The sequence below is a fragment of the Quercus robur genome, chromosome 7 (assembly GCF_932294415.1).
Source record: "Quercus robur chromosome 7, dhQueRobu3.1, whole genome shotgun sequence".
Taxonomy (NCBI): domain Eukaryota; kingdom Viridiplantae; phylum Streptophyta; class Magnoliopsida; order Fagales; family Fagaceae; genus Quercus; species Quercus robur.
Genome location: NC_065540.1, coordinates 48,815,318 through 48,959,496, shown reverse-complemented (window position 1 = coordinate 48,959,496; position 144,179 = coordinate 48,815,318). Strand labels below are relative to the sequence as shown.

At 34.6% G+C, this 144,179-nt stretch overlaps 7 protein-coding genes and 2 long non-coding RNA genes across 15 annotated transcripts in view; 6 read left to right on the top strand and 3 right to left on the bottom strand.

The window, feature by feature from the left end:
- The window catches only part of LOC126693751 (splicing factor-like protein 1), a 4,023-nt gene extending 3,791 nt beyond the window's left edge, over nucleotides 1-232 (top strand). The window contains exon 2 of the mRNA XM_050389873.1: nucleotides 1-232. This exon is cut by the window's left edge and continues 114 nt beyond it. The gene's annotated coding sequence lies outside the window, so the exon portion shown is untranslated.
- Nucleotides 233-9,181: 8,949 nt separating this feature from the next.
- Nucleotides 9,182-14,100, bottom strand: LOC126693750 (short integuments 2, mitochondrial). Its single transcript, XM_050389872.1, has 6 exons — nucleotides 13,548-14,100; nucleotides 12,826-12,967; nucleotides 12,639-12,709; nucleotides 11,427-11,523; nucleotides 10,829-11,046; nucleotides 9,182-9,635 (listed from the first exon to the last, which is right to left on the bottom strand). The coding sequence occupies exons 1-6, from the start codon at nucleotides 13,917-13,919 to the stop codon at nucleotides 9,384-9,386; spliced, it is 1,152 nt and encodes a 383-aa protein (XP_050245829.1). The 5' UTR covers nucleotides 13,920-14,100; the 3' UTR covers nucleotides 9,182-9,383.
- A 10,040-nt stretch (nucleotides 14,101-24,140) lies between these two features.
- Nucleotides 24,141-25,200, top strand: LOC126693748 (putative disease resistance protein RGA1). The gene is made up of 2 exons (XM_050389871.1): nucleotides 24,141-24,649; nucleotides 24,759-25,200. Exons 1-2 carry the CDS (start codon nucleotides 24,395-24,397, stop codon nucleotides 24,924-24,926), a joined length of 423 nt encoding a protein of 140 aa, XP_050245828.1. The 5' UTR covers nucleotides 24,141-24,394; the 3' UTR covers nucleotides 24,927-25,200.
- A 15,171-nt stretch (nucleotides 25,201-40,371) lies between these two features.
- LOC126693749 (uncharacterized) lies at nucleotides 40,372-43,451 on the top strand. Of its 2 annotated transcripts, none has more exons than XR_007645514.1 (3): nucleotides 40,372-40,514; nucleotides 41,876-41,937; nucleotides 43,198-43,451. It is a non-coding gene; the product is annotated as an uncharacterized LOC126693749 (long non-coding RNA). The 2 variants fall into 2 exon arrangements; XR_007645515.1 differs by having other exon boundaries at nucleotides 40,372-40,573.
- Nucleotides 43,452-61,160: 17,709 nt separating this feature from the next.
- LOC126693747 (putative disease resistance protein RGA3) lies at nucleotides 61,161-65,719 on the top strand. The gene is made up of 3 exons (XM_050389869.1): nucleotides 61,161-63,936; nucleotides 64,045-64,214; nucleotides 64,361-65,719. Exons 1-3 carry the CDS (start codon nucleotides 61,390-61,392, stop codon nucleotides 64,440-64,442), a joined length of 2,799 nt encoding a protein of 932 aa, XP_050245826.1. The 5' UTR covers nucleotides 61,161-61,389; the 3' UTR covers nucleotides 64,443-65,719.
- An 11,170-nt stretch (nucleotides 65,720-76,889) lies between these two features.
- Nucleotides 76,890-78,683, bottom strand: LOC126693746 (protein MIZU-KUSSEI 1). Its single transcript, XM_050389868.1, has one exon. The coding sequence runs from the start codon at nucleotides 77,864-77,866 to the stop codon at nucleotides 77,057-77,059; it is 810 nt and encodes a 269-aa protein (XP_050245825.1). The 5' UTR covers nucleotides 77,867-78,683; the 3' UTR covers nucleotides 76,890-77,056.
- A 4,050-nt stretch (nucleotides 78,684-82,733) lies between these two features.
- LOC126690940 (agamous-like MADS-box protein AGL18) lies at nucleotides 82,734-88,442 on the bottom strand. Of its 2 annotated transcripts, none has more exons than XM_050386041.1 (8): nucleotides 88,116-88,442; nucleotides 85,919-86,000; nucleotides 85,754-85,812; nucleotides 85,344-85,443; nucleotides 84,584-84,625; nucleotides 83,738-83,779; nucleotides 83,506-83,648; nucleotides 82,734-83,097 (listed from the first exon to the last, which is right to left on the bottom strand). In XM_050386041.1, exons 1-8 carry the CDS (start codon nucleotides 88,295-88,297, stop codon nucleotides 83,010-83,012), a joined length of 738 nt encoding a protein of 245 aa, XP_050241998.1. In that variant the 5' UTR covers nucleotides 88,298-88,442; the 3' UTR covers nucleotides 82,734-83,009. The 2 variants fall into 2 exon arrangements, with proteins under 2 accessions (XP_050241998.1, XP_050241997.1); XM_050386040.1 differs by having other exon boundaries at nucleotides 85,754-85,815; nucleotides 88,116-88,440.
- A 21,630-nt stretch (nucleotides 88,443-110,072) lies between these two features.
- Nucleotides 110,073-119,536, top strand: LOC126693744 (kinesin-like protein KIN-14L). 4 transcript variants are annotated; one of them, XM_050389865.1, is made up of 20 exons: nucleotides 110,073-110,198; nucleotides 110,389-110,497; nucleotides 110,823-110,980; nucleotides 111,250-111,396; nucleotides 111,490-111,754; nucleotides 112,289-112,389; nucleotides 112,506-112,577; nucleotides 113,802-113,903; nucleotides 114,298-114,372; nucleotides 114,806-114,887; nucleotides 115,336-115,431; nucleotides 115,558-115,731; nucleotides 115,813-115,919; nucleotides 116,142-116,322; nucleotides 116,450-116,612; nucleotides 116,765-117,015; nucleotides 117,214-117,377; nucleotides 118,034-118,722; nucleotides 118,827-119,008; nucleotides 119,139-119,536. In XM_050389865.1, exons 2-20 carry the CDS (start codon nucleotides 110,431-110,433, stop codon nucleotides 119,213-119,215), a joined length of 3,153 nt encoding a protein of 1,050 aa, XP_050245822.1. In that variant the 5' UTR covers nucleotides 110,073-110,198; nucleotides 110,389-110,430; the 3' UTR covers nucleotides 119,216-119,536. The 4 variants fall into 4 exon arrangements, with proteins under 4 accessions (XP_050245822.1, XP_050245823.1, XP_050245821.1 ...); XM_050389866.1 differs by having other exon boundaries at nucleotides 110,159-110,198; nucleotides 112,292-112,389; XM_050389864.1 differs by having other exon boundaries at nucleotides 110,190-110,293.
- Nucleotides 119,537-121,336: 1,800 nt separating this feature from the next.
- On the top strand, nucleotides 121,337-129,916 carry LOC126693743 (uncharacterized). 2 transcript variants are annotated; one of them, XR_007645513.1, is made up of 4 exons: nucleotides 121,337-121,573; nucleotides 126,570-126,724; nucleotides 126,851-126,925; nucleotides 129,603-129,916. It is a non-coding gene; the product is annotated as an uncharacterized LOC126693743 (long non-coding RNA). The 2 variants fall into 2 exon arrangements; XR_007645512.1 differs by lacking the exon at nucleotides 129,603-129,916 and having other exon boundaries at nucleotides 121,342-121,573; nucleotides 126,851-127,226.
- Nucleotides 129,917-144,179: the final 14,263 nt, after the last annotated feature.

Here is a 144,179-nt window from a genome sequence, read left to right as displayed (position 1 = left end):
TTGGAGTAGTTCAGCTTGTAGAGTCTTGTATTGGAGAAGCCACTTATATGATTATTATTATGAATCTCTGGGTGCTCTTGTAGGACTTAAAATTCTTTTGTTGCTTGCTTGTTACCTTTTACAGAGTGTCTGTCTCCTAATGTTTTCTTTCTATCAGTTATCTGAACTTTTTTCCAATATTATGTTACTGACGTTTTATGTTACATCTCATTCGACCTTTTTGGGTTGCTAACTTTTGTTGATTGCTTTTCCTAACTTGTTTTTAGTTTTGATCATAATGACCATTTTTATTTTGAGGATTTTTTGGCTATCCTAATGCCATGGTGCTGAAGCTGTCTCTTGCACGCCCTTTTCCATACTGGAAAGAAGGTAAATATGCCTTATTATTTAAGGTATTTTGGGGTAGGTGGAAGAAGTACCTTGCTTATGACTTTGTTCTTATATTCATTATGCTTCTAAGCGTACCCAATGTCTTTTGATGTCTTCTTTCAGTTCTTATGTGGCAGGTAAAAGAATTCAGAATTGTGTGGCTATTAAAGATATTAGATTTTGGCAGTCTGCATATTTCCTCCATTAACTGTTAAATTGACCAATTGTGCAGGGTTTGAAATTTTTGAGGGGTTTGACTTGATTTATTAAGTTACAAAATTATAAAATTAGTGGCATTTTTTGTTTTTAGTTGAAGTCATTATGATGGTATGGTCTATGGTATGGATGAAATGTCAGTCAAGCCTGTGAGTAGTTTGATTGAAGTATTGTTTTCTGGTGAGCAGAAATTAATAAACAATGTTAAGAAGAGCATTAGCAGAGGACAGAGTTTGGCTCCAACCACCAATAGGAAGATGCCATTTATACTTGTTGCACATGACTCACTTAACCGAACTAACCAAGTGAGTCATGTGCAATGCACATAACAAGCCACATGGCATCTTTCTATTGGTGGTTGGAGCCAAATCTTTTCCATTAGCAAAACAATTGGTTTGTACGATTTCCCCCCAGATATCAGCTCCTAAGTGTTCTAGAAGTAAGGTTTACTTTGATTAGGAAGAGGTGACATTTACCCACGTAAGTTAACAAGTTATGGAATATATTTTCAGAATGATAAAAAAAGAATATAAAAAGAATTTTATGGCATAAACTCTTTTAAATTCATCATGTGGTTACAAAAGGCAATACGGATAATTTTAAATGCACATCTCCTACTTTGGAATTAGGAATAGAGTCTTGCAAGTGATTGTGTGTGCATATTGCACTTAAACAGCTTTATTCCCATCCATGGATACCTAAAGGTGTTATACATGTTTATGGACTCGGTGTGGATTTAATATTTCTAAATAGTATCCAATAGCCCTATAGCTCAATTGGTTGGCACCTCTTAGTGTTTCCAAAGGAGGCAGGGTTATAAGGTAAGTACTTTGTAATTCAATATTTTGGCCATAATTTGATTATGTCCATCATTTGATTGGCACTGATTTCAGAAAGTGCTCAAAACGATGACTTCAATGAAGTTATTATTGCATATTTTAGTCATAAAACATTTGCAAGTTAGGCCCTAGAAGAGTATAAAGGTCCATCATACATTGGCAGGTTTTAAATTTTCATTTTGCATGTTATATATGTGTGTCTGGTAGTGCATACAATCTGTTCACTTCATAAGGGGCACTTGTGATCCCACTTGTTCTGATTCATGTGTAATAGTCTAGAATCCATTTGTGTTGATATTTTCCAGTTTTCATGCACACCTATTAAACAATAATTGTAGATGCCTTGGTTGCTTTTGCTATCACATACATGCTCTTTACTTGGCAATGCCTTGCATAATATGGGCTTCTTAAAAAATTTGTTGGTACTCAATATACATGTATATAGCAAACAAAGTTTGTAACACAACTCCTTAGATGGTCATGATTTTTAACAGATTATGCTTTATTTTTCTTAGAAATTGGTTATTTGGTTTACATGTTTAGATGATCCCCAAATCATTCTTCTAACTAAATAAATTGAAAATTCTGACAACAAATCTTAATGATAACGTCAGTTTACAACTATTCTCCTTGCAAGCTCTGAAATAAGAGTTTATGGTTTGTTATGGTAAATTGGTTACATATTGAATGGAACAGTAGTGTTCAAGCTACTTGTCTTTTGTTGATGTTAATAGTGTGAGATAATCTTTCTCTAGGGTTAGGCTGTGTATATTTGTGGCTGTAGACATGTAAGCTATTGAATAACTTTTGTGCCATGAGATTAAGAAAGGTGGAATATGTTGTGTGTCTTCTATAATACTCCACCTTCCATGTTCAATAAAGTAAAAATGATTTTTTGGAAAGTAGTTTGTTTTCTCATTTGTCTTTTTTAGGTTAACTGGCTTTTTTTTAATTGATAATTAACAAATTCACACAATGGATTCTGAAGTCTGAACACAAGCTGTCACCCTCTACCCCATTCTTAAGTCATTTGAGCTAGAACTAATTGGCAACTGAGAGTTCTTTTTCATACTTCTAAAGTTTGTGTTTTTGTGTGACAGAAACATCTCCCCCATCCCCCCCAAGGAAAAAAGAGGAAATTACTTTGATGTTCTTGGAAAATATTTTCTTTTGTATGTAAGAGAACTCCAAATTCTAATACTAATAATAATAATAACTAGAAGTAGAATGGACCTAAAGTTTTCTGTCTTGTCCTTAGTATTGGATGATGATAACAGCTACACTAATAGCTGGTACATAGATTCTTTTATGTATGTATCACTTGTTTTGTATGAGCTATAACTTATCTGTATATTTCTTGTTATCTGGACTGTGCTTTTCTTGACAACAAATTTCTAATTGAACAAATTACCAGGGACTGATGCTCTTGTCATTCTCTATGAGCATGATTTGTTATTAACTTTTGACTTATCCAGTTATTCCCTTTTGCTCTTTGCAATGTGTCTTGCATCTTCTGTACTGCTAAAGCAACAGTTAATACAATTGCAGTTTCTCCTTTTATAGGCTGATTAGCCTTTTTGACTTATTCACTTTAGATGAGACTGTTCCTCCAAGAACATAGCAAATGCCCTCACCCATGTGTCAGGTAATTCTAGAATTATCCTGTGGAGCTGGCCCTCATGTTGGGCTTGGAAAGGAACCTAACTTTTTTACACCATGAGGGTTGCTGTTTGTTAGCTATTGTGAGGCAAGAGAAATTTTAGTTCTATCCATGGCTGTGGAAGTCTAGAGAATGTTTTCTACCTTGAAATTGTTGTCTTGTTTGTAAGAGATGAGAAGGGGAAATTTTTGTCAAAAGAAAATTTCTATGTTGAGCTTATAATCATTTTGCTTGTTTAGGCAGGGGTGGGGTCCAGCATTTTCTGATTCCTATGTTAGAAATTGAAATAGGAAGTCTGTTCTATATATCTGTAGGTTTTGCATTGAATGAGGTTCTAGTTAGACATTTGGGGCTTTAAAAGTTTAGCTTAACATTGATTGTTGAAGAATTTCTTGGAGTACTGGAATAAAACATTAATTTCTTGATGTTTCCTGGCCATGTGTTGATGCATCCATTCATATCTGGTAATCTTTTAGCTTGTACTGCCTTTTGTTTTGGTCATGAAGTGGGATATGGAATGTGTGGGCATTTGTTGACTTCTTCACTGGCCTTGCAGCTTAAGCACAAACAAGGTCACAAGCATTTCCTTGCCACTTGGCAGTCTGTGATTTGCACATTTTTATTTTTTCATTGACAGTTGCTTGATCACATGACTGCATGCAAAGTACCCCCACCGTATAGATTTGTCTTTTGAGATTCTGCAAAACTCAAGCAGGTCCTGCAGGTTTTTGTGAAGTATTATCACTGTGCTAACATGATTGTGACTAAATTGGTCAGGATTTACATTTTTGAGATGATAGAATGTTCTGAAAGGTGTTTTCTGTTGTGAGCTCGGCAGATCCTCATCAATGAAGATATTGCTTCAGCTATTGAACAAGTGTTTAATTATCTCAATTATTCTAGGGTGGGTTGGCCATTTATTTTGCCCTTTTTACATTTGGCTGGAGGAAATAAAGGAAGAAAACAGGGAAAAGGAGAGGAAAAAAAATGTTTTTGGAAGTTGTTGGGGAGGGTTGGGGGGGTTCCTTTGGGGTTAAATGAGAATTCATGTTCCTTTAGTCTAGGCGTGCAAATGAGTAGGTCATCTTGTTACTTTGTTGTATGTAGCTATTGTACGATTCAATGATAAACAATATATTCCCCTTCATATATGGCACGATTGTTTTAGTTTTGGTCCTGGTAGTGGTGATGCCATTATAACCTGGTAAGAAAATTGAGCGACGGTGCTGGGCCATGATACACATTGTGTTCTTATCTCATATGCAGTTTTTTTATTGTGAACAATTCATAGCCTTAGTTTTATTTTTCAGATGAATAACATTTTGTGATTCAGTTTTGTTTGGTTCACGATTTATGTACATGGTAATGTATATCTGGACTGTGATTGGTTTTCTTTCATGATATTTCTTTTATTTTATTTGTAAATGGTTGTCTTTCGTGATTTGTTTGTTCATTTGTGTGGTTTGTTATTTTGGAATGACCCAGTTGTGGCATACATATATTTGGGTAACTGGTTATGAGATCTAGATTCTAAGGTTTATAAATTCACGATTTTACATGGATGTTTATGATGGTAGGATGCCTGGATATATAGTGGTGGGCTAAATGTGATGAAAGCATATGGCATTGTGGTTAAGGGTGTTTTTGTACTTTTTCCTACCCAACATATTTAGGGCATTCAACGACGCCGCATTGGTGGGTTTGCTGTCTGCAGTCATATTTGTTAGTGGGGGTAAAATTTAGGCAGAATAGTTTAGATGCGATATATTAGGTTTCTTAATTAAATGAAACATACATAAATAGCATTTAATTTTCCTAAGACAATTAAATTCAATACAATTGTGATTGAATTTAATTGGGAATTTTAATGAATACTTAAGTTTTATTATTTTTAGGGAAATACTTGTTTTATACAAGTATCTCTAAATAATTTTTTTTTTTTAATTACAATTTTGAGCTTGGAAATTGTGACTCAAATCACTATTTTTGTGCAACTTTCTCATCCGTAAAAGTGTATGCAACAAGTGTGTGTAATAAATACTACCTATAATAGTGTTGTTAAAAGCACACTTAAGTAGAATTAGTAAATGAACCAAGTTATTTATAAACAATTTGAGTTGGACTTGAGAAAAACTTGTTAATGTTCATTTGTTTAAGTTCAAGTCAACTTTAGGCTCAATTATAAAACGAGTTAAGCTCAAACATAATTATGAATTTGTGGACAAGCCAAGCCAGTGAAGATAAGGGCAAGGGCTTGAATTAACTATATATTTATATGTATACTTGTCTAAAAATATATTTATATAGACTTGAAATTGGATTGCATAACGTTCTAAATTGGTTCATATGATGTTAAATCATTATTTGTAGTTTATTTATAGCATAAACAATCTATTTGTAGAAAAAATTTATAGATTTGTGAAGGGGTAAAAGATTTTAGTTGGGATTTTACTTAATGTAGGAAATAAAATAATCAATTAATTTGTGAATAAGCTCGAACTTGCAAAATAAGTAAATGAACTAAACTTGAACTTATAATCTAATTTGGTGATGAGCGTGTTTGAAATAAAATTAAATTAACCAGTTTGAACTTTTAATACTTAAACCTACTTGTTTACAATCTCGTATTCAACTCCTTTGAAGCTCATAAGGTTAGGCTTAAAGTAAACCTTCATTTAATGAAGCATGGTTTATGATCTCTTTTCTAGTGTTTCTTTTTTGGTTTAGTTAATGGACGCTCTTAAAACATTTGTTAATAAATTATTTTAAGGAAGTTTTAATATCACTTTTATGAAGAAAAAAAAAAAAAACTATAAAAAAATTTAGTTGCTTTTCTCTTTTCTAATAAAAAAGTTTCAAAAATATTTCATTAACCATTACTTTTAGAGAATCCGTTAGCTTTTCCCCTTCTTTTTTAGTGTTTTTTTCAAAGAAGCACAACAAATGTTAAATTGCACAAAAAATAGTAAATTTTTGTTAGTGGAATGTAGTACTTTCCCCCCTATAACCTATTTCTATTTCAAGAGATTATTTGTAGCATAAAATTTTCCATACAACATATATGGTATTAATGGAATTTGAAAATGGCATGATTTAAATTGTTAGGAATTTTAGTCCTTCCAGTATAAATTTATATTTTTAATAATTAAGATATTAGATATTATAGAAGTAAAAGAACTATTGTATTATTGGGGTAATGATTTAGTGATGATGGTGGTGGTGGTGACGAAGGTGGACGGTAGTGGTGATGATAATGTATAACTGTAATGGTGATGGCAATGGGTGGCTATGAAAATTGTAGCAGTAGCATTGTTATGGTGTTGGTTGTGGCAATGATTAGCAACTATAGTAATGGTAGGTGGTATGAGAATAATAATGTTATAATGTTGAAGTGAACTTTTGTAGAGATACGTAAATATTTCATCAAGTTTATACCCTAATTTTCCCATCTCTTTTGGAACTTAAACTTTAATTTTATTCATTCTACTTAGGGGGATTACACTTTTCTACCATAAAATTATATCATATTTTACACTTCGTCTCTTAAATTATCGAAATAAACAATTGATTTCCTAAGTTATAATTTTGTAACACTACACCCCATGCTGTCTATTTTGGTGTAAGTCTAATGAAATTTAGTATTAAAAAACCAATTTACCTCTCACTCCAAAACAAATGATAGAGGGTAAATAGGTTATTTAATACTTCAATCCATTAGACTTAACACTAAAATAGACGGTAGAGAGTTAAGTGTTATAGAATTATAACTTTAGGAGGTCAATCGTGCATTTTAATAGTTCATGGGATAAAATGTAAAATGAGATATAGTTTAGAGTAAAAAAAAGTGTAATTTCTGCTCATGGATTCTTTACATGTCAAACATTTATCGAAAACATAGACTTATTGAATTTAAGATTTAAGCTTTATATTTCTCTTAATTTAAAATTTCATAGAAGACAGCTATTATTGGCACAACATATGAGATAATCCATTCTACATCAAACACAAAATTAGTTGAAAGCCAAAGACATAAGAATGGTAATTTGCTCTTAGAATCGGAGTTGACATTGAAAAGGGGTGGCGGTCGGAAGTACAAGTTTTGAATTAGCAACGAGTTAATCAAAATTAGCAAGTCTTGGGTCTTTGTCGCCCATTTTCTACTTTAGGATAAGCATAAGTCTTTTTTCCCTTGTCTTGCGAGTTAAAAGCCTTTTTTATGATAAGGTCCCAGTTCAATCATCAATGCTCTAAATGGGTTTTTGAGACCCATATTGTCCAACAGAGTGTCTTGTTGCTGCTTCTTTTTCTGCCTAGTCTATAGTATGTTTCTTTTTTGTTTGTTGAAGAACTTACATTGACACAAACTATATCTAGTTTTTTGAGATTAGAAAGTTTAGGAATTAGGAGTAAAACATTTTCACAACACTCTTATTTTGAGTTGTAATTTTTTATTATTATTTTATTTCTTTTTATTTTGACTTACGGTAATCTAACATCTTAGCTTGTTGTGGGATTTTATTGTGCATGTTAAAGAACAAATATGAGATAAATGTTTAAGATTTAATAACTTTACATTTTCAAATTATTTATTTATTTTAAGAGAAATTAAGAAATTTATCAAGCTTATTTATAGGCTTATAGCTTTAACCTGAGAAGTTTATCAGGTTTATTTACAGCTTTAATTTAAGAAGTTTATTTAGCTTATTTACAATATTTTGAAGTATACTTTTGCGGCTTTTGCCTAATGTATTTTATAAATACAATACAAACTTATGAAAATAAACTCTTCCAAACTACCATTGCTATTAACCAAACTATACTTTATGATGACATTTATACTAGGGCATTTGTATCATGAAGATGTATATAATAGAAAAATATGTTTAATTTACACATTTAAGCCCTAAAATTACTCATATCAGTCAAATTAAAGATGTGTAAATTTGAAAAGTTACTACAGTAAACTTGTAAATATACACACTGTAGATTTGTATATCATTATTTTTAATTTTTTTTCTCTCACCTTTTTTCTCATCAAATTCCTCTCTTTTTTTTTCTCCATTTCTTTGTGAAGATAATAATAAATAAAGAATGAATAGTGATTATTTAAATAAAATAAAATGTATAGTATAATAGATAATATGATGTAAGTGTTTTTGAAAAAGGAGTGTGAAATTAAAAAAAAAAAAGGTTCTTAAACTAAAATGAACATGAATTTTTGCACAAACTGATGAAAATGTTACACAATTTTTTTTTAATAAAAAATGTATTTAGTAGTAATAGAAATTATGCAATCAATCCAACTTTTTTCTAAGGCAAATGTTACGCAATTTTTTTTTTTTTGGGTAGAAATGTGTTACTCAATTTCGAACAATGCAAAGGTCCTTGGCCAAAAAAAAAAAAAACCACCTTGATGAGGTCCCTGTCATCTTGCCCAAAAATCGAAATCCTAGGGAAGCTAACTTCATCGTAATTCAAACCCAGAGCTCCACAAATCAAACACACCCAAAAACCCAAAAAAAATTCAATCCTCAAACGCAACAACCATTTCCAAACAGTCTTGTTGAGTAATGCCTTCAATTTTTAAAAAATAATATCTCATATTGATCAACTTTGCTCTACATCATACAAGCAAAGGACCAATGAACTTTGGTCTCCTCTCCTGAATTTTAATCATTTTCTAAATTAGATTCAGCTTTGAATTTTTTTTTGAATCAACTGCTTGCTACTCACTAGAATAATTAGTGACCATGTTGAAATAAAACCCTACTATTATACTCTTTTTACTCAAAAGATGAAAGAAAAGATTGTATTAAAAACAAAAAAGGGAAGTCTCTCATTTTCCATCCTCTCCCTTTTACACCCAACCAGACAGACCATGTAATGGAATTTTAAGAGCCAGCCATTTTGTTTTTGTTTTTTTTTTTTTTTTTTTTTTACCTGGAATAAAAAAAAACGCTTATCAATCTAAGCAGCAATTTGTAATTAGTTTTATTGAGTCCTAACTACTAATTTTGGACACAAAGATAGCTATAATCCCATAAAAAATAAAAATAAAAAGATTGCTATCATCTAGTGTGTCCAAAATGGAGCATCATTAGCATTTGGAATGCAGATTTTTCATTAAGAATGTGACAAGAACTCACCAACACATGCAAGCATCTGTTAGCTTTGTAATACAACTTGAGTAAATTTGAGACATTAACACAACAAAGTAGGAGGGAAAAGAGGAGGAAAAATAAAAGACCTGCATATACAATTGTAATGTTACACCAAAAAAAAAAAAAGTGACTAACAAGTCAAGACACAGTATTTGCATCAGGGACATCATCAAGGATGAATGGACCAAGTTTACCTGCCCTAAATAAAGTAAGAAGCTTTTTTGATACCATCAAACGAGCTTCTGAGGCCTTATGAGGTATCTTAAATGCCTTCTGCAGTGCTACAAACTGGTGCTCTATAAGACCCTCCAAGTCACTCTCATCTTCTACATTACCGGTGAATTCTAATAGAGTTAAATACAAAGCACATTGGACTTCTGTGACAAGATCCTGAAAGGGAAAACATAAAGAACAAGAAATTCAGAAATGACAAAATAAAACAAAATATTCACAGGTTATATGGAGAACCAATCTAAGCTACAACAATAAGAACTACACATGGCATAAAAAGTAACCTGAAAAAGAGCTAGAGTGTGTGTGTATATGTGTGTGTGTGTGTGTGTGTGTGTATATATATTTGGAAAAGCTTGGCAGCTTTTGATTCCATGTAGTGACAAATGTTTGTTCTCCTATCTCTTACCACTAATCTCATTTATTCTTTTTCAAATCTTCTCATTAAAATCAAAATATCGACCTTGAGCAACACAATCTTTCTCAATGATATTGCAAAACATGTGAATTTACTCTTCCTCAATTTATGTATTGTCTATAGGGTTCCTTGTAAGTTTTCTCTTATCTACTTCTAAATCAAATACCAATATACTACCTTTTGCTTACCTTGACATCATCTCAACCACCCCAGAACAAGCTTTTGTTGTTTGCTCATTTATCCCTACCATAAATTATTGTCATTCACTCTTTCAACAATTCTTCTTCTTTTTTTAAGTATTAACAAAAGAACATTACAGTCACCGAAAATAAAAAAAGCTTCTCATCCTTCTTAAAAAGCCATCAACTAAAACTAAATAAATAAATAAAGATAATTTTTCTCTGAATTGCTGATCATCTGTTTCAAATTAAGCATGCCATATTTAAAATGATAGTTCATTTACACTGTCTAGCATTTACCAACATTTCTAGATTTACATTATCTTGCCTGGTCATGAAAAACCCCTTCATACACTAAGCACATTAGAATAACTTCATGATGTTCTACACGAATGTCCATAACCAGCAAGTAAAACATTTTATCAAAACTAAAAGCTCTTTGTAAATCATTCATGACCAGAAAATATGTTATCAAAACTTAATTCATTCGTGACAAGAAAACTAACTGTCCCAAAACTAGTTTCTCATGCTGATCATTTGCCATCAATTCAGGAGAATGAAGATGATATCAATACCCATGTAATAATCCTACGACAAGACTTATCATGTAGTTCATTCGGATCTATGTTGTCCCAATGACAAAAAGTTACTTATCATGTAGTTCATTCGGATCTATGTTGTCCCAATGACAAAAAGTTTTAAAATACTTAGGCCATCCTACATAAATTGAGTAAATGAGAACCATCCTATATTACCTCAACATAAAACACATCAGAGTCATTTGGCGGCTTCCTCCTTTTTGGCCGAAGATCTTTAAGGTTATACTCATGTTTTTCCTTAGAATCATACCGAATCCCTTCCAGTCTCCTGTTGTTCAAGTGCTTCCAATGAAGGGGGGTCCCCCGAGTATTTAAAACCGCTAGCAAGTATTGTGCAATACGCTCCTCACCTACCACTGAATCTTTCACAGACCCTTCATGTGAATTTAAGAAATTGGTAAGCTTTATTTGATAGAACAAGCAATACAATGTGGCAATAGTAATTTTATGTTGACCTGAACCAATACCAGCCCCACACCCCCCTTCCTCCTTCCCCCACCCTCCCCCGCGCACACAAAACCCCCCCAAAAAAAAGAGCAATGGTAAAAGAAAAAATAAGGATAAAATTCAAGACACCAAGGTTGAAAATTTTACAAGCAGCAATTTGGGCAACCTGTGTTGGTTGGAGGTCAAAAGAAGGATTAAAGAAACACAACTTTCAGGCATAAAACTTTAGGCCTCACCCAAAATTACTTAAGCTGATCCAGAGATCTCATAAGAAACTTAAGAGAAATTATTTGCAAGAGGATGATACCTGTAAGAGCTAGCTTCAGTCCTGTCTCTATGTCGGGGATACTTGGAACCAATACACCTGGAGTGTCTAGGACATAAATGCTAGGCTGATGTGCAATCTGCAGTTAAAAAATTCAATGTCAACAACTAAACATACGAAAATGTTTAAACAAAAGTATTCAGCAAAAGATATACAATAGAAGGAGAAAGGTAGCAGTAGATAGAAGAAAACATTAAAATTTTAAGCCAAATGCTTGATGATTTGGCCTGATGTTCAAAACATTTCTTTAAAGAAGGCGTATGCAACTGATTTAGTTGTTACAAACTTTTGATAATTAAACCAAAGACCTAAGCCTAATAGTTTATTCCACTATAAATATTAACCTGTTGAAAGTCTGAAAGATACCAGCTTAAAAAGAAAATCAACAGTAAAACAATAAAACGAATAAAATAGTAAGCAAGCTAGCAAATCGAAGGATGGGGTTTTTGTGTCTTTGTGTGTGTGTTGGGTGGGGGTTTCAAAAATGTTCAAACAGAAATATTCAGCAAAAGATATAAATGGAAGGAGAATGGTAGCAGCATATAGAAGAAACAGTGAGATTTAAGCCAAATGCTTGATGATTTGACCCGATTTTCAAAACATGTCTTTAAGTAAGGCATATGCAACTGATTTAGTTATTACAAACTTTTGATAATTAAACCAGAGACCTAAGCCTAATAGTTTATTCCACTATACATATAAACCTACCAAAACTTACCAGCTTAAAAGAAAATCAGAAGTAAAACAATAAATGAATAAAATAGTAGAAAGCTAGCAAATCAGAGGATGGAATTTGTGTGTGTGTGTGTGTGTTTTGGGGGGGGGGGGGGGGGGGGGGGGACAACCAATCGAATGGGGCAAAAACATGATCCAAGTCATAGACTCATAGTATAACCCCCTGCACTTTACCTGTGGTCAAATAATATAACATGAGTCAGAAATAACTTCCTTGCAAACAGTCTAATGCTCATAAAAGCAAGAACATCATCTAAATATAAAGCGATAATGGTCAATCAAACAATTCACAACCAAACCTACATCTTCCTACCAACATTATCAATACCAGGGTCCAATCCCAAACATCTAGTCTTAATTATTGAATGTTTAACAAGTATGAAAAACACATGAAGCTAAAATTTCAGTCTCTTATTACTTTCAAAGGTATATAAACCATAAAACACAGAATCAGTTGACCTTGTATCCAGCAATATCTTGAGTAACTCCAGGCAATGGGCCGACTGTAGCTCGCTTCATCTTCTCCTGCACTATGAAAGAAAACCGAAGCTGTTATTGTTAAAACAATTTAATAACCTTCACCACAGTCCCATTTCAAGACAATGACATCCAACCATAATCTAGCAAAAACATAGTAACAACTTACCAGGAAATCGAGACGATGCAATTTGATGGATTGAATTAATTAAAGCCGACTTGCCAACATTAGGAACACCAACCACCAAAACAAGTAGTGTAGGTTCCCTTGAAATCACTTCCCTTAGCTTGAACTCCACAAGCTCAAGAAGCTTTCAGTACATGAACCATGATAAGACAAGAGAGAGGACAAGTTACTATCACTGACATTAACACACACAACACCATAATTCTTAAAAATTTAGGACACAATTGATACAACAAATAATTAATTAATTAATATAGATACATATCTAAAATCCAATTAATATTTTTACAAAAATTCAATTTAGTCTGTTGACATTTACTTCAATTGTCAAATTAGTCCTTAACATTTAAAAATTGTCAATTTAGTACCTCAATTTGTCAAAATGAGTCAATCCAGTCCTTCTTAAGCAGTTTAAACATTTTTTTTTTTAACTAATACTCATCAAACAATAAGATATATTAAATGACACAGAATATTTTGAATAAATTGCATCATTTGCTAACAGAGATATTGATAAAAATCATAAAATGACCATATTTTTACAAATTGAGGGAGACTATATTTGCCTATTGAATTTTAACCCAAAACACACAAAACGAAGAAGAGGACACGCATGCGGAGTATCCCGGCGTGTCGGACACGTTTGGAAGGTGTCCGTACTCGTTACCTAGTCAGTATTCAGCAATAAGTAACAGAGAACTAACCTTGTTAACAGAGGTCTTGCTATGGGCATTAATGGCGACGCAATCCTGGTTGGTGGAGCAGGAATCGAAGTAGCGAATCCATTTGGGGATGATGTTAGGGTTGGCCAAGTCTTTCTTGTTGAGAGCAACGACGCGTCGTTTAGAGGAGAGTTGGGGTTGGAGGTGGTGGCTGGCGGAGGAGAAAGGAATGCGAGCGTCGCGGACTTCGACGACGAGGTCGGCGAGTTTGAGGCGGTCTCTGATGGCGCGTGTGGCGGCGGCCATGTGGCCGGGGAACCAGTTGACGGGGCCACCGCCGACGGCGAAAGCCATCTCCCCCAATCCCTTCAATTTCTTGGTAGTTACAACTCTCTTTGCCTCTCCCAATCCCATCTTCTCTTCTATAACAGTTGAGTTGAGTTGAGTTGAGGGCTTATTGATCACAATTGCTCTCAGCTCTCACGATTACTGGAAATAACATGATGGTGGGAGACTGGGAGGTTTTAGCCGTATAGGGTTTAAGCCAGGTAACTTCTTGAATTGTTTTTGAACAATGTCTTTTTTTTTCTTTTTCCTTTTTAAAGTGAATTTATTGCTTGGTTGATAAAAGAGAGTAGGGAACAAGATGCTTATAGTTTTGAAAAAAAAAAAAAAAACAGAATAAAATATTTGAAAATGAGCTCTCTCCATCCAATCTAGTTGGAATTAAGAAAATAAAGAGTAATTACTTTTTTACTAAATTATGTTAAATATAAAATATATAAGGTAAAATATAATTTGAATATATATATTAAGCTCATCACTTGCAGTCAATGAGATTTTTTTTTTTTTAGTGTCATAATTTTTTTTTATTATAAAATTTGGATAAGTTTGTTTTGAAAACATAGATTAGTAAGAGAGTTTTTTATTTTATAGGTATTTTAAGTGAAGTTTGAAATATATTTTTATCGAATTGTTCTCAAATTTTTTTTTTTTTTTTTTTGGTTAAACGTAAGGTTTAGAGGGTATTTTTGAATCATATAAAAGTTCAGTAAAAAAAAAAAAAAAAAAAAAATCCTTTTATAAATAGTGTGTGTATATATATATTCAAATTATTAATAGCTTAAATATTTTAGGGGGTGTTTGGTAGAGTAATTTGAGAATTGTTGTTTAGAGTTTTTTGAAATTAGTGTAGGTGAAAATGTGAGTTTGAACTTACTCACCAAATAGACCCTAATTAGTAACTTACTCTTTAAAACATATACGTGAATACATTTATGAGGTAGGTAGTAAGGTAACAATTAAAAAAAAAAAATTACCTAAATATTTATAATAAAAAATACAAAGTTGTACGAAGGAATATAAAGATTGTTTCAAATTGTTACAATTTTAAAAATCTTCACATGTAATCTTAGCATTAACAATCCTTAGTAAAATATGAAGATTTTATATATTCACATAACTTGAAAGCATCTTTTTTTTTTCTTTTTAATTATTATCAGGAAATCATTCATATTTGTGCATGCCAAAAGTGAGGCTAATGGACCAACCCTCACTTAGACTCACAATCTATTTGTAACGTGGGCTTTGAATTTCCTATTTTGGATAGTTCTTTATACAGAGACCCAATGGAGCCGCCTTTCCCTCCTATTACTGCACAAGCTTAATTCTCACTTCTTCCATTCTTAATCTCTCTTATAACTTTTCCAACAACAACCCCCCTCTCTTTCTTAGCTTCTCATATTTATAGCAAAAAATTAGTGGGGAGTTATGATTACTTTCATGGTTAGTGGGAAAGAAGATCCAATGTCGTTAATATTAAGTGAGTGTTAGTTGGGAGTGAGGTGTGGTAAGAGTGGCATTGGAACTAGTTCCCATCTAAGTAGATCTGCTCAGCAAAGATATTCCCTAAGGCATTGCCGGGCAGCCGAGAAGCAGTAAACCCGAGCAGTTGCCTTAATGTTCGGTAAGTGGTTCATCGGGCATGGTCCGGGTGAGGAAGCATGGTGTGTAATAATTAAGACTATTCGCTCAATGGACTTTAAGGTGGCATAAGACCTGGACCTATGGTCCTTGTGGGCCTAGGGCTCAGGCCTCAAGCAAAAAAAGGTTGGCGTCATGGGCCATGTTGTTGGGCCTGGGGGTCTAGGTGCCGTACAATATTATTTGAATAGCTTTCTCAAATTTTAGACTATTTATAAATATTGGGACAGCGAAGATGGACTTTATCAAAATGGAAAAAGAATAACTCGTAAGTCATAGCATTTTTTTTGTTGGAAAAAAACATACAAACTAAATCTGTTGACTTAAAAATACAAGTATCCTAGTGTGTCCAACAAATAATTATGAAAAATGCTAGAGACACAAATTTTTTTATAAACTATTGATGTGGCGAGTGGTTATTAGTAAACAAAAAAAATGATATTAGTGGTAGGTCCAAATGAGAATCATTAAGAAGTTGACCACAATAACAGTTTGTAAAAATGAATTAAAATAGTTTATGTCTATAGTATTACTGAATAATTATAGTCAAGTTTCATTACATTCGGTATTTCTTAAGTCGGTCATAAGAAACTCTCAATTTAACACTGCACAAATTGAATTGGGTTGGGTTAACTCTGGTTTAGCTAATTTTAGACTTAATAAAAATAGTTTTTATTCAATTATTATTATTTTTAATAGATATAATAGGATTAAAATTTTGTATCCATTTCATGATGATTATTAAAAAATAAATAAAGGGTAATTATATAATTAATGGAGCTATAATAAAAATAATAATAGGTTTTTTGAGGTGGGTTGGGATACACACCTGCAACACCGCATTTACTTTTCTCCTTGAAATTAAATTAACAAAGAATAAGTAGTTCAAGAGGCCCAAACTTTGTCACGTTGAGGTCCATTTGAAACTACAGGCTAAACCCGTTGCAGTAGCCCGCATTTTCTTAATTGGGCGGATTTCAATTTTCTTTCACAGCCCCTGGGCCCCAATAAGACACCGCCTATGGTTTGATCTGCTCCTTTCTTTTTTCTTCTTCTTACTTAGGAATAAATCCCTGTACGGCCTTTTGATTTTCATAAGAGTGAAGAGTGAAAATAACCTAACCCCTTTAATCCATTAGGCTTAGATATGTAGCCTGCTAGGAAATGTGATGGGCCATTCTAATTATGGTTTTTGAGCAGGCATTGGAATCAACTTCAAGAGATAATTGTGGGGTTCCAGTTAGCTCAAATGATAAAATCTTTAATGGTTGAATAAAAGATCTGAGATTCAATATTTGCCTACACTAAAAATCGATTGGTATATTGATTTGATAATAAAGAGCACAATTATCAAAAATAGATACCGTAAGTTGAAACTCTATAATTAAAAAATTTAAAAAAAAAATTCAAGAGTTAACACAGAAGGAAGATAATAAAAAATATTGGAAGGGTTTGGTGTCAATATTTAGAGTGATCCATGTCCCAAAATGACCAATGACTTATTGACCCAGCTCACAGTCAGTGATTGATGCAAGTGCATTTAGCAAATGTTAGTGTTATGTTGCTAGCCTTGGCTTTTATTGTGCTGTAGCTTTATTGTTCCATCAACGTCAATGGTAACAATTGATTCATTAGATTGTGTCTAATAATATGGACCTATATTTTATAATATTAGCACAATTTTTTATATATACATAAAATTTTGAAACTTTACCAGTTAAGTTAACTGAAATTCATATTAACACAATATTGTATTAATTATTAGGCTTTTGAGCTGGGTATTTTATTATAACAAGTTATCTTTGGCAATTTGAAACTTATTTAAGCAGTATTTTCACAATTTTCCTAATTATCTAGACACTTTCACTATGCAATGTCATGTAGAGATGGACTTGATAAATTGGGTCATGACTCTTGAGGATTGGATTAGGAGATGATACCTATTTAGAATGTGTACGCCTAACCTAGGGCATAGATTGGAAGCATTCTCCATGCTCAAAGGGAAGCCAAATGATACACAGTATAAATTACCAATTATCATAAAAATGTACTATATTAATTTAATCATTTAACTATTATTACTCTAACAAGACATGCATGATCGCTATACAGATGATTGTATGAGATTCTAACACAAATTCTTAACACAAGTTCATTTTTTCGGAGGCCATTGACCAAGACAGGTGTATAAAGCTTTAAAAAATTATATGTTTATGCATTAGGTTAGCTGTATAGATTATAGAGATTGAAGAAATATCAATCAACTGTCTTTGGGCCGACAATGTATATTCTCTTCAAATATCTTATCGAACTCATTTTCTTTCTTTTCCTTGCAGTCTTGCACTTTTATTGGCATAGTTACATTCTCTGTGATTTTCTTTTAGTTCTTTTTTCTTTACAATCCACACAGCATTGCAGCGCATATCTTGCTTGGATTATTAATAATATATGCTACTCTAACCATGACCAAGATTTCCTTTCCCATGTGCTCTTATGCTTTCTTTGTCACTTGTTTAGTATTTTTTTTTTTTTTTGAACTTATATATATATATATATATATGCAACATATTATTGTCATTATTCTTGGTGAAAAAGAAGACCATGTTAGTTTTCATTTTCCATTTGTGCAGTGCTATTGCCAACGAGGATGCACTGTCTAGGCAGGCAAGTTACATGCATGCATCTTGATGGTTATTTTTTTATCAGAAAAATTATTCAACTATGGTTCAGTCCTTATGATTCTAATTGTCATGGAATTTAACCAGATCAATGAAATCATCAAATGAACGAGACTTGGTATATTACAGTACAAATTATTCCTTGTCTTTTTAAGTTATTCTTTCTAATAATTGGATGCTAAATATGTTTCTTAATTAGTACTAATTATTCAAACATATAATGTATTTTTACACTGTACAGTGTTCCATTAATTTACAATCACCCATTTTTTAAATAATTTAAACTATAGGATTTCATTTAACTCAATTAGTAAAGTTTATAGTACTAAGTAAAGAATTTGGGTTCGAATCTCACCTACACAAAAAAAAAAAAAAAAAACCAGTTTGTGTCTTAAATTAATGATTAATAATAATTATCATACAGAGTGAACACCATAAATTCAATCATATTGTATCTTAAAATAAAAGAAAGAGATAACTTGAAGAATTTTAGAATTTGTTTACTTAATTAATTGGTTCCCAACTATTTCAAAATCCCAAGTTTGTTAATATAGTCTTAAAAAAGTTAAGGAAGAAATATCATAACTTGATTGATATAATTTAGATTCATTGGAAACATGTACCGGACTTTGGTGAGTCATTCCCCCCCCCCCCCCCCCCTTCTTTTTTAATCTCTAAACATCACTCTTTACTTCTTTTTTAATCTTTTGGGTTAGATTTAGGTGCCAAATAAGTCCATTTTTCCCCTAAGAAACAGTTGTTCCAAACTTCTAATATTGATTTGTTTATAGAAGATAATTTGGGTTTGTCATAGAGACAAGATATATATTGTTCTTAATATTTTCCCTTTTATGGTAGAATTTGCTCTTAAGTTATGTATAATGAGTTTCATAATTAGGTATGTAAATTTTATCGGCTTAAATTTGCAATTGTTTGTTATTAGTTGAATAGGTGAAGTGAAAGCCATACCATAGAAGAATTATTAATTAAAGTTAAAATTTTAAGATTTTTTCAAAGTAATTGTTTAATCATTTTCTTAAAGATTAAGAGATGATAATGGATGAATTTTATTCCGTGAAAGATATCTTCAAGCATAACTTTGATAGAAGATACTAAATTCTTCATTTAATATATTTTGTTCATTTTTATAACAAATTAAATAATCTTTATGTGGGGGCCGGTTAATCAATAATTATTAAAACCGTGTTAACTGGGCCTGTGGCCCATTCGAGGACGTTAAACCATCTGAGGAGGCCCATATGAGGTTATAAGGGGAACCAAATGAAAAGAGGAGTAGATATCACATGAGATGGGTCCACTATTCGTCCGAGGACAAAATCCTTCTCGGCAATATGTGTCCGAAGACGACCTGAACGCCATATTGTTACAAACACACTTCAGAACTACATTACCACTAAAGGTGGGACATGGGACCAAGGGTAAGAAAGAAAAGATAAACAAATATATTTAACAACTGCTGCCTCCGCATTAATTGCCTCTCAACCAACTCTCTGGTCGCATTAATGTGGAGGTGATGCCTGAACAGTGATGAAGCAGCCTTACAGCTGCAGGTTGAAGGTTCCAGGAAGTGTTAGATGGGATAGGAAGGGATTCCCCGAATCCAACCTACATGTGTGTGGTGAAGATGACACCAAGATGACAGTATATAACATGGAAGAATGCATTGAGAGAAGGGATCAGAACTTCTGAACAATTGATGCCTAGAAGAATATCTCATGAAATAAAGAACTGAGCTTGCTTCAATGAGAAATTGATCGTGATATTTATGTTAATCCATCTAGAAACGTTAAGTTTAATAGTTTTTCTTTTGAAGTTAATCTAGTTCTTTGACATCCACCCTCTACAAATTTATTGTTTGGGCCTTTAACGTTCGAACCCAATATGAGTTTGGAATCGTTACAAATTGAGTCCTTACATTTTATATATTCATTTGAGTTTAGAAATATTATAATTTGTTAAATATGAAAATTTTATATGCAATAAATAAATAAGTATATCTACATATATATAATTATAACTAACAATACATAATTCAACCAAGTGCAAATTCTTAACTACACTGTAAAATATTTTGTATGTAATAAAAACTCTTCAAACTCCTAATATATCTTTTTATTTGAGGTGAATTTTGAAAATCTGATTGTTGAATTGCTTGAATTTTATGTTCCTAACATACATGTCAAATTTCATTCAAATTAAATATTATTTTTTATGCATAATTTTAGATCACAAAAATTTAAAATTTAAACATATGATTAATGATATAGTTATTTATTTTTAATATTCTTAAAATTTTACAAGAAAGATCTTTTTGAAATTTTGCCGACGTTGTAGTCTTTTCCTGAATCGTTGATGCACAACGATCAACAACGCTCACCCATAAAAATCATTAGTAATTATTTTTCATTATTAATAAATGTTGTAGTTGAAAAGTGGATATTAAGGCAAGCATTGCTATTTCAATTTCTATTTTTTACCGACAGCCAACATACATACAAGATACAACGTTCTTTTTCCAAGTCACCGGACTGCCCTGACTTGAGTCTTGAGAACACACACACACTCCCGTAACCATAAAAATCTCTCGTTTTTTTTTTTTTTTTTTTTTTTCATTTTAACGTTCTCCTCTCCTCTCAGCGCCACAACCACCACCGGTCAGCTTCCTTTCCATTCCAGATTCCACCACCTCGAGAAAATGGCTGAAATTGGCTACAGCATCGTTGGGAAGGTCTTGGAGCAGCTTGAATCCGGTGCTCTCCAAGAGATTAGCTCGGCATGGGGGTCCAAAGTGATCTGAAAAAGCTTAAGCTTACTCTGTCAGCCATTAAAGCCGTAATCAAAGATGCTCAGCAGAAGCAAGCAAGTGACGAGAGACTGAAGATTTGGCTAGGGGAGCTCAAAGATGTCCTTATTGATGCCGAGAATGTGGGAAAAATTTGCAGAAAAGCATCTTTTTGGAAAAATATTAGCAAAAAAGCATGTGGAGGAAACATTTTAATTAGTTAGACTGTTTTTAAGAAAAAATGGAACTCGAGTTTTTGAGACTCAATTTCTAAGTTTTTTCACACAGAACTCAAGTTTGAGAAATTCGAGTTCTGTACAAATGGAACTCGAGTTTCTTAGACTTGAGTTCCACCTCTTTTTTTTATTTTTTGGTCCATGTCAGACTTTATCTGAAAGGAAATGGGTTGAAAATCGAGTTTGTTAAACTCGATTTTCAAAAACAGTCTAATTAACTAAAATGTTTCATCCGCATGCTATGTAGCAAAAAAATTTCTAAAAATCTACCATTTGGCAAATTTTGCCCAAGAATGTGCTAGATGAATTTCAGTACCAAGTTCTGCAAAAGAAAGTGATGAAGACATAGGGAGCACTAGCGAAAAGGTGAGTCATTTCTTTTCAAGTTCTAATCCACTTGCATCCGTTTTGCTATGGCACATAAAATCAAGGGTATTAGGGAGAGTTTAGATGCTATTGATGCTGTTAAGAACACTTTCAATCTTGCTCAAGGACTTGAAGATAAGAAGATAAGTATGCACGAGAGGAGGGAGACCCACTCCTTTATTCCTCCTGAGAATATCTTCGGTAGAGATGATGACAAAGAAAAGATCATAGGTCTTTTGATGCAGCAAAATGCTGGCAGAAATGACGGTGTAATTCCTATAGTTGGGATGGGTGGTTTGGGGAAAACCACGCTTGCCAAGTTAGCATACAACGATGACCGGGTTGTTAGCTATTTTCAATTGAGGATGTGGGTATGTGTGTCTGAGAATTTTGATCTTAAAAGATTAATAACAGAAATTCTTAAATATGAAATTGGTACGATTGATGGGTGTTTGAGTCTTAATCAATGGCAAGAAAAATTAAGGGAATTTTTAAAAGATAAGAAATATCTTCTTCTTTTGGATGACATTTGGAATGAAGATCATAATAAATGGTCTGAATTGAAAAACTTGTTAACCGGTGGTTGCAGTGGCAGTAAAATCATAGTGATAACGCGAAATGGCAACACTGAATTGAAAAACTTGTTAACCGGTGGTTGCAGTGGCAGTCTAATCATAGTTACAACGGGAAATGGCTTGGTTGCCACTATTATGAGCACGGGTGGTATACACAATTTAAATGTTCTATCCACAAAGGATTGTTTGTCTTTGTTTGTGGAATTGGCATTCAAGGAACAAGAAGAAAAGAATAATCCAAACCTCTTAAAAATTGGAGAGGAAATTGTCAGAAAATGTAAAGGAGTTCCATTGGCTGTGAGTACTTTAGCCAACATGCTTTATTCAAAAGTTGATGGAGGCGAGTGGAATCGAGTGAAAAATAATGATATGTGGAGTTGAAAACAAGGGGTTGATGACATCTTACCTATGTTGCAACTCAGTTGTAATCAATTACCATTTCACTTGAAACAATGCTTTGTCTATTGCTCCCTTTTTCCAAAGGATTATGAATTCAAAAGTGTTGAATTGATTCAAATTTGGATGGCACATGGAATTCTTCAATCGCCAGCCGGTGAAAATCAATAGTTGGAAGATGTTGGTGACTCGTATATCAAGGAGTTGTTGTCAAGAACTTTCTTTCAAGATGCTCAAGAAGAAATCTTTTGTTATACCTTTAAAATGCATGATCTTTACCATGATCTTGCACTCTCAATTGCCAAAGGTGAGTGTTCAGTAGTGACCAAGGAGTCCACCTTTTTTTACAGAAGTTTCTTGTTTGTCTTTTTCAAACAATGCCAATGACCAAGAAGTTACAACATAATCAGAGAAGTTGAGCAAAGTTCAAACAATTTTTTTACGAACTGAACGACCTGTGCCCATGGTTGAAGCATGCATCTCGAGATTTAAGTACTTACGGGTGCTTAATTTAAAAGGTTCATCTTTTGAGGAGTTGTCAAGTTCTATCGATTCTTTGAAACATTTGAGATTTTTTGACCTATCAGGTAATTGCATAATCAAGCAACTTGCTAATTCCATTTGCAAGCTACACAATTTACAAACTTTAATACTTGATTGCAACAATCTGGAATGGTTGCCCAAAGGTATTAGGAACATGATTAGCCTTAGGTTTTTGGTGGTTACAAGTAATCAAGAATGCTTGTTGGAGAAGGCAATAGGTTGCTTGAATTTTCTAACACTATGTTTGGATGGGTGGATTTTAGGAAGGATGGAAAAAAAAGAGTGGAAAATAGGAGAGAAAATGGGTGGGAAGGGTGTTTGGATGAGAGGGGGAGGGGGGGAGAAAAGTGGTGGGGCCCAGTTATTTTCTCTCTAGGCCCACCACAATTCAGTCTCTCCAAAATGGAGAGAAAATGGGGGAGAAAAGGAGGAAGAGTGTGTTGGACAAAATTGCCTTTCTCCATCTAATGGCCAACTTTTTGTCTTTTTCTACTTTTGTCTTTCTGTTGGTTTTTTTTTTTTTTTTTTTTTTTTTTTTTTTTTTGCCTGGATAAAATCTCTTTAGGTTTGCATAGTACATTCACGTTGGTTTTGGTTATTTATTTATTTATTATTATTATTTTTTTTTTTTTGTGGATAAAATTTTGCACAGAAGACGTTGGTTCTTTTTATTTGTTTTTATCTTTTTTTTTTTTAATATCCTTTTAGTATTTGCTTATTTTATAAAAAAATATAAAAATTAAAGTGTCCATACAAATTTTTTTTTTAATAATAAATGTGTTACTTTTTGTTTATATATATTTAGTAAGGACATAATGGTAAATTTATATCAACTTTATTTTTCATCCTTTCATTTTTTATCTCAACCAAACAAAAAAGTTTTCCATCTCTCTACTTTTTCACCCATCCAACCAAACACAAATGAGGGAAAACTAAATATTTTCTATCCTCTCACAATTTTCTATCTTTCCATTTTTCCATCCTCTCAACCAAATGGACCCTAAGAGTTTTGCTTATTGCTAGATTTGAGAATCTCAAATATCTGTTTGAAGGGGACTGGCACCTCAATCTCATCAATCTTCAAACATTGACTATTGCAGACTCTCCAAATTTGACCTCTTTGTCCCTCAATATCAAAGACCTAACTGCCCTAGAGATCCTAATCGATGTGAATTGTAAAGAGCTTAATTTGATGGAGGGAGAAGGAAGTCAAGATCTCAAGTTGAGCCTTCGGAAATTAATGATTAGAGGCTTTCCTAAGTTGGAGGTTTTTCCCCAGTGGCTCAGACGATCTGCAAACACTTAACTGATGCTAGTGATTGGAGATTGTGAAAATTTCACCACTTCGCCGGAGTGGCTGCCATGTCTAAAATCACTTCAGCAACTTGGGATTGACAATTGCTGTAAGTTGTTATCTCTCCCAGAGGGGATGCAAGGTCTCACTGCACTAAGACAATTGAATATCACACTGTGTCCTGATTTGATTAGAAACTGCAAAGAAGATCGGTCAAAGATTGCTCATGTACCAGAGGTTTGTCTTGGTGGTGATCGTTTGGAAAACCAGGTACTGGCACGAAAACTAAAATAAACAAAATAAGGTTTTACATATTTAATTTTCTTTTGTGCGCACACATTTTTCGTAACTTTATTCTCAACTTATGTTTATCATACAGATTAAGATAAGATATTCCTATGATTCGCACAAGAAGTTTTGGAAGTATTGCTGGCGAGAAGAAGAACTACGACAACAAGAAGAAGAAAAACGCCGACGAATACAAGAAACAATAAGAGTAGCTTTATCTGTACAACGAAAAGCACTAGGTTTCATTGAACAAGAGTAGCAATAAGTTATATATATATATATATATATATATATCTAGACACACGTTAAGTTGTTATATTTTGTAATTTTTGTTAACTTTATGTCAAAATTTGATTGCAACTCATGTTCAATTATTTGTAATTGTGGGCTTTATGTGTAATCAGGCTGGGCTGTAGTGTTCAAGGCAATGCTACTGAAGAAGCAATTCACACAATAACAGTTGAGGGCTTAACACCACCAATGTAGCTCTGTTTTTGTGGTTTTGGTAGTCAAAAGTTCAACATAGCAATATGACAGTACCAATACGCTGATGCTCTTAATAGCTTGGGGAATATTTATCACGTTGTTCAACTTACTATAACTAGAAAATGATAGTGGAAGACTGGGAGGTTTAGGTTTTAAACCTTAAACTTTAATGCTACTGAAGAAGCAATTCACACAATAACAGTTGAGGGCTTAACACCACCAATGTAGCTCTGTTTTTGTGGTTTTGGTAGTTAAAAGTTCAACATAGCAATATGACAGTACCAATACGCTGATGCTCTTAATAGCTTGGGGAATATTTATCACGTTGTTCAACTTACTATAACTAGAAAATGATAGTGGAAGACTGGGAGGTTTAGGTTTTAAACCTTAAACTTTTTAGTGAGCTAACTATTGTATGGTTTTTGAAGAATGTCTTTTTTTTTTTTTTTTTTTTTTTTTTTTAAGTGAATTTATTGCTTGGTTGATAAAGGCCTAAACGAGTAGGGGAAATATATATATATATATATATATTTACACACACTTAAGTATTGTTTCTTAGGTTTTTCTTTTAAAATTTTGGTCTGTGGATTTTTTTTCATAGGATAGAAGTCCATTTTTTAATTAAGTAGCCATATGACTGAATCTTAAAAAGAGGAATTTAAAGAACAGCACGTAAGGTACTATACCTGAGTTTTGTCAAATATATATATATATATGCGTAAATGCACATTTAGTCCCTACATTTTGCATCTTTTCCATTTTAGTCTTTACATTTTTATTTCATTACTTTTAATCCCTAAATCAATTAATGCGTTCTATTTTGGTCCTTATTGTTACTCACTTAACAGAAATTGCTGATGTGGCAAACGGAGTCCATTGTTGGCACATTAAATGCTGACGTGGCCAATAAAATAATATTAAAAAATTATTTAGTATTTAAAATATGCCACTTAAGCATTTTAATTTAAAATTTTAAAAACAAATAAATTTTAATTTTGCAATTCTAATTTAATTTTTTTTTTTAAATGAAGAACCTTTTTTTCTTTTAAGTTTTAAAGATTAAGAAAAAAATCTTGTAGTAACTATCTCAATTTTTCTTAAATTTTCTTGTCAACCAAACACAACATCATCAATAAACACAAAACTCAAACTCATTTTCATTTTCCTATCTCTCTCTCTCGGGTCAAACACTCAAACTCCGCTCTTTCCCTCTTTGCTTTCTCTCATTTCTTTTTCTCTTTAAGTTCAGGTTGTAGTTTTTGGGATATGGCTTTGATATGGGTTTAGAGAAAGAGAGGCTAAGATGTGGTGGTTTGGATTTGGGTAGAGAGAGAGGGGGGCTGAGGTCGGCGATGGTTTGAATTTGGGTTTGAAGAGAGAGGGGCTAAGATCGGCGGTGATTTGAAGTAGATTGGCGGTGAACTCAACCCTTTCGCTCTTCCCAATGATGTCTTCGGACCTTGTGGTGGAAGATCGACCATGGCAAGCAACCCCTCATTCATTTAGGCTATGCTTGCTATTCTGTTGTTGTTGGATTTGTAGCGAAATTTTGGGAATATTTTGTTGAGGATTTGGGTTTTATTTTTCAGGTTATTTGATGAGTTTACAGAGATATTTTTGGAGATTCGTCTAGGATTTTTTTCTGGCTTTTTCAGTGGGTTTTTTTGTGGCATTTCTATAGATTTTTCATGAGTATTTTTGGTTGGAAATTTAAGTGTTTTTCTATGGAGAGGTAGAGACATGAGAGGGGAAATCTTAAGGACTGAGAATTTTTTTTTTTTTTCCTTTTTTCAGTGGGGTTATTGGGGATGTTTTTACAAGTAATTTGTGTTTGGTTCTAAGTATAAGAAAATGAAAGAAAATTTTATGTTAGTATCATGTTCTTGTCGGTAAATTTATTTTTTTCTAGGTTTGTGTTATTGTGATTGAATTTTCTGGGTTTGTGTTCTTTCTTGTTTATGTTTAAGATGAAACTAGATCTAAATTCATGTGTATTTTGGGTTCTAATTTTTTTTTTCATTTTTTATTTTTTTAAAATTGGTAAATTAATTTTTTAAAATCAAAGGTTGATGTGGATGGTAATGTGTCTTTTTTTTAAATTATTATTTTATGTTGACGTGACATTTTTTAATATTATTTTATTGGCCACGTAAGCATTTAATGTGCCAACAGTGGACTCCGTTTGCCACATCAGCAATTTCTGTTAAGTGAATAACGGTAAGAACCAAAATGAAACGCGTTAATTGATTTAGGGACTAAAAGTGGTGAAATTAAAATGTAGGGACTAAAAATGCATTTATGCCTATATAGGTATATATATACATTCCATGGATTAAGTTGAGTCTGGTTGGAATTTAAAAAATTAAGAGTAACGCTACAAACACAACCTTTTATTAGTTTTCATCTAGGCCTATCATTAATATCACTTTTTCATTTACCAATAATTACTCACCACACTAGTAATTTGTAAATTTTTTTGTAATATAGTTTGTATCTCTAGCATTATTTAAAAGTGAAATAAAATAAAATAAATAAGTAATTACTAATCACACTCCTCACTTAAGGTTTGGAAGAATGACACTTTATCCCAAACCTGAAAGGAAAAAACACTTCATTCCCTTAAGTTTTGTAAAAATAATAATAAGTTCTTTCAATATTATTATTTTTTCTAAGAAACTGTTGTTCCAATATTTTATTTATAGAAAATAATTTGGATTTGTCATAGAGACAAGATATATATTGTTTTTAAGATTTCTCTTTTTATAGTAGAATTTGCTCTCGAGTTATGTATAATAAGTTTAATAAATAGGTATTGTAGGGTCACGTTTTGCAGCCCAAGCCTAAGATGTATGGGATCTTGGACCTGTGAGCCCTATACAATAAATTTGTAGAGAGTGGGTTGAAGAGCTAGGCCTCAGTGCATGGATAACAGTCAACATGGTGTTCATGACAATCAGACAAAGATGAACTGAGTTTATCAAGGAAGGTTGGTCCTCGGCACAATCCGAGGAGCCTTTTTTAGCCTCCCCCTCCTTGTGGGGATTCCAGCGTCCCCTCTTTTATACTAGCTTTTCTTCCTTCCCTTTTAGATTCATAGTGCTGATACTTGTCCCATCAGCCCCTCCCCAAAGTTGTTGGGAGTGGTTGTAAAGGTAGAAGAGCATGGTCCTGTCAGATATAGAGCACTGAATGTAATAATGACAGCTTTCCCTTAGATATTTCCATTCTTTCCGTTGTCCTTTTCTGTCTTAGTACTTTTTCTATTCCAAGGATTGACCCGGAGTGCCACTCTTAGTGATAGGCCGTTCTCTTTGTCCTTGGCCATACCTGGTCGAGGAGGGGTTCTTCCTATGGCCAAGGAGGGGTTCCTCCTTGGACTGGGCCCTTGGCTCAACGTGTATATTGGTATGCGCTCCCCGGTCTGTTACCCCCACAGGTATATATATATATATATATATTGTGCATAAAGGAATAGCTGAACAAGGGAAGTGAAAGTTATACCATAGAGGAATTATTAATTTAAATCAAAATTTTATTCAATGATAGATCATCTCCAAGCATAACTATAAGTGCATAATCAAGCTATCTCAAATGAAAATTTCTAACTACACCTCTTGCATACGAGAAATTATTCGGTTCATCGGGAGAACCGCTGAAATGGTCCTCCCAATCAATAAAATAATGACATTTATGCAAATGTGTAAGTCGAATTCCTAATAAGTACAAGAATTGAAAATAAAAAACACTATGTGATGTTACATTTGTATAAATGACAGCGTTTTATTGGTTAGAAGGACCAAGAGGACCACTGAACCTAATAATTTCTCCTTGCACACCCCATAATAAATTAAAGGTGTGTATAATTGTATATAATAATTTGTGTATAATAAACTATACTCTAAATTTTATAAGGTTAGGAATTAAATTGTGGTGTATACAGTAGAGTAATTATGTAATAGTTAGTACAATAAAAAAAAAAAAAAATTATGTAGTAGCTAGCAGTCAATGGAGTCAACGCCCACCCACAACAATGACTGTTAGATTGCAGTGAATGATTGGTCTGCAACGATACTTTTCCATTACCTTTAATTATTTTCCGCGAAGGTTAGGTGTGCAGCAGCAGACAAACACCTTCCATCGTTGAATATTGTGGTTGAAAAGTGGAAAGAAGAATTGCAATTTCAAATTTCTATTTCTATTTCTATTTCACCAACTGGCAACATACAGCATTGTTTTACAAAGTCACGGCCCTGAATTCAGTCCTGTACATGAGTCTCGAGAACCTCCACTAACTCCCGTAACCATAAAAATCTCTCTTTTTCCACTTTAACGTTCTTCTCTCCTCTCAGCGCCACAACCACCACCAACATCCTTTCCAGTATGCATAGTTAGTTCCATCAAATAAAAGAGTTATAATAAGAAATTGCCCTTTAACCATGACAAATAGGGGTCAATGGATCACACAGTAAAAATTAAACCTAATCAGAGTGTGCCAACTTTGATACCACTTGATAGGCTAAAAATATATTGATCCCTTTGGCAAAACAATAAGCGTGGTAGTACAAACAAATCACCAAATAATTAAATGCAGCAGAAAATAAATTTGACATAGATGATTTGTTTACAAATGGGGAAAACCATCGAGGCAAAACCCCATCGAGTGAATTTATGGTCACCACTTCTGAGAATCCACTATTATCAAAACTAGCTTTTAACCTGCACTTTACATTTATTAGAAATATTTTTTTTAATAATATTTAAATACACTTCTACCACATACTAAAGGGACAAATGTTCTTTTAAGTGTCATGATTGGTTGATCTCTTCCTCAACATGGATTAAAAAGGTAAGTATAAGATACAAATTCATCTCGGATTTCAATTGTAACATAAAAGGCAATAAGATGGAACTAATATTCCTTCACATTTTGGGTTAGGCTTGAGATTAAGATCACGTCTTCCTATCTCTTCCTTCTATAATTGCATAATAATGATGATGATGATGCATCATCACACCGAGAAATTCAAACATGCAACACTGTTCGTGAGATTCGAGTGCTAAGGATCCAAACTTGCAAGATAAATCTGTTAGTTCTTTGGTTTCTTGAGTTCGAAATAGGAACATATGAATCACTGTTTCTTGTGAACACTAAACATTCCTCCAATATTTTCTAACCTGTGGTGGTATATATAGGTTTTTCTTGAGTGAGATTAAAGGTGCGTTTGCCTTGCGCATCCGCGTCCACGTTTTACGTGTCTGGCATTTTCAGGTTTTTTTTTTTTATCAGCGTCTATTGCACTGTTCATGGGACATGAACAGTGCAATCAGGCATATGAACAGTACTTTCAAGTATGAACAGTAATTTTTTATTATTTTTACATTGTTTTCAGTTTTCAGCAATAGAAGCGGTATCCAAACACACACTAACTGTTTCTCTAGTGCCTAATCAAGTTTTGAAGGAGTTTGGTTATCGAGCTATGAGAACTCTTCAACTTTTGATCACAACTACACTCTGTTAGTAGGGATGGCAATGGGGCGGGGCGGGGCTGAAGGATGGGGTCTTTGTCCCCGCCCCGCATGGTTTTGTCTTGCCCCATCCCCGCCCCGCCCCACATGACGGGGAAAACTTTCTCACCCCATCCTTGCCCCTTGGGGCCCCACGAAGCGCAGCCCCACCCTATAAAACTCTACTTTTTGTTAATTTGCCCTACAAATAAAACAATTTTTTTAATGAAACCTATTTCATTAATAAAAATATACTTGAAATTACAACTAAATTTATCTCATCAAATCAAATCAATTTTTAGAAAAAATTGAATAATATATCTAAGTGCTTAACAAGACAACCATAAAAAATAAAAATTAAAAATCTCATAGTATAACACATAACAAAATAAAGGTAGAGAACCATATCGGGTAAAATAAAATAAGCTAATATTGATATGTTTGTTTAAATAGTAGAGTATTAGATTATGAAAAATTTACAACTATAACCCTTATCAACACGAGGCGAGGCGGGGCGGGTCTAAAAAGTTTAAACCCATCCCCACCCCGCCCAGTGGTGTGGGGCTAAAATCTTGTCCCATCCTCGCCCCAATACCTTTGTGGGGCGGGGAAAACCCGTGTGGGGCGAAGCGGAAAAGGGCGGGTTAAGCGGGGTAGGGAAAAATTGCAATCCCTATCTGTTAGCATTCAGCCCAAAAAAGTAAAATAAAACACTCTGTTTGCACTCGTTTCATTTGTTCCTGCTACCTTCTAATCAGCCAAATTTTTTTCCCTACTTTTTTTTTGCCTGTCATGTCCCTTTCGTGAGGAATGAATATAGTCCTTTGTAGATTTCGTTCAACCCCAACATTTATATACTGCACAAAGTAAATGTATCTTAGAAGCTTTTATAAGAAACTAAAAAAAAAAAAAAAATCATCAATGCATGTAGACCACAAAGTTTGATAAGAAACTATGTTTTGTTTAAGCTACTTTAGGACACAAATTTTCTCAGCCTCATTAAGTTAAGACACATATTCTCCATACCCTATCCATTCAATAGATGGTTAATTCAATTTCACAACTCCTACTAAACCATACTAACTAAAAAAGAAAAAAAATCCCATTGAAGTCTAAACATATATGCATTTTTTTTACACATGACATACATACCAACCAAAAAACTACACACAACATATTGTTTATAAACCAAATTATTAGCTGTATGTTAGTGGACAAAGAGAATGCTAATTTTGAGATTTTGTTGAGAAATTATACATGAACACTTTTAGTTTCTATTCAAATGCATGTTCAGTTACAAAAATGATTTCTTAATTCTTTACTATAAGTGGCTAAAGTAAGATTCTACCAAAATTAAGCACATATATTGAAGAAAGACTCTTGTGCTCAATCTGAGCTCCAAATCACAGTGGTTTTCCCCTTTAAGCCGTAGTGGTTCATACTTCTCTTTACATAGTTCCCAGAGTTGCTTACCATGGGAGCAATCAACAACTTCATATGAAGTCCCCTACAAAAGGATATAAAAGAGTCAGACTACAAAAAAAAAAAATTTATACCAGCATGCGATAGCATTTTCACTTATTTTAGAAAACTCTCTTGGTGGGAAGCAAACAATCTACTTGTGATTATAAATGCTTACTTATAAATGAATGCCCTAAGAGAGGAAAGACCATGGCTCATTAACGTTTGAAGATTTACAGAAGAAAAAGCTATTAATATTGGATTAGGTATATGTTAAGGACATATTTTGTGTAATTGGCTAATCCTTTGACAAAACGCACTTTACTTGTAATTGGGTTGATCTAGGATGTGTTTAATACTTCAAGAAACATGTTGTTCAAGTCTAATATTAAAACCATGAAGATTGGACCAAGAAACAAGTGAAGAAAAGCTGTTCATTAAAATTGGACAGATAGCTCGACACCTCTCAATAGTTGGTGGATAGATCGAGAAAGCTTCTGTCTCCTCAACAGCTCCTCGATAGCTTCTCGATAGTTGTATCTGTTGAGGTTTAAAGCTCGACACCTACTATCTATCGAGGTTACGAAAATCAGAATTTTCAGATCTGATTTTTAGGCCAGGCTTTTGTATTTGTGTAGGGTTTCTTTTCTCACAACCCTAGACCTATATAAGGCTTATTTTAGAGGCTGTCACATAAGAGAATACAAGGAGAACATATGTAAAAGGTGACCGATGCCTTATTCTCTCTGAAAGAAGCTACTACGTCTTTACGTCTTAGGGTTTTGTAACCAAGTGCTTCTTGATCTTCATTGTTGATGAAGTGAAAAACTTTGCAGCCAACAATCTTCTTCAAGTTGGTGAGTTAGTCATGTACTGGGATTCGTGCATCAAAGGGTGGCGTTCATATATTGAAGAGTTCAGAGGCTCTAAAGGGTAGAAGGTTTTTGCTGTGAGTTCATCTACGAGAATTGTAGAGTCTAGGGACAAAAGTTTTGTACTAAATCTGAAACTTCTCTTTTCTATAGTGGATTGCTTTTTGGAAAGGTTTTTCCCCCAGGTTTTTTTACTATGAAACTGGTTGATTTCATTGGTTTTCCTAGGTTATCATATCTTGTCTTATTTATTTTTTTGCTGCATGATTTTGACATGATATTGATGTTTGTTTGTTTTAATAAGTTTTATTCATAATAAATCTAATTAACAACTTGGGTTTAAAACTTGTTAATTCTTTTAAATGTGGTCTAAATTTCCCAACAATATATATATTTTTTGATATGCTTGGTACCAGGCTGAGGGTGAAGGGAAGATTTGAACTAAAGAATGTGGGTTCACTTCTGCTACCCACTAATAATGTATCCCTTAGAGTGATCTTACAATTGTTGCAAATTTTATTATATAGACCTTACAAATTGATGTGCCAACTTTTAAACAAACAACTAAGCAATTTAGGAATTTATTATGTTATTAATGTAACGCCAAACATATTCATTGTCATGTCAATTGTAAGCTTTTGTGGAAAATTGGTAGTAGCTTTAGCATTTTTCTATCTTTGAATGTCTAAATACCTAATGTAGTGTCACTGAATTGAATGTGCAATTCCCAGAATTTCCTCACACTTTTTCCCCCAAGAAAGAGACATGAAAATAAATAGAAGAAAAGAAAACTGGAAGGGCACTCTCTTTCTATACTGTCTACACTCAATTCTTTTGCTTCTTTGACTAATTATTTTATGATCCCTCTAAAGGTCAAAATGGACACATCAATATAAAATCCTCTGAAATAATGGAACCTGGAAAATGTGCTAACCATCCAAACACTAATTTAGAAAATGTGTTAATCATCCCTAAGTTTACTCACTGAGCTGATGAAGGGTGCTACAAACACTAATCTAAATCCTTATCCATCATAATTTATCCTCAAAACTAACCACATACCACTTTGACTCCAAGAAAAATTATGAAAAGACCAGGGTAAAAGTTCTAAAATTTTAAACCTCCCACTCATATCAAACTTATAAATAACCTAAAATTTACACATGCAAAAATGTTGCTTTATTATTAGGGGGGAAAGATAAGAGTCAAGGAATATCTACATAGATCAGACTGTTTCAAACCCAAAATAAAACTTCCACCTTAATTATTTCAACAGTATACCAAGTATGTTTTAAATGAAAGTTTGCATTTGACAGAATTCAAGTAGCTAAAGACATTCATAAAACTAACATCTTGTTATATTATAAGTGTTTCTAGTCGTCTTATAAAAAAAAAAAAGTGTTTCCAGTCACATTTCTTTGATAATATGCAATCATAATTAAGTTTATGACAATTCCTTGTTGCGTTTGACTGTTAGGTCTAGCAAGATGAGTGGGATATTTTGGTCTAACAATTCATTATGAGACAAACTTCGTAGAATTGAAGCCAAAATTTTCATAAATAAAGTCATTCCAATTTCCCATAAACCTAAAGTAGAGAAAATGGATTTGAAATTCTAATATTGTTCTATTTGTAGAATCCTCACTCTACTTTAATGGTAATATGAAACTCACATATCTTCACCTAATACTGCAAACATTAAAAAAATAAAATAAAAAGCAAACATAAAAAAATAATGAATGAAGTTGCATAAATATAAAGAATAAAATGCATGGTTTATCATTGTCAACCAAGTTCTATGGGAAAGAGTATTGAGAAGGGGGCCAAAAAAGATTTTTTTTTCTAATTAATTTAAAATAACGTATGTGCGTAGGAAAATCAAGGAAGAGAGATTATCTTTTGCTCACTATAATAATTTCACACAGTAATAGAAGACAGATGGCAAAGTAAAACACATTGCATCAAACAACTAAACTTATAATTTTACTTTAAATGTCATCTAAATTTTTAAGCAAATTTAGTATCATTCACGTCAAGGGCCATTCATCTCTCAAAGAATACATGAAATTAAAACCATAAGAAGAATATAAAAGTATGAAACTTTATATCCAACTAAACTGAAAAATCCTCAAAGAATACAAAATTAAAACCCAGAAGAAAAATATCAAAATTCTAGGGAATACCTCTATAGATTTTTCTTTGCCTTTTGGTTTCTTAAACTACTTCAACATTAATGTTGGCAATGGAAAAGAATACTGAATACACCAGATTATGCAATTCCACAAAAACCAATTCTAAATAGAATAGAAGAAGAAGATTAAGAAATAAAATGTCAAGCACATAGGTAAAGAGAAACTGCCTAAACTTTAATAAATATTATATATATATATATATATATATGTATATAAAAGAAAGGAAAGAAACAATGGTAATTTATGAATAGCATACTTACTTGGTTATGAACTCTTATCACATAAAAGAATATTCCACTGTTTAACGGTGGCTATAGGCTGGTGGAGACAGCCCTCTGTTCTATCTCTCCACGCTTTACAATGCCCATACCCTAATAACAACTCAGGTGGTAGTATTTGAACTTCTAGGGTGCTTCCTTCACTTCAACCAAAAAATAGAATAGAGGAAAAAGGGTTAGGAATCAAAATTCCAAAATTGACAGCAAACATAATTATGGACAATAGGAAAAGAAATTAGTCATAGATTAATTAAAAATTTCCAATAGAGAATGGTCTGATACTGAGGTCGGGTCGGAGATGGTAGACATAGTCATACCCTTGCAAGGTATTACTATGTTAGGTCTGCATATGAGAGAGTGACAGTGGGAAGAAAGACGTATGAGAGAGGGGATAGGTTATGCATAGCGTATGAATAAATGCAAATCGTGAAAGGTTGGTTTTAAAATTAAAATGTAAAAAAACACTATATAATAAAAATGGAAAATACTATTGCAAGATTGTGTGTGAGAGATGAACTAATAACCATTGCTCTAATCAAAATATAACCAAAACTACAAATAAATAACTGAACTTTCACACTGGAGTTTTGAAAATATTTGGCTACATATTTGTTTGAATCTTTGAGAGAGATTAAAAACGTTATCTTTAAAGAAGTTTTTTATAAGCCAAACATTAAAAAGGATCAATAGAGCCACAAATATCAAATAAAAGGGAACATTAAGAGACATAGATATCAAAAATTCAATGAACAATAAATTGCGAATTTGTCAAAACTCTTCTCATAAAATAAAAAGGAAAAAGTTACTTTCCTACCAACAATGAAAACCCAACAGGAACTCAATATGCCACACACACACACACAATGATTTCAATCCTATACTTATTTAATCTCAATGAATTCGTAAAGATTAGAAATAGAAGCACCCAAATTGAAAATAATATTTTTAGTGATTTTTGTTTTCTAAAAAATAGAACAGCAGCAAGTATTTAAAATTGAGATAACAAACATTTTGATAGAGAACCCAAAAACCCGAAACAAAAACGAATAAAATGTAAACATATTAACAAAAAACACTCAATCAAAAGTAATGTTTCATACCCAAATGCCAAAATCTAAAAAATGAGGAAAAAATGTACTGGTTCCGATTCCGACAATCTAGGTGGCAGATATATGGCCTAACAGTGTTGGTGGTCCATAGTTTTTCCTTCATGTGTGCTTGCAGTTCCGGTGACCCAAGTCTGGCGAGGGAACGGACAATGGCCAGCCTTTGATATTTCTTCTCTCTTGGCGCCTACGAATTCTGCTTGGTTCCTCTATCTTCGTATCCCTTAATCAAAACCAAATTTGACCCAAAATACCAATCTAAATCATAATTAACTCCCAATTGATTCCCAACTAAAAACCAAAAACCCTAAATTTTTAAATTTAAAATAGAACTTTACCAGTAGCGATTCCGATAGTCAGGTAGTGAGTGGAGGCTTACGGTGATGGCAGAAGATCTGGGTGGATCTTTGTGTGCCTGTGGTTACGATAGTCTGATTGTATAGACAAAGGGTGGTTGGTCTTTTTTTCTATCCTTTTCATTTTCTCTTTATTGTTGATTGGACTCTCTATCCTTTGATAGAAAACCCAAAAACCCAAAACAAAAAATGAATCAAATCTAAACCCATTCAACCAAAAAAAAAAACTCAATTAAAGTAACATTTCATACCCAAATCTAAAAAATGGAAAGAAAAAATACTGGAGCTAGTTTCGACGATCTGGGTGGCGAATGTATGGCATAAAGGTTTCTTTCTGTGTGCTTGCAGTTCCGATGGTCTAAGTCTGGAGAGCGACCCAAATTGCGGTAAACATAAATCATAGTTATCGCTAGATTTAGGTTTTTACTTATAAAAATTTATTTTAAAAAAATCAAAAACCAAAGAAGGCAAAAAAAAAAAAAAAAAAAAAAAAAACTCACTCTATAACATTGCATCGCAGGTTTAGGGAAGCAAGAATTTTGGTGGTTAGAGCTCAACAACAATACTGGCCTGAGATGTCTCTAACTCCGCCTCTTTCTCTATTTCTTTCTCCAGGTCTCATCGCCTCTCTATTTCTGTCTCAGTATCCATCGTATTTTAACCGGTTAGTATTTTTTATATATATACCGAGTAACTATCAAATTTTAACTGGCTATTTTTTTGTTATTTATAATGAGATATTTTAAACGGTGTGTAGATTGCCAACCAATATAATTTATCTTTTTTTAACTTATACATGGTAGAATTTTAAGGGGTCATTTTTCCTAACATGGCAGCACCTCCTTAAAGGCTTCTGCTATTATATATAGTATTAGACAAGTGGTTACAAGTAAAAAGAATATCAGTACCTAATACCAACCTATAGTTGAATCCTTACCCCAATACCCAATTGGACTTGTATTGTAGCGGCAATCTCTCCGTTCAATGCATGAATCCCAGTACGTGACTAACCAATGATGTACGGATCCTAGTACGTGACTAACACACAATCTTAAGAAGGATTGTTGGCTGCAAAGTTCTTCAGTTCATCAACATGAAGATCAGGAAGTTCCCTGGTCACAAAACCCTTGGCGTAAAGATGCAGTAGCTTCTATAGAGGGAAAGATGAATTAGGGAAATTTCTATCTCTGGTCACACCATGCACGTAACAACAATTGCAACAACCTTATGACGACCTTTAAAATAATCCTTATATATGTCTAGAGTTGTGAGAAAACAAACCTTACACAAATACTCAAGGATATGCGTGTAATCAGATTTGGAATTTCTGATTTCGTAATTCTTAATAGATATAGCTTTTGTCGAGCTTCAATATTAATTCTCAATAGAAAGGATTTTGTCGATACTTCTGTCGAGTTTTATTGAACAATACTTCCTTCACTTGTTTCTTGGTCAGACTTGCATGACTTTAATACTAAATATAAACACTTGTTTCTTGAAGTGCTAAACCCATCCTAGATCTACCCAATTACAAGTAAAATGCATTTTGTCAAAGGATTGGCCAATTACATCACATATGTCCCTAACAATCTCCTCCTTTGTCAATCCATGACAAAACCACAACAAACAAATGAATCATGAAAGAAGTCTTAAATCACTAAACTCATAATCACTTGTTGAATTACAAAACAAATCTAACCCTAACATAAACTCTTAAAAAACTTTGCAAGAAGAAAGTTCATGGCATGGTAAACTTTCACAACCTATCTTACTAAAACACTTAAATAAAACTCATCAAGGCATCATGTGTGAAACATAAATAAAGATTGCATACATAAAGAAACATGTGTATAAAAAGAAAAAAAAAACAACACATGTAGAGATAGGTGAAGAAAAACATGCATCATCATATCTATGAAAAGTAAATTACAATGTATGTCAATAAATGGTCATAAGACCAGTATACATGAGGCTAATGTAAAAGAAAGAAAAGAAAAATACATGTAAACCTCACTACATCCCTCAAAAAGGATAAACACTCCTCCTAACAAAAATATCCTATGCTAACTCTCCCCCTAAATACAAGACCCTCATCCAAAACTACTCCCCCTTTTTGTCACGAATGACAAAGGGCAAGTTACCAAGAGGTCATCATCTCATCATCACTGGAAGAGCTAGCATCCTCATCATCAACATCTTCACCATCCTTATTAGTTGAAGCCTCTGGAAAAGGAGATGGAGAAGCGGCGAAACCACCTAGGCGAGCTTGTCGTCATGCTATTCGACCGACACAGGTGTCCACCTTACACATCTCATCAGTGTGAAAGTCAAGGTGAGCACCATGCTCTAAGGCTACGCTATGATGGCCTTGAGGGTTACACCACCAAGCGAAGAAGGAGCAGAGGTGGAAGGAAGAATAAAAGCTGCAGGATCAATCGTCTCCATCTGTGGCTGCTTCGGTCGAAGCTAGGCCTCGCTCCGCCAAACAGAACCGACATTGATGGCATCCATAGTGGTGTAGTAAGGAGAATCAAGAATGGAGATGGAGAAGTGGCAAAGGATCCGCATGATAGCCGAAGGAAAAATGATTTTATCACAAGTCGCCGTATCTTGATAGACATCAAGGAAAAAGTGAAGAAGTGAGAAGGGGAGTCTATAGAAAGATCCTCAAGAAGTGACAAAAGAACATGAGCACAAGGCTCAATAATAGAGTTATAGTGAGACAATGGAGTAAGAGTAAATATCATCACCATGTTAAGGAATCTCGGACCTTTTGCAAAGCCCAAGCATGGGGTGTTTTGCTTCCCACCCCATATGAAGGGCGTCTCACAAAAGTGAGATAGAAGCTCGTCTCTGGACACAGTCCTAAGACGCTCACAACCGGGGTAGTTAGGATGCGCTACCCGTAGAACGTGTAGTACCTCGGATATAAGATCCAAGGTAACTACGATATGTGTACATCAAAAAGTAGTGGCAAACCCCGACCCAATTTTATAATTAAACTATGTGTTTGAGTGGTTAATTATTATTTTTAAGCCACTCACTTTCTAAAATTAATATAAGAGTATTTAATAAATATATTATTTTATAATGCCTTTGAATAAGAATTGTAAAGATTATAAATAATTGAAATGACTATTCGTATTAGAAATATATACTTAGTATGTACAAAACTATATTAAGTGGTTTAAGTTATTAGATACATAATTGGTGTTTTAATTAGGCATATGATACATGAGATGTTATAGTTGTAAATCCACTCACACATGCAACCAATGTGAATTCAACACAAGTAATATCAATGTACCATGCATGTCGCCAAAGACCAATACTTGACTGGCCATGCAATGAACAAGCTCCACCTCACCTTTTCTTTGACTTTCTCAAACAATTAGAACATCCAAGAAGCCTTTCTATTCCCACAAGTAAGCACAAATCAGAATTTCCTCACCTCACTTTACTCCCTTTTCTCTTAAGGAAAGAGCTAGGAAGCTCCCTTGAGTCTTTCTCTCAAACTCCCTTGAGTCTTTCTTCTTCATACTCTCTCAAACTCTCTACCTCTCATACTTTCGGATCCAGCCACTAAGAAAGGTAAATCCTTTTATGCAAGAGTGATTCTATGTCTATTTCCGTCAAGAACCAGAAACTTGGTAAAGGTCTAGCTACTCTCATCTTAGAATACATGATTTCTTCATGGAATTTTTATTAATGTTATTTGTGGTTTGCGAAATTAGGAAATCATGAACTTGTAAATCCATATATATATATATATATAGTGTTTTAAGAAGTTTTGAAATTGTGTTGGTGATTTGTTGAAGGTAGATTAGGGTTTTTACTAATTAATGATTGTATATGATTAAGGAAGTAAGAAAAAGTTAGGATGAGTACTTTTGATGTTACTGCTGGGATTTTTGGCGTATTTAATTTTGTTATAAATGGTTCAATGACTGTATATAAGTGTTTTCTAACATGTCTAATGAGTGTATAAAAATCTCTATATGAAAATACCATCGTTTGATAATTGTATGTGAATTTACAAGAAAATATTGCAAAGCTGTCACTGTGACAGATTCTATGTTTATGTATAATAAATTATGTATTAAATTGTATATTGTGAATTAGGATGCTAGGAGTAGTTCTTATGAATGCTAAGACACATATGGTTGTAATGGAAGTGGTCTCACAGCATTTGGATTAATATAAAAATAATGGTTTAATTTCTAATTTGAATGAAATTCTGTCAGGACAGATTTAAGTATACTGTATTTTATGATTTTTAATAAATTATGATTTTATGCTTTGACATCTAAATTGATATATTATTTACTAGACATCCAAAGGAGTTGTTCTATAAAATTGCATGAAGTTTGGATGTGAATTGATAGTCCATTTGTATTTTATAAGTGAAGTATATGCTACTGGAATAAAACAGTGAACAGAAAGGGACATGCCTAACTTTGAGGATTTAATTCTAAAGTTAGGGTGATTGTTTTGACCTATAATTTAATATACTTATCGTTTGGTATGTCTAGATCATAGATTAATTTTGTATAACTTGGTTCAAGGTTTAGTACCCAAAGAAGGGGTTCTAAACCATCCGACTGTTATTTTTATGAAGTTGTTTTGTTCAATGCGTTGTATGTTGCCATGTGAGTGTATATGGTTATATGACCATGCTTAAAAGAGCTTATGTTTATGTATGCATTATTGCCCTAATCTCAAAATACCTTTTGAAATGAAATTAACTCTTCTAGAGATATGAAATTAATGTGAGAATGATGGCTTTTCTTTAGTTTGGTACATCGTTTGTTGATGTGTGCATAATATGTTTATGGGAACCTCGTTGAGGTGAGATTAGGATTTCCTTGATTATAAGAGATAGACTTTGAGATAAATGTGTAAGTTTATGATAAGAAGTAATTGATAGTAATAAGTTTTGATATTTGGTTTAGGTGGTACCAGTACCCAAGTCTAAACTCCTTCGACTTTAGGCTCTCAGTTCCTCTGCTTTCAGGTAAGGGATAAATTATATAGGCATTTGGTAAGTCATGAGGTTATTTTAAAGTATATTATGCATTAAAATTTTTTTTTTATTAAAGATATGGCATATAAGCATGTTTAAGACAAATATATGTTCATGAGCTTTTGAAACCTTATGTATATGATTTAAGCATATTGATGCCATTACTAATTTCCACGAACATGATGTTTAAAGAAAAGAATGGAAATGCTATTATTATGAAATGTTATGCAAAATTAGAAATTTCAGTATAATGTATAAGTATGAAATGTTTTCGGGTTATGTCCTCTAGTAATCTGAACTTGGCCAGTAGGGATTAGTTACTGGCTTTCCATGGAAAATGTTATGTGATTGGTCATTAAGTGGGTCTGGCTCTGCTGTACCCGCCCTTGTTGGTTACGGCTAACTTGTGGAGGAAGTCAACCTACCCCCATGGTTGAAAATATGTATTATGATGTGATCTTGGGAATACGTAGCATTGTGGGGAATGCTGGATGCCTAGCACAGTGGTGCTAGAAGCCTCTCAAATAAGTACAAACTTATCAGATATGGACTAACCAATATGTTATGAACAACTATATTATATTATTGATCATGAGAGAATGATTTTGTTTAAGTGCATTATGAAAAGTTGAAAGCTCTTATGAAAAGAAGAAGTTTCTGATGAAAAGAAAAGTTATTCCTTAAAGATAAAAGTTTCTGAAGTTTTAGTGTTCTATAAAGATAAAATTTCTGATGAAAGTACAAGTTTATGTTAAAAAGTTATCACACATCTATTCTTTATGAAACGTTAAGTTTTATGACTATGAAAGTTATAATATTTTATGAAAAGAAATTTATGAAGAAAATTTTTATTATTCTTTAAGATGTTTCTAGTTTAAGACAAAGTTACCAATTATCTGATTTAAGTTAAAATGATTATTTATAACGAGAATATATATATATATATATATATATGTACGTACATGATTCTAAACGATCAATATTCTATTTGGTGACTTTGTAAGAAATGAAAGAAATTAAATCCGAAAGGTTTTGGTAATATTATTCTGATAAGAAAAGGGAGAACAATTATTTTCCTATGAAAAACATATAAGTTATTATTATGAATAGTATAAAATACTATGCATGAAACGACGTTTTCTTATCTGAATATTCACAGAATGAAATGATTTGATTTACATGCATCCTTATTAAATTCTCATGTATCTTACATTTACTGAGCTATGTAGCTCATCCCTTCCACTCTTTCAGTTAACAGGTTTTATTTTGGAGCAGAGGGAGCCTTAGTCGAGTTTTGGGAGGAGTTGGTTTTAGTTTTAAAAGTATAGATCCTGAATTAGTAATTTGATGTTTAGCTTTGTAGTGTTGTGTATTTTAGGATCTAATAAAAGTTGTGTACCTTAAAGTGTTAAGAGATGTATTAAGTGAAAGTGTGAAATTTGAATAATTGGTGGATTATGTTATTCTTTGAGTACAATGTAGATGCTCTGAATGTCAAGTGAAAAGTTATATCTAAAGAAGAAAAGAATCAAGAATGAAAAGAAAGAGGGAAGCCTTTGTAAAAAATTTGAGTTGGTTCTTGTTAATACCAGGTTTAGGCTTGATATCAACATGTCGGTCATGGTCATAAATTCGGATATCGGGTTTGGGCTGTGACATTAAGGGTCTCTCACATAGAGATTCCTAGCCCCTAGTCCGAATGACAAAGGGGAGAGGAGTGTCAGAAAAATTCGATAGAATAACATGGCACTCCGGACGAACGCCACGTTTCTAAAAGTTCTCCAAGAAGTCCTTTCGGGCCATCTCATCATGGAATCGAACGTGAAGAGGGGGAATGGGATCAGAAGAAAAAGACCTGGAACCAAGAGAATTCCGAGTTGAAGTGGATTTGGGTGCCATAAAGCAGTCTATCTGAGAGAGAGAGAGAGAGAGAGAACACATCACAAACCAAAAACAAAGAGAAAGAAAAGAAAGGAAAGACGTATACATGAAAAATGCATGAACATGTGACATGCAAAATTTAAATTGCATTATGGGTAAAAACCCAATTCAAACCTACCAGCACACATTCAACAATAATCAAACACAATCTATATGTATGAAACATTGTTAAAATGCAATGAGAATGCAATGCATGAGCATATAACATCAAATAAAAAACACCAAACCCAACAATTGCACAAAAATCTGAAAAACCTCAAAATTTTTCAAAAACCCCAAAACCTAAGTCTAAAATGCATGAATGCATGAAAAAATGAGGGTTTTAGGAAGCTTACCAAGTGGTCTGAACTTGATATAGGCCAAAAATGTAGTGGGTAGTGAGATATTAGTGAGTGAGAGAGATATGGGGTGAAAGAGAAGCTGATCTGTCAAGGGAGAGAGGCGAAAAAATGAATGTGATTAGCGCTCAGCCCATATGAGGAAATCCCAGCTCGATGGATTAAGGTATCTATCGAGATCTGTCGAGCACTAAATCTCGATAGAAATGAATCTGTCGAAGTGCTGTCGAGGATCTGTTGACGGCAAAAATACCTCGATGGATCGAGAATTTATCGGCCAAACAAAGAGCTCAAAAATTTGGCTCGATGGATCGAAGAAGCTATTGAGAATCTATCGAGAAGAAACCTAGAAACCTCGATGGATCGAAATTCCATCAAGATTTGTCAAGAAAAGGAGAAAGAAGAGCTCGATAGAAGGGAATCTGTCGAGAAGCTGTCGAGCTTGAAGAAAATGAGTTTTTCAAAGAAGGGAAAAACACATAGAGATGAATGCAACAAGCAAGCTACTCAAACATAGATCCAATCAACATATTAAGCTTTCAAAACATCTCTCAAAATATATGCAAAGCATTCAAGATCCAAAACACACACACACACACATACTAAACAAGTCTAACCAATTTTATATTTCAAAAACAAGTTAAGATAGTTTAGTGAGCATATATTAACACATGTATTCCTTGTGATGGCTAAATCACATTGTACCTGCACATGTATCAAAAGTAGGAAATAATTTGTGTGTTGTGTGTGAAAACATAGCAAGAGTGCATAAGTGTCTCATATTATGACGATTTGAGATATGAGAAAATCAAATACACTCACACACAATCATAACTGCTTGATGGGGACTATCACCTCCGAGGTACATCCTATAACTCCTACATCTCCTAGAAACACGCTTGCAATCATATTAAAAGAATTTTGATTCTTTTTACTTTTGATTTTCTTTGCATATTTTTCTTTTTGAGCAAAGCATGCATGAGAAATATAAGAGAGAAAAGAAATACCCAATTATGTAAGCCAAAACATCACAATTTTGCTATGCCAAAGCAAACATATGTTATACATGATTGGCTGACTTTAGTGGTGAGATGGTTATTTATACATTTCTCTTAGAATTTTCTAGTCCTTCGTGTCAAAAAGAGTGATATGAGTGTTAAGTATAAGAGATTACTTAATCGTACTCATCACAAACACGAGCCACAAAGCTCACTTGCTTAATTGTGCATTGAGATGCTCATCTAAGCTACAAGAGATAAAAAGTTTAGAAAACTTTGTTTTAATAGCCATTCAAGGAACACAAGTATCAATATACACAAACACACACTGTTTTTGTATTTTTCTAATTTTTCAAAAAAAAAAAAAATTCTATAAAAAGCAAAATAAACAAAAACTAAAAAACAACCAAACAAAAACATAAAAGAAAACACTCAAAGCATAAAACTAGACTGACTTAAAACAAAAAAGCAAAACAAACAAGTAATGCATAACCAAAAAGGGAGAGAGAGAAAAAGTGATTGAATCACTTTGAGCCTTTTTCCTTCCACAGCTTGGAAGAACCTTTCCTTTGCGCGAATCTTTGATCTGGAGGAGAGAGGGAAGAATTGAAACCATTCAAGTTCGAAAGGAACATGAGGGCCTTGAGTAGATCTCCAAGAAGAGCAAAAGAGGATGGAAACTAAATCTAGTTTCCGAACGAGAGCATACTATTGCTTTGTTGAGTGGCTAACCACTTGTAGCAATTTGGACGAGTATGCCCTGAAGCTCCACAATGATGATAGAAATGCGGCTTCTTTTGTTGAGACTTTTTATTTTTGCCCTTTTTATTCCTAGGGTTTCTAGTCTCTTTCTTTTCAACCTTAGGGGGTGCTCCTAAAATAGATTTGCCTTTATCTAAGTTCTCACTAGCTATTTTAGTTATAGCTTCATCGTTCTTAGAATTAACATTATCAGCAAACAGTTGTACTAGATGAGGCAAAATTAGGAGAAGAGAAATCATACCCCAAACCGGTTTTTCAGAAGCAGCTTTCTGAAAACTTAGCATCTCATCAAGCTTTTCACTGGAAGTCCTCTCCAATTAAGCTCTAACCTGGAATAGTTTCGCCTCAAGTTTCTTTGTCTTATCAACAAGGAAGTTGTTCTCGAACCGCAAAGCTCCAATGGTTTGATTTACTTCATCAACCTTTGTAGAGAGCTTCCCTCGATCTAGCTCCACATCACTCAGCTTCTTGGTGGCCAACCTATACAATTTCTCATGCTTCTCGAAAACCTTGTACAACTTAGCATAGGCTGCATGGATGTCATCTTAATCTTCCATTTTCTCAAATTTTGATTGCAACAAGTCCTCTTCTTCATCTACTGTTTCTACGATCCCCTCAGTAGGATCCACTGTGGCAGTGAATGCATTCAAGATTCCCTTGTCATCACTGTCATCTGATTCACTCTTAGGCTTGGTGTTACTCAAGGTAGTAGCAAGAGCCTTGCTTTTCCCAATTGACTTGAGATAAGTTGGACATTCTTATTTTATGTGTCCAAAACCTTGACATCCGAAGCACTTTGGTCCAGAGGGAATAGTGTACTGACTGCGATCCTTAGCGTCCTTCTTTCCTCTATTTTGGCTCTTGAATTGAGAAGAACTAGATTGCTTACGATCCTTATCAAATCCTTTTGTATTGGTATTCTTCATAAACTTCTTGAACTGCCTAGTGATGTAGGACTTCATCTTAGAATCTTCATCATTTAAAGACTCATCAGTCTCATTACTTTTGGCTTTTAGTGCCATGCACTTACTTTTGATTCCTTTCCCAACTCTAGTCAAACCCAATTCATAGGTTTGCAAGTTGCCAACCACCTCCGTCAAAGGAATTTTGTCAATATATTTTTATTCTTCAATGGCAGTGATCTTGGCATGGAATCTTTCAGGCAGAGATCAGAGCACCTTTCTCACAATCTTGGGTTCGGGAATCTGTTCTCCAAAATAAAGGCTAAGTTAACTATGTCATTTAGCTTGGCATAAAACTCATCGAATGACTCATCCTCTTCCATCTTTATCTCCTCAAAGCTAGTAGTGAGCATTTGGAGCTTTGAGTCCTTGACAGCCTTAGTCCCTTCATAAGTTGTCTAGAGAATGGTTCATGATTCCTTAGCAATTTCAGTTGAGGATATCTTCTTGAACTTCTCATTGGCCACTGCACTGAATAGGGCATTCAATACTTTGCTATTGAAGTTCACCACTTTGATCTTAGACTCATCCTAGTTAGCCGGCGCTTCCTTTGGCTTAGTCCAACCAATCTCCACATCTTGCCAAACCTTCTCATCTAAAGACTACAAGGAAACTCTTATGCGTACTTTCCAGTATGCATAGTTAGTTCCATCAAATAAAGAAAGTATAATAAGAGACTATCCTCCATCCATGACAAACAGGGGTCAATAGATCACACAACAAATATAAAACCTAATCAGAGTGTGCCCGCTCTGATATCACTTGATAGGCCAAAAATATATTGACCCCTTTGGCAAATTTAATTAATTAATTATCTAAGTTAATTAATTAAGTTAATTTAACATGCAATAAGCGTGGTAGTACAAACAAATCACCAAATAACTAAATGCAGCGGAAAATAAATTTGACACGGGTGATTTGTTTACGAATGGGGAAAACCATCAAGGCAAATCCCACCGGGTAAATTTAAGGTCACTACTCCTGAGAATCCACTATTATCAAAACAAGCGGTTACAAGTAAAAGGAATTCCAGTACCTAATACCAACTTACAGTTGAACCCTTACCCAAATACCCAATTGGACTTGTATTGTAGTGACAATCTATCCGTTCAATGTACGAATACCAATACGTGACTAACCAATGATGCACAGATCTTAGTATGTGACTAACACACCAACTTGAGAATGATTATTGGCTACAAAGTTCTTCGGTTCATCAACATGAAGATCAGGAAGCTCTTTGGTCACAAAACCCTTGGCGTAAAGACGCAGTAGCTTCTACAGAGAGAAAGATGAACTAGGGTATTTTCTATCTCCTGTCACACAATGCATGCAACAACAATTGCAACAACCTTATGACGGCTCTTAAAATAATCCTTACATATGTCTAAGGTTATGAGAAAAGAAACCCTAAACAAATACTCAAGGATATGCGTGTAATCAGATTTGGAATTTCTAATTTCGTAATTCTTGATAGATATAGCTTCTGTCGAGTTTCAACATTAAATCTCGATAGAAAGGATTCTTTCGAGACACTTGTCAAAGTTTAATGAACATCTCTTTCTTCACTTATTTCTTGGTCAGACTTGCATGGCTTTAATACTAAACTTGAACACTTATTTCTTGAAGTACTGAACCCATCCTAGATCTACATAATTACAAGTAAAATGCGTTTTGTCAAAGAATTAGTCAATTACATCACATATCTCCCTAACCAAAAAAAAAAAAAAAAAAAAACCTTGTTACCCCCATCACAGCAATTTCCTCCGCCATCATTACCTAGAGACCACCACCCCAATCTCACAAGCACTGTGGAATGCCCATGGAAAAAGCCGAACAGGTCCATTCAATAAATTAAAATATGATTTTCATTCAAACTTCAGACCAACAAAACCTTAATGCCACGGACAAGAGTAGCAATAAGTTATATATATATATATATATATATAGACACATGTTAAGTTGTAATATTTTGTAATTTTTGTTAACTTTATGTCAAAATTTGATTTTAACTCATGTTCAATTATTTGTAATTGTGGGCTTTATGTGTAATCAAGTTGGGCTGTAGTATTCAAGACAATGCTACTGAAGAAGCAATTCACACAATAAAAGTTGAGGGCTTAACACCACAAATTTAGCTCTATTTTTGTGGTGTTGGTAGTTAAAAGTTCAACATAGCAATATGACAGTACCAATGCTGATGCTCTTAATAGCTTGGGGAATATTTATTGATGATGCCAAAACTATCACCAGTAAGCCACACGGTCCTCGCGCACTACAAATACAAATAGCGCCTGCACAATAAAAAGAAAGGACCTAGCGGAGAGTACCAGTGTGATGCCGGCCAAATACCCTCCGAAGGTCAAGTCAGAACTATTCTTACAACTCTAGAGTACTAGAGAGGGTAAATTATGCGTACCTTGGTTTATGAGGGTGCTTGGGTTTTTATAGTAGCAAGGGTTGCCCCCTTTTCCTTGGGGTAGAAGTCTTTTCCTTATAGGAGTCTTCTTGGACGTATTTTACGGGATCTTTTCCTTATAGGGATCCCTTGAATATCATCAAGCATGGGAAGCAAGACAATTCCTTATATGCAATCGTGGGTAGCAAGTAAACTTACATCCGGGCCGTCAGCTTTATTTACTTCCTTCAGCTTTTTGGGCGTTGGTCTGATGGTGCCGTCAGCCTTTAAGTACATCCAGCAGACTTTCCCAAACCTAGAGCCAGCTGATCGGTAACCGTCAGTCATAACAACATCGTCTGCTTATGTCTGGAGGATTTTACTATAAAACCGTCAGCTTTATGTTCTGTATGAACAGACTCATTTTTTTGTCCTTATCAGCTGCCCCCTACTCTACATGCTCGACGCTTTACACCATCAGCATGTGGAGTTTATGATTTGACTAACTATCTTCTGGTTCATAGGGGCGAGAAAACCATTTATGAACGATTCCTCGAGCAGCGAGTCATTTAATGCAAGGATACGTGGCGCGCTTTTGTTGGCCTCGTTTCTGGACAAGGGCGTCGCCTCGCCTTCCGTGCATTTTTCCTTCTATATAGATATCACACCCTTCTCCTCATTTCTCTATTTCAACCTTGCTGACTTTTCAAGAGAGAACTCGTCGCCCTTACTTCTGATTGATCCATCAGCTGTTGTCAACGCTGTCATTTCCAAGGCCGTTTTATTCCTTCAAGACCTATTTACCTGTAAGTTCTTCTTCCCTTTTTCTTTGCAATTTTACTTTGCCTAAACAATTTCTTATTGAGGACGTCAGTCTAGGCACTTAGAGTGGATCCATCACTTGTAGGTAGTCAGATGTCAAATGACACGTCGAGTGATCAGTCGTCAGTCCGCGATGGAGCTGGCTACGACGAAGTTTTTGGCTTAGGTCAAGAGTCCGATGGCTTTTTTGAGTCGTCAGGAAGGGAAACGTCAGCTCAGTCCCCTAGTAATGACGTAAAAGACCATGTTGAGGGAGTTAGGGAGAAAGTGTTAAGTGAGGTTGAAGTCGAGGGGGGAGACGAGGAGATTGATAGTGACGGAAATGGAGACGTAGGTGACGAAGAGTCCTGTGAGGGAACTTCAGGAAGTTCTGGAGGTAACTGTCCCTTCATCCTTCCAGAGGAGTGGGCCGTCAATAAATTCTTTCCAAAGATGAGCAACAGGGTTTTTAATGAGTTGCGTACTCGTTTCCAAATCCCAGACCATATTCTCATCCGTCTCCCTAGGAAAAACGAGAGGTGTTATACAGGGAGGACTGCAGATGTTGGGATGTACGATGCTATATTTGCAGCAGGCCTCAGATTACCACTGACGGCTTTACATCGTCAGCTAGCGGATTTCTTGGGGTTGTCCGTCACCCAGATTGCTCCAAATGCCTGGAGGATTTTTATTGGTGCTAAGATCCTTTGGGGTCAATTGAGTGGGGGGAACCGTCACCTTTCTTTAGACGAGTTCTTTTATTGCTACAGACCCCAGCATAAAGTATCTTCTAAGGGGACATACCATTTTGCTGCTCGTGAGAAGAGCTTAAGACTAGTGTCTAATATGCCAGACTCAAATAGGAATTGGAAAAGTAGATTTTTCTTTGTTAAGGGGGCAGACTGGGTGTGCCGTCAGGATGAGTGGGATACGCTGCCCGGTGGTTATTTTGACAATACTTAGGCTTTTATTAGGGATTCAGGTTACCCCTTCTTCTTCTTTTTTTCTTTTTTTTTTTAATTAATTAATTTATTTATTTTTAGGAGCACTGTCTCTTCTCATTCGTCCAAAAATTTTTAACACCGTCTATTCCCTTTTGTTTCAGCTAGCACTCGTCCAGAAATATCTAACGAGCAAAAGGAATTCATCCGTCGGGTACTTGGCATCCCGCTTGAGCAACGGAAGTGTAGGGACTTGATTACCCTAGACACTCTTCATCTGTACTGTGGAGGTCCAGAGCCGACGGCTGAGGCTCATAAGTTGGACGAATTTTCCCAGAAACGTAAGTGGATGCTTCATTTAATCCTTCAGCTTATTTACCTCGTCTGCTTTACTGATACCTGTCAGTTTATTTTGCACAGAGATGGAAGCTACTAAGCAAAGGGTGAGGGCTGTCGCGGCTCGCAAGAAGGAAGAAGAGAAGGCTAAGGGAAAGGAGGGGGTGTTCTCGTCAACTCCTCATGCTGCTTCTAAGGATTCAGCCAAGAGGAAGGCTGACGAAAAGGATGATCCTCCCTCTAAAAAGATGGCCGTTACTCCTGGGGACGTGCCCTCCAAGAGGTTCTCCCCCAAGTCTAGTCACGGTGCGGGGAAAGGAGTGATGACTTCTACTGGCCCCGTCGTCGAGGGGCCTCGTTGCTTGTTGACTCACAAGGATTATGCCGTTGAAGAGGTAGAATCTCTTATAAAACAGACAGATCTGGATCCTTATGCTCAACTAGGGACGAAGGACCTAGGAGCGTCAGCTTTCTTTGATATAGCACGGGTATATTTTCTACCTTGAATATCCTGATCTTTTTTTTTGGTTAGTGGCTGACGACTATATTCCTTTCAGGCCTTGGTTCGCGTGAAAGCACTTCAAGACCGGTGCGTGGCCAAAGAGGGCGTTGTCACTCGGGTTAGGAGGCATAACTCCAGCTTGATGGATCAGTAAGCGCAATATAAGGAGGTCGTCCGTCTTTTAAATGTTGATCTGAAAGACCTGAGGGAGACGTTAGGAGAGGCAGGGCGTTAGTAGGAGAAGCTTGAGGGGGAACTGACGGCCTTACGTGCGCAAGTAGAGACGGCTGGGACTAACGCGGTCCAAAAATTCAAGACAACTCAGTCATTCATCGATTCCTGTGCTGAGTATTATGGCACTGGGTTCGATGATTGTCTGAAACAGGTGGTGTCAATTTATCCGGAGTTGGATCTATCTGGAATTAACATGGATGACCCCGTGCCGATGACTCCTGCTGGCGACATCGTTGCTGACAAAGGTGATGAGCCCATTAATTTGGACCTTCTGCTTAATGATGACAGAGTCGTTTTAGCCCAGCCTGCCGCCAACACATCTGCTGAGTTTTCAAATGAAGAACAAACTGCCAAGGACAAAGCTGACGGGGCCTATAAGGACGTTCTTGCCACTTAGTTCTGGCCTTGTTTTTTGTAATTTTCATATTTTTGTTTAATTTCTAAACAATGTCTTTAAGTGCCCTTGTGTTTATTGGGCTTTCACTTGTAACCCCCCTTTTTTTTTTATGATTATGATACTTAGTACCCGTTGCTTTGAACATATATGCACTGTTTTTTACCTTCGCTTAGGATACTTGGTATCCGTCGCTTTGAACATATATGCACTGTTTTTACCTTTGCTTGTGATACTTGGTATCCGTCGCTTTGAGCGTGTACGATATCTAGATTTGGATCCGTCCACCATCTTTGGGGACTATAATTTGTTCTTGAGAATTGGCGAATCTGTTAGTTTTTATTTCATCCATTTATTGACTAATTTTTATAGCCCCATCCATTTGATGAGACCGTCAGCTTTTTGGCCTCAATCTTTTTTCTTGATGAGCTCGTCATCTTTGCAGGCTCATTGGTTTGAGAACCTTGTTCATATGAGTACAGTCTCATCTATTTGATGAGACCGTCAGCTTTTTAGCTTTAGTCTTTTTCTTGATGAGCTCGTCATCTTTGCAGGCTCATTGGTTTGAGAACCTTGTTCATATGAGTACAGTCTCATCTATTTGGTGAGACCGTCAGCTTTTTAGCTTTAGTTTGATGAACTTGTCATCTTTCTAGGCCCGTTGGTTTTAGACTTGTCCATACGGTGATAGCTTCATCTATTAGGACCGTCAGCTTTTTAGCTTTAGTTTGATGAACTTGTCACCTTTCTGGGCCCGTTGGTTTTAGAACCTTGTCCCTACGATGATAGCTTCATCTATTAGGACCGTCAGCTTTTTTGTTCACTTTTGTGAAACTTAATCGTCCACTTTTGTGAATTTTAAACCGTAGTTTTCTAAAATAGATACTTCAGCAATTTTGAATAAACTCCTCTTATTGCCATGCATTTGTAAATAAAAGTAGTTCCAAAATCAAATCCTACCGTTTAGGCTTAAAAATAAAAAGAAGTATTGTTGCAAAACTAAAGTAAACGATAAAACTGAGGAGTAAGACTAAAATTTGCTGGAATAAAAATAAAATAGGTTGGTGCTTCTACTAGTAATACTTCCGTAAGTGCTCGGTGTTCCATGGGTGTGGTAGCTTCTGTCCGTCTAATGTCTCCAGGTGGTAAATGCCCTTCCTTTACCATGCCGCAACTCAGTATGGTCCTTCCCAATTGGGGCCAAGTTTCCCTTGGGTAGGGTCCCTAGCAGTGCCCATGACCTTTCTAAGGACGAGATCTCCAACTTGGAAGTCTCTATGTCGGACCCGAGAGTTGTAGTGTTTGGCCATGCAGTCCTGGTATCTAGCGAGCCTTTGTTCTACTGCTGCCCTGATTTCGTCTACTAGGTCGAGCTGTAGTCGAATTGCCCGCCGTTTTTGTTCTCATCATGGTTGTGCACCCTGTAGCTTGTGAGCCCAATTTCTGCCGGGATGACTGCTTCGCTTCCATATGTTAGCCGAAACGGTGTTTCTCCTGTGGGTGTCCTTGCCGTCGTCCTGTATGCCTATAGTATGCTTGGCAATTCTTCAGGCCATATACCCTTCGCCCCCTCGAGCCGAGTCTTGATGATCTTGAGCAAAGATCGGTTCGTGACTTCGACCTGGCCATTAGCCTGAGGGTGGGCGGGGGAGGAGTAGTGGTTTTTTATTCCTAATTGTGAGCAAAAATCCCGGAAGGAGTCGTTGTCGAATTGCCTCCCGTTGTTCGAGACAAAAACTCTAGGAATGTCAAACCTGCAGATGATGCATCTCCAGACAAAGCTTCGTACATTCTTCTCTGTAATGGTAGCCAAAGCTTCAGCTTCCACCCATTTTGTAAAGTCGTCAATACCCACTACCAAGAACTTAAGCTGTTGTACTGCTGTAGGGAATGGTCCCATGATATCTAACCTCCATTGTGCGAACGGCCACGGGGCCGTCATTGGGGTCAACTCTTCGGTTGGCTGTCTAATAATATTGCTCAACCTTTGGCACTTGTCACAAGTCTTGACATAAGCCTCGGCATCCTTTTGCATTGTGGGCCAATAGTAACCTGCTTGCACGAGCTTGTGCACCAATGACCTTGACCTTGAATGGTTTCCGCAAATTCCTTCATGTACTTCCCTCATGACGTAGTCAGTTTCTTCCGTATTCAAGCATCTCAGATATGGACGGGAGAAGCCTCTTTTGTACAAGACGTCTTTTATTAAGACGAACCTTGCCGCCTGGACTTTCAGCTTTCTCGCAGCTTCTTTTCCATCGGGTAACACCCCATTTTTTAAGTATGAAATTAACAGCGCGGTCCAGCTACTGTCCGAGCCTATTTCCTGCATGTTGCTAGAATCTATTAGTGGCGAAAGCTGAACAAAGGAGAGTACATTACCAGGGATGTCCATATGTTCTATTGAAGCGGCTTTTGAGAGGCGATCGGCCCGCTCGTTTTCTTCTCTGGGCATCTGGACAATTTCGGCTTCTAAATCATCTACTCTCGCCCTTACTTGATCGAGGTATCTCTTCATCCTTTCACCCTTGCACTCGTAGTGTCCATTTATTTGGTTAGTAATGACCTGAGAGTCGTAGTATATGACTACCCTCGTGGCTCCTACTGCTTTGGCGAGGTCAAGTCTTGCTATTAATGCCTCATATTTTGACTCATTGTTGGTAGTGGGGAAGTCGAGACGAACCATGCATTCAACTGTATCTCCTTCGGACGACAGTAGCACAATGCCGGGGCCTCTGGCTCACCTGTTGGGTGATCCGTCTGTATATATACTCCAGTGAGGGGATTCTTCTGCCCCCTTGTCTTCGCCATGGGTGAATTCTGCTATGAAGTCTGCGACGATCTGTCCTTTAATGGCGGTTCGGGGGTGGTATTGGATATCAAATTCGCTCAACTCTATAGCCTATAACGCCAGTCGACCCGCGGCCTCAGGATTGCTCATCGCCCGTCGCAAGGGCTTGTCAGTCAGGACATTCACCGTATGGGCTTGAAAGTACGATTTGAGCTTGCGGGCTGCTATAACCAATGCAAAGGCAAGTTTCTCCATAGGCAGGTACCTTTCTTCGGCACCGCGAAGCGCTCGGCTCGTGTAGTATACGGGCTTTTATACTTTTTCTTCTTCTCTGACTAAGGCAGCGCTGACGGCTGCAGGGGAAATGGCTAGATAGAGAAAGAGCTCTTCTCCTGGCTATGACGGGCTCAGTAGTGGAGGGGAGGAGAGATAAGCCTTCAACTCCTCGAATGCTTGCTAACACTCAGCAGTCCACTCGAACGATCTTTTCAGCGTGCGAAAGAAGGGCAAACATTTGTCCGTTGCCCTTGACACCAACCTATTCAGTGCTGCAATTTTCCCGTTGAGGCTTTGCACCTCCTTCACATTTCTTAGTGGTGCCATCTCCATAATGGCTCGGATCTTGTCTGGGTTTGCCTCAATTCCCCTTTGGGATACCATAAATCCTAGGAATTTTCCTGCCGTCACTCCGAAGGCGCATTTTCCTAGATTGAGCTTCATGTTGTAGGAACGAAGGGTGCTGAATGTTTCTTTGAGATCTTCCAGATGATCTTCCTCCCTTCGGCTTTTTACTAGCATGTCGTCAACGTAGACCTGGACATTCCTCCCAATTTACGGCGCGAACATTTTGTTCATAAGTCTCTAGTACGTTGCGCCCGTGTTCTTCAGGCCGAAGGGCATCACTTTGTAGCAAAAGAGGCCTTGACTAATCACGAACGAAGTTTTCTCCTAATCAACTTCATGCATTCGGATTTAGTTGTACCCCGAGAAAGCGTCCATGAAACTTAGCAGCTGGTGTCGGGCCATAGAGTCTACTAGGACGACGACCCTTGGGAGGGGATAGCTATCTTTGGGGCAGGCTTTGTTAAGGTCGATGAAGTCCACACACATCCGTCACTTTCCGCTAGCTTTTTTGACCATCACCACGTTCGCTAGCCAATCAGGATAGTATACTTCTCTAATGAAGCTTGCTTCCTGTAGTTTACGAACTTCTTCTACTATGGCCCGATCTCGTTCGAGGGCAAACACTCTCTTCTTCTGTCGAACAGGTCGAAAGGCAAGCGATACATTCAACCTGTGCACCATGATTGAAGGGTCTATTCCTGGCATATCTTCATGACTCCAGGCAAATACGTCTTGATTGCCTCTGAGGAAGGTTATGAGCTCTTGACGGATTACGAGGTTAGCGAGTGTTCTAATCTTGATCATTCGGCCAGGATTGGAACCGTCAAGGAGTATTTCTTCTAGCTTCTCTACTGGCTCTGTCACCGTCCGGTGCTCTTCTATATTCAAGGCTTGAACCTGATCTTCCATCTCCATCATGGCTACGTAGCATTCACGTGCGGCTACCTGACTTCCGCGCAGCTCCCCTACTTCGTAGTCGGTAGGGAACTTAATCATTAGGTGGTAAGTTGAAGTTACCGCCTTCCATGAATTGAGCGTGGGTCGTCCGAGGATAGCGTTATAGGCAGATGAGCAATCGAGCACCAAGAATGTTACGTCCTTGGTTATCTGCTGAGGGTAGTCACCTACCATCACGGACAATGTGACCGCGCCCAGGGGGAACACTCGACTCCCTCCGAAGCCCACAAGCGGGGCATTTGTCGGAATCAATCGCTCCCTGTCGATCCTCATCTGCTGGAATGCCGGGTAGTATAAAATATCTGCTGAACTGCCGTTGTCAACCAACACCTGGTGCATGTTGTAGTCTTCTACCCATAAGCTGACGACGAGCACATCGTCATAGGGATGGTGAAGGCGTCATGCATCCTCTTCTGAGAATTCGATAATGGGGCCTTCTCTTCGTGCTATCTTCGGCACAACTCCCATTAGCTGAACATTTTGTACCATCCGTAGGTAGGTTTTGCGGGCCTTTTTGGATGACCTGGCAATAGCAATTCCTCCTACGATCATCCTTATGTCTCCTATTGGGGGCCTTGGTCGCTCATTATCCCGTCGGGGGTGTTGGTCTTACGGGGGTGGATCCATTTTCTCTTTGCTAACGAACTTCTGCAGTTTTCCTTGCCTGATGAGGGCCTCAATCTACTGCTTTAGGTCATAGCAATCAGCTGTATCGTGACCATGGTTGCGGTGGAAGCAGCAATACTTATCCCTTGAACGTTTGTTGAGATCACTCTTCAGCTTTCCCGGGAACGTCAGAGCCTCCTCGTCCTTGATTTGCATAAGGACTTGATCTATCGGGGCGGTCAACGGAGTGAAGCTCGTGAATCTTCCCCCCAGGGGCTTAGTGCACCTCTCATCCCTTTGGTCTCCCGTTCTTGCCTTCTTTCGGCCTTGGTCCTGCCGAGTGTCTTCCTGCCTCTCTCTTTTCTTTGGCTTCTCCTCTCGGGCCAACAGCGCGTCTTCGGCGTTCATATACTTTGTGGCCCGGTAAAGTACTTCCGACATGGTCTTTGGGTCGTTTTTATACAGGGAGAACAAAAACTTACCCTTCTTCAGCCCGTTCGTGAATACTGCGACAAGTATCTTGTCGTCAGCTTCGTCGATCGAGAGTGCCTCCTTATTAAAGCGGGATATGTAGGCTCTTAAAGTTTCATCCTCTTACTGCTTAATACTCATTGAACAAGCCGTAGACCTCTTGTACCGATGGCCTCCAATGAAGTGCGCGGTAAATTGAGCGCTGAGTTCTTTGAAGGTGCTGATGGAGTTCAGTGTCAGTTGGTTGAACCAAATTCTCGTTGCGCCCTTCAGTGTTGTAGGGAAGGCCCTACACATGATCGCATCTGCTACTCCTTGAAGATGCATTAGGGTCTTGAAGGTCTCCAGGTGGTCCAGGGGGTCCCTGACCCTATCATAGCTGTCTATCTGTGGCATGCGGAACTTACTTGGTAGGGGGAAGGAGTTGACGGAGGCGGTGAACGGTGAGTCAATTCGATTGACAAGGTCATCAAGATCATTGGACACTCGCCCCTTGAGAGCATTCATCATAACCTCCATTTGTTCCTTCATCGCATGCATCTCTGCGATAATAGGTGGTGGAGCTATATCTGCGAGGGAAGGGAGGCTCACGTTCTGTCGCTCCAGTTTGCTCAGGGCGTTACTGGCCTGAGGTCCCTCTTGGTTTCTTCTGTCAGCGCTGGTTCCTTCTTAATTAGCTACTTGGTTATCTGGTGCTGCGTTTTTCTGGCATAGCTGCACTTCCAGGTCGTGATTTTGTTTGGTGAGGTGTTCCATGGCCACGGCGAGAGTCTTGACTTGCTTCTCGAGGGTGGTCGTGGGAGGTTCCTCTTCTTGAACTTCGTTGGTGGTCATCATTGAGAGGGTGAGCACCATGCAACTTTTGTCCGGGAAGCGGTAATACGACTTTATACTATACGATCCCTTACTTATTAGGGCGCATACGTTAAGTCCTGCCTCTATTATAGAAGGGGCCCCACAGACGGCACCAACTGATGATGCTGAAACTATCACCAATAAGCCACACGGTCCTTGCGCACTACAAATAGCGCTTGCACAACAAAAAGAAAGGACCTAGCGGAGAGCATCGATGTGGTGCCGGCCAAATACCCTCCGAAAGTCAAGTCAAAACTATTCTTACAACTCTAGAGTGCTAGAGAGGGTAAATTATGCGTATCTTGGTTTGTGAGGGTGCTTGGGTTTCTATAGTAGCAAGGGTTGCCCCATTTTCCTTGGAGTAGAAGTTTTTTCCTTATAGGAGTCTTCTTGGGCGTATTTTACAGGATCTTTTCCTTATAAGGATCCCTTGAATATCATCAAGCGTGGGAAGCAAGACAATTCCTTATATGTAATCGTGGGTAGCAAGTAAACTTGCGTCCGAGCCGTCAGCTTTATTTACTTCCTTCAGCTTTTTGGGTGTTGGTCTGACGGTGCTGTCAACCTTTAAGTACATCCAGCAGACTTTCCCAAACCTAGAGCCAGCTAATCGGTAACCGTCAGTCATAACAACATCGTCTGCTTATGTCTGGAGGATTTTACTATAAAATCGTCAACTTTATGTTCTGTATGAACAAACTCATTTTTTATCCTTATCATTTATCACATTGTTCAACTTACTATAACTGGAAAATGATAGTGGAAGATTGGGAGGTTTAGGTTTTAAACCTTAAACTTTTAAATGAGCTAACTATCGCATGGTTTTTGAAGAATGTCTTTGTTTTTTTAAGTGAATTTATTGCTTGGTTGATAAAGGCCTAAACGAGTAGGGGACATATATACACACACATACACACACACTTAAGTGCTGTTCCTTAGGTTCCTCTTTTAAAATCTGGTCTGTGGATTTTTTCTCATGGGATAGAAGTCTATTTTTTAATTAAGTAGCCATATGGCTGAATCTTAAGAGGAAAAACCTAAGGAACAGCACCTAAGGTACTGTACCTGAGTTTTGTCATATATATATATATATATATATATTCCATGGATTAAGTTGAGTCTAGTTGGAATTTAAAAAATTAAGAGTAATATTACAGGCATAACCTCTTATTGGTTTTCATCTAGGCATATCATTAATATCACTTTTTCATTTACCAATAGTCACTCACCACATTAGCAATTTGTAAATTTTTTTATAATATAGTTTGTATCTCTAGTAATATTATTCAAAAGTGAAATAAAATAAAATAAATAGGTAATTACTAATCACACTCCTTCCTTAAGGTTTGGAAGAATGACACTTCATCCCAAACTTGAAAGGAAAAAACACTTCATTCCCTTAAGTTTTGTAAAAATAATAATAAGTTGTTTCAATATTATTATTTTTTCTAAGAAACTGTTGTTCCAATATTGATTTATTTATAGAAAATAATTTGGATTTGTCATAGAGACAAGATATATATTGTTTTTAAGATTTCTCTTTTTATAGTAGAATTTGCTCTTGAGTTATGTATAATAAGTTTAATAAATAGGTATATATATATTGTGCTTAAAGGAATAGCTGAACAAGGGAAGTGAAAGTTATACCATAGAGGAATTATTAATTTAAATCAAAATTTTATTTAATGATAGTTCATCTCCAAGCATAACTATGAGTGCATAATTCAGCTATCTCAAATGAAAATTTCCAACGACACCTCTTGCATACAAGAAATTATTAGATTCATCAGGAGAACTACTGAAATGGTCATCCCAATCAATAAAATAATGGCATTTATGCAAATGTGTAAGTCAAATTCCTAATCAGTACAAAAATTGAAAATAAAAACCACTAGGTGATGTTACATTTGCATAAATAACAGTGTTTTATTGGTTAAAATGTCCAGGAGGACCACTGGACTTAATAATTTCTCCTTGCACACCCCATACGAAATTAAAGGTGTGTATAATTGTATAAAATAATTTATGTATAAACTATACTCTAAATTTATAAGGTTAGGAATTAAATTGTGGTGTATACAGCAGAGTAATTATGTAATAGTTAGTACAATAAAAAAAAAAGAAAGAAAAAAAATTATTTAGTAACTAGTAGTCGGTGGAGTCAACGCCCACCCACAACAATGACTAGTAGATTTCAGTGAATGATTGGTCTGCAACGACCACTTTCCATTACCTTTAATTATTTTCCGCGAAGGTTAGGTGTGCAGTAGCCATTGTTGAATATTGTGGTTGAAAAGTGGAGAGAAGAATTGCAATTTCAAATTTCTATTTCTATTTCACCAAGTGGCAACATACAGCATTGTTTTACAAAGCCACGGCCCTTAATTCAGTCTTGCACGAGTCTTGAGAACCTCCACCCACTCCCGTAACCATAAAAATCTCTCGTTTTTCTACTTTAACGTTCTCCTTTCCTCTCAGCGCCATAACCACCGTCAACGTCCTTTCCATTCCAGATTCCACCACCTCGAGAAAATGGCTGAAATTGGCTACAGCATCGTAGGAAAGGTCCGGGAGCAGCTTGGATCCCGTGCTCTCCAAGAGATTAGCTCGGCATGGGGAGTCCGAAGTGATCTGAAAAAGCTTGAGCTCACTCTGTCAGCCATTAAAGCCGTAATGAAAGATGCTGGGCAGAAGCAAGCAAGTGACGAGAGACTGAAGATTTGGCTAGGGAAGCTCAAAGATGTCCTTATTGATGCCGAGAATGTGCTAGATGAATTTCAGTACCGGGTTCTGCAGAAGAAAGTGATGGAGACATACGGGAGCACTAGCGAAAAGGTGAGTCATTTCTTTTCAAGTTCTAATCCACTTGCAGTCCGTTTTGCTATGGCACATAAAATCAAGGGTATTAGGAAGAGTTTAGATGATATTGATGCTGTTAAGAACACTTTCAATCTTGCTCAAGGACTTGAAGAAGATAAGAAGATAAGTATGCACGAGGGGAGGGAGACCCACTCCTATGTTTCTCCTGATGAGAATATCGTCGGTAGAGATGATGACAAAGAAAAGATCATACGTCTTTTGATGCAGCAAAATGCTGGCAGAAATGTCGGTGTAATTCCTATAGTTGGGATGGGTGGTTTGGGGAAAACCACGCTTGCCAAGTTAGCATACAACGATAACCGGGTTTTTAGCCATTTTCAATTGATGATGTGGGTATGTGTGTCTGAGAATTTTGATCTTAAAAGATTAATAACAGAAATTCTTAAATATGAAATTGGTACGAAATATGGGAGTTTGAGTCTTGATCAATTGCAAGAAAAATTAAGGGGATTTTTAAAAGATAAGAAATTTCTTCTTGTCTTAGATGATGTTTGGAATGAAGATCGTAATAAATGGACTGAATTGAAAAACTTGTTAACCGGTGGTTGCAGGGGCAGTAAAATCATAGTAACAACGCGAAATGACAGGGTTGCCACTATTATGGGCACAGGTGATGTACACATTTTAAATGTTCTATCCCCAAAGGATTGTTTGTCCTTGTTTGAGGAATTGGCATTCAAGGAACAAGAAGGAAAAAAAAATCCAAACCTCTTAAAAATTGGAGAAGAAATTGTTGAAAAATGTAAAGGAGTTCCATTGGCTGTGAGTACCTTAGCCAACATGCTTTATTCAAAAGTTGATGAAGGTGAGTGGAAACGAGTGAAAAATAATGATATGTGGTGTTTAAAACAAGGGGCTGAAGACATCTTACCTATATTGCAGCTCAGTTATAATCAATTACCATTTCACTTGAAACAATGCTTTGTCTATTGCTCTCTTTTTCCAAAGGATTATGAATTCAAAAGTGTTGAATTGATTCAAATTTGGATGGCACATGGAATTCTTCAATCGTCAGCCGGTGAAAATCAACAGTTGGAAGATGTTGGTGACTCGTATATCAAGGAGTTGTTGTCAAGATCTTTCTTTCAAGATGCTCAAGAAGAAATCTTTTGTTATACCTTTAAAATGCATGATCTTTACCATGATCTTGCACTCTCAATTGCCAAAGGTGAGTGTTCAGAAGTGACCAAGGAGTCCACTTTTATTACAGAAGTTTCTTGTTTGTCATTTTCAAACATTGCCAATGACCAAGAAGTTACAGCACAATCAAAGAAGTTTAGCAAAGTTCAGACAATTTTTTTCCAAACTGAACAACCCGTGCCCTTAGTTGAAGCATGCATCTCGAGATATAAGTACTTACGGGTGCTTAGTTTAAAAGGTTCATATTTTGAGGAGTTGTCAAGTTCTATCGGTTCTTTGAAACATTTGAGACTTTTTGACCTATCAGGTAATTGCATAATCAAGCGACTTCCTAATTCCATTTGCAAGCTACACAATTTACAAACTTTAATACTTGATTGCAAAAATCTTGAACGGTTGCCCAAAGGTATAAGGAACATGATTAGCCTTAGGTTTTTGGTGGTTACAAATAATCAAGAATGCTTGTTGGAGAAGGCAATAGGTTGCTTGAATTCTCTAAGAGTTTTGCTTATTGCTAGATTTGAGAATCTCAAATGTCTGTTTGAAGGGGACAGGCACCTCAACCTCATCAATCTTCGAACATTGACTATTGCAAACTGTCCAAGTTTGACCTCTTTGTCCTTCAATGTCAAAGACCTAACTGCCCTAGAGATCCTAATCATTGTGAATTGTGAAAAGCTTAATTTGATGGAGGGAGAAGGAAGTCCAAATCTCATGTTGAGCCTTAAGAAATTAATGATTAGAGGCTTACCTAAGTTGGAGGTTTTGCCCCAGTGGCTCAGACGATCTGAAAACACTTTACAGATGCTAGTGATTGGAGATTGTGAAAATTTCACCACTTTGCCGGAGTGGCTGCCATGTCTGAAATCACTTCAGCAACTTGGGATTGACAATTGCTGTAAGTTGTTATCTCTCCCTGAGGGGATGCAAGGTCTCACTGCACTAAGACAATTGAATATCACAGTGTGTCCTGATTTGATTAGAAACTGCAAAGAAGATCGGTCAAAGATTGCTCATGTACCAGAGGTTTGTCTTGGTGGTGATCGTTTGGAAAACCAGGTACTGGCACGAAAACTAAAATGAACACAATAAGGTTTTACATATTTAATTTTCTTTTGTGCGCACAGATTTTTCCTAAATTTATTCTCATCTATGTTTATCATACAGATTAAGATAAGATATTCCTATGATTGGCACAACAAGTTTTGGAAGTATTGCTGGCGAGAAGAAGAACTACGACGACGACTAGAAGAAAAACGCCGACGACTAGAAGAAAAAATAAGAGTAGCTTTAATGGTACAACGAGCAGCACTAGATTATATTAAACAAGAGCAGCAGTAAGTTTTATATATATATATATATATATATATATATCTAGACACACGTTAAGTTGTAATATTTTGTAATTTTGTTAACTTTATGTCAAAATTTGATTGTAACTCATGTTCAATTATTTGTAATTGTGGGCTTTATGTGTAATCAGGTTGGGCTGTAGTGTTCAAGACAATGCTACTGACGAAGCAATTCACACAATAACAGATGAGGGCTTAACACCACCAATGTAGCTCTATTTTTGTGGTGTTGGTAGTTAAAAGTTCAACAAAGCACTATGGCAGTACTAATGCTGATGCTCTTAATAGCTTGGGGAATAATTATCACATTGTTCAACTTACTATAACTGGAAAATGATAATGGAAGACTTGGGAGGTTTTGGTTTTAAATCTTAAACTTTTAAGTGAGCTAACTATCGTATGGTTTTTGAAGACTTCTTTTTTTTTTTTTTTTAAGTGAATTTATTGCTTGTTTGATAAAGGCCTAAATGAGTAGGGAACATATACACACACTTAGATGTTGTTCCTTAGGTTCTTCTTTTAAAATTTTGTCCTGTGAATTTTTTTTCATGGAATAGAAGTTCATTTTTTGATTAAGTAGTCATATGACTGAATCTTAAGACGAGGAATCTAAGAAGTAACATCTAAGGTATTGTACCTGAGTTTTGTCATGTGTATATATATATATATATATATATATTCCATGGATTAAGTTGAGTCTGGTTGGAATTTAAAAAATTAAGAGTAATGCTACAGGCACAACCTCTTATTGGTTTTCATCTAGACCTATCATTAATATCACTTTTTCATTTACCAATAATCACTCACCACATTAGCAATTTGTAATTTTTTTTGTAATATAATTTATATCTCTAGCATTATTCAAAAATGAAATAAAATAAAATAAATAGATAACTACTAATCACATTCCTCCCTTAAGGTTTGGAAGAATGACACTTCATCCCAAACCTGAAAGAAAAAAAAAACTTCATTTCCTTTAGTTTTGTAAAAATAATAATAAGTTGTTTCAATATTATTATTTTTTTCTAAGAAACTGTTGTTCCAAGGGGTTGATGATATCTAACCTATATTGCAACTCAGTTACAATCAATTACAATCAATTTTTGCAGCAAGTAGTTATCCATCTGCTAAGGTGTCTAGCGTTCTTGCAAATGGGCAATGGCAATGGAGATCTCCTAGATCCCTGGACCAAAAGCATCTGCATCAAGTTTGTCAGTTAGTACAGCTTTATGGGGAAGAAACGCTGGTTTGGACTCCTCCTACCAATGGCTTGCAAAACTGCCTGGGAGGGTATTAGATATAGGAGTGCTGAGGTTGATTGGGACAAGCTGGTTTGGGATGCAGCTATTATTCCTTGGGGTTAAAGCTGAATATAACCCATTGGATTAATTCAGAGCTTTTGAGCAGTTTGTATTGCTGGTTTGGTGCTTTGGTGGTTGCTTAGATGATTTGGGTTGTTTCTAGTTGATAAAGCTGATTTACATTGTCTTTGTGCTGTTTGCTTTGTGTTGAGTTCTTTTTGTTAGTGACTAGTGTGTCTGGCTGTTTCGTTGTGCAGCTGCTCTGCTGTATGTTTTTGGGTCTGTCCTGATCATTGGTAGACCTGGGTACGCTGCCTTTTTTTTTTTTTTTTTTTTTTTTGGGTGGTGACTTTGTTGTTTTGATCTGTATTGCTATTTATATATATATATATATATATATAGTTTTTGTTGACTTTATTCCCTGTAATTTGATTGTAACTCATGTTCAATTATTTGTATTTTTGGGCTCTATGTGTAATCGGGTTGGGCTTTAGTGTTCAAGACAATGCTGCTGAAGAAGCAATTCACACAATAACAGTTGAGGGCTTATTAGCTTGGGGGAATATCTATCACATTGTTCAGGTTACGATTACTGGAAAATGATAGTGGAAGACTGGGAGGTTTAGGGTTTAAACCTTAAACTTTTAAGCGAGTTAACTATCTAATGGTTTTTGAAGAATGTCTATTTTTTTAAGTGAATTTATTGCTTGGTTGATAATGGCCTAAAGCGAGTAGGGAACAGGATGCATATGGTTTTGAATATATTTATGTATTACATGGATTAAGTTGAGTCTGGTTGGAATTAAAAAAATGAAATAAAATAAAATAAATGGGTAATTACTAATTACACTCATATTTCTTGAGATTTTGAAAAATGAAACTTCATCCTAAACTTGAAAGGAAAAAACACTTAGTTTCCTTTGAATTATTTTGAAAAAAATAACACTTTTCCCATATTATTTATATTAATAACTGAATATTCTAAATTTCTATAAACTTCTTTATACCAAAGTTTAACTATAATTAGTAAAAATATAACTGATAAAGTTAGAATTTAAAAGCAAATTTTCTTTCACAGGAACCACAACCTCTTGTGTATTGGTCTGTTCATTTCTTTCTTCGACCATTTCTCCCCTTTTTTTTCCTTACTACAAGAAAATTTATTAGATTGTGTTTGAATGACAACATTTAGATTTTCATTAGAGTCCCTTTTGCCCATTAGGCATTTACGCTTAGATATCTAGCCTCTGGGAAAAGAGGTGGGCAGTTCTAGTTTTTTTTTTGAGAAGAATTCTAGTTATTGTTTGTGAGCAAACATTTGAATCAATTTCAATTAGCAAAGAGTAATATTATAACCACAAATTATTTTACAATATTTTGTATTATTTTACAATATTTTTACAATATGTTGATATAACCAATTTCTTATTGGTTTTCATTTAAACCTATTATTTATATCACTTTTTCATTTACTAATAATCACTTACTACATTAGCAGTTTGTAAAATTTTTTTGTATTATAGTTTATATCTCTAGCATTATTCATTTGCAAAAGTAATGCAATAACCACAAATTATTTTACAACATTTTTACAAAATGTTAATGTGGCGAACCTTTTATTATTTTTCATCTAGGCCCATCATTTATACCATTGTTTCATTTACCAATAATCACTTACCACTTTAGCAGTTTGTAATTTTTTTTTTTTTTTTTTTTTTTTTTGTAAAATAGTTTGTATATTTAGCATTACATTTTTACAAAATGTTGATGTGGTTAACCTCTTATTGGTTTTCATCTAAACCCACCATTTATATTATTTTTTTCATTTATCAATAATCACTTACTACATTAGCAGTTTGTAAATTTTTTTGTAAAATAGTTTGTATCTCTAACATCATTCATTAGCAAGAGTAATGTTATAGTCACAAATTATTTTACAATGTTGATGTGATCAACCTATTATTGGTTTTCATCTAAACCAACCATTTATATCACTTTTTCATTTACCAATAATTACTTACAACCTTAGTAGTTTGTAAATTTTTTTTATAAAATAATTTGTATCTCTAGCATTATTCATTAGCAAGAGTAATTTTATATCCACAAATTATTTTACAACATTTTTATAAAATGTTGATGTGACCAACCTCTTATTAGTTTTTATCTAGTCCAACTATTTATATCACTTTTTCATTTACCAATAACCACTTATCACATTAGTAATTTGTAAAAAAATTTGTAAAATAGTTTATATCTCTAGCATTATTCATTCGCAAGAGTAAAGCTTGTAGCCTTTTATTGTGCCGTTGCTTTATTGTTCCATTAAAGTCAATTGTAACAATTTATTCATTAGATTGTGTCTAATAATATGGACCTTATATATATATATATATATATATATATATTCTATAATATTAACACAATATTGTATTAATTACTGGTCTTTTGAGCTGGGAAGGAAATCTTATTATAACAAGTAGAAGTAGTTAAACATCTTTGGCAATCTGAAACTTGTTTAAGCAGTATTAATTTTCACAATTTTCCCAATTATCTAGACACTTACACCATGCAATGTCATGTAGAACTGGACTTGTTAAATTGGGTCATGACTCTTCAGGATTGGATTAGGAGATGATACCTACTTTGCATGTGTAAACCAAACCTAGGGCATAGATTGGAAGCATTCTCCATTCTCAAAGTAATTGGAAGGAAGCAAACAACAGAAAATGAAACATAGTATAAATTACCAATTATCACAAAAACTTACTATGTTAATTTAATCATTTAACAATTATTATTCTAGATGATTGTATGAGATTCTAACACAAGTTCTTTTTTTCGGAGGCTATTGACCAGGACAGGTGTATAAAGCTTTAAAAAATCATATGTTTATGCATTAGGTTAATTAGCTGTATAGACTATAGAGATTGAAGAAATATCAATCAACTGTCTTTGGGCCGACAATGTATATTCTCTTCAAATATCTTATCGAACTCATTTTCTTTCTTTTCCTTGCAGTCTTGCATTTTTTTTCTTCACAAGCCACACAGCATTGCACCGCATATCTTTCTTGGATTAATAATAATATATGCTACTCTAACCGTGACCAAGATTTCCTTTTCCATGTGCTCTTATGCTTTCTTTGTCACTCGTTTAGTTTTTTTTTTTTTTTTTTTTGAACTTATACATATACAACATCTTATTGTCATTATTCTTGGTGAAAAAGAAGACCATGTTAGTTTTCACTTTCCGTTTGTGCAGTGCCATTGCCAACAAGGATGCACTGTCTAGGCAGGCAAGTTAAATGCATGCATCTTTATGGTTTTTTTTTATTTTTTTTTTATTTTATATATATATATATATATATATAAGAAAATTATTCCTTATGATTCTAATTGTCATGAAATTTAACCAGATCAATGAAAACATCAAATGAACGAGAGTTGGTACATTACGGTACAAATTATTCCTTGTTTAATTTTTTTAGTTATTCTTTCTAATAATTGAATGCTAAATATGTTTATTAATTAGTACTAATTATTCAAACATATAATTTATTTTTTCATTGTACAGTGTTCCATTAATTTACAATCACCCATTTTTTTTAAAAAATAATTTAAACTATAGGGTTTAATTTAGCTCAATTAGTAAAGTTTGTTGTACCAAATAAAGAATTTGAGTTCAAATCCCACCTACACAAAAAATAAAATAATTATTATATGGAGTAGACATCATAAGTTCAATCTTATTTTATCTTTAAAAAAAAAATAGAGATAACTTGAAGAATTTTAGAATTTGTTTACTTAACTAATTGGTTATTCCCAACCATTCCCAACTCCCAATTTTGTTACTATATAATTATAGCCTTAAGAAAGTCAAGGAAGAAATTGGGAATTTTATCATAACTTCTTAAGTTCATCAAAAATCAGTTAAAGCACGTATAAAAAATTACAGGGTATTTGGCAAACTATTTTTAATTTTTGTAGTTTCAAACTTCATTTGTAATAAAAATTAAAAATCCATTCAACTACTTTGCGGACAAAGTCAAAATCTCCTTTATTCCAAATCCTCAAATTTCATTGCAACCTAAGTATATCTTATAATTTCCTGACTATTCCCATTTTTGAGGTACGTAATAATGTTTACTAAAATAATAATAATAAGAACGTAATTTTATTACCAATAATTGTGGGACGGCAAACTTGTGGCCTTGTTTCTCGGGGAAAACTGACTTTGATACTTCGAAAGTCAAGAAAAATGCCTTCTTGACTATTAGTGTTAGTGCAGGTGCAGCCATGCCTGCGGTACTAGATTTGACTATCACATGGTCCTCTTGGTACAGTGAGGACTGAGGCAGTTTGCATGGTAATCTAATCTTCATCCATTGCATATGCTTTATGATAATAACGTTTTATTATTAAATCAAAATATCAATATATTTCTTTTAGTGTATGCACATTTATTTCCAAAACTCTTATTCAAACCTTAAAACACGTTATCAATTAAGTTAACTTCAAGTCTGCAACTCTCAGTATTGTATGGATAAAGTTTAGTTACAAAAATAGTTGTAACTTAAAACTACAACTTTACTTAATATCTTTTAAACATAGTTTAGTTACAAAATTGGTTATAACCTAAGGTTAAAATCTTATTCAATATTTTTTTTTATTAGAGGTGAATTTTGACAAATCCATCATTATATTACATTTTCTTCTTATATTCTCCATACTTGCAGAATTTCAAAAAAAATAAAAATCAATAACTATGTCATCAATAAATTATTTAAATTACAAGTTAAATTATTCATAAAATATAATCTTATAAATCTTATCGTAAATAATATCTAATTGACGTAATTAAAATTTGATATGTGAATTAAGAGCATAAAAAGCATGCAATTCAACAATTAGATTTTCTAAATATGTAGTAATGTTAATAATATTAAGTAAAGCTACAACCAATTTTGTAGCTAAATTTTGTTCATATCTTTTTATTAGAAGTAAATTTTGACATCTCCACCACTAGATTACATTTTATTTTTATATCTTCTACACTTGCAAAATTTCTAGAAAATTAAAAATCAATAACCATGTCATCAATAAATTGTTTAAATTGCAAGTTTTTGTAATTTAAAATTATGCATTAAATATAATTTTATAAATTATATAGTAAATAATATCAGATTGGCACAAAATTTGATATGTATTAAGAGCGTAAAGAACATGCAATCTAACGATTAGATTTTCAAAATATGTAATAATGTTAATGATATTGAGTAAGATTGTAACCTTAAGCTACAACAAATTTTGTAACTAAACTTTGTCTATATTGTATTATCAAATCCATTTATATCTGAAATTTGTTCAATAGATTGGCTAATCACCCAATAAAAACAGGAAATAAATAAAAGTGATAAACAAAATCATACATCATAAACCTTTTTATTTTATTTTTCTCTAAGGAATCAAGCAAAGAAATTTTATCATATTGTTGAAGGAAAAGGGGGCACAACCGCTCCTCTAGCCAGAATTTGCGTTTCCTGCAGGCCATGAATTGTGCTTATAACCAATAAGGTGAAGACCAAGGAAAATATAGAGAGGACATATCGTAAGCTTGTTTTTAGGGCATTTTTGTCTTGCGTGTTAGGTGGGGTCCTAATTAACCCACGGTTTCTTTAATTTCGTGTCTCATACTCTCATCTGATTTATTATTCTCTAGTGCTATATATCTACTAGACCTTTGGTTGCTATTGTTACTAGTGGTCATGTGACTACAATCAAGTTCATGAGTCATGATGATAATAATTAATGAGTGGTCTAATACCATCTTACAATGTTAAATAATTTAAAACCAAAACTGAAAAATGCTGTCAAAAGTACTCCCTGCTATCTGGCTTGATGCCATTCATGAAAAGGACAAATGCATAGAATTAAACTTACATGTTTATATATATATATATATATATATATATATATAGCTTCAATCCTTCAAAATCGGAAAAAATAAAATGGAGAAGAAAGGACACAGTCATGTACAATTATGTGAAACTATATCTTGTTATATTTTTTTTCCTCTAATTCACTGAAATGTTTGCGTTCTCTGTGTTAATCTAGTAGGTCCTAATAGTTAATATCCGTTCACATTGAAGCACATTAAAATATTTGCATTCTTTGTGTTGATCTAGTTGGTCTTAAAAGTTAAATATTAGTTCACACTGGAGCGTAATATCTATCCAGATTAATATTGATAAATTACCCCCCTTAAAAAGTGAACTAAAAATGTGGAATTTTTAACATTTTAAATCATAATTAGAGAGGAAACAGGGATTAAACTTTGTTCTAGTATCATGATAAATTATTGATTATCTCAAAAATTTAAATCGCTAAGAAATAGTGATTTTAGCTACTCAACCATAATTTTAGCTGATATTAGTGCAACCATGATTGTCGTTTCATATGTCTTTGATCTGCATGCATGTGCAATGTGATCGTATTGATCAAACTCACCAACTCTTGTTGTTATATGTTCTGGGTATGTATATATATACACTAGATTGTTCTGTATTATCATATGCTGCTAATTTCGTCGGAGAGAGAGAGAGAGATTCTAGTAGTAGTTATCTCTTAGCAGTATGACACAAATGCTTGTACTTTCAAAGTCGAATTATTAATTGTAAGCTTCTACATCAAGGAAATGTTTTTTTAAGTGTAGCCAAGAAAGTCAAATAATTCATCAATAAGTTAATACCTAAACATATGGACTGTTGTATTTGTATGAATGTATATGTTTGTGTATACTTTGAACACTTCTTATATTATCTTAAAATTGACAACAATTCTAAAATAGCAAGATATGCTTCTAGTAACATGTGCTTCTTCATTCTTTCTTTTTTCTTCTTTTTATTTTCTTTTTCTTTTTAGGATTTCAATTATTTTTCCCTTCAGTTGTACTAAATACTTATCACACTTTCCTGACTAATTCCGAATCTTCAAACTTATTGCACTCAGCATATAGATTTCAGAGGCGAATATTCACCATGTAGCTAGGAAAAAGACTTGTGACTTGTCTGTGTGACAATAGCGAATGATATGCACTATATGAGTGACACTTTCCTCATATCCTGGAAGATTTTAGGCCTATACACCCAATTATTTTTCTTACTAACCAAATGCTCTCTCTGGTTTGGGCAACTAGTCGAGCCACTTTCTTAGTGATATATTATCACATTGTCCACTTGGGGGACCAAATGCCCAAGTTGCATGGGGGGCTAGCTTGATTATTTCCTCAAAGTCATCGATATACTCTAAAATGGGGGGCAGCCATCTTTGATTATTTCCTCAATGAATTACTTTTTCATTTTTCAATAAAAAGTTTCCTAAAATGGATTGCTAATATATGCTCTAAAGGTACACGTTAGTAAATTTCTCTCTCTATATATATATGACTTGGGTTCAAGTTACACTTAGTGTAATTTTAAATAATGTTACATCATTCAATATTTTTTAATTGGATGTGAATATTGACAAATCCACTGTTAAATTACATTATCTTCGTATATTCTTCATACTTGCAAAATTTCGAGGTAATCAAAGATTAATAGTCATGTCATCAATCAATTGTTAAAATTCAAATTTTTATAGTTTAAAATAATGCATAAAAAATGAGTTTATAGATCAAATGGTAAATAGCATCCGATTGATATAAAAATTGGCATGCATGTTAAGAACATGTAGAGCATGTAATTCAATGGTTGGATTTTCAAAATATTAATTCAATAACAAGTTATTGGGTAATATAACATTTCTTAGAGTTACATCAGGTGTAACTTAAATCCAACCCTCTATATATATATATATATATATATATATATATATTGAATGAAAGATCAATGTGAGGCGTAGGAAACTATTTCACAATCTTTTAATTTGAAAGTGTCACATACAATTGATCGAAGAACGAATCTAATAAGATCAAAGTGACATTTATGTACTATATTTGATAGGACTTAAATTTGGTGGGATCATTTTTCTTTTGTGCTTTGATTATTTAGACAATTGCATTAAACGTTTGAAAGAACATATGGTCAGTTGGTCACATACTAGAGATATAATTCACTTATTTGAAATAAGTCCAATTATTTGTTAAAGTCACTTTTTATTTCACATTTAAGTCAATAAACTGGCAAACACACTATGTATCCCAATGGGATCAAAAGTATATCGAGAATTCTAGCCCATGCCTTTAGTATATCTCCTCTATCATCTCTAGCTACTACGCAATGGTTGCCTTCTCAATTTTTACAGCAGCAACTACATGCTCAAAAAAATTCTTGTGTCCATGACAATAACATGCTCATAAAAATTTTGTTCTAATTTAACCAATGTGGTTATTAGATTCACCTTGCCATCGTTGTGTATCACGTTGGTTCGATGGCTCCAAATGGCATCTAAAATTAATGATGCTAGTAGAGACCCCTGGCCCTTTCCAATAAGATCCCTTGGGACCAGTGGCTCTAGAACCGCTTATAATAATAGCCTCGGTACAAGTTAATCCTAAGTTATCAATTCGAATATTCCATCTACTCCAAACTATGGCTCTAGCAAATTGCTTACCCAACTGATTGTATTTTAACCATTCTGCTATAATGTCATTTATTTGATTGGATCTAGAAAAATTATTGTTCCAATGGTTGCAATTTGCAAATTAAGCAATCAGAACTTAGAAAATGTATGTTCCCAATGAAATAAAAAATAAAAAATTTTAAGGGAACAATTACCTAGCTTCAATGGTTAAAAGAAAACACACTTTAAGCCAAGTTTAATTTCTTCCCTCACTTCTAAACTTCAATTTGATTTAATAGAACTTGGAGCTAAATTTTGCCCTTAAAATATATCGTCCTTAATGATTGCTGCGTGGCACGAGAAATATGCACTTACATACTATAAACTATAACATTTAATTTAACTTATCATAAGTTGTAATCTTACTTTTGCAGCTTTTTATAAACACAACGTACCTCCAAATTTTACATTTTGCTTACTCCGAGTGTCACGCCCTTATTCTTCTAAAATAATCAAAAAAGAGATCATGACCTTAGCTTAGAGAAGTTTCACCAAGCAATCTTCAGAAATCTCATCCAATCAACGCAGAGAAAAATATTGCCAAAAAACGCCGCAAAAACAAGTTGTGGTAATCTTAATCCTGGTTTTTGGGATAGATGAGATGACAAGCGTGCCCATCAGTCTTGAAAATGTTCGCTTAATTTGGTACAACCAAAATGCACGCACTCACGGAAAGAAAAAAGATCCTCTTTCTCTACAATCAAAATCCCCGTGCTTGCTTAAAGGGTTTTTTTTTTTTTTTTTTTTTTTTTTTTTACGGGATTACATATATATTGATACTTAGAGATTTAAATCCTAAATATGAAATTAATCATAAAAAAAAAAGGAAAAACTACATATTCGGTCTCTATCTTTTATATTATATTTCAGTTTGGTTCATAATTTTTCAATTATGTTAATTTGGTCTCTAACCTTTAAGTATCATGTTAATTTAATTCCTACTATTATCTCTTTGATGAAAATTGTTGATGTGGCTAATGACTAAAATAAAAAATTAATTTCTGTTGATATGACAATAAACTAATTTTTTTATTTTAGCCATTTTTCATGTCAGTGATTTTCATCCAAGAGATAACGATAGGGATTAAGGGTCCGTTTGGGTACCGTTTATTTTACTAAAAACTGAAAATTGAAAACGAAAACACTGTAACAAAATAGTTTTTAAATGTGTGAATAGTGCCTTGAAATTCATTTTTAATGAAAGTTTTGGTGAAAAAAGAGGGTTGTGAGTTTTGTGAATAGGGCACAAGACCCACTGTAGCAAAATAGTTTTTAAATATGTGAATAGTGCCGTGGAATTCATTTCTAATGAAAGTTTTGGTGAAAAAAGAGATTTGTGGGTTCTGTGAATAGTGCATGAGACCCACTGGAAAGTACTAAAACACTCTTCTCAATGAAAAAAAGCTTGAAACGCTGGAAAATGCAAACTCACTCAATATAATCAATATCTAAACGAGTACTAAATTGACACAACACTGAAAGGTTAAAGATTAAATTAACACAATTGAAAAATTAGAGATAAATTAAAATATGGTGTAAAGGATAGGGACCAAATATGTAGTTTATCCCAAAGAATATATATATATATATATATATATTATTCATGCATTTATTATATGTTATTTAAGTAAAACCAATCATATTTATTATCAAATCAGTTTGTAAGGGTTATTATTATTATTAAAACTGCCACATCACTCACTAACTAAATAAAATGTGGAGATTAAAATCCACAATCACTTGCCGATGTATATTTAAAATAATGGGAGATGTCCAGTTAAAAAAGTACTAGAAGTAAGCTAAACCTTTTTTTTTTACTAATAATAATTGTAATTTTTTTAAGTAATGCTACATGCACATGTTCAACATTTTTTATAATTTTTTCACAACTAGATAGAGTAGTAACTTGTTTTTGATTTTCACATGTCCTACTATTAACACAATTTTGTTTTCTGCCATTAATATTTTACCATCTCACTAATTGTAAGAAAAAATTGTGAAAAAATTGCATATACAGATGTATTGTTTTCTTTTTCCTTAATCAAAATAATATGTTCTTGTTAAGAACTGCTAACACCAATATAGGAATACTAAATACAATTTAGTTATGAGTTGTAAACCCCACTTTTTTATAGTAAAAATATAATTTTGATTATAAATACGATCGAATTTTAGTTGTAAACCACGCTTTTTTATAGGAATAATGATTGCTTTTTATCTTTTGGTCAAGATATCAGTTAATTTTTTGTGTATGCAAAGTTCGAACTCCAAATATATTAATCGATGATCAAATATTTTAATAGTTAAACTAGCTGAAATTCACAAATTATCAACTCAAAGAAAATTAATAAGACTACATGACATTTTCTTCTTGTTGTATGTATAAAATAGAAATATAATTTTGTTTATAAATACGATAGAATTTTAATTTATGAAGTTCACCATATAATTATTCGATCAAGATATTAATTGATTTTTAGTATAAGAGAAATTTAAACCACAAATCTCTTATTAGATGATAAAATATTATACTAGTTGAACTAATTAGAATCCACAAAATATACTTAATTATTAACTTAAAGAAAATTAATAAAACTATTTGACCTTTTCTTCTGTATGCATGTGTGTATATATATATATATATATGTGTGTGTGTGTGTAATAAGGCCTATTCGAAAAAAAAAATTAAGAACAAAGATAAATTCACATGATAATACATACATTTAAAAAAAAAAAAATACACCATACAAAATTACAAATTAACATTCCTTTTCCACATTACAATTTCCTAATCTTACATATCACAACATTAACATAACTTTTCCCTTTTTTTTCTTTTTTTTTTTTTACTTTTCTTTTCTTTCGTTTACTCTTTCAACTTTGCCTAGCTATTTTTCATACCCATTCATATTCTGAGAAGAAAAATACTAAGGTCAGGCCCTCCATTCCCATCTGGGTTCATCATGTAAAACGCCTCCGAGTCACGACTCCCCACCACTCTCTCGAACCTCGCTCTCATGTACAGCAACTCCCCTTCCGATCCGCCGCTCTTCTTCGCGTCCTCCACCACCGGAATCACTCCGGCGCCGACCGACACGCTCTGCACGGTGCTCAACACGTGCCAGTCGAACTCCCCGCACGCGCGCGACACCGCGTACCCGCACTTCCTCCCATTACAGTACATCGTCCACGTTGGTTCTTGGAAGAGCTTCCTGTTAACGGTAACATTAACTTTGTCACACTCCAGGGCAATGCGGACGAGACCGGAGGACATTTCTTTGACTAGAGAAGAGGTTGACATGGCGAGCTCGAGGAGGAGAAGGGGTTCAGAGCGAGGGTCGAGCTGGACAGCGAAGGTGACATGGCCTCGGCGAAGGCCGAAGAGGGTTCCGGTGACTTTTCTGCCTGAGGAAGGGTTGAAGGACAGGTTTGTAGGGAAAGAAAGCCATTTGCAAGAAGGGAGGACGGAAGGGAAGGAAAAGAAGTTGAGGAGAGAGCGAAGGAAGGAAGAGAGGGTTTTGGTTTTTGTGGTGGAAGAGAGGGAATTGTTAACTAGTGGGGAATAGGGTTTTGGGATTAAGAGGTTTTGAGAAATGTTGGTGGTGATGTTGTCGTCAGAGATGGAGCGAGTGTGGCCTGAATTTGAAGGGAGGATTCTTCTGGTGCTTCTGGCTGTGCTTGTGGTTCTTTGGAGAGTGAGTTCTTGCTGTTTCATGGTAGAGAAAGGAAGGAGAGAGAGATGGGTTTGGTTGTGTTTTGAGTGTATAGCACAATGGAAGTGGAAAAGGTTGATTGTATTATGGAGAAAGAAAGTGGGTTGTATTGAGGTGTGTGTTGTGCTGATAAACACAAAGGAAATGAAAACTTTGATTGAATTATGCTGTAGAAGTGGGAGCTTTATGTACTAATACGAACTTATGGTGGGAAGAGAGAGAGAGAGAAAGAGATGGATTTGTTAGTGTTGTGCCTTCAAAGCACAAAGGAAGTGCAAACTCTTGATTTGGAAAGAAGGGGGGAGGAGATGGGTTTGGTGGTGTTTTGCTTGTAAAGCACAATGGAAGTGAAAAATGTTTACTTGGAGAAAGAGAGAGAGAGAGAAGTGGGTTTGGTGGCGTTTCGCTTGTAAAGCACAATGGAAGTGAAAAATCTTGATTGAATTATGGAAAGAATGGATTTTGTTGAGGCGTGTTATGTTTCCAAACACTGAGGATATGAAAACTTTGATCAAATTATGCTCAGAGAAAGTAATTTTGGTTTGCTATTATGCCTCTAAAGCACAAATTAGGAAGTGAAAAATCTTGACTTGGAGAGAGAGGAGAGAAAGAAGTTTTTGTGTTGAGTAATATGCTTCCAAACACAAAGGAAATGGAAACTTTGATTGAACAATGCCGTGTGAGCGAGGGAGAGAGGGGTTTGTGGGGTGCGAGAGGAGAGAATAAAGAGGCCGACAAGGTGATTATAATGTTGGGAGGTGGCCAAAATAAAGGGAGACTATGGAGGCTTGTGGTGATGATGATAATTTGCTAGACAATTTATATTGTGCTTTGGGGAGACTTTAATAGGTCCTACAAAACCCACCAATATATGCTCACTATTGCGTTCACCACACTACTCTTGCATCTCCACCATCCATTTTGTGGGTCCACTTTAAACATTAGCATATAGCAATTTCATTGGTCAATGCCCAAAACCAGAGTCTCCGATCTTATCAATCTCATCCCATCCCAAGCTCCTTTCTTCACAACTTTTCCATCATATATTATTATATCAATTGGAGCATTCGAGGGTTACGATTCACTTCATCATCACACATGATATTTGGAAAGTATAATTTTATTAATAGTTAATTATTATTGCACGCGCTGAGTTATACATTCAAGTTAAAATCCTGTATTCAAAATATAATTTCAATTACATGACTCCTATATGTATAATGGGTAATTATCACAGCTTTTTGTTAATATCACAATGATCTTTTTAATTTGTTGATAGAAAGTAATATCACAATGATCTGTTCTTGATCGCATGGTAAGATTTCTTGGTCATATTATATATTTTATGATTCCGTATTGACCGTTAGATTAGATATCATAAAGAATATTGAAGTGGTTGCACACATGATGCAGAAGCAATAAGTAATTTATTCGGAAGGGGTATTTTCCTTACAGGCTTTTAAACAAACAAAAGTCACCAAACAACTTAACCCTGCGGCTTGATTACGATTTTCTTAAGCTCAAATGGTAATTTGATAATGAACTTCATAAAATTTTAAAGTTTTATTATTGAATAAATATATACTGGTTTAGATCTTGTTGCGTAATTAATATTTTAAATGAAAATCAAAATAACAAAATATCAATTGGCAAAAAATTTTACCAAATTGAGATAACTAGAACTCATAAGTCAATTCAAATTTTAGTATTAATAACATAAATTATTAATTTAATCATGAATGATAAAAAATTTAATAACTTTCACAATGAAGTTAATGATTTATCCTAAAAATTATAAAAAGATCTAAATTTCTTAACTGCTCATATAACTAATGTGCTTTGACAATCATATGCATGTACTCGGCTTTGCGCTAAGTCCAAAACTCCCAATTGGGAGTTAGGGACAAGTTAGCTCATTGGTGAAGAAAGTTTGCCCTTACGAAAGGGCAGAATCTTCTAAAATAATTTCTCTCGTCTTTTTCCAATATTGCCTATCGTCACTCACATCAAGGGTTCTTATTATATGAAGTTTGCCAACATGATGGATGGATAAATAGTCAAATACCTACCATGGTAGTCCTACGTCATTGTTAGTGTAAAAAGATTGTCCTTAAGCCTCACATGCTATTGGACTATTTTGTGATTTCTTTAAGCAAAATTTATGCCTTCTTTGAGTAAAATTGATGCTAATTTTTTAGTGGGATGAAACTCATAAAATACCACTTCTTCCAAAAGGTACTTATAGAAAATTTTGAATTTAATCATTTATTCATAATTTTATTACTCTCTTTTACTTATGAGTCCAAACTTCTTTTTAGTAAGTCAAGCTTAACCGGCTTTTGTTTTGTTTGTTAAAAAAATAAAATAAAATAAAATAAGAGGTAGAATTGAGACATGTTTGAACTTATTTTCACATGCTATGATATCGAGACAAATTATCAATTCTTCCAAAAACTTAAACTTTTAGAAAATAATTACTTAACCATAATTCTAATATAAAAAAAATATGATCCATAATTTTATACTAAAACGGGAAGAAAGAGACACCAATGATTATGTGACAAACCCTTAAGAGTTGTATTTACCGGAGTTGTATTCTCCGACCAGCTAATCAATTTGTTTGAACTTATGCTAGAAATCTTTAGATCATAAATGAAAAGGCATCATAGACCCTCAACTTGAACCAACATTTTAGAAGCACAATAATAAAGAGAAAAAGGGTTTTTAATTGGTAAAAGTGCAATATCACGTGAAATAATTTTAGACTAATCTAATTCTAAACTTGCTCAGATTTCAAGTCCAAGATCTTTAGTAAAAAAAAATTAGCATAAATCCTCATCCAAAATATTCTTATGTATGTCTACAATATGATCAAATCTTTGACGGAAAAAATTTTTTAATTTTTTTTTTTTAGTGTTTTTTTTTTAGAGTTTTATAACTTATCATCAAATTATTGAAATTAAGACACAAATTAATTTTTTGTGTAGACAAAAATTGAATATCAAATCTCTTATTCAACTATCAGAAACTTTATCTATTTAGCTAACTAAAACCACAAAACCTTGAATTGTTAAAGCTGCATTCATGTTTACCAACTTGTAATCCACTTCGAAATAAAATTACAATGACATATATGAAGATTCAAAATGCACCAATAAATAAATAAATAATGTTGATATAGCTTGGCAGCCAAAAGGTGCGTGAGGAGACCATCCTTTCAAGTGGGGATATGAGAGGTGACACGAGGGTGACGAGCATGATGATGAAGGTCAATACAAAATTATGTTTTGTGTGAGAGTGAGAGGCCACTTTGTCCCCATCTATTTGGAAAGCCAAACAATACTTTATTTTTTTTAATCTCTATGCCTTTTTATAATTAATCATCATTACGATTTAAATTAATATCAATTTTGGGCGGTTCCGAACTAGGCATGCTTTGTCCCATGACCAATCATATTTTGGTAGCCTAACCATTTTGAGTTCTGAAAATTCATCATACACTGTGCCACGTGGGCAAAGTAGGCACCATTAGCAATCAGCAAGGTTTTTTTTTTTCCCTTTCATTTTCATGTGTCTAATATATGTATACCATACTTTATATAAGTAAGATATATTTTGTTTATGATGGGGATAGAATTTTTTTCTATGTAATTAATGTAGAATGTGACTACTAGATGAAATAACTATTCACACATATTTTAATCTGCACATGTGACATGATCTATTAAATCTTTTGAACAATATATATAATTATTAAAGAAATTAATCATCTAATACATTAAAGTACACAAATAGTCTCTCTCTCAAAAAAAAAAGTACACAAATAATCATTTGAATAATCCTATATTAATGAGTTAAAATAATCTTTCCTTAAATTAATTTTTTTTTAAATGCTGTCCTTTAATTATCGAAAGCAAAGAAAAGATGAATCCTATTTATGTTGAAATGAATAAATGTCTATTGCACCTACAATTGGTTTGTGTTTTATTAAGAACATCTCTATCAAAGGGTCCTTCCTCTTCCAGTAGCTCTGAACCAGTCCAATTGGGAATCTTTTAAATTTTTGTGGAGGATCTCTAGTAACATATTTGTTCCCAAAAAAAGTCATTGTTGGTATAATACTCTTAAATTAGAAATTAAGATGTAACATTATGTTGGAGGCAAATAGCTATAGAAGTATATCCAAATTCCTGACTAGAGAATGCAGAGAACTTTGAATACTGTCAATACAAATGGCTGAAACTGCATATCTCAGTGATATGGCAGGTTTGCTGGCTTGAGTGTCATTTTTACATGGGAAATGTACATTGAAAATATCATTGAGCAATTAAGCTGCATCTTGTTTAGAAACACAACTATTGACATGATCTATAATAATGGTACGTAATAAAAATGACACCAATGGTGAACGAATGTGATAATGATTTTAATCTCATCACAATTTACTATGCTAGGACACAATTTTATTCACAGCATTTTTCAATTAGACATAGCAAAGACATCAAAGAATAATATAGAAGCTGTTAAGCAAATGTAGGCAACTTCATAGAAAATTAGTGCATGCATATCAAGTTATATTACAATAAGTCCTGTAAATTAATTTTCATATTCTTTTCCTTTAGGGAAGAAAATCATCCTATTCAATTGAGATGAGTTGTGCTCAGATGATTTACAAATGAATTCTGATCACTTTCTTAGAGATGGAGAATTGGAGATACAAAAAGAAGGTGGTTTTGTTTACACCTCTTATAATCTTCCTTGTTTGACCACTTATTAAATAGATATACATAATACTAAAAGGGGCTTCTTTTACATAAGTATTGTTTCAGCACAAAGGTGGAAAGAGCTTTATCATTTTTCATATCAAAATTCAAGGCATTTAAAAAATATATATATATTAATCTTTCAGTTTCCCACATTATATTAGGGGAATCTGCATTTTGCATTACCACCCTAGCGCATCAAATGAACTGAAAATTTTGTTGAAATGCCTTATTAGCCTTAGCATTTACAGAAATCTAAAACACCTCAATTTAGTTCAAGACATCTACCACTATATGTCAAAGAAGAAAATTAACTATTTTATAGCTGAAACTAACTAGATAAAACTTTTAACTGCAAGACAGTAACTTCTTAACAAATATATCACCCCGAGGCCACTTGACTCCCTGAGTCATTGCATGTGTGATCAATCTTTTGTGATTTTCTCTTGCGACGAACTTCTGTGGACAATCTGAGAAACAAATGTCAAAGAAAAATAAGTAAAGATCAAAGAGTCAGAACCAATTTTACATTGAATTTTGATTAAAAATATTTCTAGATTTGATTAAAGCTGTTAATATTTATTAGACTTGACATTCTAGGTGACTTGCAGCAATATTCTTTTTTCAATCAAGTCACGTTGCAGTTTTTCTACATAGCTCACTAACATGAGTCTGGTGGAAGTGTCAGTACCAACAAGTTGAGAACAAAGCGGATATATGAAACTTTTCCCATTTTCTTGACAATTTTTATATTAGGATAAAACTTACCTAAATCCTTACTTCATATCCAAGAAAATAAGAAAACATTGGACAAACAATTGAAAAGAGACATCTGAGAATGCTAGGAATAACTAAACTCAAGCAAAATTGAGGCATACCCCAAATGCAAAGAAGTGTCTGAATGTTCATTTTCCTCAGATGCAGAGGTAGAAACAGCTTTTGAACCTGAGAGTAAAAACTTCTTCTCCAAAGGGTTGAATTCGAGGAAAGGTGATTTGCAGGTTCGCCGTATTTCATCAAGCTGTTTATGATTTGAACAAGAAAAATTAAGGCAACAGATTTTTGTTGTGTGCAAAAATAATTGTATAGAAGAAATGGTTTTGATTTCACCTGTTTGTGTAGAGCCTCATTCTCTAGCAGGGCCTTTTGTTCCTGAAGGTAAATAAAGCCAAAAAGAAGATAAAAGACATACCAAAGTTATTTATTTGGAAATGGAATGGTAATCCAATGAAGCATGCTCATTGGGTTCTTCACTACTATTTTCATTAGCCTGAGTTAGTTTCTTGCTTTCTATGATAATACAACCATGGAAACTTCAGCAGAAGATATCATTTAATTACTAATTCCCTAGTAAATGCTATGCGCCCCCCCCCCCCCCACCTCAAAAATAACATATGAATTCTTTAACAAAATTTCAAGTTTCCAACTTTGGTCAAATTATTTCAAACCAGAATTCTTTTATGTGATTTCAGTTGAGCCTATATGTTCACCATCACCACATGGGAGCAAACTTTAAGTGTGCTTAGGTGGAACCAATACAGAAGCTATACTAACTACTATTCCAAAATCCCAATTGAGTTCTCAAACACCAAAAGAATGATTTTAAATAATAAATCTCCAGATTGATATATGAAATATAACCAAAAAAAAAATCTTATAAAGAGGATATAATTTTTTTTTTTTTTTTTTTTTTTTACTTTTTCATACCAAAGGGAAACATTCAAAAGCACCCTCTTTTTGGGCCTTTGCTGGTTGGACCATGTAGCATTAGTGACCTACCAAGTTAATAGGTGAAAACTTTCTGTTTTATAACTCAAAGGGTCAATCATAAACAACCTTTTGCAGAAAGAAATACTTTCTAACTGTTGAGACCCTTTTTTTTATAGATCCTAATCAAAATGCTGTTCATAAAAGCAACCAGAAGAAGAAGAAAGATAAAGAGAATACTTAGTTTACCTGTATTTTGGACTTCTTAAGTTGCTCCAAAAGAACTTCCTCCTGCAATATTAAATTTTAAATTAAGACTTGTAGAAGAAGCCACATAATCACCAAGCTTTATTAAATTTAAAAACGGCTGCCATTTTGCTAATAATTGAGGGACTAATTACAATTTGGGTGGTTGCCCATATGAAAGAAAGTAGATCTTCTATTGGTAGAAATTTCCACAGTTTTGGTCTCTGAAACTTCCGGTTTTCACTTTCTTGCCCAAACAAAAAAGTTTTGGCCAAGCTGTTAGAAAATTTTAGTTTTTACTACTGTAACGTTTGGACTGAAAATAAGAAAGAAAAGAGAAGGATTAACTTTTTTCCTGAAATCCAAATCTTCCATTAAGAGTAATATGACCCACAAAAACCAAGTTTGTTCGACAATTTGCAGATTAAAGTAATATTATCAATTTGGTTGCTTTCTTTTTTTTTTTTTGGTAAACTGGATATTGCATTCAACTAAGACGAAAGAACATCAGATACAGGACAAAGCCTGATCTTAGATAACCCATACAAGTCTGCCATGTAAGCATAAGCCTTTTTACCATGAAAAGAAAACCTTTAATTATCACAGCAGCATTAGCCTTGGTCTAACATAAAAGAACATAAACATTTGTGTCAACCATATAAGAAACAGTTACAGTTTCATTTTGAACATCCATACAGCAAAAGTGGAAAAGGTATGTGTGTGTGTGTGTGTGTGTACAGAGATGCAAATATCTATTGAGTACCTTCTTGTCCTTCACAGCTAATATCCCTTCACTCATCTGATCCTCTAGGATCTGCAGCTCTTTCAAGCTCAAGTCCTCCAGGTCCTTACCCAGCATTCGCCTTTAAAATCAGAGTACATAAGAATAGGAATTAAAGTAAAGAATAAATACAAGAGGATAGTTCACAAGGAACTTTATTAGACACTCATAATACAAAAGAACTTTATTGGTTTGGTCCCCTCAATCCGTGCAAATAACCAATTCAACCAATTCTGAGGAATTGGTAAAAATGTGTGTGGGTATGTGTGTATTTCTTTTCTTTTCTTTCTTTCTGTTTTTTTCCTATAGCTGTTTGAGCAATTCCATTAATGGCCAAGGTGTTTGATAATTTTAGTAGGTGGAAAAAGGAAACAATAATCAAAATGACTTACAAGTATGCCACACGTAGCTTTGCCAATTCATTCTTCAATGCATTCACATCATCTGGCGCCTGCTGTTTAATTAACAGAACAATGTATACATGTGAATATAATCAAGTCCATGGAATAAACATATCATAGAACTTAACCAAATGTAACAACTACAATGTAACAAACCTCTACTGCAAGGTCATCTGAAGAATGTTGTGGATAATCCATTTCCAAGCCCCTGCTGTATCTTGACAGGGTGTGTTCCATGCTGCATGAATGAGAAAAAGGGCAATCATAAGAAATATTTATCACGTATATTATATAATTCATTTTGATAGAATTAGTCCTACACTATGTAATGAACCAGAACCTGCTAAGCTCTAAGGTAAATAAATGGGAAGGGATGGGGAAATTAAAGAGAATGAAAGGGAAATTGACTGAATCAAGGTACCCACTCTTCAGGAAGAAGATAAAAAGAGAAGAGAATTTGAAAGAAGAAGTAAAAAAATAAATTCTTTTTTCTTCAATAATTAAATTGCCTTGACTTACAAGTATTGATACAAGTCATGAACAAATCCAAATAACCTACTAACTAATTCAGTTGCAATTTTGCAACTAATTTAATGCTTTTCTTGCAATCTTGCAACTATTTTACTAAATGTTACATTTGTAGTATTTACTAACTCACACTCAGTTGGGTTCATTACACACCTGTGGTGCATGTGGCTGTGAGATAACAATATAAATTGTAGTGAATAATATGAATGGGTAACTATGGTCAACACCAAAATCTTAAGGGAGAAGACACTTTGAGAAAAAGTATCATATGTATCAAGCATATGTAATGCTCCCCTCGAATGGGGTAGAGCCTACAAGTATATGACTCACCCTATTGTGAGAGGGGCATTACATATGCCTGACATACCAAATACCTTACTAATTTGTATAAATACTTTGTGAAATCTTTAAGCCACCCCCTAACCCTTTGATTAAGGGCTCAAACATATCATATATCGTTGAAATTTCAAGGCAGAAGAGACCCCATTCTTTGATGAAAATCATGATTTTTTTTCTTTTTCTTTTTTTTAATGAGCATGATACTCTTTTATACATCAGTAAGTCTAGGGGCATAATCTTTTTCATAATTGCGAACATGATTTATTGTAATTTTTTTTTAATAAATTAAGCTTCCAATATCATTTATAAAAATATATTATAATAATAATTTTTCCTCTTAAAACCGAAGTTAATCATCCTAATAATCTTTTACCAAAATCTTAGTAATCTTATTTTGACATCTATTTAACTCTCATTATTAATGGAGCCCTAAGTTTACAGGGGCTAGCCCACATAATCAAAAGACAACCTAAACCTAAACTTGGTCTCTGGGCCTACTTGGGCCTATTCACTACCATGACCCAAAAAAAAAACCCATAAAAATAATTATAGAAACTCATATCTGCTAATCCTAATGAATATCCTCTTACTAAAACAGAAGATAATTGTGTAATAAATAAATTAAAATTACCATCTTTTTACTAAAAGAGGGATTCTTTTTGATAAGTTCTAAAAGAGGGTATCTACTTTTTCCTAAAGACCCTCTCTTATATGTGATATTTAGGCATGGGAAAATGAGTTGTGAAAGCAAAGACATTGTAGACACAAAAATAGGTTTCTTTTTATGAAATTTCTTATTTTATCAAACTAAGTTCTGCACTTAAATCAGCTATTTTGAAAATATTTTCATACCAGACATTGCTACTTTTAGATTTTCCCATTAATTAATTTTTATTTTCAGTAATAATATACCAAGGAACAACCTGTCAGTTACATTTTATTTTAGTAATTTTCTAATATATTCAGTTTTAGTCGCATGTCAAAAAGGTAAAGTTTTTTTTTTTTTTTTTTTTTTTTTTTTTGTGGGCTAGAGAGTAAAAGGTCAACTAGGTCAAATCAGAGACTCCTTTCTTTATAAGTTATTGACTTGTGCCGTAAGATTGCCGGCGACAGAAAAGACTCATCCAATGTTGCCTGGCATTGATTCATGGACTCAAATTAAAAAAAAAAAAAAAAAAAAAAACACAATCTTTGATCATGTTTTACAATTCCTCTCATCGTTAAAAAGTCAAAAACTTTAATCCGGACTAAAACCCGAAATTCTTAAATTTAAGCAACCACACTATCGGTTTATGGGGTTTTAACGTGTTTCATGGAAATTTTAAATATCAGCCTCGAGAAACAATAACAATTAAACTTTAATCTAAAAAAAAAATTAAAAATTGTTGAAATATTGGAAAAAGAAAAATAAAGATTGAAAAGCCAAACAGGAAGAAAATATACAATTATTCATCAAAAACAAAAGAAAGAAAGAACACGTACGTACCTAGTGTTGGAAAATTCATAGAGTTTCCCTGTGCTAGAGAAAATTATGACTGCAACCTCAGCATCACATAAAACCGAGAGTTCTTTGGCCTTCTTGAGCAACCCACTTCGCCGTTTTGAAAACGTGACCTGACGGCTGTTCAGATTTTCTATCTTCTTTATCTCAATTTTCCCTCTACCCATTATGTTTCTCTTTGAGATTTTTGTTTTTTCCTGACCTCCAAACACTGAAACAACCAGATATGATTTGAGAGAACAGAATGAAAAGAAGACTATATATATAATAAAACTGTGTTATTCGAATAGAGTGGGATTCTTGGGCAGGTCTAACGAAGGAAAGTGTGACCAAAATTAGAATACAAAATAGAAAGGTGACAGATGGTATACTATATGGGGCAAATATCCAAAAATGGAATTGCCTATTACTTGAAGAGTGGGTTTTTCCCACTTTTGGAACTTTTTCTTTAGAAAGTGTTTGGGGTATAATGAAGTCTAATCAAATAGGGTCTCTTTTGTGATTAGGATTATTCACTAATAACTGTAATTGTCCATTAAAAAAAATACTACTTTTTTTTAGAAGAAAAAAAAAAAAAAAACTACTTGAAAGTTATTTTCATCCTTGTTATTATTATTAGAAACTTCTTTTTTAAACTTTAATTTATAGGTTTAAAAAATTAAACCTCGTGGGTTTTAGTTAGCTCAATTAGTAAAGTATCTAATTCTAAAATAGTAAGAGATAACTACTATACTAAAAATCAATTAGTGTTTTGACTCAAAAAAAAAAAAAAAAAACCACTATCATATAGCAAACCCTATAAATCTAAAATTATATCATAGCTATAAAAATTAACAAACAAACAAACTAAACTCTGTAATTTTGAAAGTAATAAATTTAGTAATAAGATTTCAAAAGTAACAAATTAAAACTCAGTCTATTTAAGTGCTATTGCGTTGTACTTGTAGTTAATGTAGATTGAGGTTTAATTTTTATCATTTCAAAAACTTAAAATTCTAAACTTTAATTTGTTACTTTATACTTCAAAATTATAAGATTTATTTATTTTAACTTATAAAAAAATTCATTTTTTTTTTAATTATTGTCATTGTTGGTGTGTTGACACTTTGAACTTGTTATGAAAATTTTGTAAGATTTTGTTGTGTCTTAAAAAAGAATCTTTAAAAGTTTGATTTTTTTAATGAAATTTTGTTTTGAACCTTATTTTATAGGTTTAACAAATTAAACTCTTAACTTTAAAAATAATAATTTCAATAATTAGATTTTAAAAGTAACTGTAAGGACTCAATTTGTAACGATCCCAAACCGGTCTTGGGTTCGTACGTTAAAAATGCCCAAACAATAAAATTTGTATAGCGTGGGTGTTCAAGAACTAGATTAACTTCTTTAAAAGTAAAAAGATTCAACCTCACGTTTATAGATAGATTAGAGCCGATATAACAATCTATTTTTCTTTGAAACAAATACAGTTCTGTGGTTTTCAAGCTTTTTTTCCTAAGTGTTCTTTTTGTTTTTTTTTTTTAATGTTTCGATCCCCCTCTGCATGCTTTTCTTTCATGTTATATACCGCCATCTTCATTTCATCTTCACCACACACGTGTAGGTTGGGTTCAGGGGATCTCTTTCTGTCCCATCTAATACCTTCTAGAACCTCTTTTTAGTAGCTGTAAGGCTGCTTTATTACTGTTCAGGCATCACTTCCACATTAATGCGGCCAGAGAGTTGGTTGAGAGGCAATTAATGCAGAGGCAGCTGTTGCCATAGATATTTGTTTGCCTTCTCTCTCTCTTACCTTTGGTACCTTATCCCACCTTTAGCAGTGACGTAGCTCCGAAGTACGTTTGTAACAAGATGATGTCCTGATCGTCCTCAGACTCATATCGTCGAGAAGGATTTTGTCCTCAGACGAATACTAAACTCACATTTCGTGGTATTCACTCTTCCTTTCGTTTGGTTACCCCAACAACCTGATATGGGCCTCCTCGGACGGATTTGCATCCTCGGATGGGCCACAGGTCCAATTAACTTGACTTTAATAATTTCAGTGACTATCCGGCCCCCACAGTAACAAATTAAATTTTAGTCTATTTAAGTGAAACTACGTTGTGCTTGTAGTTTTTGTGGATTGAGGTTTAAATTCTTACATTTTAAAACTTGAAATTATAACCTTTAATTTGTTAGAGCATTTACATCAAGTGTGTTAAAATAGTACAGTATAAAACAATAAAAAAAAAATTTTAAAAAAATAAAACCAATATTAAAGATGCCAGGCTTATAATTTTTATCACCTAACAAGATGGTAAACACAAAAAATGATATTTAAATAAAAATAAAAAAATAAAAAAAGACTCGAGTGGTAAAAGAAATATTAAAAAAAGAAAATAATAATAAAAAAAGAATATTTTAAGCAATAAAAGAATAAAGTATTTGATTTTTTTTTTTTGAGTAAAAGTATTCAATATTAAATATATTGTAAAATAATGTATTAAAATAGATAGAGTATAACTCTTTGAATTCCTAAAAACTAAAGGGTGTTTAGTAGGGATGTTTAAACAACTGTTTTCATTGTTTAAACAACTTTTCACGTATTTTCACATTTTTTTAACTCACACGTATTTTCACAATACTTAGAAGGTGTTTGATACACTATTTCAAATAACAATTTTTAGTTTTTAAACAATATTACACGTTTTTTCACGTATTTTTTTACTCACACGTATTTTTATACATATTTTCAAATAACAAAACACATGTTTTAAGTGCATAAATCAAACATCCCCTTAAACAACATTACTAAAAATCCTAAATTTTTTTTTCTCGTTATGAAAACAAAAATTCTCTTTTTAAAGTAATTTTGAAAATAATGTTGCATCCTCCATTTTCATTGGTCTTGTTATGTCAGATATTGATCCGATGTGATTCTATGAAATCCGTGACACCAGAGTTGGACTCAGAAAAGATCAAGTATGAATGCCGTACGTCCTTCTCAACAGAAAAAACTTTGAATACCGTACGTTAATTTTGAAAAAAGAAAAGAAAATATTTTTGACTTTTCCCAAACACAACCTTATTACCAAATAGCAAATATATATATATATATGTGGCAATAATTGCCTGAGAATGATATATATGTTCTATTGATAGTAAACAATAAGGGGGAAGGATTTTCAATAATTAGAAATAAAACATACTAATTCAGCAAAAAACGAGAAATAAAACATACTATTTTTTTTAAAGGGTTTTTAATTTCCCAGAAAGGCATAGTCAATCCTCAATCTCGTTCCTGTTAGAAAATCGATTGGTAGCATTTTGGGTAAGCTTAGTTTTAAAAAAATAAAATAACATAAATTTGTTTGCTTCGTTCTCAAGCAATTGTAGTCTATAATGGGGCTATTGTTTAGATTTTCTTTTGTGGGAAAATGATATTTGCATTTTTATTCATATTATATTGTATTAATTTCTTAAGTTTTTCATTTGTCTTTATTTTGAGATTTTCATTTATACACTCAACATTCTCTCCTTCATACATGAGAGACATTGCTCATTGCGGGCTTAAAGACCTCTTTTTCTAAGTAATGGACAATCCTACTCCTACCACCTATTCTTGTCTATATTAAAAACTAGTCGCTAACCCGTGCGATGCACGGGAAATTTATCGAGTATGATATATGATTTAATCTTGGTTTATTTTACTACAATTATAGATATTGAATTTATTTATAACATGATATAGCTAAAATATATATTAAACAGTTATATGTTATGAAATAAAGAAAAAAAATGTCTTGTATAGTTATTGTTATTAGGGTAAATTGCAAATTACACTCTTAAAGTTTGGGGGTGTTTGGATTTTACAAACTAAAATTTCAGAATTTGGATTTTACTCTCTTAAGTTTGGAGTGTTTAGATTTTACATCCTAACGTTTCAGAATTGGATTTTACCCTTTAAAGTTTTGGGATGTTGGGATTTTATACCTCTAAATTCTAAAACTTTAGGGTTTAAATCCAAACACCCTCAAATTTTAGGGAGTAAAATCGAAACACCCCTAAAATATAAAGGGTAAAATCCAAATTTTGAAACATCAGGGTGTAAAATCCAATCACCTTCAAACTTTAGGAATGTAATTTACAATTTACCCCCTATATTGATTATAAAAATGCTATGGAACATTAAATATATATATATATATATATATATATAACTGATTATAAACTAACAGAATTTGTTAACACACCTTAAATTGAATATGTTCTGTAATATAGAGCTCTTGATCTTTTTTAATTAATTTTTTTAAATTGATAAGTGCAACTCTTGAATCTTGATAAAGTAAAATCTACAAATTAAGAATTTAACACATTAAAAAAGTTTTATATCCCTAAATTTATTGTTTAATGAGTGTCTACTATAGTAACCTGTTGCAATACTTGTCGATAAAACCAAAAAACCCCTTAATCCCACACTATCATTTGATTTGAGAAATTTGTTAAAATCCATAATTCATAACCATAAATCATAGATTCCCAATTTAAATAAATAAACACAAACAATAAAATAAAAATAAAAAATCAAACATATCAAATTCTATACCCATTTAACAAAATCTGCTTCATATTGAATATTTAATATTATTTAACAAATAGATAATCTCTTCTATAATATCCAACAAAAATACCTTAGAATGACCCAACTTAAAATTTGGAATGATGAATCCTATTAGTGGATAGCAATAACCACAAAGGCACAAAGATTATTCCTTTTGATTGCCTATAATAGAGGTTAAATGACTATAGTAGATTTTTGTATATAGAGCTAAATTAAATGACTGGATTAATAAGAAATTTTCACCAAAAAGAGAAAGAGAGAGCAAAATAAAAATTAAAGAAAAAAAATTATATAGACAATTCAAAGAAAGCTTTTAAGAACCTGAGACCAAAAACTTGATCTCCACAAAATAACATAGCTTTCACCTAATATGACGGTAACATAGTTGGGTTTACGGTTTAGTTGTTTACATATTGATTATCTGTAAGACATGGAGCATGTATTGTTGTGTGTGCTTGTTAGACATTGAGCATGCTCTGTTATGTATTCTATAATTGATTAGTAATGTGAGTCAAACTCGAATTCAAGCTAATGAGACCTACAAAAATGAACATGGTACAATTTCCAAATTAGGAACAAAAAAATCAGGTATTTTGTCAACCAATTTTAGTGCATGAAACATAGAGTCTCATTAATTAAGTCCACACCAAAATAATAAAGAAATTTTTTTTAGAGGGGTGATTGGCAGAGAGAGACAAATAAATCAAAGCTTCAAAAAAAACAAAATAGCCAAGCACTGAATTAAAAAGTGAAATCAAGGTGACCTAATTTTTTCTCTAATTGGGTTAGACAGAGGTTAAGAAAAGTTACCTAAGTGTGGGGGCTTTTAGAGACAAAGAAGACCAATGGTGTAAGTTGTAGGAAGCAATTGTTGAAGCAATTTGAAAGTCGGTGACTCTTCTATATAAAAGCACAAAAAACCCTCTTAACTCTGATAATACTTCGCTTGAAATCCAACGTAATTTAATTCCAAGCAATGTCAACCCTTTGCAATTGCTCCAGCCCCTTATTTCTCACGTTCATGCTCTCAATGTGGTGCTTGTTGCTAGCTTTAAATTCAAGGATATTGAAAGCAACGTAATTTAATTCCAAGCAATGTTAACCCTTTGCAATTGCTCCAGCCCCTTATTTCTCACGTTCATGCTCTCAATGTGGTGCTTGTTGCTAGCTTTAAATTCAAGGATACTGAAAGCAACGTAATTTAATTCCAAGCAATGTCAACCCTTTGCAATTGCTCCAGCCCCTTATTTCTCACGTTCATGCTCTCAATGTGGTGCTTGTTGCTAGCTTTAAATGCAAGGATACTGAAAGTGGACGTGTTGAAGATTTTGAGAGTACGTGACTCTATAACAGTTTGGTTCTGTGTGTGGGGTTTTAGGGTTTCCAAAGACAAAATCTTGTAAAATTGTGAGGGTACACGTCTTATATAAAACCTAAAATAAAAAGAATCTAAAATAAAAAGAAAAAAGAAAATAGTAGTGACGTGGAAAATTGTAAGAATTCCAGATGCTTCGGTTTTATATATATATATATATATATATATATAGATAAGAGAAATGATATGTCTATAACCTTTTTACAACAAATTCTAAGTGGCAAGTTGCTACTAGTTGGTATTATTGGAGCAAAAAAGTAATCTTAACATTAGTTTGAAATTTGAACCAATAACAACTAACCACTTGTAATTTGTTATAAAAATGTTGTAGACATAACATCTCTCAATAAATAAAAGTAAAAACCTATTGGGCATATTTACCTCATGGATGTCACCCATGGATTCTCATATAGAAATCATGTGTAAACACTCAATCCTATATATAAAATTCATATTGTGGCGCTTTTTTTAATATTTAAATTTCCCAAAATATCATTTTTGTGGTTTTTTTGGATTTACCTTGTGTGATGCATACATATTTATCACATCTTCATCTCCAAGTATAATATCTATGGATATTTCTTATTCGAGGGATAACATCTTGAATTATAGCCTATATGGATACCACTTATTAGGGAGATAACACTTTGAAATAATATCAATTAACTAAAAACTTTAAGCATATGAGTTTACATTCAATTATGTTATGAGTAATACTAGAAATACGAACTTTTTTACAAAAAATTTTACAAACTGCTGATATAATGAGTTGTTATTGGTAAATGAAAAAGTGACGTTAATGGTGGACTTAGACAAAAACCAATAAAAATTTAGGGTACACTTGGTACACTGAATATAGGAATAGTACCAAATGAATAACTATTACTATCCATAAGTTTGGTTGTTACATATGAAAAGCTTGTAAAAGATGATATATAAGGAAAGTTTATATTTTTGAAAATATATTAATTTTAAAACCTATTATATGGGGTAAGGAATAACTATTGCATCCATTTTAAAGAGGAATAGCTATTCTTCAATTTAAAGAATAGTTATTCCAATGTAATAATTAATCCATATAATAAATATGCAACCAAATGACTAAATTGTTATTACACATGAATAACTATTCCATAATAGGAGCTATTACAGCGTATCAAACGTACCCTTTGACACATCAACATTTTGCAATAATGTTGTAAAATAGTTTATGGTTATAGTATTATTCTTATATTATATTAGTTTCTCAAGTTCTTTCTTCTTTTTCTTCAAATAAAAAAAGACTCAACCTTTTTTTTAAAGATTCAACTTTTTTACATGTATATATCAAATGTAAATAACTTATGAGATATTATTATTTATTAGCACATACATTTATGGTGGGTAAAAACCTCTTCCTTATATGAAAAGGAAAAGGGGAAAGTACAACTAAGCTATTATTATCTTATTTTATTTGGAAAATGATGTGTAAAATTACAATTATACCTAAAAAAAAAAAAAAAAAAGTAGGGTAAATTGCAAAGTACACCTCTAAAGTTTAGGGTTATTTGAATTTTACACCTAAAAATTTGAAAATTTGAATTTCATACCTTGAAGTTTAACTCCATTAGCAAAGCAGCTCCTCTGTTAGAGGACTCATCTACATAGTCGTTAAGTGACATACTAGCATCAAATGTATAATTTTCTTTTTCCCACTTTGGTGGGGCTACTTTTGCTAACAAAAGTAAACTTCAAGGTATAAAATTCAAATTTCCAAACTTTAGGGTATAAAATCCAAGTAATCCCAAAATTTAGGGGTGTACTTTGCAACTAATCCTTTAAAATACAATAAACTTGAAATTTAAAATTTTTACACATGAGATAATTAATGATATTTGATAGTATTGAAATTTTGCATGCAGGGAAAGGTATAAGGAGAGAATGCAATTTTATGGTGAATTTGTCAAAATAAAAAATTATTGAGTTGTGCAATGTTGCAAAAAATCACCCCCGGTGTAATCCGTAAACCCATGTTTTGTGTAATATTATTTATGCAAAACTCATGTTTTGCATATAAATTTCATACTTGAAATTTAAATTTTTTATGATGAAATAGTTATTGATCTCCGATCATCTTGATATTTGTAAGTACACAAAATATAACAAAACATTGTAATTCAAAGGTTGATTTGTCAATATATTCCTTAGAAAAAATGAATGATTTAATATTAACATCATAAAAAATTAGATCAAATGTAACTTGAATTTATCATTTTTTTTTCATCAAGTGAGTCATTGAACAGATGAAGGTAAAATATATTTATTACATGTAGGGCTTATCAGTAAATTAGAGTCCACACACAGAGGTGAAGTTATAAATCAAAATAAGGGTAAATTGCAAAGTATACCTTAAAAGTTTGGAGTTGCTTGGATTTTACACCTTGAAATTTGAAAAATTGAATTTTAAACCCTAAAGTTTATCTCCATTTGCAAAAGCATCCCCTCTATTACTGAACTCGTCTACATGGCAAAAAAAATTACATGTTAGACTCTAGCCTTTCACTAGACGGCCATGTAGGTGAGTTCACTATTAGATAGAATGTTTTTGCTAATGGAGATGAACTTTAAGGTATAAAATCCAAACAACTTTAAATTCTAGAAGTGTACTTTATAATTTATCTAAAAAATCTAAAGCTTTTAAAATTATGACTTAATTGTAATTTACATATTTAAAGGTTGGGATAATTTTGATTGTCCCCTAAAATTTGAATATTTAGAATCATACCCCCTAACATTACATAGCATCCAGATTTAACCTTTGTCTATATCCGTTGATGAATTTTCTATTAATTGTCATGTGTCAACTCATCCCAAAACTATATAATTTTAATGCATAAATTGTCGATGAAAATGAAATTGGCATTTTAAACTAAAATAAAAAGTCCCCCAATATGAATATCATTATTCAATAAACGTTTTAAAAAAAATTATTACTATTACCAATGGTAGTTTTTTTTTAGTATAGTTATTTGGCACACATATTATCCATCCAATAAAAATTTTACATCATGAAAAATGTACTTGTTTAGTAGATGAGACAAAGACACATTCAATAGCTCTTTTTAATTTAATTTGGAATTTAATAGTTAGAATTTCAAACTTCACCTCTCCCTTCTCTCTACTATCCACGCATCCAAAAAAATTAGCTTTTTTATTTTATTCCACTTAAATTAATAGCTTTTCATGAACTCATTGTACCATTCGAGCATCCACAATAGTTGTGCTAAAAAACTATTTTTAGCACCACAAATTACAAAATATTGGGTTGCATTAGTGTAGCTATATCTAAAATTTTTAGCTTTTGAGCTACAGTGCACAGCCACTGGATGGACCGTCGTTGTGCCGCTAGGTAGATTGCCATCGTGCCTCCCCTCTTTAGGTGGATCGTGGTCGTGGGTTGCGGGTTGCTAGATTTTGTGGTGGGTTCGGGTGTGGATGAGTTTGCAGTTGGCTTGTGTTGGCTTTTGATGGTTTGGATTGGTGGTTAGTGGCGATGTGCCGATTGGTGAAGAACATGGGTTTTGTGGGTTTGTAGTGGTGGATCGTGGCTGGTGGCAGATCGATGGTGGGTTTTGCCATGGATTGGTTGTGAGTTGGTGGCTGGGTTGGCTTGACACAGCAGTGAGTGGTGGTGGTGCCGTGAGGGGCTGTGGGTTGAAGAGAGGGATAAGACAGAGAGATAAAGATGAATAGTGAGAAAAAAATAATAAATAGGTGTTTGTGGATATATATTATTTTATTGTGTTGTTTATGTTATTTTATTGTATTGAAAGCTATGGAGGGCCCCTTTTGACATGGTCTCCTCTCGAGTAGCTACTGAAGTAGGGGGCAGATTGGGAGATGTAGTGGAAGTGGAAAGGAGGAGGAAGTAGGATGACTCCAGTTATTTTATGAGAGTTAAGGTGGCGTTACTGGTCTCAAAACCACTCTGACGTGGTGGATTTCTAGTGGGGTCTGATGGTGAACATTCATGGGTAACATTTAAGTATGAGAGACTCCCTGCGTCATTATTGTGGTCTATTAGGGCACAACTTGCGTCACTGTGCCAACCATTTTAATTTAACTAAGAGTGGTGCAGAGGTAGAATACCATATGGGGATTGGCTAAAAGCTATGGGGGGATGCAGCAGTCATTGGTGAAACGTTATGCAGAGCAAGCACACAAGCCAAGTTCGGCGAAAGAAAATGGTAGTGACGATGTCCATGAGCTCAAGCAACAAGGTAAACTTGGTGATTCGACGGTGAAGGATGTTCCTAATGGAAACCCTAGGGAATTAGAGAGAAGGGCGCAAAGAGAATCCCGAAATTTTGGGGAGGTTACGGATTTTCAGTTACAAAATCAAAGAAGGAAACAACTGGCATGATTGAGAAGGATGGGGGTAATGCTAATTCAGAATCGAAGGCTACCAAGGACACTAATAAGGAAAGACTTGAAGTGCATGATACAGTTGGGGATAACGTATCCTTAATTATGAATATAGCCAACATGGAGGAGCCAATGCAATTTAATTACGTGGATATCAATATGCAAGATGGGCTGGACGTGCCAAAGCCCAAATCTACTTGGGTTAGGATGCATCGTGTGGATTGTGGGCCTAAAGAAAAACAAGGTAGAGATTATCAATCGATGCTAAGGAAAAGGGTGGCTTCGAAGACAATAGACAACGATAGCGTGAAGGATTCTGAAGCACATGGTGGGAAGTGGGGTAAGGCGGAAGCACATGACAAATACGCAGACAAGATATCGACGAGTGTGGATAATCACCCTTGCCAGAAGCAATGAAACTATTAAGCTAGAATTGCCAAGGGCTTGGGAACCTTTGGACAGTTCGAAGCCTTCGCAAACTTGTAAGGGATAAAGCTCCCACAATATTTTTTTGATGGAAACAAGATTAGACAATGAGGGTTTTAATGGATTCTGTGGTGATTTACCGTTTCCTAACCGTTTTGTTGTGAAGTATCCAAATGCAGGGGGTGGTTTAGCTTTACTTTGGAAGGGTGATGTCCAGCTAGATATGATCAATTATACAACAAATCATATATTGGCCAAGGTTATGGAGGACGATGGCTTTGTGTGGTTTTTATCTGGATTTTATAGTTGGCCTGAAGCTAGTCAGAAGGTAAAGTCTTGGGCGCTTCTTTGACATCTTAAGTCGATGGTGGATTGTCCATGGGTATGTATTGGTGACTTTAATACTATTCTACAATCTACAAAGAAGTTGAGCAAGAGACTGCCACAACACAGCCAAATGGATGCATTCCGTAAGGCATTAGACCATTGCCAACTCAAAGATTTGGGATTTTGTGGCTACCAATTTACGTGGAATAATAAAAGGCCTGGAGATGAAAATACCAGACTGAGACTGGATAGAGCAACGGCGATAGCAGATTAGAGAGAAAAATTTCCGATAAGTTCAGTAACTCATTTATCTTCTCATGCCTCAATTCACTTGCCGATCATTTTGCATGCCCAAAGCTCCAGGAAGTTATGGTATAAAGGTTAAAGGAGTTTTAAATTCGAGAAAGCAAGGTTGTTGTTTGGTGACTGTGAGGATGTAGTTAAAGCAGTGTGGCAGAGAGGTGGGGCCAAATCGTTAGGGCTAGGCTTGGTGAAGCAGAAAGTTGCTGCATGTGCCACAGGTTTACAAGCTTGGGGTTCTTCAAAAACACAACCCAAAGGCTGAAGAAATAAAGAAGCTCCAGAAGCAGATAGAACAATTGAATTCGGCTGATCTTACTAAGGAAAGTAGAGCCGAGTTTTTGGTGGCTAGTAAAAATCTTGATGCTTTACTTCGTAAGTAAGAGATTTATTGGACACAAAGGTCTAGAATTCATTGGCTGAAACATGGGGATAAGAACACAAAATTCTTCCATTCAAAAGCATCCCAACGAAGGAGAAATCATATTCAAAGACTGAAAAATGCAGATGATATATGGGTGGAGGAAGTAGAAGATATTGCAGGTGTAGCAGTGAATTATTTTAAGAATTTGTTTTAGGCAGGAATATGTGAAAGGATGGAGGATTGTCTCAACACTATTATTCCAAAGATTAATCCTGACATGCAGCAAGTATTGTCCAGTGCATTTAGTGTAGAAGAGGTTAAAACAGAGTTGTTCCAAATGGGACCAACAAAGGCTCTTGGACCCGATGGTATGAATGCTCTCTTTTACCAAAAGTTATGGCATGTTGTAGGTGATACAATGATTAATGTAGTGTTAGACTTTTTAAATTCTGGTTATATGGTGCTTGAAATAAATTATACTCATATTGTGCTTATTCCCAAAATAAAATCACCCGAGAAAATTTCTGAATTCCGCCCTATTAGCCTTTGTAATGTCATATATAAAATCATCTCTAAAGTCCTGGCCAATAGATTGAAGTAAATCCTCCCACATATAATCTCCCCAACATAAAGTGCTTTTGTCCCAGGTTGCTTGATAACTGATAATGTACTGGTAGCATATGAGACACTACACACCATGCATGGTAGGAAAAAAGGAAAAAAAAAAATGGCTCTTTTGCTTTTAAACTGGATATTAGTAAAGCCTATGATTGAGTTGAATGAAATTTTCTTCAAGGTGTTATGGTTAGATTGGGCTTTCCTAAAATATGGGTGGATAAAGTTATGTGTTATGTCAACACACCCTCTTATTCAGTTTTGATAAACGGGAAACCATATGGTAATATTACTCCATCCAGGGGACTCCGTCAAGGAGATCCTCTCTCACCTTTCTTGTTTCTTTTGTGTACAGAGGGCTTCACCTCTTTGTTGCAGAAATCAGAAGTTGAGGGGTGTTGATGCCCATTTTTGCAAATCCATATCCAAAAGCCCATGAGGAAGAAAGTCCAATGAAAAGCAAGGCCCAAAGGCCCACCAATAAGACCAAAGAGCAAGAGAGGTCCAAAGAAAGAAATGCAAGGGAAAGCAATCTATAGCAAAATGCAAATCTGCCGCAGAATACAGATTTACCGCAGAATACAGATCTGCCGCATAATATAGTTCCCTGGCAGAATGGCTTCGGCAGACAAAGACAAATTGGGTCCAAGACCCTTTTGATCTAGTCAACATTATCTGGCCCATAAAGGCCCAAATTCTTTTGTATAAAAGGATAGGCGTGAAAACTGATATGAAGAAGCATAATGAAAAGAAACAAGGAACGGCAGGAAGTGTCAGCAGCAGGAATCACGTGAAGGAAAGAAAAGCCAAACCAAAGGAAAATAACAAATGTAGCAGGAAACGCGTGAAGAAATAAAACAAAACACGCAGCAGACCAAAACAAAGCTAATCTACTATGGCAGAAACGACGTGGGAGGCAAACACAGAAGATAATAGAGCAAGCACAGAAGGGCTGGGGCACCACCAACTTGTACCCAGTCAATACAAGGGAGGTGGGTCCATGGTCAAGGGGATTCAGAGTGCATGGTTTGGTGATAGGGCAAAAGGGGGTCTATATTTGGTTTCCTACTATGACTTCTTTTGGGAATATATCTTGCTGGGATGGTATCTTACCCAAAAGAAGTAATAAATGGTTGGGACCATTTGATGCATGCCATAGAGCTAAGTAGTGAGGTAGCCCAATCCTTATTTAGTCACCTAGAGGTAGAGGTATACAGCAGGAACAAACAAAAGAGAATTTTGTCATGAAATGAGTAGCGTTACAGCAAACATGTACTGAGCAATGGCAGGGGCAACCAATGGGTGAGTGGGTAATCTTGAAAGGATGCCCACAACAAACCAAAAAACAGTTGGTGAAGCCCTAGGGATAAAAGAGAGAAATCCCATTGAATCGGTTTGTTATAAAAGGAAGGTAACCACGGCAGAAAAAATGGGACCGAAATGAGGAGAAAAAAAACAGGGGAAGAGAGAAAAACACTAAAAGAGGGAGACCCAATGAAGGGAAGCACTTAAGGAGGAAAACTCATGGTAAGAGAGTAGTAAGCACCCAGAAGGAAATACTCAAAAAAGGGAAAGACCAAAAAAGGAAAACAACCCACGACAAGAGAGTAATAAGAAACTAAGAATAAAGAAAGAACGGAGAGAAAGAAAGAAAGAAAGTGGTAAAACAAAGAGAGAAAATACGGCAGGAATAGGGGCATGCATCAATAGACCATATTTTCCCTCCCTCTTAGCAAACTCACTCTTTGATGTCCCCAAAAGTAATACCTAGTAGCCATTTAGGCCTATTCTCCAAAATGCACAACTTTGATGGCAAAAGCCTATGACAAGATTGTTCAAGTTGGGGTTGGGGTTTGGGTTTTTTCTTGGTTTATTTATCCTATGGGAAGATTCAATACTTGATTTTGATTGCAAATATATTTGATTTCTCTCATTATAAATTATATCTGCTATATTTAGTTATTTTGTTGTAACACATTTTTTATCACGTCTGCTGCATCAGTTGTCCTGCTGTGGTATCTTTACTTTTTGTACTAGTTATTCTGCTGTAATACCTTTCATTATATGTACCGTGTTAGCTATTATACTAGCTAAACCTTTTCTACGGAAGCTTTCTTCTTTATTTGTTATTACATATTTCACTTTTGACACAAACTAATCATTATCCTGCCATAAGTATATATATATACATATATCTTGTTTCTCATGTTCTGCAACATATATTTTATATATGTATATGTGAATACGTATAAGTATATATACTTATATATGTATGTATATATTTGAGAATATGCTAACCCATTTAAACTAACATTTGTTTGATGGGTATTTTTTTTGGGTTTTAGATTTGTTTACGTGCAGGAAGTAGAAAAGTATTTCTGCAGTAAAAATGAAGAGTAGTCATTTACATTGTAAATGAGGTTTTACTGCACGGAAGAAAGCTTTAAAGTACAACAGACATCTTTAAAGTATAGCAGACAGCTTTATTGCACAGTAGAAGGTTTTACAGTAGAAGGTTTTACGGCAGAAAGTTTTAATGCACAGCAGACAACTTCAATGCACAGTAGAAAACTTTACTGCACAACAAGAAGCTTTATTGCATAGCAGGAAGCTTTATCGCATAGCAGAAAGTTTTGCTATGTAGCAAAAAAGTCAGTCCTGCGGTAGAAATTGGAGAAAAGTTCCTTTTGCGGCAGAAATAGGAAAAAAGTTCCTTTTGCGGCAGAAACTGGGGAAAAGTTATTTCTGCGGTAGAAACAGAGGATAAGCACCACGTTCTGCCCGCCGTAAGCGTGCTCCTAGCAGACGAGACATAGTTTGCGCATAAGCCGGACCAAATTGAGTTGCAGTTGGATCGGTCTCAACTCCTTTACTCAGAATACTCAGGCCCAATATCACAGGAGGCAGCCCAGCCCACTTTAACCACAAAAAGGCCCACTACAAGGGGCTAATACAAGGAGTCTCTATTTGTCAACGAGCCCCAAGAATTACCAACCTTTTATTTGCAGATGACTCATTGATCTTTTGTCAAGCCAGGTAGTGTGATGTGGCAGGTGATTACTGAGATTTTGCAAGTGTATGTTGGAGCCTCAAGACAATGCATTAATCTGGAGAAATCTTCAGTGTACTTCAGTAGTAATACATCGATAAAGCAAAAGAACTGGATCAAAAACTCCTTAGGAGTGAAGGAGGTAGACTGATTTAAGACTTATTTAGGTCTACCCACATTGGTTGGTCGAGCAAAATATCATTCATTTTCCTATCTTAAAGATAGGGTGTGGAAAAAGCTCCAAGGGTGGAAGGGTAAGATGCTATCAAAAGCTGGGAAGGAGGTGTTAATTAAGGCAGGGGCTCAATCGATTCCCACATATTCCATGGGGGTATTTCAATTACCCAAGAAGCTTTGTGATGGACTTGACGCAATGTGTGCAAGGTTTTGGTAGGTGCAGGAAGGGGAGGAGACGAAGATCCATTCAAGTTGGAGCAAACTAACCGAGGCCAAAAAGATGGGAGAATTGGGTTTTAGAGACTTACGGACATTCAATTTAGCCATTTTGGTAAAGCAGGGATAAAGGCTAATTTAGCAACAAGACTCCTTAATGTTCTAGTGCTTCAAAGCTAGATACTTCCCATGGTGTCACTTTTTGGAAGCTAAGGATGTACCAAAGTGTTCATACATGTGGAAGAGCATAATGACTACAATACCAATTTTAAAATTTGGATGTTACTAGAGGATTGGGGATGGATCAGAAGTTAAGGTCTTAACAGAGAAGTGGATATCGAATCATCCAACAAATGGGGTGATTCATCCACCTAATGAGGAGGAGTGGGAATGGTATATGTCTGATCTCATCAATTAGGACCTGAAAGTGTGGAAGAGTGATTTAATTGATGCAAAATTCCACAAGGATGATGCTGATGCTATTATGAGGATACCACTAAGTCACAGACAAGCCTCGGATGCAATGATATGGTTACATACAAAAAAGGGATTATACTTAGTTAAATTGGGCTACCATGCTGCGAGACAACTTAAGAAGAATGAAGACAGGGCAGAGACATCCACGGGTCCATTTGGGGTTCAGGTTTGCTCAAAATTATGGAAGCTAAAAGTGCCTAACAAGATTAAGGTCTTCGGATGGAGGGCATGCCAAAACACCTCGCCTACCTGTGCAAACCTCGTGAGAAGAAAGATCATTGATGATGATGGCTGTATTCTCTGCACAAGGGGGTCCGAAACAGGGGTACATGCATTATGGGATTGTGCAGTTGCGAAGGGATGTTTCGGCAGGAGGTCTTATGAGGTTACAAAAAAGCCATCAAGGCCAACAAGACGTGCTCCAATTATTTCATGAAATGCTTTCCCGTTTGAACCAAGCTTGAATTTTTCCTAGTGCAAGCTTGGCTAATATGGAACCAAAGGAATGCAGTCGTACATGGGAGAAAAGTTATGGACCCGAGGTGGCTAAACAAAAGGGAGTGAGATTATCTGAATGAGTTCCAACAGTCCCAAGAATAGTTGGATATCCCAGCATAAAAAGGGCATAAGTGTAAGTACATGGCAACCTCCTCTGGACCCAATGTTTAAGTTAAATTTCGATGCCGCAATTTTCTTAGACCTGAACTATTTAGGGGTTGGGGCAATAATTCGTAATGGGAAGGGTGAGGTAATGGCTGTTATGTCTGTAAAAGGCCCACTGTAGGTGACAGTGAAGAGGCAAAAATTCTAGCATGTAGAAGGGTGACGGAGTTAGTTATTGATGCAGGTTTTACAGACTTGGTCATTGAGGGGGATAACGCAGCTGTTATGTCTTCAATCTCATCACCAGGGGCTGATTAGTCTCGGCTTGGGCATATAATCCAGGACATCCAATGGCTTGCTAAAGGAATTAGATGGGTATGCTTTAGCCATGTTAATCGAGGTACTAACTCCGTGGCACATTCTTTAGCTAGATATGCAAAAAAATGTAATTCCCACCAACTTTAGTTAGAGAAGGCGTATGACAAGCTTGAATGAAATTTTATAAGAGTAATGTTAATTAGAGCTAATCTCCCAGAGGATCTCATTGACATTATAATGAGTTATGTCTCGTCTGTGTCAACATCCATTGTGGTTAATGGAGAAGCCTTAGACCCAATTTATCCATTGAAAGGGATTAGGCAAGGGGACCCCTTATTCCCATACCTTTTTATCCTTTGTATGGATTTTCTTAGGCAACTAATTGAAGAGAAGTGTAGTATGAAGGAGTGGCTGCCAGTTAAAGCCTCGCCAGGTGGCACGACATTCTCTCATTTACTCTTTGCTGATGATGTGATTTTATTTGCTAAAGTGGACTATGCTAATTGTGCTGCCATTAGAGAGATTCTTGATGTCTTCTGTGGTGTTTCGGGGCAAACTATTAGTGAAGCTAAATCAAGAGTGTATTTCTCGCCTAATGTGGATGATGCTACCAAGGAGACCCTTTGTGATGTTTTGGGTTTTGTCTCAACCCCGAACCTTGGCAAATATTTGGGTATTCCTATTAAGCATCTCGGATCATCTTCCCAAGACTATAATTTTGTCCTGGATAGAGTTAAGCAACAGCTAGCTGGCTGGAAGGCTAATTTGCTCTCCATGGCTGGTCGAAATGTCCTCATTCAAGCCTCCTTAGCAACAATCCCAGCCTATGTCATGCAGTGTGCCCACCTTCCGGGGAAGATTCTTGATGGGTTGGATAGGGTGAATAGAAATTTCTTGTGGGGAACATCAGAGGTAGCAAGGAAGATTCATTGGGTTGGGTGGCATAAAGTGACCAAACCGAAGGATAGAGGTGGTCTTGGCCTGCAAACAGCTAGGGGGAGGAACACTGCCTTCTTTGCTAAATTGAATTGGAGATTGCATAATGAAAAAGACACCTTATGGGCAAAAGTGCTTGATGTAAAGTATTGTACTAGTAGAAGGTGAAATTCGAGTAATGATGATAGACTTCTTTGCTCAAGGATTTGGACAGCCATCAAAAAGGGAAGGGAGGTTTTTATGAAGGGTAGTAGGTGGACGGTTGGTAAGGATAGCAAGATCAGCTTTTGGTATGGAAATTGGACTAAACAAGGTTCTATTTGATAGTTGATCCAAGGACCATTAACTCAAGAAGCATCCATGCTAGAAATCAAGGATGTGATTCAAGACTCAGGGTGGAACTGGAGCAAGTTGCCTTTTGAATTTCCTTCGGATTGCAAGTTAATGCTTCAAGCTATTCCAATCTCCTTTCAAGGAAGAGGCAGTGACAAATTAGCATGGGTGTAAAATCCTAGGGGCATTTTTGATTTTAAAAGTGCGTATGGTATGGGATAACAATGGGAGATGATACAAATCTGCCCTTCAATGCAGATTGGATTTGGAAACTAATGACGTTACCTCGCATCCAGTTTTTTTGTGTGGAAATGTGCCCATAATAGTATTGGAGAGAAGGATTGCCTTGTAGGGTGAGGAGTGGGTAGTGATAATCAGTGTGCTATATGCCAAGGGGGTGCTGAAACCATACTCCACGCCTTAAGGGATTGTCCTTAGGTTCAGCTTACTTGGAGACAGCTAGGTGTGCAGAACAGCAACCATGGCTTTTGGCAGTCAGAGTTAAAGGATTGGTTGAGTTTAAATGGGAAGTTGAGTAAAAGTATCATTGATGGGCTTCCTTCCTGGAAGTTGCTATATTTCTTTGCTGTCTGGCATATCTGGAAGAGCAGAAACAACTATGTTTTCAATGGGAAACCAGCAAATCCAAGGCTAGCTATTGAGATAACCAACCAAACAATGGAATTCATGTATTGCTATTCGTCTTCTAAAGCTCCTATGGCAGAACAAGCAAGCTGGTTCGATGGGAGAAGCCACCAATCGGCTAGACTAAATTGAACACGAATGGGGCTTCTTTGGGCAATTCGAGTGTAGCAGGATGTGGTGGTATTGTGCGAGATGAAAGAGGCAACTAGGTGGTTGGGTTTGTAAGGAGGATTGAGATTTACTAATAGCTTCGAGGCAAAGATATGGGGGCTGCTGGATGGGCTTACTTTGTGCAACAATTTAAATATCTCTTCTCTAATAGTTGAATTAGATGCTAAAGTGGTTGTTGATATTTTTCACAATGTTAATTATGAGAATAATGTTCATTCTCCCATTTTGGACGACTGTAGGCAACTCATGTCCAGGTTTGATCAGGTCCAAGTTAAACACATCTATCGCTAAGCTAACTATTGTGCAGACGCTCTTGCTAGGATGGGTGCTGAGCAGGATAGTAGCTTTTTATATTTTCCTTGTCCGATTGAGGACATTAGAAGTAGGTTGGAATTTGATGGTTCTGGTTTGTACTCGGTTAGACTTGGCTTTGATTTGAACTCTATTTGTTAGTTTTAATATATTCGTCGTTTAACCAAAAAAAAAGAAAGGAAAAAGAATAATAGATGAGTTCCTTTCAAAAAAAAAAAAAAAAAAAAAAAATTGTACCCGAACATTCTGTTAGCTATGTCAGTGAATGGTCCCTGTAATGACCAGTCTTGTCTGAATGGTGATCACAACTTTGTGTCTAGAGAGAATTAAATTGTTATTTAATACAAGTGAAGGTCCTAGTATCTAATGCAAACATGGAACATGTACCCCTTGAGCCTTTGAGAATGTGCACATCTATTAATGTAATTAGATACATCTAATCCAAGAATTACAACCTTACCCAAAAGACCAATTTCTTTGTAAAGTAACAAATACCTTCTACCAAAAGGATAAAAATTACATCCACCAATTGTAGATGTTGCACAAATACAACCGTATTTTTGTAGTTTAATTTTCGTTGGTTAGATGATGGTAAAAATAATAATGAAATATATTTTAAATCATGACGAAAATAAAATATAAAATTTTATGAGCCCTAAAACGAAACCACAAAAGTTGAGTTTCAAAAGCATATATAAGCCCCCAAAAAAATATTGGACGTGGGCACACGTGATGCATGTGACAAATTTTTTTTTTTCTCTTCTTTTTCACAACTATTTAAATACATGGCATAGAGTAGTTTTTTTTTTTTTTTGGGGGGGGGGGGGGGTGTAAATATGCCTAGTGTAGTTATAATCGTTAAAAAGTTGAATATGGTGTGTGTATTTTTGCTAGAGAAAATGCAGTACGTGCATAAGAGAAAAAATTATTATGAGAGAGAGAGAGAGTTTAGGCTCATTTTACTATTGCTTGTAATTATTTCCAAGGGTTTATCATACTAATCTCAGTAGTCCTAGGAATTTCATGTATATTATAAACTTCTGACTATACAATATAATATGTTCTTAACGAATACACATCAATTATTAAATAAATTATTTGACAATAAGAATTTTTACAAGTTAAAGCTAATTAATACTTATTATTTTTGTGAGTTTCAGTTAGCTCAACTGGTAAAGTCTCTAATGGTTGAATAAGAGATCTGGGGTTCAATTCCCGCTTACACCAAAAATCGATTGGTGTCTTGGTCTGATAATAAAGAATTATCATCAAAAGCGGACACCATAGATTGAAACTCTCAAAAAAAAAAAAAAAACTCATTATTTTTAACCGTGGTTGCATATCTTGATATTCTTTTTCTTTTAAACATGATATTTTGACTATTTTCTCTAAAATTATTGTGGGTATTCAAAAGGTAAAAAAAAAAAGGAGATGAATTAGTTACAGAAGCCAAACAAGCCTTAGTCAAAGTCAAGTATGAAATGGAAATGTTAAAGAGAATAGCTTCCAAAACAGCCTTAGTCAAGCATGAAATGGAAATAAGAACTAATTTTAATTAACAGAAGTAAACAAATATTTAGGTTCTAGTGCATGCACACGTTCACACCAAAACAATAATCAAAGGTTGACGCATGTGATTTGCACATATAACAATATTTAAGATGCAAAAAACACCCATTGAAACTTACAAAAATATCCTTCCATCCCTTATTCATTACTCTTTCTTCACTAAATAATAAGAAATGTTCTAAGTTTGCACCTTTTATTTAAGGACGTAAAGTTTATTAACTAATTACACTTCTTGAGAGTTGAGACTCAATACATGAAAAATATGAGTTCTAATTGTTAATTATAAGGGTTTTTCTTTTGTCTTAAATGTGATAATATTATTTTCTATTCATAATTAATTATACTATGGAATTTTAAAATAGCTTTTTACAAGAAATAAAATTCCGATCTTGATTAAAAGAAAGAAAAAAGCTTGAATTTGAAATTACTAATTACTAGTACCTATATAAGGCAAGCCATACACAAATGGAAAGAAATCACATTGAAGAGAATCCGATAGTCTCATACATTGAAATCACAAAACAAACCAAAACCCAAAGACCTCTAGTAGAAGCCCAACCCAAAAGTTCTTTTAAAATACAACACTCTTTACTATAAATCTGGTCCTTTGATTTATACTGCTTGGTCAACAAAATAGACGGCTAGGACCAATCATTCTTACCTAAAGAAAAGCACATCTGTCCCTACTCATTTGAATTCAAAAAATTCAATTAGTAACGTTACGATTCCGAAACCTCAGGTTCGGATCCGAACCTAATAAAAAAGTTTATTAAAAAAAAAAAAAAAAACCCAAAACCAAAACAACCATAGTTCACTCTCTCACTCTCTCTGTTCTATTTCAATTCCAAGTAATTTCTCTCTCTCTCTCTCTCTGTGTTTTCTGGGTCTTTATGGTTTTTCTTTAATCGCACAGTGAAAGAACTTGTACCCAGTAACTGAACTAGTATGTAAAATGGGAATGTGATTGCTTTCTTGGGTTTTTGATCACTGAAATGGAAATGTGATTTCTGGGTTTTAATGGGTTTCTGATATTTTCAGGTGCTTTTTTAAGAAAGCAAAGAGATTGGGTGGCTTTTTACAATGGAGGACAGTGCAAGAAGTGGGTTGCGTGAATTCAATTTGGCTTCAAGAAAGGCTGAAGAAGCAGGTCAGTCTTTCTCTTAATTTAGTTTCACGTTTTTGTGTATCTGTTTGGTTGCTGAGAGAAAAAAAAGAAAGTTGAAGAATTGAAAAGAAAGTGATGGAAAGTTTGAATTTTTTTAATGAGCGGTTGTTTCTGTTTTTTCCAAGAAATGAGGTACAAATCCAAGTTTAGGTTTTTGGTTTTTTGAGTCATAGTGTTAGCTTATTATTGTTGTTATTTATTTATTTTTGTGATTTCTTGCATTTTCTTGGAAGCCAAACATGGAAATATTATTGGTTTTTTCAGGAATGAGTGTTAATGATCCCTTTTCTTATGCTAATTTTTGCAGCTTGGAGGCGATACCAAGCAGTCAGTTGGCTTGAAAGTTTGGTGGGTCCACTGGACATATCGAAGCAGCCATCAGAGAGGGAGTTCATTTCTTGCTTGAGAAATGGTCTGGTCTTATGCAATGCCATCAACAAGATTAACCCAGGAGCAGTGCCCAAGGTATTACATTGCTACTTGAGGTTTTAATACCTATCTACCTTCTTGTTTGGTTGCTGAGAAACCTGAGGAAAGTGAACCACTGAATGTTTATGTTATATGTTGATTTCGTTTTTTCAAAAGTTAACAATCCCACCTTTACCAAATTATGCTCGATACTCTTATTAGGCTGTGATTAGTCATTTTGTGTGTCCCAAATTGAGATTAGGCATCATTTTTTTTTAAATTTTAATTTTAATTCTGATTGCTTTGATTTTGATTAATATTTTAAGGTTGTGGAGAATCCGTCACATTTACAATCGGTCCCCTGGGAATCGCAGCCACTGCCTGCCTATCAGTACTTTGAGAATGTCCGGAACTTTTTGGTGGCTGTTGAAGAGCTGAAGTTGCCTGCTTTTGAAGCTTCTGATCTTGACAGAGTAAGCTATATACATTATTGTATATGGATGCGCATATATATGTATGTACTATGTACCTATTGCTAAGTAATTGTTGGAATGCACTTTTCTCAGGATGCAATGGAGGCAGGGTCAGCAGCAAAGGTTGTTGACTGCATATTGACTCTTAGATCATATCATGAATGGAAGCAGATGGGTGGTGGGAATGGATTTTTTAAAAATGTTAAATCTCCATTCTCCGTGCATTCTGCTAGTAGGATGCATGCTAGAGCCTCAGCTGCAATCTCGTCAGACTCCTGTAGGCGCTTAGATATGTCTGCAACATGTGAGAAACAGCCACCTATTGACAGTGACAATAAAAAACAGCCACCTATTGAAGGTCAAATTGTCACTCTTCATTATGCATTTGTCTATGTTTCATATATGCATATAGTCTACTAGGTAGTTATACATATGTACTAATATTTGCTAGATAAATCAATGAGGCGTTACTTAGCTTTGATCTTTTTTATAAGGCCAATGTACATAGACAATTTCACAGTCATTGTTAAATATCATCAAAATCAATGTCAAACTCATTGAATTAAATAGCAGCTAATATGGTTAGTAATAAGATTCCATCAATAGACTTCTGAGTTAAAATAACTGCATTTATATACAAGTAGTAAAGCTCTTGAACTAAAATAATCTATCAGGATTCTTTCACTCGTTGTTATAGCAAATCAAATGTTTCATAAGGTAACTTGTATAGACATTTCTAGAAATTTTGCATAATGGCATTGGTCGCTAAAGAAAGATCCAGAATGATTTCACATAATGTTGTAAAATAAATATTTAGATGGTACCTATTTTGTCTTCCCTTTTACTTGGTGAATACAATGTTATTCATTCTACTTTTGTCCATGTGATGCAGCAGATATAGAATTAATTGTCAAGTTAATTGTTGACTGCATGGTTGACTCAAAAGAAAACATTGATGAGAACCTCTTTGCTTCCTCCCGTAACCGAAACATGGTAACAATAAGTTACATCATTAGAGAAGTTTACTTTGATTCTACTTATAAATATTGAATTATAGTCAGATTTGAACTTGATTTTTTTTTCCTTCTTATATTTCTCTTCTGCTACAGGATCCAGTAAAGCTATTCAGTAGAATCATGTCAAGTTGTTTGGAGGAACAGGTTCAGAATAAGTTCCCTGAGGTCCGTTTTATTTGACTCATGAAAGATTTTATTCTTTTCCTAGACACATTCTGAAGATATGTTTAATTTTCAAGTGTGAGGGTCTGTTTATTTATTTATTTTTATATTGAATTACACAGCTGTAGATTAGGATAACCAAATAGAACTTTCAAAAAATTTTACCTTTTTTATTCTTGGTTTGGCTCATCTTTTTTTTATCAGTTTTAGTGTAAGGGACTGATGTCGGGAAAAGCTCTGTGGTTTAGGGAAACTTTTCTTTGCTATAGTGTAGTAGGTCTTGTTATGATTAAAATGGGAGATTAAGTAGGGAACATTACATGTGATAACGTATATTTCTTCCTTGGATTGCTGTACCCATACTCGTGTCAAACCCAGGGAATACTTTTTCTGGTGCACCAAGCAGTACTTATATCTGTTGAATTTCTTTGTGAACCTACACAAAGACTTCGTTAATTAGTTTGACAATCACTTGGTTTCCACATCACAATTGCATGTCAGAGATAAATTGTTATGTAATAGCTATTAAGCGATCTGATTTCTAAGCTAAATAAAGATAACAATTTAAGGCCTGCAGTTACCAATTAGTCAGGATTAAGGCTTAGTTAAGTTGAGTTGATGCAGCAATCAGAAATAGGTGAAGGTTAATAGTTTACAGTATACTTATTATTATTTACTAAAACAGTACATAATTGATATAATCATAATCAGAATAAGAGTTGATACAGTAGCATGTACATTTGACAATCTTATTTGACCACATTTTAACTATCAATAATTTGTTCTTTTTTACTTGTCAATGGAAATAAGTAATAATCAACATTATTAGATCTGAACTCATTATTGTAATGATGGAAAACGCTCTTTTGGACCATCAATTAAAAAGTTATTGTAGGTTTGCTACTGACATATGTCAGTGGCATTAGGTTTGTGCAGTCTGGGTGTTTAATCACCTAACTTAAAATATAGGCTAGAAAAGTGTACGGTGAACTATTAGAAATTAGTTGTCACCACCAAGGGGACTCTAGGATCTTTGGTTTCAATTAGATGCATCATCTATTTCCAATTGTTGTCTTACTGCATAACTGTTTCCCCTTTCTTTATTTTAGCCTGGTAGAAATTTAATTTCAAATTAACTTCTTGTAGTCTTAATTTGAAAAGTTTGGGTTTATTTATCATTTTAAGTTTCTCTTCCCTAAAAGCTTTTATATCTTCTTCCAAAATCAGTTGCAAATGAAGTTAAAAGATTTATTGAAAGATAGAAGTAGCTCAACTCTCCGATCGACACATATGCCTTTGGAGGAAATATCTCCCCTTGAAAATTCCAAGGTATCATCTTATGCTTAATCTTATTATAAAAAAGGTTGAAGTCTCAAAGCAAAGAAAAATTACTAGTTATGTCAATTATAGAGTTTACTTCTAAACCGGTTTGTAGAGAAATTCTTCCAATTCACTAAGTGGTGATTCAAACGATCATTCAGGTGTCCTTTTAGTCACACGAACTATTTAATGAGTCATGTGATTTAATACATGTGGATGGTTTTATAAATTGACACATAATGTGTTGGAGGATATTCCTCCAAACTGGTCTGGAGGAAACTTGTCCAAGAAGGATGTTATTTCACCATATGAAATGTTTTTATTCCTCACTTTAGCTTGATTTAAATATTGTGTTAAACGTTGCACCTGATTGTCATTTGACTTTTGTACATCTCTTTTATAGAGTTGCAGAGCTTGCTTGAGCAAAGGTAACTGCAAACATAGGAGTCTATTTCAAATGCAAGAAAAGGAACTTTTGGTAAGGGTTTTTTTTTTTTTTTTTCCTTTAATTTGCTCCCAATCCTAAACTTCTTGTAGATTTTGAGGAAGAAAATTTCTTCCATTGTCTGAAGGTTACCATTTACACTGTTTGAATGGCTTATGTGGCATACTCAAGTTCCTAATCAGATATGATGAGTTTTAAAATTGGTTTGATTATAAAATTCTGATTAATTTTTACAGTGAAGAGTTTTGATTATCTTTCAATCCTGATTGATAATTTAAACATGGTAGCATAGAGATTAATGTAATTATTCCCATTTAACATCAAATCTTATTACAAAATTTCTGTTTAAATCAAAGGACAATTGGAAAATGCGGTTGGTTTTCTAATATGATTACAAAAAGACATGCATTGGAGGAGTGTTGCATATATCTAATCTTAATCTGAGAATGTTGTGTTCATATTGCAGGATCTCAAGGGCCTTTTGTCATCAACAAAGAGGGAATTCAACTACTTGCAGTCCCAGGTGCAGAGAGATTTGAAAGACCTAGGTATGTTGCTAGGGGAACTAGAATCAGTGAATTGTTAATGTTCTGGTGATGGATTATAACTGTAAATTAGTTATCAAAGTTCAAATCAACTTATATTATCTTTTAAAAAAAATAAAGACCAAACCAGTGCCCATTTTTGTAATTTGTGTCAATTTATAAAGATATTTTTGTTAGACCATGTTCTTTTTCATCCATACTGACGGAGTAAACTGCAATTGTGACTCCACTTGCTACGTTTTAGCATAATCTGATATTCATCAATGATTTCTGAAAAGCAGGGGGTTCTTTAGTACTTTTGTTCTTGAAAATATACATATTTTTTAGCAATTAATACTTTTTTATACTGATCAATCAATGTCTTGAATGATCTTGCCATATGCACATTATAGAGGCCTTTACAATGAATTTTTCTTGAAGTGTAAAATATGCTATTTTTTTGTTGGTTCAGAAAGTCAGGTACAGGAGTTGTCTTTTGCTGCTGTTGGATATTACAGGGTTGTAAAAGAGAACAGAAATTTATACAACATGGTCCAGGATTTGAAAGGTTGGTGTACTTTTGAGACACAAAAGTTGACTATATGTATATGTCTCTTTTTTTGTTGTTGTATTTGAAGGGACAGTTTTATTTTCAGCATTAAGGTGAATCTAATGATTAATTCCTGATTTTCAGGTAATATTCGAGTTTACTGTAGAATTAGACCATCTTTCAGTTATGAAGCCAAAACTGTGATAGATTTCGTTGGAGACAATGGTTCACTTGTGATCTTAGACCCACTAAAACCACAAAAAGATGGAAGGAAAGTTTTTCAGTTTAACCGGGTGTTTGGTCCAGCTGCCACCCAAGGTAATATCACATGAGATTCTTCTAATTTATGGCTCTTACATTAAGCAAATTTTTAATCAATATTGTCCTTTTAATTTTCAGATGAGGTTTTTAAGGACACACAACCACTAATTAGGTCTGTGATGGATGGTTACAACGCATGCATTTTTGCCTATGGTCAAACTGGATCTGGAAAAACACATACCATGGTAACATATATACATTTTCAGATTAAGCTTGATTATAATTACCTTCAGCAGCTTTTCCTATATCCTATTTCTTATTTGTTCTGGATACCTTCACTGTGATAATGAATTGCCTTTATGATTTGTAATCCATGTATACAGAACAAAGGGTGGCTATAGGCTATTAAGAGTTTTTCATAATTTCTAACCATGATTCTTCCATCTGACTCTTTTATATGGTGACAGAGTGGTCCATCAGGTGGGTCAATGAAGGACAGGGGGATTAATTATCTTGCTCTGAAAGATCTGTTCCAGCTGTCTAATAGAAGGAAGGACATCATAAATTATGACATTCATGTCCAGATGGTCGAAATATATAATGAACAAGTACGAGACCTTCTTACAGAAGATTCATCAACCACCAAATATCCTTTCATATTGGCTTTCTAACTTTACAAATGAACCTTGATATGTCGTAGAAGATGAAACTCTATATCTTATGGTGTTCTAATTACGTTTATTTAGTAAATCTATTTTCTTAACTAAGCATACATTAGAGATTCGGAGCTGTACTGGTGACAACGGCTTAAGTCTTCCAGATGCTACAATGCATCCTGTTAAGTCCACCACTGATGTTCTGAATTTGATGAAACTTGGTGAGGTGAATCGTGTTGTCAGCTCTACCGCAATTAACAACAGTAGTAGTCGTTCCCACAGGTTAGTATTTAGGAGCTGATTCCGGATCTATTTAAATTTAGTAGATATTGGAGAAAGAAATCTTTTTTTTTTTCACAGCTGGACTATACAGTATTTGAAGTTTGTCAAGTTTGAAAATGATAAAGATGTGGTTGTTTTGCATGTATATGCAGTGTCCTCACAGTACATGTGCATGGAAAAGATATATCAGGAAGCACTCTCCATAGTTGCCTGCATCTGGTAGACCTTGCCGGAAGTGAACGAGTGGACAAATCTGAAGTTACAGGAGACAGGCTTAAGGAGGCACAGTATATTAATAAGTCTCTTTCTTGTTTAGGAGATGTTATTACAGCCTTGGCTCAGAAAAGCTCTCACATTCCTTACCGAAACAGCAAACTCACACTTCTTTTGCAAGACTCCTTAGGTCTGCAATGTGCCTCTTTCCAAACCACTAGCTTGTTTCTTTATAATATAATCTGTTTTTTAATTGGTTCTCCAATCAGATCATGTCACATTACTTTATAGGATTGTTTCTTTCAAAAGGATTAGATTCATTTTCTAAATAGAAAATCATATGATCTTTGTATTGACAATATCTTCTACGTGGAAATTTGTATTATAGGTGGACATGCTAAAACATTAATGTTTGCTCATGTGAGTCCGGAAGAAGATTCATTTGGTGAAACAGTCAGTACTTTGAAGTTTGCTCAGAGGGTTTCAACTATTGAACTTGGTGCTGCTCGTGTGAACAAGGAGAGCAGTGAGGTTATGCAACTCAAAGAACAGGTAATCAAATTCACTTAAATTTCCATTTCAGTTGTGCTTTGTAATTCTTCATTTTATATCCCCTTCAGTCTCCCATCTTTGGACCAATTGTTGCTGTCATTCATATTAAAAGTTGATCGGCTGTCTGGAATCTGGATTTTCTTCTGCAAGCCCACTTTATTTGGGCCATCCTGCAGCTATGGAGCTTTAATAGAGCATTAGTAGTTTTTCAGGCACTAGTACCAGTCATGGTTAATTGTGATTTCAGGATTATCTTGTTGGAAACCATTTCCAATGTCAACGTTTTTTTTTCAAGAAAAAAAGAATGCTATAGTCAGTGTTTGTATTATTGATTTGGATCCCTTCCTAGTTCGGAACATTTGTCAGGGAAATATTTTTGTTTGGAAATTTCATGGCACAAAATCTGTTCTAATTGAAGATTATTGCTATTTCAACAACTTATTAATTTAAAGACTCGTGTTTTCTTGTGTGCCTGTAATTGTACAATAGAGAATTGTTAGTCTTTTTGTTGGTTTCTTTGACTTTTATGTGTCTTAGAAAAAACAAATGGATAGACAAATGTCTGGCTATGATAGGTCATGTATGCTATATGTTTGGCTCCTCTAATAGAAGCCAAGAAATGTTTTCTCTTATTCATAGATTATTAAATTCTGCAGATTGAGAGCCTTAAAAAGGCCTTGACAAGAAAGGAAACACAGAATATGCAGTTCAGCAAAATAAAGGAGCCAAGATCTCCAACTGAAAGACCAAAAGCAGTGCCTGAGAGAACCCCTCCACGTCCTCGAAGACTGAGCATTGAAAATTGTAGCGCCACAAAGACTGAGAAAGCAATGAATAATGAAGATAGGAAGGGAACCCCTTCCATACCAACTCGTTCAAGAAGATTGAGTTCAGAAGGTCAAAAATATGCTAAGAAGGATAATTTGCTGATAAAATTGTCAGATGATGCAATCAAACCTCAACCATTTGATGCAGTATCAATCCCAAAGTATGGCCAAATTCAAGATGCAGAAGCAGTTACAAGGCCTTTTGGGCATTTCAGCAATGGTGGTTCCATGATGGAGGCCTCTCATGCCAAGGCTCCTCGAAGTCCTACTAGTACTACCTATCAGAAGCGAGTTATTAGAACAGATGGTAGAACACAAATTCCTACTCTTCAGCTACCAAAGTCACCTGAGCCGCCGATACATGCCAGAAATGAGGTTCAGAATATGATGCAAAGTGAGCTCACTCTTTCTACAGATTTCCAAACACCCAACTTGATTGGTAGCGCAAATGGTAAGGGATCTCAAATAAGGAGATCACTGCGGACAATTGGAAAACTGATTAACGTCTCTGAGAAAAGGTGAGACTAGTTTGTTTAGGGGAAAAAAAGGTTCATTTCTAATAATAGAGAGGAACTCTGGCTGGCACACTATATCATTTCAACATTTCAATGTAAAATTTCAGGAACCAACAGAATTTGATGGAACTCCAGACACCCATCAAAGGTGCTACTAATGTCATTGGTCCCAGGTCACCAGTGACAGCTAATGCTAGGACTCATAGGAGACAATCGCTAACTGGCATTCCAGCGTCAGGGTCTGACAAGTCCCGAAGATCTTCTCTTGGAGGGAAGTCAAATGATTCTAGTAAGTAAACTAATACAAGTGTTATTGCATGAGATTAGTATTGGTTACACTTACACTATCCTTAAACCATATTATAAGCGAAATCTTCTTTGTCTTTATGATCTGAGATCAATGTTGTTTTCTTTTGTAGACACAAAAGAAAATAGGAATGCTAAGACACCTCCTCCAGTACACCCATCAACAAAGATAAGTAAGAGGTGGCTATAAATAGTATGATGATGCTAGTTGTATGACTGCAGCGGCGGTGCTTTGACTCGAAGCATACTGACATTGCTGACATTTGAGTTACAACATAACTTCAACATATGCCTAGAAAGAGATTTTTGCTGTCGGATTGTGTTATCTGACGTGATCAACATGCTGCCCATGTAGAAAGGGAATAAAATGTCTCCTTGTTATTGATCTACTTGATTCTATAGCCCAATTTTGACTGCAAAATGTCTTTGCTTGTTAACTAATTCTTCATCACTTCATGTAAAAATACTGAAACGCTGTGATTTTTTTTTGTAATAAAAGGTTTCGTTTTCCTACTGGTATGTTACTTAAGTTTAAATTTATGTTTGGTTAAATAAAATTTTGTTTTATACCAATGTTATATATAACATTTATATATAGCAAGAAAAAGTTTAAAGAAGGCATTAACTCTTTTTTTTTTTTTCTTTTTTTTTTTTTATGATTCTGCACATCTTATTCTCTGCCATCGATATGCCATTCATATGGTAAACAGAAGCCTATAACCATTAATATGAACAATTACGAGCTCTGAACATAATTGCTGGAGTGGCCACATATGATAGCAACTAAGAAAGTGCAACAAGTCGAGAACTGAATATCACTTGTTATTAATAGGAAAGAAATGCTGTCCATAATGCTGGAAAGTGCAACAAATTTGCCTCGGCAATTTCAATCACTATATGTAGTATAATCCCATTAGCATATCTGGAACACCATGTAACTTAGTAGCAATTTTATTTATATGCTTCCTAATCATCATACCCAAAAAAAAGGGGGAAAAATAGGAATAGCACATTTAAAATTAAAAAAAAAAAAAATTAAACAAAACCAAAATAATATGGTCTTGATACAAAGGGAGAGAGAGAGAATCATGGTTTTATTTAGGTTAAAATGCAAAACTGACCCTCTAAGTTTCACATTTTGTCATTTCAGTCCTCTAACTTTAGTTTTGGTCAATTCGATCCATTAAGTTTCAAAAGTGTTTCAATTCAGGCATTCCACTAACTTCTGTTAATGCTCTAACGTTAAGTGTTTTTTTTTTTTTTTTTTCCTTCTTCAATTTTTATATTAAAAAAATGCAAAAAACTAATTTAAATTAAAAAAAGAAAAAGAAAAAGAAAAGAAAGCAAACTCACTCACATGGAGTAAATCGGAGACAGATTTAAGGAGAGATGTATTTTTATTGATCTTAGGAAAGTGGTCCTAATTTTTAGGTAATGTGTAGATATATTTTTACTGGATTGTTCTTTTGTTTTATTTTCACTTAAATCTAGGATATAGAGGTATTTTTAAACTAAAAAAATGTCTATTCCAAAAATAGGAGAAACCTCTTAAATAATAATATAGATAATAATTTATTTTTAATGAAATTATAATAATTATTTTATATTGATTACAAGCATTAAGAAAACAATCGTTACCATCGCACACCCTTGGTGTGATGGTCACTTTACAAGTATAAATGTTTATGAAGTGTAGGGGACAAAAACCGATGTTCAAGTTTTCAAGAAGGAGTTTCAAACACATATACACTTAAATTAGGCTAGACTAAAAATTCTATCTTATAAAAAAAAGAAGAAGAAGATAACAATCGCTAAATCAATTGAATTCTAAAATACTGCTTGTTGGGTCACCATCTAGGAAAAATTATTGTGTACTCTCGGAGTATCATAAATGTGTACTCCTCCATTTCATATGAATGGTGGATTCCATCATAAATTTAATTAGTAAGATCCACCATTCTTGTAAGAAAGAGGAGTACGAATTTATGGTATTCTGGGAGTACACAATAATTTCCCCACGATCTAGTATTATGAATTAAGAAAATTAACTAAAAATTGTAATCAGTCACCAATAATATTGTCACCAAATTTACAATGTCAAAATATCAATCTTACACAAAAGCACCAATATTTATATGAAAAACCTTTCTCCTTAAACAGAAAAACCACAATATAAACTATATGTGTTGCATAAACTAAAATCACACACTATTTCAGTTAAATGGTGAAATTGTGTTTTCCTGTTTCAAAATTATAAATTTATAACTCATGGCTGCGTGTGAGTCTGACGTTTAATTGGTCATTGCCTCATTGCAGAGTTGGCACGTGTTTCTATAGTAAAGTTGTATCAGGCGCGCCCATTTGTTCGAAATGAAATCTCCGTGAAAGTTCTCTCCAAAACCTGTATGGTTTGGTCCTTTGGCGATACATTCAACCATGGTTTCACAGATGGAGAGTTTTTTCCGGAAGCGAAGGTGACGATGGGACCCACCCACTCCAACCACAACAGAGATTGAAGATGAAATCAAATCAGACACCGCCACTGCTGGTACATAATTTTCTATACCATTAACATATTTTATTTTTTATAATTTTCCCAATAAACGTAAATGTTTAATTTTCCGATCTGGGTATTTCATAACGTTTATTGAAAAATTATCGTAGTTTTTGTGTTCGTATCAAACTGTTTCTTGTAAAGTATTTGGGATATTCAGTTAATTTTGTTTTTGAAGGTGTCAAAAGCCAAGAAAGTGTCAAATTCTGGAAATTGGGTTCCTAGTTTTTTTATTTTTTTGGTAGTTGTTGACTTGTTGTGTTGGGGTTTTAGGAAGTGGGTCCTAGTTTTTAAGCACATGAATGTTAGATACCATTGTGTAAAGAGATTGAATTCAATAAGGAGTTGTGAGCAAGAAGGAAGGAAAATCCTAAAGCCACATCTGAGGCTCTTCCTTTTGCTGATGAGAAAACTTTGCTAGCTCTTGAGTTGCATAGTTATATTTATTTTCTCAACAACTTGGAAAGAAACACATTCAAGGCTTAACATGTGTTGCCTAATATCATCTAGCAATAGTCTCTCTTTAGCAAAATAGCTTGCTACATTTGAGGATTCAGAGATAAGTTTGCTCGATTTAAAATTATTTTTCTTTAGAACTTTATTGGATTGGATGTTAGTTTTGCGTAATCATTCCATATGTTTGGTTAGTGATTTGATAGATTTATGTAATCTGAGTGATTGATTGTATGGTCCCCAGTTGTATGCTCCTTCAATACTTGGGTGACTCTATTCTTTGACATTAATAAAACTTCATTATTTATCAAACAAAGAAAAAGCTTGCTACATTTGTAAGTGCATTAATCTGCCCAGTGTCTTCACATTCCACAATCACTCAACTAAATCCTGTGACACGGCTCCATTACATCACACATGAAAGAGTAGAAATACACAATTTTTTAATCAACTAGGAGTCTAGGAATCACAAACTCTCCCAGACAAAGCAGCAAACACTTCACCTGCACTATCACCAATCATGGCTCCTACACCTCCAGTCACATTTCTGAAGCTCAAACCAGCAACATATAGCTTAAAACAGCTTGTCTCAGGAGGTTACTACTAACTAGATCTGGATTGAAGTGAATCTCCTGCTAGTTCTGTTCAATGGATGACATGGCTAACTAGACAGCACTAGAAGCTGTGATGTTAGGCAATGACATAGCAGCCAACTTCATTCCTACGATTCCATAGTTTCCACCCAACTATGAGGAAGTTCTCAAGGCAAGGAGACTCCCAATTTTTGAAAGCCTTGGTCCTTGTTTGAAGGATTCCCAAACTAGCGAACCAAGCAAAATTTTGGATCTTATGGGGCATCTCTAGAGACCAATCATATTCCAGAATCATTTTTTCATTTTATCATTTGAAACACTTTCAAAAGTCATAATAGGGATGGAAACAGAAAAGATCTCAAACTGGAATCCACCTTCTTGCTGACTTGAGAAACAGAGGAACTCAAAAATAGGCAAAACTGGGAGGTTCTGACCTTGATTGACCCTTTGGTACAGAAGGTCAAGTGTTGAATGGCACTTTAAGGCCTTCAAACGACACTTAATTCCTGGACCAAAGTGCCAATATGTCTTGCCATCTTTTTTTTCCATTGTCCTATAACTGCTTCTTGATAGTTAAATGCACATGTTAGGAATTTTTAACTTGAATGGGAAGCTCAGATTTGGGTTAATTCATGTATCAAGGCCAATAAGTCAAAGTTAGAGTCAGTAACAAGTAGCCATAAAAAAAAAAGTCGCACATGCATGGATCAATTAGATCAATTTTAGAGCTCATTTTACAGGTTTTTTTTTGCCAATTATCAAGTAATTTTTATTGCCAATATTCTGGGAAACCAGCACCAACATACAAAAAGGATTACAAAACCAAAACACAGGCCAAAGCCAAAAACCTGAAACTAACTACACCCTCACCATGGAGGCAGCACCAACTACACATAGAAACACCAAAACTAAACAAATTAGCAGCTAAGGAAATACAACAAAAGCCTGTTTATGCAGTAACAGCCTGCAAAGAATATAAATCCAGCTTACTCAGGCCAACAATCCGTCTACCAGAGAGACAACAAAATATAATAAGCCAAGGAGTCCACAGCAAATATCTGTAACAACATTCCTGCAACCAGCTAGACCATAGCAGATACTCAGCACATTCATTATCTTGTAGGGGCTTGATGCTTGAGGCTAGCTTCTGCAAATCCCCATCTATAGCTTGTTTCCCTATTAACTCTTGAATCAGCATAGGTTTTTCCACCCTCAATTCGAGGTCTAACCTGTTTTTTGACTTCTTCCCCATATGTTCCTCAGATCTAACCAATCCTTGGAATATAACAGCATTTGAATGGGTGCAGTGATGAAGGGTTGCTGCACTGTGTCCTAGTTTACCGCAATCTTATCTCAAGGAAGCAACATTTGGAATCCCAATCATCAGCAATGGATTCCTGACAACACATGAATTTAATTTTCCTCCATTACCTTTTGGAAAAGGAGCACTTGGAGAATAGATGGTTTCTATTCTCCACAGCTGCCCTGTAAAGGACACATGGCATGTCCCTGCCAATACCCCATTTTTTCAATCTTTCTCTGGTCTTCAGCCTGTCCTTTGTTTCCAATCATGAGATGAAAGCAAGTCTTGGTATAGCTTTAGGAAACCAAATAACTTTCCACCATTCTACTTTAGGATAATCCTGCTAATCCCAAGCACAAGCAACAATGAAGGACCCTATTCTGGAAGGAATCCACCAAGCCTTATCATTATCCCCAAATTTGATCATAGGCAACTTGTGTAGGATAGTAACCAGGTTTTTGGACCTAACAGGACCCCAGTTTAACTTTCTACCATTCATGACACTAGCTAATTTGGCATTCACAGTGCTGGCAGCTTCATAGACCACTCTATGACCAAACTTGTCCTAGAGAGGCCTAAATAGGTCCTGAGCTTTAAAATTTTCCTCCACACCACCCCCAAGAGCAGTCATGGAAGCTCCTAACACACCAGAAGCTTTGGCCCTTAAGAATCTGCAACTTGACTTGTGCAACTCTTAAGGATTCAGCTTGGGTGAAGAGAAGCCATATGAATTTCATAATGGCTGCCTTATCCCATTCCTCCACCCTTTTAAGGAAATGACCTCTTTCCTTTTTAGGACAACAAACAGCATCCCAAGCCGCTTTTTCATCCTGTACAAGACCATCAGTACCTCTCCAGAGGAGAATAACAAGACCCTTACCCCTGTTAAAGAAACCCACTAGACTTCAATTGATTGCTATTGAGAATGAGGGAGATGAGATGAATTCTTTAACTTATGCCACAAACTTCTCAGGTACTCCAATGGCAGCTAAACAATGCAGAGTCCAAATGGATGGAATCATACATTCACATGCCTTCATGAGACTCACCTTTGTAAGGCATCTTGGAATAACCCCCTGCCTGTGATAGTTTTTCACCAATTCCTGAGCAAGAATAATGTTTTCTGCAGTGCACCTATTAGGAATGAATGTTGTCTGGTTATTTCTAATCATATTTGCAGGGCATGGTCTAAGTCTATTAGCAAGAATCTTAGTAGTGCACTTGTATATAAGGTTGCAGCAAGATGTAGGCCTAAAGTCCTCATTTTTGAAGGATTTGGAACTTTAGGCACCAAAGTAGTGATGGTTGAACTTGAATTAACCTCTTTGGGCAGCCTCCCTGTGTTGAAGAAGGATAATACAGCATTAGTGTTTTATGACCCGAGATGATATTCAGGATAAATTGTTATTTGAATTTGAAGTATTTAAATTTAGACTTAGTGATAGATCTTTATCTGAATAAGGTATTTAGTAGATTAGTATTGCTATTTGCTTGTATTCAAATTGATTCCTATGTTTTAGGATAGGATTAGTTTCCATGTTTTAGGATTTGTTGATGAAGTTATCTCATCCTTGGCTATTTGTGTACGTTAAATGCATTAATGAGAATCAAGCAAAAAATTAACCAAACATGTCTATTTCCTCTCTTAAGTTCAGGAGATTGGTTATCTTGAATTGACTAACTATCTTTTATATTCATTAAATTATCCTAGTTCACAACATAGTGACAGCTACCTTAACAATGGGCCAGGATCTTTTATAGAAGTGCAGAAAACCCATATAGACCAGAGGCTTTGTCATCCTTCATTGAGAAGATGGTATCCCTGATTTCATAAGCAGCAGTTCCTTTTGCCTGCAAGAAAATTGTATGGGTAAAAAAATTAGTGATCCTTGCAATATCTGAATTATAGAGCTGAGAGGGAAGTTGGCCCCATAGTTTTTTGTAATAGGACACAACCAGCTCTTTAATTGCTTCAAGTCTTTCAGCTTGACACTGTCTACATTCAGCAAACATCTAATGGACTCTATGGAAGAACCCAATATTTTGATCCTCAAGTTTAAGCCAAGTTTTTGTTATTATTTATTTCTGCTTCATGTATGATTCCTCAGCATTGCTATTGGTTGAGGAACATGTGCTAAATGAACAACCATCAGGATTGGAGCAAGTCCCTATATAAATACTCAACTTGTAACTCGAATCTCATTAGTCAATAGTGATGCATTTGCTTGGATCTTTCTCTCTTGAATTCTCTATAATTCTCTCCCCAGTTCCTTCTCAATCTCAATTCTCTCACTCTCACTTATTAAATAATTCCTTGTTTTATCTCATTCTCCCATTATCTCACAATTAAACTCTAGTCTAGTTTCTTCTTTAATCCTATTTCTCTAATCTCTAAACATTCAAACACCTAAACAAGTGTGATATTTACAATAACCCCCTTGGACCTAACAGATGCTTAGATAAAAGTTATCTATATATGCCCCATTGCATCCCTTCTTTCCTGAACAAATTGTAAAAGCAATTGTAGGACTAGTTTGATTTGTTCTGCTCGACCCACTGATTTCAGTAGTCCTGGTAGTAACATTGGTTTTTTTTTTTTTTTTTTTTTAAATTAATTTTTTATTATTAATATTTTGTACAGGGCTTCTGTCAATTGCAAATGCTTGCCCTGAAACAAACAGGGCTGCTGTCAATCTTTTTTGCTTATTTTGTGCCGATTATTTTCATTGTCATCGCAATATGGATGGCTGTTGTTTTGTTCAAGATTATTGAGAGATTGGCCTTTATTCTTTGTTGGTAACAATTCCTTAACTGAAGCTTTCACTTTATTTTCTCAAATTAATTCACTTATTACATACTTCATTTGCAAATTATTTACTCATTTTACCCAAAATTTATTTTCCATTTTGCTGTTCGTTGCAGTTTTGCACTCCCAATTTTTCACTTGCTGTCGTTATAGCAGAGAAGTTAGTACAAATGAATTATATCTCTGAACTGGTAAGTGATCCAACTCCAATTGGACTATGTTTCTCTTCTATGAAAGAAAGTCTCTAATTAAAAAAAATAAAAAAAAGACTGAAATAAGCAGTGAATTTTCACAAAAAAAAAGTTCAATTATTTATAAGTGATAACTCTTTTTACTTTTCAAATGAAATGAATGCTAGGAATAGTATTTTTATTATATTGTGATACTTGTTAGTAGGTAGTACTATAATCGTAAGTAATGTTGGCAGTTTTTGTAATTTCTCCTATGTTGAGTCACTGAATTCAATGAAAAGCTAAACTTCTACCTCTTTTTTTTTTTTTTTTGGTAGAAGCTAAACTTCTACTTTACTATTGTTTATAGATGTAGTCATTTTACTTCATTTAATCAAAATGACAGTCTTATCCTTTTTTCTATTATTAATCTAAGGTATTTTTATCTTGTGTAAATTTCTTATAGTTTCCTACTTCATTCCAGAGTTTTAGAAGTTTTGTTAGCCTACCACTCTAACAGTCATAGGGGATAGTTTTTAATTACCAAATGATGTCCTGTTCAATTGGAATGTAAGATTATATGTGCTTCTATGGATCGCTTGTTAGTAATTCAGCAGAACATGATTATCAAAAAAGAAAAAAAATTCAGCAGAAAATGATTCATAGTTTATTTAAGCCACAACTCTATGTTCAAAATTGAAAATTGTTTGGATGAGAACAATATTGCTGTCAAATTTTTAGTTCTATTAATCGTTGATTACTTTTAGCAATTATTTTTCTAGCATTATTATTATTATTAATAGTTGTTTAAATGGGTGATAGATTGGGAAAAATCTTTGTATTCACCCAACTCAAAATGCTGATAATGACAATGAAATTAATTGTTGCCTTATAGGAAGAGTATAGTATATTGGTGCATTAAACAATTTAAACTTATATATAGGGCCGAAAAAAGGAGCGCATGGTAGTGGCACCTACATCATTGCAATGCTACATTTAAATTTCTCAACATCATGTGGTAATCCCTAGAGCCTCTGTGTGGTGTGTGTGTGTGTGTGTGTGTGTGAGAGAGAGGGAGAGTCAGAAATGTGAAGGAAAGGCAAATGAACAAGTGGAATGTTGGTTTAAATAATACGTAAGTGATAAATCTCGAATGAAAATGAAGTGTGACAGTGAGACCCAGTTCACTGTCCCACGTTAGCTATGATTGGTGCATTAAACAGAAGCACCTAACTATGGGAAAATTGTCAGCTCTGTGGCCCCATATATCTTAATCCTCTGCATGCTTCTCTCTCTCTCTCAGCCGAGACTCTAGTCAATGCTCTAAAAGTAGAGAATAGTTTGACATAATATCAAAGTGTTAATTATTAAATCGACACATTTAAAATATTAATAGATAATTTTGACACATGGAACAAATTTAAGAATCAAAAATAATAATTAAGCCTTATATTTAAGTCATGGATCAAAATAAAATTTTGGGGAAATCCCTAAAAGAAACCCAAAGGTTATCTCATGTTACAAATTAAACCATAAATTAATTGTCATTTTAAACCCTAGACTTTATAAATCATGATATTCTAAACGCCATGTTTATATATATTAAAAAATATTGTCACTATTTATTATTTATGTTTAATTTTTTTGTTTTTGGTTGTTGTTGTTATCTTCTTGTGCTTTGTACTCTAATATTGAGAAAAGACAACTACTTTCTCCGACCAAATGAGCTGCTCTATTAACGTTTTTTTTAAAAAAAAAAAAAAAAACCAATTAATGATTTTTAGTAAATATATAGTCGTATAGATAGTCTTTAATCAGAGTTAAAGTTTTTCTATCTTTTAATTAAAAAAAGAGTTCAAATTAAAATGTCACGATTTAATTTGTCAGGATTTTTTTTTTTGGATGAGCTTGTCCACGAGGTTGTCAATGTGATGTTACTAGTTATGTGTTCACTGGCCTGGGTAGATAGCCATTACCTGTGTATATTGAAACACACATCCATTACTTGTGTATATTGAAACGCACATGTATTATGCAATTCGAAATACAACCTTGCTTTATTGAATGGTAATAAGTGATAAGTCATCATAAATTCATAAATTATGTCCACAAGTATAAAAGCAAAAATCTACTCTATCTAAAATAAAATGAATTCAACTTGGATTTTGGATTTCTCAACGTTGTTGATCTCTCTAGATTTGTTGGGTGGAAAAAACGCGGTGAACCTTTTCTTTTTGGGTCCACTTTTTTGTTGCTTTTTAACTGTGTCCAGACCGTATTTGCCGACAAAATATATTTAAAAAGTTAAATCAATAAAAGGAGCTTTCTTTTTAATTTAAAAAAAATAAAAATAAAACAAAATTTGGGCATATGGCGAAATTTTTGGATGTCGACTTGTAAAATTTTAGGTGGCCAAGTCCCAAGGGATTACCACATGATGTTGAGAAATTTGAATGTAGCATTGTAATGATGTGGGTGTCACATGTATATGTGACATATAATCCCTTGGGACTTGGCCACCTAAAAGGAGCTTTCTTTGATTCTCAAAAAAAGAAAAAAAAAAAAAGGAGCTTTCTTTTTAAATTTAAAAAATAAAACATCATTGCAATAAAAATAAATATGTCACAGTTTAGAAGAAGAAGAAGAATACTGAATACCCTATTACCTAATCCGTTTCTCACTTGACTTCTGAGGCCAGCTTCTAATGTCACTTTTGGATCTGTCCATGTCAACCAAAGATAATACGAGACCGCCGTGCGACTAGCTTTTCCTCCTCTCTACTAGCTGGGCGTGTGGCTTGGCTTGGCTTGGCTTAGCTGCTTACAATTTTGGTTTTGTTTAGTTTCAAGTTTCAATTGCATCAATCTCATTCAATTTCATTTTCTAATTACTGCAGTTTTTTTATTCCATCTGGTAATCTTGGTTTCACATGTTAGGTTGTAATGTTAATATTTGGTCCAGAGGTTTTCAATAAACATGTGTATACTTGCTAGTTGGTACCATCTTGTGTTGTCTTTGTTCCAACAGATATAATTTGTTTAAGGTTATTAAAAATATTTTTATCATTTTCTTCAAAACAATTTAAGGCAATTTAAATTTTTAGTAAATGTTTTTTTTTTTTTTAAATAAAAAAAATCCCTTCATGTGAATTAAAGATGGTATTTTAGTACTTAAAAAAGTTATCTATAAAATTTGTTTGAACTGAGGATCTTTGTCTATAAAAAGAATATTATCATAAGATATGGATACTGTTAATATTTGGTTTAGGGGACTAGCTTTGCTCCACTCATGCATGTGAGTCATATATATGGTATTTTGGTATTGGAAAAGCTTATTGAACATCTTGCAAAAGGTTGACAGATAAACACATATTTAATGAAGATTTAATCGTTTCATGAATTAAAATATTGTATGGTGCATGTACAAGTTTTGAGTACAAGGGATTATATGTCACATATATATGTGACACCCACATCATTGCAATGCTACATTCAAATTTCTCAACACCATGTGGTAATCCCTTGGGACTTGGCCACCTAAAATTTTACAAGTCGACATCCAAAAGTTTCGCCATATGCCCAAATTTTGTTTTTTTTTTTTAAATTTTTTTAAAAATTAAAAAGAAAGTTCCTTTTATCTCCAATGGGGACCACCATTCGACTGCGTTCTGTAACTGCAACTGGTGATCAAATTCTGGAGAAGTTAAAGTTTACGATCTCTAATATTATCTCCAATACCATCATCTTTCACCTCTCTTAACTCTATGTCGGTGTCCAATTCTGAGTAAGTTTCTTGAGAGATTCACCGAATACATATTAATATGAAAATGGAGAGAACTGGTTACTAATACTGAAGCACTTCGAAGTAGATCACGATAGCCCATCAGAAAAGCCTTTGAGACGCATCGTTCCTGCCGGCGACCCTGCATGGTCGCCGACCTCGCCAAGCTTCTCTAAGTTGTCGTTTAGATTTTACTTTAGGGTGTGTTTGTTGTTTCCAAAAATACAAAATACAAAACTTCTCTACATCTCATCCAACTTCAACTCAAATCACACTTAAATTGCACTGAACTATTTTTCTGAGAAATATGATTGGCTGTGCTTGTTCTATATATTAGATTTATATTTGTTAATATGGGGCTTGTTTGACTGCTTAGAAAAGATTTGGAAATCAATTTAGTACTCCAATTAACGCTGTGGTCTGGCCTAGACTTTAACTTTCCTTTATTTCCCTCTATTTTCTCGGCTGTCAAACAGATTTGCTATGAAGTAGATAAGAGAAAAAGAATCAAATTTTGGAGTTCCGTAATATAAAATTTTATAACTTAAGAAGACTAAGCCTTTGATCTTTGAAAGGTGATGCAGCTAACCAAACACACACGCAAAACACATACACATATAAACCCAGTTCATATTATCATGACATAAATATATGATCCATACAAAACATCAGTTGAACCAAAACAGTTACATATATGTCTGCTAATGCTTTTTCATTTTTGAATACTACTATATTATGGTAATAAAGAAAAGATAGGGAATATATATTCCTGTGGGGGGCTAGGTCATAGTATGAGGGGGAGGACTCTCTTACAGTACTGAGCCTGGGGATGGTGTAAGTGCCGCTTTGTGATTGGTTGAAGAGCTTGTGGAAGCTGGTATATAGGTGTCTGGATTCGGAGCAGATGGCTGAGTGTAACCCTTAAGAAGCTTCCGTTGAAAAGGAAACTCCGGCGATGGTGCAGGTGCTGCTTTGTGATTGGTTGAAGAGCTTGTTGAAGCTGGGATATATGTGTCTGGATTTGGAGCAGATGGCGGAGTGTAACCCTTAAGAAGTTTCCGGCGTCGTAAAGGAAACTCCGGCGATGGTGCAGGTGCCACTTTGTGATTGGTTGAAGAGCTTGTTGAAGCTGGTATATATGTGTCTGGATTCGGAGCAGATGGGTGAGAATAACCCTTAAGAAGCTCTCGGCGTAGTAAAGGAAAATCACTAGCCAAGGCCTTTTTGCCGAACCAGGTGTCGCCAGGCAGAGAGATTGGAAGGACATGAGGCTGCAGTGGACCAAAGACCTGGTTTTTCTTCATCATATTGGTAGCCTCAGCCTCATGCAGTGAATGCATGCTTATCAGAAAAAGCAGTACGAAAAGCATATTCCAAGAATTTAGAGGAAGAGATGGTTTCAGAAAATTCTTCTGTGAAGAAAGTGTGGGTGCTTTGATGGTTGTTATTCTTATATAGTGAGAGAGTTGGTCGGTCATAGAAAGGTGCAGTAAATAGCTTTTATCTGGGGGAGGGCACTGCTAGATCGTGGTCGTTTGCATCTGTACAGACAGAACGGGCCACAATCTATATCGGATATAGCACCTGATGACATTTTACAACTTTAAATCTCAACCTTTAAATATAAAAAATGAAAAAATAAAAATTGTGATGGAATTGGGTGAATTTCACGGCGGTATCTGTGTACAGACCGAATGGACCACCAACTATATTTTCATGTAGATTGCTGATTGCAGAGTCTTCAAAAGTCTTCGCTTAATAAATTCCACTTTAGCACTTTAATTGTACTAGAACAGATTGATTCAGGCATAAAGAATCCACTTTAACTAGAACAGATTGATTCAAGCATAAAGAATCCACTTTAGCACTTTAATTGTACTAGAACAGATTGATTCAAGCATATGTTCTTTTTACCAACTTTTCCGTTTTCAAGCTCTATGTGCCATATTATCCACTCAACTACGTAACTTGCTAGCTTCATTAATCATCACTGCTACGCGCCTTCTTTTTATCAAAACACGCGCGTACCTATCCCATGCTTCCCATCACTTATCATTCTAGCATCATATAATAGTGGTATATCACACACATGACATGTACCATATTATCAAGCATCCTCTAGAAGGGTGTATTGTATAGATGGACACACATGGACAGTTTAACTTTGAGTGGTCGAACACAATAAGAGAAATTCAATCCAACCATCGCCTAGAGAAATTATCGAGTTCACCGGCATTTTATGCAATATTATTCCAACTCTTTAAGCGGCCCTACCAAATTAACAAGCAAAGTAGTCTATCAATCGGTCATGTTTGGTTTGATACCAAATTCTATAACCATTTTCTATGCTGATATTTATTTTATTTTATCACGCTATGCTGAGAATTGAGAAAATCTAAAACATTCTAATGTTAACTAGTATCTACCATTCATCTTCTAATCATCAGTTATATTCAAAATTACTATTTTAGAGAATTAGTATTTGGAGACAAAATTGATTTTCACCTTAAAAAAATCCTCTTCTTTATAAAATGTTACCAAGGTACATTAATGTGCGAGCAAGTGATGACACCTTTCACGACTTTCAGTATTTGACTCATTTAGTTCTATTGCTACACCATTGAGAAAAAGAGAATCTTGCATGTTTGCTAAACGTAGAAAAAAAAAAAAAAAAAAAAAAAAAAAAAAAAAACACAGACACACAAAAAAAAGACCCAACAACAGATTGAACGCAACTCGTTAAAAAACTCATTATGAGTTATGAGTTATGACATCTCGGTGATCTCATATCCAATTGAATTCTTTTTAATCTCAATTTAAGCCCTGCCAAACGAACAACTCGTCAATCAATTGGTCATGTTTGGTTTAATGTAAATTTCTATGGCAACCTTTTTCTATGCTGAGAATTGAGAAAAAATAAAACATTTTAATGAAAATATCTTCAATTTGTTTGCTCTACCTACAGTTCTACTCAGTACCGATTATAGTCACAATCCGATGTACTTTAGGTACCGAAAATTAAAGTGTTGAAATAAAAATTTATACTTTTTGCAAGTGAGTATTTGGAAGCAAACTTGCTTTTCATTTAATGTAAAAAGAAAAATAAAATCTAATTTATCATCTTAGAATATATATACACACACAAAAGACAGAAATTCCGCTCTAATATAATCTAAATGTATGTATATGTGTCAGTCTCTCTTTTGGAGACTTGAACCCCGGCTCTGGCCCCTCACTTGGAGTGACTATCGTATTAAGGATGTATGGTAAAAATGGAGAATAAGTGCTTCACCTAACTATTCTCACATATTGATATTAAAAAAATACTCCTAAAAAAATGCAAATTGACATACGTTTATAATTTAAGACCCTACTTGATTCACAGAATCAAAATCTTAAAAATAGCAAGAATCATTGAAAACATGACAAGGGTCACAATATTTTAAATTTTCGATCTCTTATTGGTCTCCCATTTAAATTTGGATTTCTATAATAATTGTACCGCGTAATTATGAGATTTAAAAGTTTGAGAGGTTGAAAGTTCAACAAGTTCTCTAATTTAAAAAATGATACTGAAAATCAATTTTTAACTTTGAGTAGCACCATATGCTCATTCATTATTTCCTACTAATAAAGTATAGTATTACTAGAGCATATTTTTTAGATACTATGCATTGAAATTCAAACCTCAAACGAGTCACATCAGTTAAACTTGCCGGCTTCGGCTAGCCTAACCCTTCTCTTTGCACAAAACGAGATATTCTTTTGTAGAAAAAATGCTGCATCATTTACTCAATAAAAAATGAGCAAATATCTCTACCGTCCAAGTTTCTCCTCCCCTTTATTAGCACTGTTTACTTGAGCATGCACCCTTCAAATGCTTTGCACCAATGGACACTCAAATGGCTGATAGAGGTACGCTTTTGTCAATGGCTGATGAAGGTGTGCTTTTTCTCTTAGTGCTGTCATTTCAGTTTTAATTTACATAATTTTATTATAATAATATCTTGATGGGAAAAATGTAAATAGTTAGTTGTTTTTATTTCTTATATTCAGTTTTTTTATAAGTATGTTCATATTTGTGAAATATTTAACATGCAGTTGCTATTGAAAATAAAGAAGATGACACTACAAAAACTAGCATGAGAGACAGTTCTATAGAAAATCATGAAGGTCAAAGTGAAAATTTACTTGGAATGGTTCTGAACAGTGTTTGTACATCTACTTTCAACATGGTTCTTTACCCCTACCCTCAAACAACACATCCAATCGGTGATTTTCAAACAAATGATTTTGAAAAGGAGATAAAGTAGCTTTGGATCTTTGTTGGGAGGTGGGACAAATTGACTGAGGACCCCACCACTGCACTAGTAGCTTGGAACTCTGTTGGCAGTTTTTTTTTTTTTTTTTTGTTTTTTTTTTTTGTTTTTGAGAAAGCTTTTGGCAGTTGGTGGCATTCCGTTTTCAGGAATCTTCCCAAATTTAGGATTGTGAAAAGTTTGTACGTGTACAAATTTGGAGTATATTTTATTTTCAACCGACTTTTCTAGATTCTAGAATAAAGGCCAACGTCCTTTTGTCAAATAAAGCTGCGCAACCGTCCTTTCATTTTCTACATATAAAAAGAGCCAATGGCTCTATCTACTGTCATTTTTTGGTTTGGTTTAGTCAAAGTTTGGACACTAGCTAATAAAAACGCACCGTTTTAGTACTTTCAAATAAAGCTTTAGTTTTGTCAAATGTCAATGGAAATGCACCACTTCAATTTGGTGAGCTGTCATATTTCTTTATATTTTTTTATTAGTGCACCAGCTTTTTTGTTTTGAGAAGCAAATTTTTTTTTTTTTGAGAAAGAGCACTAAGGTGCAATATATTACGAAATATCAGCTAAATCAGCATGGTAAGAAGTCATTACATCACATGGAACATCTTCCATCCAAATTACACAATTTGAAAAATTAGCAGCCAATTGAGCCAAATTGTATGCAACTGTGTTGCCCTCTCTCTTAATATGAAAGTAGGACAATTTTGAGAACCCAGCAGATAAATCTAAGGAATCCTGTAGCAGTAAACCGAACGGAGGTAGTCCAGTATTCTTGAATTTCAGCGCCTTCATCACCTGTAGAGAGTCTCCCTCTAGAACGGCTTCTTTAATATCCATCTCTCTAGCAAACACAAGGGCTTTGTTGGCAGCCAAAGCTTCGATTTCCACTAGCTAGAGCTGTTGTGGAATCCGGGCAACCATGGAAGCCATAACAAGCCCCTTATTGTCTCGAATGATTACTCCCAGACCAGAACTTTTGTCCTCGGCAAAGATTGCGCCATCAAAGTTGATTTTAAAAGTTTCCTTCTCAGGAGGCTTCCATCGTGCCCTTCTCACCGGTCTGTTGGGGAGTGGTGCGATTTTCAGAACTTTGAACTCAAAAAAACTGTCATGAGCCCACTGTGAGATTTGATTAAGGGGGCGATGATGCTGTTGAGTCCGTATCTGATTTCTATGGTGCCATATGGACCAAATATTGAAAGCAAACAGCACTAGATTCCTTTGATGATCAAAAACCCAGGCCATGAGCTCGCTAAAACTTGAAAAGCTACGTTGACTCCGAAAATTCCACATGGTATTCGCTCCCCAGACTTCATCCAGCATTTTACTACTCCATATTGCGTGCAAAGCATCTTATGTTGCTTCCTTGCATCGATCACAGCACTGCTCTGTAATAATTGTTCGTCGGAAAAGATTACATTTCGACGGGAGGGAGTTACGGCAAGCCCTCCAGATTAGATTTTTTACTTTATTTGGGCATTCAAGAGCCCAAATCTTCTTCTAGAGCCCTATCTCATGGTCTTGATTCTCATCCACCTGAAAACCAACTTCGTCTTCTTTCAAGAACCAATAGCTGGTTTTACAGCTACACCTCCCATCTTGCTCCCACGGCTAATACATAGAGTCCTTCGTATCTTTTCTAGCCAGCGGGATATTCTTAATTTCTTCAGCTTTTTGTGGTGCAAAAATTCCATCTATCATTGTAGCATTCCATGTTCTAGTTTCCTCATTAATTAAGCAATCCACTGTGGCTTCTTCCATTGTATCCACCATTGGAGAGAGTATCTTGGTTGGATGTTTTCGGGGCAGCCATTGGTGTTGCCAAATTTTTATAGACTTTCCATTCCCCACCCTCCAGCAAGCACCATCTAGAATAACATCCCGGCCATGTAGTATACTTTTCCAAGCATAGGACTTGAAACTTGTTTCCTTAGCTTCTAGAAGAGATTGATTAGGGAAGAACTTTGCTTTGAAAACTTTGTAGAAAAGGGTTTCCTTATTGTGCAAGAGCCAGCACGCTTGTTTCGCCAAAAGGGCATCATTAAAATGAGCCAGATCGCGAAAACCCATACCACCTACCATTTTTGATTTAGTCAATTCACTCCATCGGATCCAATGGATTTTCCTTTTACTTCCCCTTTGTCCCTACCAAAACCTCTTAATCATTGCCTCAATGTCGTCACAAAGGCCTAAAGGTAATTTGAAACATCCCATAGCATAAGTAGGGATAGCTTGGATCACAGATTTAATTAAAACCTCTCTACCCACTTGAGAAAGCAATTTACCCTCCCATCCTTGGAGTTTCCTCCAAACCCTTTCTTTTATGTAATTGAAGCTAGCCTTTTTTCCTCTACCTACAAAAGAGGGGAGACCCAAATATTTCTCATAAGATTTCACTTCTTGGACTTGGAAGAGATTATTTATGCTTGATTTTGCTTCATCTGTGTTGGATTTACTAAAGAAGATTGCAGTCTTGTCCTTGTTAATTTTTTGCCCCGACCAAGACTCATATTCACCCAATATCTTCAACACATTATGGCAATCCTCAGAGATTTACCTACAGAAAAGCAAGCTATCATCTGCAAAAAACAAATGGGTTAGCTTAGGGCCTCATTTGCATAAGGAAAAGCCCTTGATATCCCCATTCCTTGCTGAATGTTTTATGAGAGCATGAAGACCTTCCGTACATAAAAGGAAAATGAAAGGAGATAGTGGGTCTCCTTGCCTAATTCCTCTCTTAGGGTGGATCATCCCAATTGGTTCCCCATTCACCATAATAGAGTACGCCACCGTTTTCACACAACTCATCATGAGAGCGACCCATCTAGCACAAAAACACATTTTCTCCAAAAGCCTTTCCAAGTACACCCATTCCACCCGGTCATAGGCTTTACTCATATCTAATTTAATAGCCATATACCCATGTTTCCCTGAATTATGATGCTTCATATGATGGAGGGTCTCAAAAGCAACCATAATATTATCTGAAATTAGTCTATCCTTAGCAAAGGCAGAATTAGGGAAGGTAAAAATTTCTTCAACCTATTAGCTAAAACCTTGGAATAAATCTTATACAAGACATTGCAAAGACTAATAGGTCGAAAATCAGACATATGTTCAGGATTAGCTATTTTAGGGATAAGAGTAATGGGTGTATGGTTAATGGGTTCGGGTAGGATACCCGAATTCAACCAAGAGAGAATGGATGAAGTAACATCATGCTTCATCGTCGCCCAAAGTGTTGATAAAACAACGAAGGCATACCATCAGGACCCGGAGCTTTTAGAGGAGCCATCTGGTCCAAGGCTTCCTTCACTTCCACTTCTATAAATTCCTTCATCAAATCTGCATTCATCTCCTTGGTCATCATGCGAGGGATTTTCTCAAGAGAGTCAACGTCAAGAATCGGACTGGAGGTGGAGAAAAGATCTTTGTAGTAACTTTCCATCATGTGCCCTATTTCCACTTCATCGGTCAACCAAGCTCCATTCTGGTCTCTTATTCCTTTGATTAAATTCTTCCTAAATCTCTTTGTAGCCTTATTATGGAAGAAGGCTGTATTGCTGTCCCCTTTGCTTAACAATAACACCCTAGATCTTTGACACCACATCCTTCATTCCCGGTCTTGCAACAAGTTAATCTCCATTCTTAGACTCCTAACTTGAGTATTATTTCCACTCACCATAGCTTCGTTCTCCGCCAAAACCAGTTGTTTCTTCTTTAACTCTAAATCCCTTCTCACATGCCCAAAATTGTGTTTATTCCACCATAATAATCCTTGTTCACATTTAGCCACTTTTTTCAAAATGGCTGTGCTTGGGTTTGAATCCCTTGTACTACTCCAAACTTCCTCCACCATTTCACCACATGATGGATCCGATAACCACATTTCTTCAAATCTGAAACATCTCTTCTTTCTGTGTTCCGGTAGCCCTGACAGATTGATCAAAAGGGGAGAATGATCCGATGACATACAACTAAGGTGGTGTACCCTAGTTCCTGGAAATTTTTGAAACCAAGAATTTGTAGCCACGCATCGATCCAATCTTGTTCGTATGGAATGCCCATCAACATAGTGCTTTGCCCACGTGAATTTAGGCCCCACAAAACCTAAATCCATAAATTGACATTCGTCGATCACATCTCGAAATAGTTGCATTTGATTATGATCTCTAGAAGCCCCACCCCACATCTCTTCTTGGCGGACTATTTCATTAAAATCGCCCCCGCAAATCCAAGGAATATTCATTCTATTTTTAAAACTTCTCAGTTTGCTCCATGCCTCACTCCTCCTGTGGGTTTCAGGTTCTCCATAAAAACCAGTAAATCGCCATGCATTATCAGAATTCCCATTGATGATCGTATCAATAAAATACCTATTGGAATCAACCACATCAATGTTAATAGAATTTTTCCAAAATAATACTAACCCACCGCCTCTATTCAATCTTGGAGCCACCCACTTCTGGTCGAAATTAATCTTGCTCAAAGTACGATCTAGCCTTGCTTCGTCTACCCATATTTTGGCTATAAACACGACAGAGGGATTTTTTACCTGTATCAATCTAACAAGCTCATTTTCTGTACATGGGTTCCCAAGCCCATGATAGTTCCATAATAATAGACTCATTGCTTATAGTAGGGCTAATTAACAGCCTCCACCAATATCTTGTTTTTTGTTTCACCTTCCTAAGAAACCCTTCTTTTTTTTTTGAGTAACTCATTTTGGTTTATTGTACTGCCTGAACTTCTTTTTCCCCCATTGCTTCTGACATAGCTGCATCAACTTCCACTCTTATTCTATTAATTCTTTTCCAAGTCCCCTCAGCATACCTATGATTGACTAGGTGATGTGTTTTCTCTGCCAAAGGTGATGGTATCTCTGCCAAAGGTAGTCTTGGAGGTAAAGACAAATGGGCTGAAAGTGTTGGAGTGCACGGTACATTAGCTTCAAAGACTCTAGGCTGGCCCACGTGATTTTCCTTTCTTGTGCTAACTCTAGAGCTAGCAGACACATTGCTTTTTGCATCATACTTTCTTATTTCTTTATCTATCTCCCCTAAAGCTTCCTCAAAAGACTTTCCTAACTCCTTTCTCACTGCTGCCCCAGCCTGCTGTGCTATCACATCTTCCATGACTCTCTCCTCCGTTGACTGCCTTGAATCATGAATGTATACCTCCTGAAAAGCCGGCTCTATGTTTCCTTCATTGGGGACTCCAAAACTTTCCATTTCAGACCTTATATTCTCTGGCGTAATACTTTCTTTTTCCATCCTAATAATGGCCGACGCTTGCTTGCCTGATCGGACTACAACCACCGGCGCTGCCTTCGCTCCTCTGTGCTTTTTCGTCGCCACTTTATGTTTTTTGTCACTACTTCGTGTTTTGCTAGTGAAGATACCGGGCACTTTGATCACATATTTTTGGGATGCTACAAATGGTGCTGCTTTAAGCCATGGACTGTATTGTTGTGACTCAGGTAGGAGGCTTCCTTCACTTGCAATCCAAAGCTCACAATCAAGATCTTCATGCGTCAAACAGCCACACCAGAAGCACAGGCTAGGAAGCCTCTGGTATTTGAAGTGCACCCACAACTCCTTTCCACTGTCAAGTGCAACCACTCGTCCCCTACTCAATGGTTGGGTGATATCTATCGCGACCCGGACACGTATGAAGTTGTCTCCCTCTGTTTCAGCTTCATCAGTCCCTATATTAACCTTACCAATCGCTTCACACAGCTGTTCAGCAATATTTCTTGTCCGAAACTTGATTGGAAGATCGTGGACTTGCACCCAGAATGTCATTTTATTAAACTCCATGTCACCTACGTCCTTTTCCTTCTCATACCGTTGCAGAACCATTAGACGTTTATCAAAACTCCAAGGTTCTGCAGCCATGACTTTCTCCATCTCATTCTTATCATCAAAAGAAAATAAGACCACATGATCACTTTCTTTTTTGATTTTCAAAACCATTTCTCGATCTCCACAGGGGAGTGAAGGTCTTAGCTATAGCATCTATGTTTAGGGCTCTCTTCGTCAAGAATTTAGCTGCTAAAATATAATCAGACTTCGCCTGTTCCTTTTTGATGCGAAAGTTTGAACCTTCACAGTCCGAGAGAGTTAGGCTGTTCCAAGTTTTCGTGAGTTCTTCCATCCTAATCTATTAACTATTTCCCAAAATCCCTGAATAAAAACCCAACAAAGCCTCAAGGTAAACCTGTTACCTTAAGGGACAGAGACACCTTCAAGAGAAGGGACACCCAATTCTACACTCTAGGAGAGGGTTAAGAGCCACCCTTCACTAGTAGAGAGAAACTTTTTTGAGCCATCCAGAACCTAGTATGGAAATTTACTCTACAAAATGGTCTCTATCGTAAAAGCCTTCGGTGATGATTAATAATTGGCGAAAAACACATTTTGGTCCCTATATTTTGACCCGATTCCCGTTTTAGTTCCTAAGTTTTTTTTTTACCGCTTTTAGTCCCTCTCCAGAAAAACGGTTCCATTTTAGTCCCTGCCGTTACATCAGAAACGGATATTGCTGACGTGGCAAACGGCAAAGTCAAAAAATAATAAACTAATGTCCACGTGGCCTAAATTAATAATAAAAAATATTTTTTAATGCCATGTCAGCATCTAAATTAAAAAAAAATTAAAAACTCTCATAAAAAAAATCCTTAAATAAAAAAATTAATTTATTAATTCTAACTAAATAAAAAAAATTAAAAACTCTCATAAAAAAAAAATCAAAAACAAATTTCAAACTAAACCCAGCAAGAACAACAAAACCCAGAAAGAACTAAACCCAGTAAGAACAAACTAAACCCAGCAAGAACAACAAATTTAAAACCCAGCAAAAACAAGATTAACAAAACACAAACACGACAAATTTAAAACTCAAAAAATTAAATTCAAACCCATATTTGCAGAGAGCCACATTCCTCGTCGGTCATCCTCAAAAACTCGACCTTTTTCATTTGTTTTGTTTCACACAACAACCCAAGCCAAGAAAATCAACCCACAGCCACAAACCCAAAAAAAAAAAAAAATGTCAACAGCTCAAATCTAAACCAAAAGACAGCAAAAAATAATAATAAAAGACAAGAAAAACAATTTCTTAGGAGCTGATGGATATTGTTAGCAAATTTGGGTTTGTGGATATTGTTATGGATTTTTGTTGTTTTTTTATTTTTCTTTGTCTTGGCTGGTTTCGGTTGAAAAAGAGAGAGCAAATCTGGGTTCGTGAGAGAGAAAGTGTGAAGGGAAAAATGGGTAAGGGGTTAGAGTGCTGGGTTGAGCGGCGGCGGTGGCGGAGCAACAGCAGCCGCTGCCCCCGCCCGTGTCGGCGAGGAAGCTGGTGGCGACGCTTTGGGAGATGAATGAGATTCCATCGCCGAGTCCGAGCGTCAGAGAGAGCTCCGACGAGCGGCTGATGAGAAAGAAGGAAGCGATCAGAGGTAGAGAGAGAATCGCTCGGTCCATGCACTCCGGCTCTCTGCCGCCGCATTTGTCCGATCCGTCTCACAGTCCAGTTTCTGAGGTTCGCGATCTTCTTCTCCTGTAGATTCTTTTGCTTCTTTTATGAAAATATTTGTTAGATGAGAAAAACATCTGGGGTGGGTTGAAATATTTCTGGGTTATTTCGTTAAGTCTTCTTCTATGTGAAATATTTCTTTGACAATACCAAGTATCCTATATCAGTATCCTACCACTAAAATTTATGAAATACAGTTCCCGTTTTTTTATTTTTCTTTGTTGTTTTTTTATTTTTTTTTTAAATAATTTCTGGGTTTGTGTTCTTGGATCTGGTTTTGTGTTCTTGTTCTTGTTCAAGGCACACTTAGATCTCAATACATAAGATTTTTAGTTTTTAATTTTTTTTATTTAGTTAAAATTAATAAATTAATTTTTTTAATTTAGATGCTGACGTGGCATTAAAAAATATTTTTTATTATTAATTTAGGCCACGTGAACATTAGTTTATTATTTTTTAACTTTGCCGTTTGCCACGTCAGCAATATCCGTTTCTGATATAACGGCAGGGACTAAAATGGAACCGTTTTTCTGGAGAGGGACTAAAAGCGGTAAAAAAAAAATTTAGGGACTAAAACGGGAATCGGGTCAAAATGTAGGGACCAAAATGTGTTTTTCGCCTTAATAATTTAGTACCCCCACTTGGGTTGAGCTACATGTTTTTGTTACGTATATAAATATATATATATATATATATTAAATTGTCAAAATATTTTTATAATTGTTGTTAAGTCAAAATAAAATAATAAATATTATACTGAAAGTAATTACAACTAAAAATAAAAGTATTGTAAAAAAAAAAAGAAGTTACGTTCACAATATTTTTCATAAAAAATCTTAATAAATTGTTATTCTAATTTAAACTCACCAACTCTCCCAAAAAAAAAAAAAATCCAATGAAATTATTTTTTGTCCACCAATAACAACCTGTAATAACATATTATTTATAATTTGTAATGAAAATGTTGTAGATATAACATTTCTCTTATGAATATGTTAAGACATCTTATTGTCGTTACAGTATTTTCACAACTGCGAAGGTGTCAATTTTTTACAATTCAAACTAAAATATAACAAAGTTATAAAGGTATTATGAAAATGTTCTACCATTCTTTGTGTTTCTAGAATTTTTTTTTATTAGTCAATTTTTGTTGAGCCAAAACTCATTGTTCGATGAACAGTTTTCTTGGGTTGAATTTTTGTATATATTTTTTAATGCACCATTTTAAGTAAAAACACATAGTTTTACACACACACACACACACACACACACACACAAAAAACAAAAACAAAAAAATTAGGATTAAAACACTTTTCATCCTTTATGTCTGGGGTAGTTTACAATTCCGCATTAAAATTTAAAATCAAGCAATTTACCCTTTAATATTTTGGAAAAGAGCAAATATATCATATTGTTATTCTCTCAATTAAAACCTAATGAAAGCTTATGATTCTTAAAATATTCCATTATGTAATGTCTAAAAAATACTTCCACTAAATTTTAACATTCAAAAAATTTTCTTCACGTATTTTGAGTTTTAGATGGTAGTAATGCTTAGAAAGTTGGAATGGTGATATAAGGTGTTTTATTTGTTACTTAGAGAATATTGATTTTTCTAGGTTTAAATCTTCGAAA

Coding starts and splice junctions, on each gene's coding strand:
- LOC126693750 (XM_050389872.1), bottom strand. CDS start 13,919: ATGGGATTGGGAGAGGCAAAGAGAGTTGTAACTACCAAGAAATTGAAG. Junction 11,047..11,426: donor ACTGAAGCTAGCTCTTACAG/GTATCATCCTCT, acceptor ATTCACATGAAG/GGTCTGTGAAAGATTCAGTG. Junction 9,636..10,828: donor CTGATGTGTTTTATGTTGAG/GTAATATAGGAT, acceptor TTTCCCTTTCAG/GATCTTGTCACAGAAGTCCA.
- LOC126693748 (XM_050389871.1), top strand. CDS start 24,395: ATGCTAGTGATTGGAGATTGTGAAAATTTCACCACTTCGCCGGAGTGG. Junction 24,650..24,758: donor GTGATCGTTTGGAAAACCAG/GTACTGGCACGA, acceptor TTTATCATACAG/ATTAAGATAAGATATTCCTA.
- LOC126693747 (XM_050389869.1), top strand. CDS start 61,390: ATGGCTGAAATTGGCTACAGCATCGTAGGAAAGGTCCGGGAGCAGCTT. Junction 63,937..64,044: donor GTGATCGTTTGGAAAACCAG/GTACTGGCACGA, acceptor TTTATCATACAG/ATTAAGATAAGATATTCCTA. Junction 64,215..64,360: donor TATATTAAACAAGAGCAGCA/GTAAGTTTTATA, acceptor ATGTGTAATCAG/GTTGGGCTGTAGTGTTCAAG.
- LOC126693746 (XM_050389868.1), bottom strand. CDS start 77,866: ATGAAACAGCAAGAACTCACTCTCCAAAGAACCACAAGCACAGCCAGA.
- LOC126690940 (XM_050386040.1), bottom strand. CDS start 88,297: ATGGGTAGAGGGAAAATTGAGATAAAGAAGATAGAAAATCTGAACAGC. Junction 86,001..88,115: donor TATGAATTTTCCAACACTAG/GTACGTACGTGT, acceptor TCATTCATGCAG/CATGGAACACACCCTGTCAA. Junction 83,780..84,583: donor TTAAGAAGTCCAAAATACAG/GTAAACTAAGTA, acceptor ATTTACCTTCAG/GAACAAAAGGCCCTGCTAGA.
- LOC126693744 (XM_050389865.1), top strand. CDS start 110,431: ATGGAGGACAGTGCAAGAAGTGGGTTGCGTGAATTCAATTTGGCTTCA. Junction 110,981..111,249: donor ACCCAGGAGCAGTGCCCAAG/GTATTACATTGC, acceptor TAATATTTTAAG/GTTGTGGAGAATCCGTCACA. Junction 112,390..112,505: donor CCTCCCGTAACCGAAACATG/GTAACAATAAGT, acceptor CTTCTGCTACAG/GATCCAGTAAAGCTATTCAG.